The following is a 144179-nucleotide window of genomic DNA, read 5'->3' as shown; positions in this document are numbered from 1 at the left end:
ACTGTTATACCCTGTGTAAATGTAAGAGTCTTAATTCTAAGCCTAGGAAGCTTAAGTTGCATTTCTTTGATAAGAGATCAGGCTTTGGGGTTAGAAATCTTTGTATCTCCTTTCTAGGACTGCTTGCTGACCCAGACAAGTAATGTCTCTCTAAACTTTGCTTTCCTTAGCTGGAATATTGAATTAGTCATAGTATCCACCTCTTGATGTCACAGTAAAGGGTTAAATAAGATTAAGCACGTAATACTTAGACCTATCCTTGGACATAGTAAGTACAAATAAATGTTTATTGTTGTTATGTGCAATGAAAATCCTTTCTTGGTCTCATCCACACAAATTAGGCATTCCCTTTTCCTAAGATCATGAAAGTTTACTCATGAAATTACTAAAAATAGTACTCTTCTCAAAATTGAAAAATGAAAGGCCATGGCCGCACATATATAACCATATCCCAAAATCACTTATTTAACACATTGCTACCACTGTTGAGCCTATATATTAGGGGCCAGGCCCTGGCTAGACATTTTACAAACATTAGTTAAGTTAGTCTTCACAAAAAGCATACCAATTATTATTGCCAACTTTTAGAAAAGAAAGCTTCTCAGGGAGGTTATGGAATTTGCCTGAGGTCACACAGCAAGCCAGAATTTCAACTTAAGTATTTTGTATGACTCTTAGTCCCAGAATAGTCTTTTCTTTCATCTTCTTGTCTTTCATTTTATTTTCTATCTTTTTTTCCCTTTCTTTCATTGTTCAAAGTTTTAATATAACAATAATATAACTCGAATGCAAATAGTTTATACTGAGTAATGCAAGCAAAATCAGCTTGTCCTAAATCTTCTGTGTTGTTGAATATAAGTGAACTGCTGAACGAAGTAAAGACTAAACAGGTACAAATATAGGCTGTGCTACTCCAACAGCGCATCCTTCCAATGGGGACATTTTTCCTGCTGTGGATGCTACTTATGAATGAGGTGTTGGTGTGGGATGGGGCAAGGAGTTGCCTTTATTCCCTGCAACAACATCTTCACATTCAGACCCATCAAGTCCCAGCTAAGCCACTATTGATTCCATATACTGGGGAACAGGACTTTGGAAATTTCTGTTCTACTCAGAAGCAGCAGGATATCTGCACGTTTTTGGAGAGATTGTTTCACTAGCAGATAGAAATGTCTTGAGCTCACTCTGAGGATCCTCATGCTGCCGTGAAAGGCCTCGTGTGATGAAAGGGACCAAGGTAAAAATTCTGTCATTCTCCATGCTTGTGTCATCAGCAGTGAACGTACCTCCTCCACTAGTCTCTGTTCCTTTCAATCAGCCCAGAGGCAGGTAATAACATTATGAATCTTTTCTTTTACCAGCCCCGGTATCTTAAAACAACTCAGGCCATGTGCTCACACATTTACCATTCTGTGACTACAGCAGTCATAACAAAGATGTTGGAAAATGCAAACAGGTGCTAAAAGACCTCATCAAGATTACTCAGTGAGAGTCTTTCACATATAAACACCCAATTTCAGTTTGTCGAATAGCTTGATGGAGCCAGGGAGACGTGAGTAGGTACTTGTGGACAACTTCTCCTTGGTGACTGATCTCAAGTAGTCCCTTGACAATGCTACTTTCCTCATCTTTGAGACCTTTGGTTACATTCAGCAGTGTATCAGCATTAAACAGGTTGGCAGAGAAACTGAACATGACCCAGAAGAAGCTGAAAGGTCCATTGTGAACTTATTAGAAATGCAAGATTGATTCTTAAATAGGCCCTGTGGTAATGGGCAGTCTCACCTCATCCACAAGTAATCAAAAAGAGCCAGGTCTCTCATTGAGAAACCAGATGTCGGCCATAGACGTGGAGGAAAATGCTTCATCAGAATGGTAGGTCAGATGCTTTCAGTTGGGCAACTCGGGACTCTGCCTCCACAATGGACTGAATGTATCCCCCAGAAATTCAAACCCTAGTCCCAATTAGAGGGTATTTGGAGGCAGGGCCTTTGGGACAAAATTAGAATGAGGTTCCCGCCCACATAAGAAGAGGCCAGAGAGCTAGCTCATTCTTTCCACCACGTGAGGACAGAGCAAGGAGTCAGCTGTCTGCAGCCCAGAAGGAGCCCTGTGATCTGGGACTTCTAGCCTCTGAACAGCGAGAACTAGATTTCTGTTGCCTATAAGCTACCCAGCCCATGGTTCTTTGTTATAACAGTCCGAACTAAGTCAGGACCCTACTGAAGAATTACAAAAGAAATATTTAGAAACTCAGCATCATAAACCCATTATTTAAAAGTATGATCTATATTTTAGAAATAATTAAAATATTGTGTAGAAATTTGGGGGCAGGGGAATAAATCAGACCTGGATCCCATCTTCCTGGTCTAATAGAGAAGATAAAAGACATAAATAAATAGCTATAACGCATAATGGAAATAAAAATGACAAAGGATAATAGAGTTAGGTTCTGTAGAACTACAGGAGAGGAGAAATTCCTTCAAGCTGGAGGAGTGAATGGGAGGCGTGAGGGAAGGGGCATTTGATCTGGGCGTTGAAGGCTATTAGGATTTGCTGTGTGGAGAAAGGGGGAAAGAGAACAAGGAAAGCAAAGGTGCGGGGGGCACCATGGCTTTTACAGAGCAGACCAGCGCTCTGACTAGGCTGGAAGGCACGTGAAGAACCTTAGTGGGACACTAATGTAAGGGGTTAAGCAAAACTAAATCACAAGGGACCTGGAGCCTGGTCACAACATGGCACAAAGCTGCCCTCCTCCAGCTCCCCTTTAGCCCTCCTCTGCTTCTGACAGGATTCTTTCCAGAAAGTTGCCATTTCTGACTCCCTACTCAGTGCCATGGCCTTATACAAATCAGGCCTGACACCCAACACCCCTCTCCTTTCTTTCCCAAGACTTTCCCCAGAGCCCTGACAGGATGCGTGGCCACAGCGCAGCCTGAGCACCAGGCTCCCACTTCTGCGGATCTTGCCGAGAGACTTGTGGTGTGGCAGCCTGCCAGGCCCTGATCACTTAGCCAGGGGAGCCCGCATGGGGGAGTTAATCTGACATACGGAACGAGCCCTCTCCAAAGGCTCTGCTGGGGCATCAGCACTAAATCGTACCTGACATTTAATTCCAGCTTTGGGCAGTTCCGTGTGAAACTTGACTTCAGTGAGACATTGATCAGCCTGCAGCTCTTCATGAGATTTGACACAATCAATTTTCTCCAGTGGATTGGACGATCATTAGCCGACTTACAGAGAAGCCTGGGTCACACACAGCTTTCGGCAGGCCGCAGAGCTGCACGCCGGGAAGAAATGATGAAAAATTGCTGCTGGCAAGCGACTGCCCCTTCCCTGCAGAACATAACCCACAGTCTATGAAGAGCCCTGGCTGGTGTGGCTCAGGTGGTTGAGCATGGTTCTGTACACCAGAGGGTTGCCGATTGGATTCCAGGTCAGGGCACATGCCTCCATCCCCAGTAGGGGGCATGCAGGAGGCAGTCGATCAATGTTTTTCTCTCTCTGTTTGTCTCCCTCCCTCTCTCTCTAAAAATCAATTTTAAAAATCATCTTTGAAGAGCAGATCCACCTTCAGTCTCATCACCTTGGAAGTCTGGGTCTTTGAGAGGGTTAAGGAAACCATTCAGTTGACTTAGGAAGAGGGGACAAAGTTGGATGAAATACTGCTCACTTGAGGTGTCCTTTACAACCATGTCTTATGGTCCCAAACTTACTTTCCCCATCTTTCTTATCTTGAACTGTATAGAGATGGAACAAAAATGAGGCACTTGATTAATATGAGTCCATGTAACTTCCTATGAGGTTTTGGTCAGTCAATCAATAAGTACTTATCGTGTTCTTGGAAACACTGTGAGTGCGAAACAGATTTTTAAGCCACTAACCCCCACTTTTATATGCAGAACTGCCCTGCACCAAGGAGGAATAGATGACTTCCTGTATTGATACGCATAAGATAAAAAAAGGCTTGCTTCTCCCAAAGCATGAACCTTATTATCAGAGGCCATGTCAACATTTGCCCCATCTCTGTGCCTGCCATGCAGTCAGCACTCATTAAAAAAAACAAAACCAATGAATGAATGAATAATGCAGGCATCATATTTCTGATATTCAAATTTTTCCTGTGGTGAAAGTGTTACTAGAAGAATTTCTAGAAAATTCTCATAAAAATAACATAAATACTAGCTTATTTGCACACCTATATGTGTTAGCACAGCATAGCATAAATTTGTATTTCCTGAGTGACCGAACTTTGTTGATTCAGGCATTTGGCATGTGAAATAGGATAGGTAAATGTTAAGGGGAAGGGGGAGTCTCAGAGCAGGACTGTCTGTGTCTCCAGAGCGTGCAGAAAGGGAGAGTCACCTGACTGCAGCATTGCAGGGGGGTGCGCGCTGTCCTCCCTACCTGGACGACTGGGTGCTTTACAGTCGCCCACTGCCAGCGGTTTGAAAGACTGTTAGTTAGTGTTCTCTGAGCGGGTCTCCTGTTCTTGCTCACCTAAGCCCACAGGTACTTCTGCATCCTCACCCAGGATGCAGCTTTCCATCCTTTGAGGGAAGATCTGTGGGCCCTGAACTAAATGGGCTTTGATTAGCCTCCCCAAGGAAAGCGGGCACCTCCTAAGGCAGAATTGATCTTCCATAAACTGGCAGATGGTACGAGACAAGCCAAGCTCAGCTCTACCAGGCACCGGGATTCAAGAGGGTCTGGAACATACCAGGCACTTGGTAGGTATTCGGTCAAGGTTGCTGAGGGAATTCATTTCATTTCATTAGGTATTTTAAAATCTATTTTATTACATATATGACCGATGTTCTCATATTACATGTCTTAAAGCACATGGGGAAAGAGCTTCAGGTTTGAAATGAAAACACATAGATTTCAATCCTGGCTCCACCCATCTTGGACATGTCTTGAACTTCTCTGGCTTCAGTTTCCTTGGCTATGAAGTGGGTATGATCGCTTTGCTGACTTGCTTGCAGAGTTTTACAGGGATTGAGCAAGATAATAAATATGAAAGCTCTGTGAAAAACTGTAATTTACTCAATAAATTAAATGTAGCTTTCATTAATACATAAATGATATAGTTTAACAGTACAAATACTTTGTATTTGAGGTTTAAATGGTACATAATTTTACGTAGACTGCTGAAAACACTGGTTAGCATAATAAGCACTCTGCTTAAGGTTAAGGGGCACAGTAGGAAGTCAGACAGGTTTCTTTTGGATCCCAGCTGTCCTGTTCTCAGTATGACCTTGAAAAAGCCACTTAGCTTCTTCCAGCCTCAGTTCCTCTATCCCTGAAAATTGACAATACCTGTCCTGTTTACCTCACAGATACTGGTGAGAGTCAATTCAGATGGTAAATAGAAATACACTTTGAAAAGTATTAAGAACACTTGTGTTTTTCTTTTAAAAAATGTGAACTTTTCCTTGATAGGATCCAGTGGAAAAAAGCACATTTCCTGCCTCACGAACTGTCTGCCTCCAAGCACAGCTCTCCTGTTTGTTTAGAAGGCTAGGAAGCATGCTCATCAGTATGGAAAATATCAGCTATAGGTATTAGCTGGAATTTATTAAAAATACTCGATGCAGTGGCAATAAAGTAATTACTCTGGCTTCCATGGTCATTCTCAGGTTACCACCCAAGTCCAGTGCATCCCTCAGAAAGGAACAAACTCACCAGCCATGGCCCACTGTGTGTACCAGGACAATACCACCAGCAACTATATCTAACCCCCAACTCCCAGTGGTTTAATACAACTGAGACTTACTTCTTACTGATGTCACATTCCAACACAGGTCAGATGGCTCTCCTTTAAGCATAAGTCTGTGATCAGATGGGGGGGAAAGAGAATATGGAAAAGCCTATCAAAGACTCGCCCTCTCAGCCCTGAAGTAACAAGCATCACTTCTCACAATCCATAGGCTACACTAGTCACATGCCAACTAACTGAAAGAGAGATTGGGCAGTGCAGAGGAGAGCACAGGGACAGCAGTGGGCACTAACTGTCTCCATGGGACCCCGTGATTACGAGTCCTCCTTTCTGGTCCTGCAGTCATAACTGCAGCACATCCACCCAGATGGAAACACTCAGTGGTGCCATTCTTCATGAAGATGGGATGGGATGGGGTAGGAAGTGATGACATAGCCTATATAGACCAACTCCTTACAAGTGTTTGTGTACCACCAGCATCTGCACAGTGTCTGGCTCATAACCAGTGAGTAATTTGTGTCTGTTGACTAACTCAACAGAAGAATGACAGGAGAAAGTGACTATCTAAGGAAGATGTCTCTTTCACCAAACGTAGGCTTAAGTTGCGGGGTTCTCAGCAGATTAGGATTGTGAAAGCATCACGATTGGGATGAGGGGGAGCAGCGGTCCTCCTTTCTTGTGCCTCAAAACTTATTTCTGTTGTACGGTGCTGAACTACAGTGCAGCCTTTTGCCTCCGCTAAAGTCCTTTTTCATGCCACAGTACTGTTTTCATCTGCTTTGTCCATTTGTTTGCTTGATTACTTTCTTCAGCACCAGTCACAGCCTAGTCGGGACCTCATCGCTTTTGTCAACCTTAAGTCAAATGGAAAGATCTGACCATCCTGCTGAAGTGCAAATCTGAAAACACTGCTCTACACAGAGGCAATTATTTGTGTACCCTCCTTGTGTCTGTCTAGTTTTGCCCAGCAAAGGTATAGTGACCTTCGAGCTTAAGCTCCATGTTCTAACCTGCCTCTCATACCGAACATTTTGCTGGGCTTAATGCCTGCTAACTCAGTGGGAACTCGTGTGCAGGCCAGGTCCCAGCCAGTGCCAAGGCTGTTTGCCTGTCCTCGGAAAATCTGGCCCCATGGTCCGGGGAGTTTGTTGTTACTGAAACAGGAAAACAAATGCTAGCCCAGCTACCCAGTCTTCTCTCCCATCACCACCTGCTTGCTTTGTCATCTTTGCATTGAGTTCCTCCTTGATAGGAACTGAGATAGGAAAGAGCTCATAGGGCTTCAGATCGGTGCCTTCAGTTCTACTGTGAACTCAGAGGGAAGGATAAGGGGGAAATTCCTCTAAAAGGAAGGAGAGGAGACAAGCAGGGGAGATGCAACTTTCTGGCGCTGTTGTCTTGCCTTGTGTCCCTTTTCTTGGCTTCTCACTCTCTTTTATTCTGGCCTCACCCTCCCGGTCTATTTTGTTCTCAGTACTTGTCATTACAGGTTGGGTTGGTAGAAAGAAGAGTAGCTATTAATACAGCCAGAATCAGAAGCTATCTCATGTACACAGACCACTTGCCTACTTTAGCCAGTAGGACAGCCTTTGGGTCATACAGAATCTGATTGGCCTACTGAATGCAAAAGGCGCGATGCTGTGAAATTCACCTCATACAGCCAACCCTGCAACATCACCGCCCTGTGACATATTCAAAAGTGTTTGAACCAACCCTGCATTCAGAGAAAGTGAAAAGTCCATGTTCTTAAGGAGATTACTTCTGTACATGATGTCCTTGGAACTCCAGCCCAGTCAGAGATACCTGATCAGTAGTTAGCTGTTTTACTTTTATTAATTTCCATCTCACTGATCCTGGTTGTAATCCCTTAATAGGAGCTTCTCTGTTGTAAGGTCATGAATTAGAGGTTATGTTGCCACCAAGGAGTATCATCGTCATCAGGAAACACTGCCCTTCTGAGTTTCTTCTACATTGTAGGTGTCTTGTGATACCCCTGTCAACTACTGTTGAGTGCCCCTTTTACTTTTGCAGTAACTTCAAATGGAAGTATTTTCTTAAGACACATGTTCTGAACCTTGCAAAGGAAGTCTGGGTGTGTTGGCCGAGTAGGCATTTGCCCCTCCTTCAAGATTTATCCAGTGGAAGCACAAATGTTGTTCACTTAGCAGCCACTGCTCCCCTTGACCCAAGAAATGAAGAACAGAGGTGATTCTGGAGAAAGAGAACCAGTCTCAACTTAGCTAATCAGAAGGATTTTATAGTCTAAGGATAAACCTAAATCCTGCCCCCTCCCCCAAAACAACAGAACAGACCCTTCCCAAATTGTCACCAAAACCAGGCCGTAAAAACAACAGCTGTCACCTGGGTCCCTACCCTGCCCCCCACCAGCTTCTGCATGCCATCTTGGGTGATCATCAGCCACATTTTGGCCCAGACTCCAAGGGCCCCAGCACATTCTCCTCAACATTCTGTCACGTTACTCCCAAGTGCATCTGTCCAGGGGCATTAATGTCTCACTTTAACTCAAATCACTTTATCCCTGCTTTACTCTGAATAAAAACAAGAAAGGAGGTAAGAGGGGATGGAGGGAAATAGGGTGGGTTTGTAGCAGAATGCAGATGTTATGTTACCATGTGACTAGCTCAGGGAAGGAGGGAAGAAGGAATAATCGGTATTGAATCCTAGCAAGCAAATTTGCTGAATTATCAAACAAGGTAGGAATAAGTCTTGATTTTACAGAAAGCGTAAAACAAAGAGTATAAATCCACCTTTTAGGACACTATTGGGAATTTAACTCTCTTGGCCCGTTAGTTTTAAATTACTTTATAACAAGTTACTCTAAAATTTAGAGTCTTAAAAAAAAAACCAAACATTTATTATTTCACAGTTTCTTTGGGTTAGAAATCCAGGTATGGTTTAGATGAGTATGTTTGGCTTAAATTTTCTCATGAGGTTGTAGTCACAGGGCTGTGGTCTCATGTGAACACTTGGCTGTGGGGAATCCACTTTTAAACTCATTTATGTGATTGTTAGCTGTGCACAATCCCTCACACCAAGGATTCTGCTAGGCCCAGTGTATGGTCACTCAGTGAGAATCCCAGTTCAGGACAGGACACAGCAAATGCTGAGGCTGTCCACCTGTCCTCCGAAGTTCTGGTTTGGAGATTTAGTTGTTATTAAAACAGAAAAAAATTACTAGTCTAACTACTCAGTCTTCTCTCCAGTCCCAGCCTGCTTTTTATAGGATCTTTATATCAAGATCTCTTCACAGGGATGCCTCATAACATGGCAGCTTGCTTTTCTCAGAGTGAGCCATCTGTACGACAGCCAAAGAGTGTTCCCAAAATGGAAGTCACAGTGTTTTTTCTAACCTAATCTTAGAAAATTATAAAAGGTTATAAAAGAAGGATGTAACTTATAAGTATATTTCAACACATCTGCCACATTCTGTTCAGTAGAAGTAGATAAATTAGTCCAGGCCACTCTCAAGGAGAGAATTAAACAAGGACATGGAAATGTGGGATCATGAAGATCATCTTGGAGGCTGCCTATTACATTCCCTTTCCTTGATTCATTCTAATGTAAAGCGTTTTGGTTTTATGTGAATTTACAGAATGTGTTTCTTAAAGTTTTATAGATCAATTAGAGGTAAGACATAAAAAATACTACCATGTGATGATTTAGCCAAAAACAATTTGGCTAAAAGCAATCTTATTAAAATAGAGTGGTTCAACAACAATTGGGTCAAAATAAATCCTAGTCACACTAGAGAAATAGAAATATAAAAGCAAGTAAAAGAAGAATCTCCCAAATTCTGAAAGGTAGATGAAAATTTCTAAAGATCCATAAGGAGCTACAAAAAACTTTCCATGACATACCAAAATAAACCATACCTTAAACCTAGAGACAGGCTATTTATATTCCAAAAAACTATTGTAGTGGTCAGCTTGCTTCATAAGAAATTGCATTTGGCCAAATTACCATCAACTGAATCACCCTATCCCATGGAGGGGGTTGGGTGGGGAGGTAATTCACTTGGGAGCAAGCTTGTTTCATTTCATATCAAGATTTCCAGGGTAGGTGACTAGTTTTGGAAGACTGAGAGATGGTGCTAAGTAACAAATTACCCCCAAACTTAGTGGTTTAAAACAACAACAATAATTTATCATCTCTCATGGTTTCTGTGGGTTAAGAATTTGGATAGGACTCAGCTGAATGCAGTTGTAGTCAAATGTCAGTTAGGGCCGCAGTCATCTGAGGGCTTGACTGGGGCTGGAGTCACTTCCTAACTGGCTTAATCACATGGTTGCCAAGTTAGTTCTAGCTGTTTGTGGGAACCTTGGATTCTCTCAACATGAATGTATCCATGGAGCTGCTTGAGTGTGCATTGTATGGCAGCTAGTTTTCCCCAGAGTAAGAGAGCTAAGACACCTTGACACTAAGGTAGAAGCTGCAATACCTGTTTTGACAGTCTCAGGAGTCACATACTTTCACTTCCACCACATTCTATCAGTCACACAGAGCCAGCTCTGATTCAAAGTAGGAGGACACTACACAGCGTGACTTCCAGGGGGCCATTGGATCATGGGGGGCCATCTCGGAGGCTGGCTGTCATATAAACAAAGAAGATGGGCCACACCCAACATAGTTTTCTATAGATCTTTTTCTCTAGAGCCCTCTGTCTCATCACAGAGATAAATATTGGCTGCCTTGGTTTCCATGGAACCTAAGTCAGGGTGAGTTCAGGCTTTTGGGTCACATCCAAGATGGAAACTCAAGTACAGTTCATGGTAAGAGCCAGTCTAATACTTAAGAGCTGCCTGGTGGAATATCAGGGACATCAAGGAGGGCTTTTACCTAGTCAAATACCAATCCCACCATGTGGTGAATAGAGCTTAGATTCCTCTAGAAATAGGCAAAATGTTTTTTCATATTTAGAGGAAAAATCTTAAAGTGCATACACCCCAGGGAGGGGTAACATACTGGTCTAAATTTGCATCAAGGTGTGAATGATTGGTGACAGATCTTTTCCTGAGAATAAATTTTCATAGAGCTTGGGCAACAAATAGAAAATGGAAAGACTCTACAGAAAAATATGGGAGAGGCTTCCAGGGAAGTGGAAGTTAAATCATTGACATCACTGTTTTTCCAGGACCCACACTGATCCCACAGCAGTTCAAAAAGAGAATTACAGAAAATAAGATACAGTAGCCAAAGAATAGTAATGGATCCTAAAATAGAGTCCAGTTAGAAGCTAGTAATTGGAAGGAATGTAATTTTTTAGGGATTATAACTTATTTTTGCCTTTTGATAAATGGTCTCTCCATGCATGCTGCTCTACTATGTCAGACCTTTAGTGGCTCTTACCTAAGGAATTATTGATAGGCAAAGGACAGAGATAGAGGAGACAGCATGGAGCTCTGTAGAGATGCAGTCATAAAACCACACTTGGACCAGAAATAAATTACTACTGCCATGCTTCTGCTGTTTCTATACACCACCTGGAAGAGTCCCAGATGGAAAGAATAAAAGTACACCAGCCTTGGCCTGTATTCCCACAAATGACTAAGAGCTGAAGTGTAAAGACTGTTTTTAGGTCAAATCCCATGACGATGAGCTTCAAGGAACAGGGAAGAGTGCTCAAATGCTTCTTCCAAGGTTCTGCCATTTGGTTGTACCAAATATTGCTCAAGATCATTCCCAAATACCTGAAAACCATTCCAAGGCAACAATCTCTGTTTGGATTAATTATGACTTAAGATTTATAGCTCACAGACTATAATTTTCAAAAATGTGGATATTGTAATGCTTAATTCCCTTGCCGTGTCTCCCTTTTTCCTACCAGAATCAATTCTGCTACCACATCCTCTCTTTATTAGCGGTGGCCACAAATACCATTTTTACCGTTTTTATCATTACCAGTGATTGCTCTCATGGACTGCCTTGCCCATCCATATACAACACCATGCAACCCAGTGTTTTACATTTTGACTTCAGAGGAAAGTCAATTCATACATTTAGAAATTCTACACATACCCCCCACCCCCCCAAAAAAAATATCTTAGTGCTAGCCCAGAGTGTTTTCCTCAGTGGAGGAAAGGAGACACTACCTGTGAAATATTTGTCTCTGGTCAGAGACTACAGAATACAGAACTTGATGTGGGAACAGATTTTAAAACGGTGTCCCTTTGCCCTCTTCTTTCAACTGGGCTTTAAAGAACTGTATCTGACTTTTTCACTGTTGTATTTTGGTAAGTAATGAAATGTCTAACATACGGCAAATACTCAATAAATATTTATGGAGTGAATAAAGGTGGATAAATAATGAAGTGTATTATGACTCTTCTCTTTAACTGTGAACTGCTACCTCACAAATTCTATGGAAAACCTATTTTTTCAAACCCCAGAATCCAGCTCTATACCCAAAATTCATCTAGATTCCCACACTCTCTCCCATATTCCTACTAGCTGGCCCTGGTTTCCAGATACCCAGATACATCCCCTCTCCCTTCCCAACCTCCTTCTAGTCCTTACTGATCCCCACAGATAATGCATACAGTTTTTATCTGCAAGTGCAGAGCAAATTTACCCATGTCCAAGAGAAACTAGAGTCCAGGAAAAAAACAACACACCTACTTGTTGTATTATGCGTCCACTCAGACACTGATTTCAATCATTCACACACTCATGTATTCACTCATTCATTCTTTCAATAAATTCTTGAGTGATTTCTCAGTGTTATTATCCATATTGATTACAAAGGCACATCCACGATGGAACCTCCAGGAATTACAGCTTGGTAATCAAAATCTGGCACAACACAAGAAAAGTATTCCTATGCTGAAATGCCTAGTTGTTCCTTGTGCTGAATCCCATTTCAGTAATGGTGATTATAGGAAAACCAACATTACTGAGTCTCTAGTATGTGCCAGGCACTGTATTGGACACTTTCCATATGTCATAAAGAATCATTACTATGGAGCATGGGTGATGTCCTTGGATACAGTTTTATTACTTGGGTCTGTGTGTCCAAGACTTTCCTCCAGCTCCCCACACTTCCAGAGTCCCCTGGCTGTTGTGAAGCCAATAACTGAGTCACAGCTAATAGCAACAACTGTAACTATCAAGTCACATATCTTACTTGAGTTTGCAGAATTTTGATCCCAGCAGAGTAAACATTGGTTTGGGATATTATTTGATGTTAGAAGATTAGATCTGCATTACTCGCAAGTTTGGCAAGAAACCTGATTTCAAGTTGGTCACAAGGGAATGACTATCTGAGAATGAACATTAATGAAATCAAGTATAACTCACTAAGATAAGTCTTTGACTTGACTGAATTTTGACCAAATGAGTATTTCCTTATCTCGTTTTCTTTTCTCATTCGAGCCTCTTGTCTCTTTTCTCTTCCCCCACTTGTCCTCAGCCCCATCTCTCCATCTCCAGATGTCAGTGGTTGTTTTCATGCCGCTTAGATCTGGGCACAGGGAACATAGCTCAGCATCCAAAATGTTTCTAGGTTTGGAGACCTCCTTCTGAGCGTCAGGAAAGTTGAGGTGGTTTGCCAGGTGTGTGAATTCTCCGTATGTGCCAAAATAATGTGCCAAATCACTTGGGAAAGAATATAAGATTTTCCAGTGTCCAGATGAGCCAATAAAATATGTTTTAAATTCCTGAAATATAAATTCACGAAGTTTTGTGAAAAGATTCTCTGTTATAACAAACCTGGCAGAAGGGGGAGCAACTTGAGGGGACTTTCTCCTCTCTGACTTGAAACCCCTGGGGAAATGAGGTTTCACCTTTAAGCTGGTCTGGTTGCCAATGAACCCAGTATGATTGGACTTCACATTTTAGATTCCATGAAATTCCCTTTAACAAGAAAATATTTAAAACTTGACCTTTTATGATCATAAAATTCCACACCAGTTAGCACATTTACCAGCACCTGAAATGATGAGTGAACATCTTGATTCAGTTTAGCATAATAAGCATCTGATAAAACAGGACCCTTAGGGGCATCTCTGAGGTCTTATAATTAGCTTGAGCTGTCATCAAAACATTATCTCTGTTGTCTTCTTGATTCATTATGATTGTTACAGCCACACTCACTGTGGGTAAAATGGTGAAAATGAAAGTATCTACCAAGTATCCCATTTAGACAGATAAACAGAACCAAAAAGGGCACATAAAGGCCGAATGCTAAATGTAAGAGACAGAAATGATTTAGCTTTCAGCTGGAGCCCTCTAGACTGGTACCACTTCACAAAACCTATTTCCCACCACTCTTCCTCCAAAAGCACAAGACGCCAAAAGGAAATAAGGGTAAAAAAAGTGATATGTCAGAAGGTTTCATAATTATATAGATGTTTGTTTACACTAAGTAAAATCATAATTTTCCCATTCTTTCAGAGTTTCAAAATAATCTTTTTTAAATTTATTGATTTTAGAGAGAGGAAAGGAGAGAGAGAGACATCGATTTGTTGCTCCACTTATGTATGCATTCATTGGTTGCTTCTTGTATGTGCCCTGACCGGAGATCGAACCTACGACCTTGGTGTATCGGGAAGACACTCTAACCAACTGAGCTGCTCGGTCAGGACCTGAGTTTCAAAATATTCTCATCTTGTTTTTATCTCAACCAAGCCCTGACATATAAATACTTACAAAATCACAGAGCAGGTCTATTGTAGGGGATTGAAGAACTGAGAAAATTCTCCAGATAATTTATTATAGATTATTATCAGTAATATGTTCTAACTCCTGAACTTCTCTTCTACTAGAGAAAATATGTTTGGATGATGATGATGACCCACACAATCCCAATCGGTTACATTCTACTTCTTTGTGCCTATACTGATCACAGATACTAAGTCCTTCCTTCCCTCCTTCCTTCCTCCCTTCCTTTCTCCATATACATATAAAACCCTAAAGGAAATTCATCCAAATATTGACCACAATTAACTATGGATAGTTACTTGTTTTTAATATTTTCAAAATGTTTGACTAGAATAGTGTACCACTTTTCAAATAACAGGGACAGGGTGAAAAGGAGAATAGACAAAAGAGAACAGGCAAAAAATCCACATGAAATTTAAGTAAAGATTTCCATTTAATTGGGCTTTCTCCATCTAGATGCTGTGAGACTCAGTTCTCTGGGGCTCTTCCCACAGATAAAGGATGCTCCAGTCTGAGTATTCACAGCCCTGAGTTCTTTCCACCACCATTCACCATCTGTACTTCTCCATGTGCTGACTGCATGAAGTCTGCTTCTGAATTGCTTTGGACCCACATACTTCCCCAGTGAGGGTGAATGGAGGTAGCTGGAACCCTCTCTTCTCCATCCCTTACCAATGCATGCAACAAGACCCTGAATACAACCTTCATCATTTGCATATGTTCAACTCTGACTGGTTGGGTAATACTAGTTTAGAAGGCTTGGCAGATTCCAATCTGGCAACAGTATATTCCATTCCTGTCTCCTAAACTATAGAGGGAGTAGGATTCAGAATTCTTCGTTCCCTGTCTTCAAGTCTTCAAGGGAAGCCTCTCAGAGTTAAACAGCTGCCACATCCCACCTCTAATGTAGACACAATGTAGTGCAAGGTAAAATGATTCTAATAACAAGAGCTTGTATTGAGCACAGTGAAAATTTTGAAGTGCTTTGAGATTGTCAAGGGTGGAAACATGCATTTATTAATAGCCCCTAATTAAAAGAGATAGGCTTTGTTGGATATGAAACTTCAACATTCTTCTTAACGGCCTTACCTAACAGCCAAATGAGATGGATAGAAGGAAAGCAACAGAAACTGATTCAGCAAAGCATTGGATTTCAAAAAGACCTGTGCAGCTGACTAGCCCTTTTGACTTTGTTTTGATGTTAGTTATATCTATTCTGGAAGAAAATGGCAATTAACTTTATCTGAGATAGACTAAGGCCCCTTAGCACTTGATGAAGTGATATTTGTTACGCAGCAGTGTTGCTACAAGGGGGCCAACCAGTCAATAAAATTTACTGGGAGACGCCTTAGAAGTAAAATGATCTTCCCTTTGTTTGTATCCATGTTGGGCACATTGGAATGGATAAGAACAGGGGAGCTAGCCTCTCCATAAGGTCTTTAATATTTTGTCTGATGTACCCAATTTGATTTTCAAAATATCCCAGAATACTGACAGATCTTAGAAATTACTATAGGCTATTAATCAACAAGCCTATGAAAACTAACTTTTAAATTTAAACACCATAAAGTGTGCATTTTGGTCTCATTCAAGATTTCTGGTCATTAGCCTGTGGACCACAGAAGGATTAAAAACCTGCTGGTTATCCTGTACAGTGAGAAAAATCCCAATAAAATGTAGTGCTATCTAAATGTGATTCAAATAAGATGTTTAGTTTTTATTAAACATTAGAAGTAAATCTCTAATTCAGAATAGTAACTTTAAATGTATTTTAAAAAACATAAATGCTACCTAAGACCAACCTTTGGGCTACCTGGAAGCTTCTCAAGACAATATTACAAGGATCGTGGATCTAATGGAGGACATATAGGATCAAAAAACTAGAAAACAGATCTGTGTTGGATCTCACCTTGTTTATGACCTCATGTGGGTCACCTTGCTCCAATCAGATTGTCTCTATATGAACACTTAAAGTCTGTACACGAAGATGGGTATTCTACTTATAATGAGTCAAAAAGGTCCTCTGGTCCCAAGTGCCACATTTGGATTATATTTCCTTTGAGTAAATATCAGCATGGAAGTTGGAAATTTCTACAAGTCCGACCTCTCCCACCCAAAGCCAGTTGTTAAACATTTACCAGCACACCACTAGAGGGAACCAAGAGTTGTAAACAAAAGTGTCTACCATTGTTTCTTCGACAGTCAGAGCCTCTAGGTGCCCAACAGTAGCAATGGATGAATAACACCTAAAAATCCTTCCAGGCATGTCTCTTCTCTGTACCAAGAGGTCACAGGGCTGGTTTTTGCAGCTCACAGGAAAGAATCAGTGTCATTTAGACCCTCTCAAATCACCTCCTGGCACAGCAAGTTGAAGCAAAACCAAGGAGGTAAAAACTCATTCACCCTCCCCTATCTTTAATGAGCTCAGTTTAGGGTCTTCTGTTTCCTTGGCAACATACCTGACACTAAAACTACTTCCAGTTCCCACTTCTCTCAGCTACTCTGAGTGTTTCCAGTAAAACACTTCCATGCCTTTCTGCTCTCTTGGCATGCTCTACTGCTGTCGCCCCACATAAGCTCCCAGGATGGTTTCCAGGCTGGGCCCCCTACTTCAGCACACAGCCCCTTCCTTAAACTGGGCTCTAATTGAGTCCAACACTTTTTTTCCTACAGTGTGGGCTGGATAGTGCTAAGTGCTGTCACTTAAGGAACCACAGGTGCAAAGCCCGGGCCTCCCCCAACCCCACACTGTCATCTGTCCACCTCCCACACTCACCAATTGACCTACACTGTCAAGATTTCCTAAGCCAGTGCCTGAAGTCAGAGGTATTTGGGGATTTCCCCAGAGACTAGCCCATCCTAAGTATGATGAAAGGATTACGGAGAAACCAGCTTGAAAGGATACCAATAGGTTTTGGCAGAACGGCCCCCAGAAAACACCAAGGCTATGTTTCTGCGCAAAATCCGTGGCCATTGGCCTCTTTTGTCCTTCTGTTTCTCCCAATTTCCCCCTCTCGGCCTCGGCCTCGGCCTCCATCCCCCCCACACCTCCACCGCCCCAGAGGGCTGGTTCCAATTGCAAGGCCGTTCCTGCAACAATCTCTGGCAACTGGAGTGAAAGGTGCCGACAAAGAGGCCCTCTCCACGGCTCCCTTTTCACAAGAAGCATGTATCCAATTAAAGGATTTTAATTAAAATGCTTTCTGTAGCATCCTGTTTCTACTCACTGTTATAAATTAAACTTGACATTCTCTGATTTAACAGGTGGGTGAGATTATTCTGAAAGCTGCCAGATGAGAGGAAATAGAAGTTAGGCCCAAGGAAGCTGTGTGCCTGGAAGCATGAGTTTGTGTGTGTTCACTTGCGTGCACATATGCAAGTGCACAATTATGTGTGCATGTGTCTGTCTTTAAATTGGTTTGGAATTGTTCAATTTTAAATGTAGAAGCCCTGATACAGCAAGAGGCACACAAAAAGAAAACAGAAACCCAATTTAAAAAATTAGAATCTCATGCAGCATCCTTAAAGTCTCAGCACTGCCCATTTGCACATTTCTCACTGGTGACGCTCCTCTTCTAAGGGCCAGCTCAGAAAGATCTGTAACCTCCATTCGTTTGTCCCTAGAAATGATGTTGGAATCTGCGTCGCTCCCTCATGCAAGGGAGTTTTGGCGTTGACCGTCACAGGTTCCACCTCTTCAGTACTCTACAGTCAGTCCTCAAAGTAAATGCTCCAAGGACTCTTATAGCCTGCACATTACACCGCTGATGCAAATTGGCCACCTCAAGTGCCCTGTACGTTGCTGTCAAAGTAGTTTACTCACAAACCCTAGACGTGAAGTGTATGATCTAAACGCCATGCTGTTGCCCGTGACCTTCTCCCTGCCTAGACCTCTTTTCTCCAAACTCCATTTCCTTCCAGATTCTGCTCCTGTCTCTCCTTCCCCATGAAACTCTTCCCGACTGTTCCAGCACATTCTTTCTTCTTTATCTATCACACTCATTCATTTAGTCCACAGGACCAGGCAGTGTTGTAGGTGCTGAAGGTAACGCAGTGAACAATAAAATAGCCAGATATGAATTTGTTCAGTCATGGATAAGTACTAGGGAGAAAAAGAAAATGAATTGAGCAGGCAGAGTGTTTTTCTCTAACTCTGTCGTTGTTATTTAGAGTTTTATATGTTTACATCCCATTTCTCCATTCGGTTTGTCATTTCCTTGGTGTAATGTATATAGGGTATCGGGGGGGTATATATTAAAATACTTTATCATCCTACTGAAAATTCAGGAAGCACTAAGGGACCACAGCTAATGAGATGCCCTTGAACTCTTGCCATAGTTGTCTCTTACTTATCCTAAGGCCAAGCCTGTGAGCATTGATTAATTAAGTTTCTCCCCGCTCTGACCCTGCACAGTGCTTGGCCGTACCCACAACTGGAGTTAACTCAGCTGCCCCCCGTCAGATGTGCTGGAGTGGGTGGAACAGCCGTCGGGCAGGCCGGCCCTCAGTGCGGCCAACACTGTGACGCGTGGCGTCCGTGTAGGGTGCTGGGAGTGCGTGAGCCGAAGCGGGGAGCTCAGCTGAATAAAAGCCGCGAACGCTAGGGATCCGTTACCGTGTCTCTCAGTTACTTCTCCCAGCAAACCTACACGGAGTTGTTGGCAAGGAGCCAGGCGGGCTGATGGGGGTTCCGCACCCTCTCACTCCTTCCCCAGCCCAGGTCCCTGGCTGAGGTGCCAGTGGGGAGTAAAAAGGGCAGAAGGCAGCGTGGAGGAGGGGCAGAGAGCCTGGAGTATCCGTGACCTGTGTCATCAGGCCCTGAAGATTTGGCTTACCTAGATTTTCAGAATACCCTTTCTACCCCAGAGCATGCGGAAATTCAGAAGAGACGGTAAAGTCCCGGGAGCTGAGACATGGCCTTGTTAAGAGTGTGCACACATTGACACGACTGCCATCAAATGTGACTCGGGAAATGAGGATGGGTATTAAGTGTGTGTCAATGGGAGTTCTCTGGCTGCGGAATTTTTTATAGCTCGTTCAGTCACAAAAACTAGTATGACATAGTTCGGCAAAGGTTTCTGGAAACTATGTCTCTTCACCACTCCCATGGCTCCGTCCTGTGATCTTCCTCTTGAGAGAAGCAGTTTAGCACAGTCCAGCATGCAAAGTGGTAAAATCAGGCCTCAAAGGGGACAAAGGCATTTGTAGGGTGTGCAGATTTCCACGGTGTCAGTACAGGATTTCAAACTACCAATGTGAGGTCACTGAAGGCAGGGTTGGGAGGAGGTTGGCAGAATCAAGTCACAAACTAGTATGAGCTACCTCCGTCACACCACCGATACATGCATGGATTTTAGGAGTCAAACAGATCGAGCCCCAGTGCCGGGGCTGCCCCTTACTGGCTGTATGACCTTGGACAAGCTACTTAACCTCTCATATACTTCATCTTTTAAATAGGGATAAAGCAAATCAACTACTTATTAAGAATATAGGTATAAGGAAAACAGTACCAAGCATATAATAGGGGCTCATTAACTGGTAGAAGATGGTGGTATTACAGATGATCATTTACGTCAGCTAAAAGGTCCATGATTATTGTAGCCGATGGTTCCTGTACTGGAAAGACCATATAAACCCCAACAAACTAAACTGTTGAAGCACAGTGGCCACTAGACCACAAGCATCTTTCTTGAGAAAGAATTGAAGAAGGAAAACTGCAATTTTTTACTAGAGATATTGTTTGAATTTGTACAGCAAGAAACTATTTATGTTTTAAATATATAGTTGTTTTGAGTTTTTAAGAAAAGCTATGGAGAGAAAATTCCAGAAGCAACACTTTCAGAGTAGTAGAAATAAGCACTGAACTTTTTGTCTGAAAGTTGAAAATTACATACAGCTCATTTACTGCAATCCTCTAATATAGACCCAGATAAAATTCCTGGGAAATCTTACTGGAAACTGTGAACTTGGACAAAGACATAGGTTCAGTGGAATCCCTAGAGTGAATTTTCACAGATTTATTGAGAGGATTCACTCTATGGAAATTGTAAAAAAAAAATAATGATCACAAAACAAATTGAAAACTAAATCCAGTTGGAAAACTACTCATGGTAGAAAAAATGTAAAGATAGTATGGAGTGAATACATTAACCTTCATAAAACTACTCTTGACAGATATCCAGACTTATCTAGCAATAACTCGCTAAGTTTAGGAAAGGATTGTACTGTTTATGTGGACATCTTACAAAAGGAAGGAGTCAGGATGGTGAATTGCAGTGACTGAGCAACGCAATTAGGAAAAGTTGACATGTCAACTATTTATGTTATCAGTAAGGCTTCCAGTCAATAAGTGCAAAAACTTGTTAGATTGCATTGGTAGGCTATTAGTAGTTATGTTCTTGGGAGAGTCAAAAGTTATGCCTGAATTTTCAACTGTGTAGGGGCTCAGTGCTCCTAACCCCCTGTCGTTCAAGGGTCAACTGGACTTCACAGCAGGAGTTCAGTGACAAGGGAGGCTGTGAGGAAACCAAGATCAGCCCGACCCAGGGCATTGATGTGTCTACATGCTATGCTGGTGGGCCCACTTTAAGAAAAGCCAAGATATGGAACTCTTAAATTGATTTACAAGATAAACCAGGATTTAATTACTCTTATCACAAATCTTTCTCTAGAAAACTATTCAGAATAGGGTTGTTGTATGTATGCCCTCCATTAAATCCATGAATCCTTGTAATATTGTCTTGAGAGGCTTCCAGGTAGCCCAAAGGTTGGTCTTAGGTAGCATTTATGTTTTTTTAAAATATAGCATAGCTGAGAAGTAGTTCGGGCAGCTGCTAGACAGGGATTAAGAACACAGATTCTGGAGTTCTACTACTTGAGATCAAATCCTGCCTCTGCTTGTCTGATCTCAGCAAGTGACAACATCTCTGTGCCCTGGTTTCCTCATTCATAAATGGAGAAAATAATAGCTCCTTGCTCATAAGGCTATTGTGAGAATTAAGCCAAATATTGAAAATTAGACACTTTCAGTGGTGTCTACATTCTTATGGTGCCAGTACCTCTGTCTGCTGCCTCTGTCCACATCTGTCTGATGGCCCTCTGCTCAGGGTTTTTACTCCCTTAGATCAGGAGCATTTATATCTCAAACTCTCAAACTCCCCTGGAAAGTCTAACTAGTCAAAACCATTATGGCAAAAGCCTTAAGACCGGTTATCATGAACCAATGCAATCTAACAAGTTTTTGCACTTTCCATAAGAAAAAAAGTGTTCTATTTTAAGTCCACCCACCTTTCCTCATGGAAATTAAACCTGAAATTCTGGTAAGCATGATATTCTTTTCATTGAAGCACTAATTATTTTCTTTATATGGCAGAGGTAAAAATGTTGCCTCCATACAGGCAAGGATCCCTTGAGGAATTTTTTAAAAGAAAGTTTAGTTTACTTTAGTTCGGTTGCAGAGAGCTTCTGTGATTTTTGTTTTCACGCGCTGACCCCTTAGCCAGCAGTCAGCTAGTCAGCACCCATTTCCTGAGCACTTATCTTATGCTGAGCCCAGCGATAAAACTGCAGATTCAAAGATAAGTGAGAAGTGGTTCCTGACATCGTGCCCAGAGGGAAATTGGAGAGGCAGCTGCCCCCTAACTGGGTATCCACATGTTCCTATGAGTAACCTCGTTTGAAGAAATCTGATTTGGAAATTTGAAAATCGCATGCTGAGCTCACTTCCTGTGGTGCTTGAAGTAAGTTAAACGTGCCAAGAAACTGATCAGTCTTCTAGGTGCAATGACCTCCACGGCAAACAAGAAAGTAATGGACCAATTCTGCCTGTAAAGTCACAGAACCGGGGGGAACCCTGAGCCTCATGTACAGAATGGGGAGATGCTTTGGCCAGGTGGGGAGCCCCTTGACATTGGCAGAATGTCTTGCAGTAGGATTCTCAGACCCAAGATCCATGTTCTTTTGGCAAAATAGCCAATTCCTGCTTCAAAGTAAATAGGCTTAAAAGGCTAAAGGAAATGGTCCTGAAAGATGCTTGGCTAACCAAAATTTCTTACAAAATAACATTTCGATAAGTTAAGTGTGAAAGAATCAGAAACAGATGGATTAAGTTTCCCACAGAATACCCAGGATTTAACAATTAACAACAACAAAAAATGGCTTAAAAAGGGAAGAAGGAAACCATGTTTGGCAGCTGTCCAAGTCAGAACCCTTGAAGAATGTTTGGGGATGTCCTGCCAAACACCTACCTCTGGCGGGTCCTTCATTTCCTAGCTCACCGCAACTATGGAGCGTAAACGCAGCTAAGTCTGTACGCCCGCAGCCTGCTCCCAGTATGAACCATGGAAAATGCAGTCAAATGCCCTTTAGTTGTGTAGATCTGTTTTCCAGCATGTGCCCTGTGGACCAATGGTTTTACAAGATTAAAGCCCGCATGCCCTTCCGCATACCATCCTCTCTGCCAAGGAGGCCCTTCACTGCCAAATGAAATTCCTCGTGTCTCTCAAGGCCCACCTTCAGTGCTCTGGAGACATTTTCTTTGACCCTCATTTGATCGGGTCTATCGCACAGGCTGGCAACTGCATTTCTGTTGCATGGCTCCAGACAGCTGTCACCAAAGAGAAATCCTAGTTGTCCACAAACCAAAGAAAAAGCAAAGGCCAGTGAGCACCTCTGAGAACTAGGTCTGCACTCCAGTACTCTCCACTGCATAACTCCAGGGGCCATTGTTAACATTGTAGTCTATGACAATGGCACCCTTTACAGCACAATACAATGTGCAGGATGCCTCCTGGGCAAGAAGGTAGCCCTGCTGTACTCCTTCATGGCCCAACCTCCTCACACTTAGCCATGCACATTGATGGCCATGCTACGCAGACACAGCAGAGACGGAAGCACACTGTGGTTTGAAGTGGAGAGAAAAGTAAGACCCAGTTTCCATAAGAGAAACCAAAATATGGAATGGTCTATACCCCTTGGTCCAGATTTGACATAGCTCAGTGTTTCCCAAAGTACATTCTGTGGATGTTTGAGGTGTTATTCAAAAATAACATTCTCTGGTCAAATTAATTTAGGATTTCTCCAAGATTTCTTAGAGTATGTAATATGCTATTTTGCACTGTGAATTTCCTAAGTGAGAGTGTAGAGAGAACTAGGAACAATGCTTCCCAAACTCATTTCACCAAGGAACCTATTTTTGTAAAGCATCATTGTGGCTTTCTTTTTTTATACAAGTATAATTGGCATACAGTATTCAGTTAGCTTCAGGTGTACATCATAGTGATTGGATATTTATATAATTACAAAATGATCACCACTGGCACCCTACAGAGTTATTACAATATTATTGACTATATTTCCTATACTGTACATTACATCCCTATGATTTATTTATTTTATAACTGGAGGTTTGTACCTCTTAATTTCTTGACCTATTTCACCTGCCCCCCCAACCCCTCCTCCCTCTGGTAACCTCCAGTTTGTTTCCTTTATCTATGGGTCTGTCTCTGTTTTGTTTTGTTTTGTTTATTTGTTTTGGTTTTTAGATTCCACATATAAGTGAAATCATATGATATTTGTCTTTCTCTATCTGACTTATTTAATTTAGCTTAATACCCTCTAGGTCTGTCCATGTTTCGCAAGTGGCAAGATTTCATTCTTTTTTATAGCTGAGTAATATTCCATCTTTATGTAATATACCACATCTTCTTTATTCATTCATCTATTAATGGACACTTTGGTTGCTTCCATATCTTGGCTATTGTAAACAGTGTTGCAATGAACATAGGGTGCATATATCTCTTCGAATTAGTGTGGAATTGCTGAATCAGATGGTAGTTCTATTTTCAATTTTTTGAGGAACCTCCATACTGTTTTCCATAGTGGTAGCACCAATTTACATTCCCACAGTGAGGAGGGCTCCCTTTCTCCACATGCTCACTAACACTTGTTATTTTTTGCCTTTGATCACAGGTGTGAAGTGATATCTCATTGTGATTTTGATTTGCCTTTCCCTGATGATTAGTGATGTTGAGCATCATTTCATGTGCCTGTTGGCCATCTGTATGTCTTCTTTGAAAAAAATGTCTGTTCAGATTGCCCATTTTTTAATAGAGTTGGGTTTTTTTTTATATATAAACTTGAGTAAGTTCTTTCTAAATGTTTGATATTAACCTCTTATCATATGTATGATTTGCAAATGTCTTCTCACTCAGTAGACTGCCTTTTCATTTTCTTGATGGTTACCTTTGCTGTGCAAAAGTTTTTTATTTTGATGTAATCCCATTTGTTATTTTTGTTTTTGTTGTCCTTGCCTGGGGAGTTGTATCCTCCCCAAAATATTACTTAGGCTGATGTCAGAAAGTTTACTGCCCATGTTTTCTTCTAGGATTTTAATCATTTCTAGTCTTACATTTAAGTCTTTAATCTCTTTAGAGTTTATTTTTTAATATGATGTAAGAAAGTGGTCCAGCTTCATTGTTTTGCATGTTGCTGTCCAGTTGAAGAGACTATGTTTTCCCCATTGTATATTCTGGTCTTCTGGTCCCCTTTTTCATAGATTAATTGGCCATGTGTGTTGGAGGTTATTTCTAGCCTCCCTATTCTATTCCATTGATCAGTTTTTGTGTCAGTATCATACTGTTTTGATTACTATAGCTTTGTAGTATAGTCTGAAACCAGGGAGTGTAATGCTTCCAGCTTTGTTCTTTTTTCTTAAGATTATTTTGGCTATTCAGGGTCTTGTGTGATTCCACACAAATTTTAGCATTTTTTTGTTCTAGTTCTGTGAAGAATGCCATTGGTATTTTATGGGGATTGCATTGAAACTGTATATTGATTCAGGTAGTATGGACATTTTAATAGCTTTAATTCTTCCCATCCATGAGCATGGTATAGCTTTTCCATTTAGTTGTGTTGTCTTACATTTCTCAATGCCCTATGGTTTTCAGAGTATGACACTTTCACTTCATTGAGGCTTTTAGAGAAACATATAAAACAAGAAAAAAATGTGGTTTCTTGCCTTTTTATAGTATCCTACCTCAACCTGACTGCCTTACTTTGATCCCATAATAGTTACTGTACATCAGTTATCCTTAATGTGAGGTCCATGGATGGATTACAGGAGGTTTATGAGTGCTCTGAAATTCCGTGCAAAATTTTATTCATGTGTGTATTATCAGGAGAGGGCTTGTCAGATTTGGGGAGGAGATCAAGACTCCAAAGTAAGGCAAATTCTCTGCAAAGCCCCTCTTCAATACCCCGGTGCAATGCTGTTAGGGGAGGGGTGTTCTCTTATATGCCCAGGTAAATAAGCATGCAGAAAAAAAACTCCAAGAACATAAATGTTTATCTTAATATCATCATCCCTTGGTCTGTTACAAGGTGAGTGATGTTCCTAATTTGGCCCAGAGTCTTTTCCTAGCAGGATGTGAATTTCTACTTTGAAAGGCAACCAGGCATTTAACCTCATGACGAGAATTCTGGTTTCCAAGGCCCACACTTTCTGCCATTCCACCATCAGGCTGGCTGGCAAGAGCCTGGATGGCAAACCTATTGAAGGGGCCCCAGATGCCTTCAGGCATCACAGAAATGGGCTTCAATGTACAGGAAAAGGATCCAAGAAAAAATGAGAGAGTTCAAAAGATCAAGATGCATTTTCATTGATCTTGGACTTGTAAGAGCTACACCATCAATCACAGTCATTTAAAAATTTGTATTAATGGCCCAGAGTTCTGGGGTTCCCATATGGTTTGTCTTTGTAACATTTGGTTTGGGCATCTCTTTGGAATCAGCATGAAAATCTGTCAGTGTCAGGTTCAGACCCATGCTTGCTCACTCCTGGGCATCAATGTAAGGGAGAAATGGAAGAATGTATCCTTAAATATATGCTTCGGGACAATGAATATTGGGGGCTCTGGGAAGGAGCCAGAAGACCGAGAATCCATTGTCTCTGGGAGAAAGCAGAGAGCTAGAGCAATGTTTAGCCAGGCCAAGGTCCTAGAACATAGAAAGCAGCATATCTGGAAAGGAACTCTGCCCCATCCCATCTATCCCAGATGTGCCAGTGGTACCAGGGGCAGGTCTGGACCTGATGCTCCCTGGTAGAGGAACAGTGGATATTTGAGAAGCTTTGTGTTTAGGACAAATCAATAGGAATTGAGAGAGCACCAGAAGGCACAGCACAAAGGGCAAAGGTCTACCATTTTGCTCTCTCTGGTCTTTAGTGGCAAAGCAATGCACACCAACCTGACCCAGGGAGGGGAGAGCTCAGCACTACCACCCAAAATGGAAGCCACTAGTCACGTGTGACAGTTACATGAAAAATACACATCAAATTTAAAGACTTGATTTGAAGAAAAGATTGTAAAATATAGCATTACTAATTTTATATTGATTATGTTAACTTTTTAAATTTTTTAACAGTTTTATTGAAGTGTAATTGATAAAAGAAAAACTGTATATATTGACTATATACAATTTGATGAGTTTGGACATATGCATATACTCGTGAATTAATGAATGACCCAGAGCTTGCCTGCTTCTGCTAGACTCCCTCTGGTTGAGTCCCCAGGATTGGAGTAAGGCAAAATAAACAGATCTTAGTTGATGAAAGATTTGAAAAATTGTCTGATGTTGGGAGGAGGAAATGGGCACTATGCTACCTGGAATATGTGCAGCCATTCAGAGGAAACCCGGGCCACCTAAGCCAACTGTGAATCAGGCGCAATCAGCTGGGCTAAGAACAGCGACTTCTGCGAGACCAGGCTCCAAGGGCCCATCAGAAAGAGGAGACCTAGGGGAAGCCTGAATTAGAAACACTTGCCGTTTCTCATTAGACCTAAGAAAGTTATTCATTTTGTTTTTCCCAGGCTGTTTGATTTGGCAGATCCTGGGTGAAATGGCATTCTCTTTTCCCAAGGTCCTCAAAGCTGCTTGTTTGTTTTTGCAATTGGCCATTTTACAAGGAAGGGTCATAGGCACTCACAAGGAGACCTGATGCCACCTGTGACCACATGATTCCACTGAAGTACAGGGCTTGGTAGGGTCCGCTGAGCAGCAGAATGCTGGGCCCAAAGAGGGCAATGCATTTCCCACCTTCATTACTGATGGCTACTGTTTGCAGCTCTGCCAAGGTGCCTTCCAAAGTCCCCCTCCCTCGCTATGCACTGAGAATCTCTAGGTCAACTGAATTTGCTATTGATGCTGCCTACGTCCTTGGCAAGAGTCTCCGTCCATTCCACCTCCTCCCTACAAATCCCAGTGCGCCAGAGCCATGCCATTCAGACTGTTCTGGGAGAAGCTAAGCCTGGAGGGTGACCAGATGTCCCCAGTTTACCTGAGACATTTCTAGTTTACACTTGTCCTGATGTAATAGCGCCCCCTTTCCTCTCAAAATGGACCTAGCTTGAATGACAAGTCATAAAGACACTCCATTACAAATTGTTTTCTAAAGAGGGTTCTTTTGAATGATTGTAGCAAAAGATGCCCAGAGCAGTAAGTTTCCTTAGGCAATGAATTTCCTTAGGCAGTGAGTTTCCTTAGGCAGTGAGTTTGGAAAATGCCACACATCTTGTCATAGTCACAGTTTATGTTAGCAAATTAAGGGTTCTGAGAAGTCCCTGAGTAAAGCTGTCCGTTTAACTTTGTTTAACCCAATGCCCCCAATTATTAAACCACAGCTCTGATTTTTAATAAACACCTGTTAACAGTTCATTGGAAAATGCTTCTCTGAAGTGTTAGAAATGCAGCATGCTAGTCCTCTCAGATACCAAATTTCAATGAGATCCCTAGGGAGAAGGGCATGATCACCTGAAGGGTAGATGGTGCCCTTTGCAAACTATCCATGTTTGTCAGAACCATATTTTTTGAACTGAAAATCAGACAGTGTGATCTGACACATAGTCTAAAAACGAGACGAGAGATTTGAAATCAGGACAGATCTAAACACATCTGAACCCAGGGCAAACATGAGGTACTATCGCTTCTTCCCCAGTCTCGCCTGCTATACTGTGCAGAAATCAGCCACCAAGAGGCTAAGTGATCAGACACAACAGGAAGCTTTGGATGGGCTGGCTCGTTCATTTATTTCTTATTCATTAATCACTTAATGAAATTTTACCGACTTGGACACTGCAGTCCTCAAGCTTATGGAGACCAGGAAGAACAATTCCAGCTCTTTGGATATTCATGGGCTATTTGGGATGACAACATGTAAATGAATGATGACTGTGTGTTAGTACTAAGAGGGGGATAAGACCCCAGAGGATGGAGCAAGCAATTGACATTTCTGAGAAACATCTTAAAGAAGTGGCTGTTCCTCACAGGACAAAGTAGACAAGGGCATTCCAGGCCAAGCAAACGATCTCCACAAGAGTAAACAAGTGTAAAACAGTATGGCATTAGTTAGCACAAAGAACAAATGGGGAGGTGGTGAGAGATGAGGCTGGTGCTAGATTGCCCAAAGGCACAGGGATGGACAACTGAGGTCCCTACCATTTAATAACTCTAAGATTCATGACTATTTTCCTCCAGGTTGTCACCAGTTTTTATGCCTTGAAATGATAGAGTAGCTCTTGTTAACCATGTCAAAAGCTCAAAGTGGAAGGTCAAACCCAAACAGGAGAGGACAATGCTGATGGATTTCCCTGCCCAATTTAAGAGGATCCGTATGCTCACTGGAAACTAACTGCACCAAAGACCAGAATCGAGTGCAGATACACACACACACACACACACACACACACACACACACACGCCTCATGCTGCCTTAGAAGGAAGCTCATGTAGGTTTTTCCAGACAAATGGATACAACCAGAGATGCCCCAGCCACTGGTATGGAGAAATCATACTAGTGTTTTGCCTGCCTTAAAATGTCATAATCATACTATATCCAGGGACTCTTAATGAGGCTGCTTTAATCTAAAGCACAGAACCATGGAGCCACCAGTCTGCAAAGTGGGTGTGAGTTTCTGCCAGGCCAAAAATAGGATTTGCCCCATATTTGAAGAAAGCAGCATTGCCCTCAAGAAAGCAAGCTGCCTCAAAAACCGAGCCCAGAACTAATTAAGAAGGCAGGGCTCTATAGAGCTCAGTGGGGAAGGCAGCAGGACCTATGCCTTTCCATGAGCTTAAACTTGGAGCAGAGGCCCCTGGATGTCTTTAGAAGAAGCCTAGGCATCCAGCCCCAGAAACAGTGGAGTTGGTAAGGAACTACTACAGGCACATCCTGCCCTGTGTCCCATGCTTTCTCATAAACATTATTGAATCCCTTTGGCTCAGAAGTCCCTATTTTGTTTGAAATGTGTGGTGACTTCTCCCAAAGACAGCCAAAGATCATTTCTGTGGCACTGAGAGTCCCAGGGAGCTGCGAAATTTTGTCTACATTATCTCTGTGAGAAATCAGCTTCTTGACTTATTCTTCTAGAAAACTCCCTACAAGCTCAATTTGATGGCCCCTGTATTGACAGTTCCACTGTTAGCAAGGCTGGCTTCAAGGGCCCCATATTCAGAAGGGCCCACACTTGGTTTAATTAATTTTCTGCTGTGCCATCTTGAAAGTCTCAATAAATTTTTCTGATCCTCAGCTTTCTCTTCTGTAACATAGTAATACCACCTGCTATACAGTAGAGTTGATGTGGTAACTATTAAATAAATGTGTGTGACTGGCACATGATAGACACTGAGTAAGTCCACTCCTTTCTTCTCACTGTTCTCTCTTTCCTCTAACTCTCCTAATTTGAAAGATATGAGAATGGAAACAGAGTTTTCAGTGATCTACCAAGTGTGTTATTCTGGGTCCTCTGAAAAGCAGAACTCGGACTCAGATTAAATGTGCAAATATTTTATTAGGGGAAATGCCTATCTCCTGTCTCTCAAGGAAGTGAAACCTTTTCATAGAATGCTTCTCTCACTGCTCAACTCAAGTCTGGGTTTTAGAGCCCCAGAGAGGAGACTCATTCAGTCATGGAGACATGACTCCTTCCACACATTAAGGGTCATTCTGGGGAAATTGTTTAAAAGTTAAATAACCTTTGGCTATAATGGTCCATGAAATAATCTGAAAAGAAATGGGTGGGGACAGGGAGAAGGAGATGAGGGTGAGAGAGGAGGAAAGCAATTTCTTACTTACAAAGAAAGTTCACATACACTGCAATGTTGACCCTTTGCTCTGAGCAGTGTGTGAAGATTGGTTGGATGATCTTACTGTTCCCATTCTAAAAATGTGGAAACTGATTCAGAAAGGTTAAACTTCTTGCCCAGATTTCCATAGCTCATGAAAGGCAGAGCTGGAACTCCAGCCCATGCCTTCTGCCCTCCTCCAGTAAGAGTGGGTCTACTCAACACCAATAAAGTTCTTCAAATAAATCATAGAAAATGTTAGTCATTTCAGCAAATCCTTATTCTGATAGTTCAAGGCCCTCCCCCAGCTTTCTTAGGGCTCTAGAACCCAGGATATATGATCACTGCCACCAGGAAAAAGGGAAGTTCACACAAAAAAACACAAAGAAAACACAGTCAGACTCAATCAAGAGGTAGCAGATGGTGGGCTAAGGAGAAGAGGAAGGAAGGAAGGAGAGGATAAGGGGTCCAGTCCTAATTAGGCATGAATCCAAATAAAGGATGTTTCCAGAGTAATTCAGTTTTACTTTCCTATTTTTACCTAAGTGAAGTTTCAGTGGGAATCCTTCAAAGATTTGCCCAGGGAACAAAAATTACTTATATGCTTCTCATTCACTCAAATGGCCCTAATTCAGATGGTCCTAAAATTTGCAGTTTTTTAATGCTTAGAACAGGGCCTGAAACTTACATTTTTAGCACATTTTAAGAAAGATGCTCTAAACCAATTAGTGGAGGAAAAATACAAGAATGTGGGGAATTTGCTATTAACTCACTTGAATAAAAAGTAAAAACCATTTACCCATTTATGAACATTGATTTATTTGCCTAAAAAGGAACATACATAATAAGTTAGGCTTATTCATTAAAAACATGTAAAACGAGGTAAGATTTAGTTGAGTTGAAAATTATAGGATAAAACCAAGTTGCTTTCAAAAATATTATCTCATTCTTAATACCTAATTCAGAGCAGCCTTCTTATGCCCGACCTAGTTCCTCTTGACCACCACTCACATAACTTCACACATGCAAACCCTGCTCAGTTCATCTAAATTAAAGACATTTTACTGTGTTTGCATGGTCAATTTGTAGAAGCCTGTTTCCATCCAAGATGCCAAATGAGAAAGTGGAGGCCCATGGCAAACATTTTAAATAGGCAGAGTGTCTTTTTTTTCCCCCACCTCATAAAATCATCAAACCAAAGCTTCCACCAGATTAGGGAATCCTTTTAACAATATCTTTCAAAGATACTCCTCCTGTCTCCATGGGAACTCTCCAGGGACCAAGAGCTCTTAGAAGCAATGCCAGGAATCATGGCTTTATAGAATGACTTCAACTTCTAGAAAGTCATTTCTTTGATTTCAAGTTCAAATCCACTCTTCAACTACTGGAAGATATTTATCCCAGCATCCATCTTTTCCTTTCCAACTTTCACATAAACAATTCTGAAAACTCACATGACATCTAGAAAGAGGGTGGTCCCATTTTTTTGAAACATGTAACTTGTCATTCCTCCTTAAGTATGACAGAGAGATCCAAACTGTGCCACCACTGAATCTGTCTCCCATCTTTAAAATGGGGTTAATAGTAGTATCTACCTTATAGGTGTGTGTTGAATATTAAAGGGAATAAACCGGGCTGAGTGCTTACCAGCAACTGTGTTCTGGTCATCGTCTCGGACACGCAGCTGGAGTACACATTCCAGTCTCCCTTGGAGTCAGCAGAGGCCATGTGACTGAGTTTGGGCCATGGAAAGTGGGCACGAGTGATACATCCCACTTTCAGATCTAGTCTCTCCCCCCAACAATGTTCTTGTGTGACTTCTCTTCTCTACTTTCATCTGCCTACTGGCATGGAGATCATTCCAAAGACCTAGAGGGAGATGGAACCACAAGATAGAAAGAACTTGAGTCTCTGTATGACTGCATCGCCTACCCCTTCTCTTCTGACCCACACCAGGGCAGGACACAGCCAAGGATAAAATTTTATTATACAAAGCCACTGAGATTGTAGTTATTTCAGACATTAGCCTAATACTGCTATGCATGTTCATTCATTCCTGCCAAAACACAGTGCCAGGTGTAGACAAAGTGCTCAACAAATATTAGCACCTTTACCTCTAACAGCACCTCAGTCACTACTAGTACTGCGATTACTCCTACTGCAGACATAGTCTGACTGGAGTCCAATGTATTATCTCACTTAATCTCACTTCAGCCTGAGATTGAATCCACAATTTTGGGAGTCACAATATACTTTGACTTATATTAAAATTTTGTCAACAACTCCAAATACAAAGAGAAAAACAGATCTTTTCTTACATGTGTTCCTTTCAGTATAATTCTCCTTTTTGTACTTTCAAGAACTGAACATTCTAAAGTTTAAAACTAAAAATAAATAAGCACCTCTAATGACTTTGCTGGTTTCCATCATTGGCCCATTTTGAAGATTAGCAATATATTTTTGGATCTTGGTTCCTCACTCAGTGCATTATGTACTCTCTCGGTTTTTATATGAACTATGAATTTGTCTGACATGTAATCTGTTTTCATCTGTTTGTCATGAGGATAAAGCCAAGTAGAGATTCCTGTGGTGTATCCCAGGGCGGGCGGGGGATGGGAGGGCCCCCTTGAGGATTGAGAGTGATCTCCTTATGAACAGTATTTGAGTACAAGCTTTCAACCCAAATCTCACCATCTTGTCAACAAAATATCTTGAAATCTTTGTCAAATGTCACACCAGTGGCGTGATTAGCTAATCCAAAGTGTTCTCCTAATTAATTAGTCACCAATTTTGACAAAAGTTAAAGTGAGATTTGCTTAGAATAACTTTTTTTTTAAACAACCCTGGGCTGACACCTAGTAACCATTGTTGTCTGTTCTAAACCATCTGTTGCTTTTTCTAAACCATTTGCTGTCTTTCTCTCAAACCATCTGCTTATTAATATATTCCAGAATGTTGTCTGGGTTTGACACCAAGTCTCTCATATTTATACTCTCTTCCTTCCAACTCTTCTTTCAAAATAATGACATCTGCCCTTCTCCAATTTTTCTAGGGCCTTTCTCAATATTCATGATTTCTTAACCATTACCAAGGGCAATTCCCTCAACTCATCTATAAATTCTTCTGGTACTCAGGGTCTGATTCATCTGGTTCTAAAGAACTGAACTCACTGATATCTGAAGTTCTCTCCTCAAGTCACAGAAAGTGCTTGCAGCTACCAAATACTGTAACCATGACTACAAATAATCCCAGAGATAGGTCAGGAAACCTAATCTTATTTATGGAGCACTTCCAGGCTGGGAAACCTGCGTGTCCACTCAGCTATGTGCTGAGGGTCTGCTATATGCCAGGCATTTAACACACATAACTCATTTAATCCTAACCATGAAAACTGAGGTTCAGAGGAGAAAGTTGACCAAGGTTACACAACTAGAGTCAGGCTGAGTCATGAGTCAGACCTAACGCTGTCCAAGTCCAAAACCTAGGTTCTGTCTACCCACCGGTTCATACCTACCTTGTTATTAGGACTCTCGTTCTGTGTTCTCACCTATCTTGGCCTTTAATTCCCTTTTAATTTTGTCTGTTCTCCTTGGTGAAGAAAGTGGGAACTTGTCAGAAATTGAGGTACTTTGCTCCCTCTCATGTCCTACATTCTAAGCATTCACCAAATGATTGAGCATTTTCTGGCAAAAGGAGTTTTATCATTTTTTATTGATTTTTAAAGATGAAGGGAGAGAGAGAGAGAGAGAAACATCTGTGTGAGAGGAAACATCGATCAGCTGCCAAACCTGCAACCCAGGCATGTACTGTGACCGGGAATCAAACCCATAACCTCTCAGTGCACGGGATGATCCCCAGCCAACTGAGCCACACCAGCCAGGGCAAGTTTTGTCATATTTTCACAAACTTCAACTTATCTTGTACTTTTTTTTTTTAAGATTTTTAAATTGATTTTTAGAGAGAGAGAGAAATAAACACATCGATGTGAGAGTGAGACATCCATCGGCTGCCTCCTGCATGCCCCCTACTGGAGACTGAACCCTGACCAGGAATCGAACCTCTCAGTTCACAGGATTATGCTCACCAACCAGGGCAACTGAGCCGCACCAACCACGGCAACTTATTAATATATCATGAATATTGAGAAAGGCCCTAGAAAAATTGGAGAAGGGCAGATGTCATTATTTTGAAAGAAGAGTTGGAAGGAAGAGAGTGTAAATATGAGAGACTTGGTGTCAAACCCAGACATCATTCTGTACTTCTGTATCGACCTCAACCTCAGTCCCCATCTTTCAACTAAAACCCCTTGGTCGTGTTGGTGATCCTTGGTTCCTTTAGGTCCTCAGATTATGGATCCTGCTCTTTATCAGAAGGCGGTATTTCTTGCATCGACACTGTTCTTTGAATCCCACTCTCCTAAACACCAGGGCTCTTTCCCTGCCTTTCTTTCTGTGCAATTCTAATCTTCACCTGGAAGATTCTTCTCAGTGCCCTGCCCACCCTTAACTTCAGGCCCATTCTCTACCCCCTTGGGTTTATAAACAAAAGACATAGCTGTCAACTAACTATCCTTTGGTATCAGTTGAATTCTCCAAGCCTCCCTTTACCTGGAGGCATTTTCACCTTTGAAGGGACTGGTGAAGTGTGAGGCACAGCTTTTGGAGAGAAATTGCCTGGGTCCAAATTGCCTGACTCTGTGACCTTGGGCAATTTACTTAACCTCTCTGGTCACAGTTCATTTATCTGTAGGATTAGGATAATAATTTTGCTAGGATAAATGTTGGCTATTACTTATCATGAAGTGAATCTTAATGTTGGCATTTTTGCCCTCTGGGTAGGTGAAAGAAGGAGACATTTGGGAGTCAGGAGCACTGGAGGTTGTCACTAAATTCATAACTGTGTGAGTGGTTACCTCTTCTACTTAGCAATACCCAGCAACATAATTTCTGATTTGTAAATGTCACCACATCCAGGCCAGAGGCCAGAAGTTACAGACTTAAATGCCAGGGAAGCAGACCAGAGGGAGGCTCTGTCGAACCAGAGTGCTCACCACCCTGTTGAAGAGGGCACCCATGTGAAACACCAGCCACAAGGTTAGCAAATCTTTTTTAATTTTTTCCCCAAGAGATACCAAAAGTCCAGATTTTTAGGTAAAATCTCCCAATTTTTAAATATTGGTAATCACTCTTTAAATATTTAACACTTTACATGTTTACTAACAACATACCAGCAGTTTGCAAGCTCTGGTCTAAACTCTGAAGTCTGAAGCCCCTCTCTTCTCATCACAGAAAGGACTTGTAGCTACCACATGCTGTAACTATGACTACAAATAATCCCAGAGATAGGTCAGGAAACTTTATCTTATTTATGGAGCACCTCCAGGCTGGGAAACCTTCGTCTCCACTCAGCTATGTGCTAGAGTCACCCTTTTTTTGTCACAGATATTAATTTACCGCAAGACTGCTCTTGTCAGATCCCCCAGAATCTCCAGGTCAAATTCCTGGCCCATCCCAAGATTCCAGGCACTCACCGGTGATCTTATTTATGGTGTCACTTACTAATGGTGCTGAGATTAAGAACCTGGTGAAACACATGCCAGGCAAACTGTTGCTAAAATTGACTATGTGTGATTAGAAGTGGGAGAGCCCACCCCTGCCCTCCGTGTCTGTGGAGGCGAGGCTGAGGTTATTGGAGCCAGCACCCACTGCATTCACGGTCAGGTCTGCTGAAGCCCACAGGATGATCCGTTGGGGGATTCCGGGGCTGGTGGCAGCTGTTGAGTAGGCCTTGCTCATTTGAGCATTATGAGGGAGCTGAAGAAGCTTTGATAAGCCACTAAGAGCCAAGTCTATCTTTGGAATCCAACATAATTTTCCAACAGATTCAACCCATAAAGGCTAGAGCTAGGGTAAGCTAAGATTTCATGCCTACAAGTAGCCAAAATATATACTTAAAATTTTTATTTCAACATTCTTTAGATTGGTGTGATAGATAGATGATATAGATAGATAAATGATAGATGATAGATGATGATAGACAGAGATAGATAGATAGATAGATAGATAGATGATAGATGATAGATAGATAGATAGATAGATAGATAGATAGATAGATAGATAGATAGATAGATAGATGATAGATAGATGTGACCTAAATGTTTATTTATAGAGAACTGGATAAAAATTATAGTATATCCATGCTATGGAACTAATACAGCTGGCTATAGTATAAGTGGAATTAATTTTTAAAAGATATCTATAGAATAATATGTATGGTATTATCACTTTTGGGTTAAAAACTTTTAAAGAAAATAAACAGAAGGAAATAAAAGCCTATGTGAATGTATGTGTAAGGGTAAGTAGACAGATGCGTATGTGGGCTGAACAGTCCTAGAAAAAGAATCTGGAGAGACATACCAAACGACCAATAGTGTGCCAGGAAAAAAATTTATTTCTATTGAATATGCTTTGTTACAACAAGCAAGAAGTCATTTTGTAAATTTAAAAAGTGGGTATGTAAAGAAAATATTTAATCCCTTATCAGATAAAGTCAACTCATAAGTAATTTAGCATCTATTGTGACTCCAATATTGTGCTATATCCCATCAAGAAAATAAAGGAATAACTCCTCCTATCCTTGAGTATTATAATTCACTAGGAGAGTATAAATAAGTAAATATATATATACACATACACATATATATACATAAACATATACACATACATGTACATATATATACAGGGTAGGCAACAGTAGGTTTACAGTTGAGTTGCAAGTATGCAAACGTTTGTTCCTGTACAATTATGTATTATTGTATTATTTTCCATACAAACAGCCATAAACCTCCTCTTGCCCCACCGTGTATTTGTGTTCCCCTAGTGGATATATATACATGTGTATTTTTAAAACTGTTCTACCCAAGTTATCGAGTCCTCCTTTCCTAAGCAAGAGGGCGATAATTATTCCTATTTTATGGACGAAGCTGAGGTTCAGAGAAGCTGAATGACAGCAGGCTTAAGAACTGCGCTCTGGTTCTAAATCCGGGGACCTTCACTACCAAATGCTTAAGGGACACAACTTCTTTGGGCTTCATGTTGGTCGGAGTGTCATGGTTGTGAAGAAAGGTATCACAACACTAAATACGAAGCATTCGGAAGCGCTAAGGCGGAGATGAGACACCCAAGTTCCAAGTTTGACTTTCTACACAAGTAAGATTTGTCAAGTTATTGCTGATCTTGCTTTCCACTTACTTCTTGAAGCAGAATCTACTCCGAAGATTGACCAAAGCTCATGGACACGGCCCAGCTATCTTTCATGGAGCATCAGAGGTGTCAGAGACACCTCTTGATAGAAATCACCTCTTTGATATCTCTATTTTAAAGACAGGAAAGTGTGGTCCAGAAAGGCCTGAAGACTATGTAGTACAGCTGTCTGGGACTTGGCAGGGCTGAAACTTGAATCTACTACCATTTGGGCCCGTGCATGCCACGCTCATTCTCATGAGTGACCCAGTGAGGCATTCGGAGGTAACCCCGTGTACCAGGCAGGCGCAGTCTCACCTAGGCAAGATTCTCACTGGTTCTCAGATCAGCTTGAATGGAGCAGGCAGTCATGCCATTCAAATCGTGTCTTTTTTGAAACAGCTTTTTGCCAGCTTATTTTAGATCAGGAAGAGAGGTGGACAAACACCATCACAACTAGCATTTATCAAGTGCCTATTATACAGCCCTTATTGAGAATGGGGCTTTCGATTACATTCTTTTAACAGTCTAGGAGGTGGATTATGATCTCCATTTTACAGCTAATAAATGATAGAATCAAAGGCTTAAATCTAGATCTTTTAAAAACATTTCTAAGGCATGCTCCGCGTGCTGCCTTCCATGGCCTATGTAGCAGGAAAACCACTGGATATGGCCCAACGACTGTAGCTTCTGTAGAAACAAAACATGCTAATAAAATCTCTGCTTCCAGGGGGGAGTCAATGGAAATCAATAAGAGTGAATTTCACTCTGTCATCTCCTGACCTATAAAAGTGAGTTAGAAGACCAGACTCCTGGAGAGCTGCTGCCTCCAGGCTCTACAAAAGTCTCTGCTCATTTCTCGTTGTTCCAGATCTCTGGGTCTTGTCTTCAGGCCAGCTTCCTGCTCTCTTCTGATCACAGCAGCATTCCGTTCTGTGCTTGGACAGTCTGTGAAATCTGTGCTCCCTTGGAACAGATGATAGGTCTTAGGCTTAAACATCCTATAAATGTTGTCCTCCAAGTTTCTGGAGGTGGACATTCAGGAGAGCTGAAACCAAAAATAGATGCTCCTCATTTAAGTCTAAGGATTACTCTACCCTCCTCCAACCTCCTCCTTAATGTCTCTTAGTTCTGATCAGGTTTGCTGCTTAATGCAGTGTGAGAATAAGGATGGCTTTGTGTTCAACAGCAGGTCCCATTGGAGCTTGAATTCCTGTAGTACAGCTCTCTTTGCAAAGCAGCATTTTCCCAAGAGAATGAGCTGGAATGAATATATCCCCTACTACCGATTCTTTTTTTCATTATTTCTCTAAACAGAAAGGACTATGTCATTGAAAGTATAAAATGCACCTAAAAAAATATTCTTCAGTAAAGCCCAATAGAAATCAAGGTGTGACATCCCCAAGAACAGCCAAGTCACAAAAGAGCTAGTCATGCTGGAGGCCAAGTTAAATAACTCATAATTTTTGATCTCTGGGTTTGCTAACACTCTTGAGTGTGGGCTTATGAAATGCCTGGACAGGCAAGACGGCCCCTGTTGAATCTTGCTTGACTTGGCCCTTGCCTGGGTAACTCTTCTGCAACTTGGCTTTCCCTGCACATCTCACACCTTCCCACAGTGACCTTTCACTCTGAGCTTGGCTTTTCCATGGTGGGTTAAGTGCCTGCACACATTCTCATCATCAGGTTCTTGGCGTGATGATGACGTGGCTGTACATGGTTTTGCTCTCCAGACATGAGAGAGGGTTGAAGTTCAGCGTGGGTTCCTGCAATCCTTTCTGGAGTAATTATGGATAAAAATGTTACGGCAAAATGACGTGTGCCCTGTGTGACTTCATGACACTGCCTCTTGTATCTCCTTGAGCTAGCCAGTACGTGTGTGTGTGTGTGTGTGTGTGTGTAAAACTGAGCTTCCACATATCTATCGGCACCTAGTCCCTTGGACTCTAAATGTTAGAGCATGTACTATTATTTCCTAACATTCCAGAGCCATTTCCTCTTACAGGAAGTGTCCCAGAATTCCACAGTTGTGCTGCAGTGTGTGGCAGTGGGCTTCTGCATTTCCTTGGAGCATTACCACAGGCCAGCTGGTCCTCAGCTTATCCTATGTCCTCAGCTTATCCTATGTCCTTGAACTCTGGATTGACCCATCTGCTTCTCTTCCGTATTCCCATAGCATCCATGTATACCTCTATCATAGCATCCATGTATACCTCTATCATAGCATCCATGTATACCTCTATCATAGCATCCATGTATACCTATATCATAGCATCCATGTATACCTATATCGTAGCATCCATGTATACCTATATCGTAGCATCCATGTATACCTATATCATAGCATCCATGTATACCTATATCATAGCATCCATGTATACCTATATCGTAGCATCCATGTATACCTATATCGTAGCATCCATGTATACCTATATCATAGAATTTCCTCACTACATTCATTGTTTCCGTTTCTGCTGTCTCCGCAGGAGACTGAGCTCCTGAGTTACAGGACCAGCTCTTATCTACATATTACCAACACGTAGCACTATGCTCTGCCCAAAATATATGTTCAGGACATGTTGATGAGCCATTGTTGAAGGCTTAGTCAAGTAAGTTTGAGTGAGTATTATTTCCAGCCTGTGGATTAATTCTATTCCAGAAACTCTCTTTGTTGCCAACATTACTTTGTCGTGAAATATTAAGTATGGCTTGCGTTGACACTCAAATAGAAGAGCACACACCAGATGAAGCTGTCACCATAGAAAGAATGACAAGTTTAACACTCAAAGGGTAACTTTATTTACCAGCTCTTGTGGAGGGCCACATGGAGGGGGATAACTGGCATCCCCCTTGCTTTCACCTTGTAGAAACAAGGAATTTACCAGCCACTTTGGGTTGGCCTTGAGTTTGGTCTGTAGCTCAGTATCATCTGGCAGAATCTTCTTCAAGTCCTCCCAAAAGGCCCTGCTGAGCTTCATGGACCTTCTCAAACCACCTGATATGACATACTGACCGCTCACCTTCTGTATCAGCTTTCCAGTCACACCCCCACTACACAAGCATGCTGCTGTCTTAGGTACAGTTTGGGTGCCCCAGAGATAATCTTTGCTAATCTCAACACCGTCAGTTTGCTTCAGGGTAGCTCTGCTCAGCCACATAATAGAGAGTGTCCCTGGGTTATGTGGATTCCTGCATCATGGTGGTTTAAGCAGAAAATGAAGGCTTTCCTATTCTGGGCCTTCTGGCTTTTTCCCTGATTATTTTACTAGGGCCTCAATCTTCTCTGATTCTGAATGGTTAAGGAAGGCCTTCCCTGTCCAAGAGAATCAGCCTATCTCAGGGTGGTGCTTGGAGGGCACTAATGAAAAGGTGCATGTAAAGCCCATATTGCAAAGAAACAAAACCAGCACGTAGGAAAAAGGCTCTGTTGATGAAGCATGAAACTCTCCTCAGACCAGCAGACTCTGGAAATGGGACCTGGAACCTGTGTCAGTTTGCCTACTTGTTTCTGGGAAACATTTCTGGATGAAGGGATTGGTGAACTAGTTTCTGTCCTTTATCTGCTGCCTAAATAGAGAGGTACTGTGCTATGTGTTGAAGATATGGAGCTGGGAAGGAGCCTGGTTCCCAGAATTACTGCTTGGAGAAGAGCCACCTAACCAAGGAAGCCCACATTGGATTGTGAGATGAGTGAGAAATAAACGTTAATGTGTTACTATTTGAGGGGGTTATCTGTTATATCATCTAGAGACAGCTTAGGAGGGGCTTTGCCTTTCTGTGGGTGGAGAAAGGTGTGCAGTGTGGAAATATGGGGAGAACTCCAAGAATCCTCTTCATGGAGTCCAGAAACCTCTCCTAGAATGAAGAACTCCTGGGGGGTTGACTTGGCAATCCTCTGGCAGCCCCCTTTGTCTGTTTCAGCTTTACTGGATGAAAACACTAAAAAAGACTCCAAACCTCTTTGCTTTTCTGTGCTTCTGCAGGACCTGCAATAAAGTCCTAATAGAGGCAGAAAGAGTGAGAAGGAAGCATCTGAAGTGGGAAACGCCATTAGGCTGGCCCATAAAAGATGAGTGCTCTGGGCAGTAAAATGAGCTAAGAAGGAAAGCATGATGAATGTTTTCTCGGCCTTAAGCAGCAAGGTCCCCTTTCACCATCCCACGTGGCACTGCCTCCTGGCTGGGCAGAGCAAGGGGCTGTGTGCAGAGCTTGATTTGCAGGCGGCAGCAGTGGGCCTATCCCGGGGGCCCTGGCCGGGGGAGGGGTGTGTGGCAGTGTTGCGGGGGATGTAGCTGGACTCTGCCATCACCTCCCAGCCCCCACTGGTCCTCTCCAGGGTGGATGTTCCCAACGAGACACAACGGAATCCAGAACTGCCCAAGTTACAAAGCGAGGGCATCTCACATAAGTAAAAGGGAATCCAGAGTCATGGAGTTGGGAGCAGCAGGGAGAACATTTGACTTAAGAGATTTGAGATTTGACTTAAGAGAGTGAACGCGCTCTCCCCCAACCCCACTGCCGTATCCCATTGCCCCATATGGAGAATACTTTTCTTAACTGTGCTGCGTCCCACCCTCACACCAGCACCCCCCCCTTTCTCCTCAGCTTACGCAGTTTTGATGAATTCTTCAAAGGAAAATTCAAGTTCAACCTTCTCCATGAACACTTCTCTCTTTATTATAGTCCCTATAAATCTCACCTTTAGAAGAACATAGTAGTGGAAAGGCCTGGGTTGGAGCCCTGTCTTTGTCACTTGCAAGCTCTATGACTTTGTGCACATTACTAACCTCTATGAGTTTCAGTTTCCCCATCTATAAAATAGGGATTGAAATACAAATCCTACAAGGTAGTTGCAAGGATTATAGGATAACTTTGCATAATGTGTAACATGTAATAAACACTCAATAAAAATTTGTTCCCTTCTAAAATTGTGCAGCATATACAGACATGCCTCAGAGATATTGCGGGTTTGGCTCCAGACCACTGCAGTAAAGCAAATATCGCAATAAAATGAGTCACAGGATTTTTTGGGTTTCCCAGTGTGCATAAAAGTTATGTTTATACTGTAGTCTATTAGGTGTGCAATAGCATTATGCCTAAAAAATGCTGTACAGAACTTAATTAAAAATATTTTGTTGCTTAAAAATGCTAAGCATCACTTGGGCCTCCAGTATGTCATAATTTTTTACTGGTGGAGGGTCTTGCCTCCATATTGATGAAACTCAACATCTGCAAAATGCAGTAAAGCAGAGTGCAATAAGAAGAGATATGCCTGCATGATTTTTACCAGCAGTTTAATCCTTTATTGTCTACTGTTTCATATGCATACATCTTGACTCCTTAACCAGGCTGAAATCTTCTTCAAGGTAGAAATCTTCTATATCCTCATAGAACACAGACTAACTCAGAAAATTGTAGAGTACCAAGTTGTATTTAATATTTTTCTTATTAATTATTGCTCACTGGTAATCTGATTGTTATATATTTAATCTTCTATAGGCCTTTGTATATAATAATATCTAACAGCCCTTTGTATGTAATCAATTACAATAAATGTTCACCATTACATTTAAGAGAATTGGGTAGAGCATATTCTTGACTATTCTTTATCCAGTTTTTGTTAAGATAAATATTTTTTATTACTTCTCAGTTACAGATAGAAACATATACCATAATTCAGATGTAACTGATTTGGATTGTTCTAATTCATCTAAATTACTGAAATTTTCTGTACCTAATCCTCTTAAATACTTATTGAAATTCTTATTCTTACTATTAAATGAAAATATGGAGATTTCTAAGTTAAGTGTGCTACTTGGCACATTATGATTCTCTGTCACCGAAAACCTCAGACAGACCAGTGAACGATATTTGCTGTACTGCTAAATCAGACAGAAATAACCATGAGTTTCATGTGTAGTTGTTTTAGGTCTACCATTTGAATCCAAGGGTTGACTAAAAGATTTCCAAATAGAGGAGTCTTTTTAAGTTTTGAGACATGTCATATCCAGAGAGCCTAAAACCACTAGGTCCTCAGTGAGCCATTGTCTAAGCTGTTCAGGCGGTGGTTTGGTGGCTTAATGGAATTAACCCACATGCCACTCTTTGAAGTTATTTATAAACCCAAAGCAATGATTGATTAAGGCTTTTGCTCCCCCAAATCAAGCTCCATTTCCAATGAATGAGTGTGATGGTCAACAACGTGAGCCCTGGTGAAATGGGTCAGTGGGTTCCCAGTGTAACTGTCCACCAGGAAACGGTCGGGGCAGGGGTAAGAAAGGAGATTTCAAGTCCTGGCTCTGCTGCTTCCCATCCTCATTTAAATACAAGTATGTCACAACATTTCTAATCCTACCCTCCCTTTTACAAAACAATACTTCCTGCCCTGTCCACATCTCATGGTTACTGCAGGGTTCAAATGAGATAATATGGGAAAGTGCTTATATGTGGAAGAGCCCTAGGCACTTCATTAGTCTCTTAGAAGTCATCATTTGGTGCATGACAACTGAAAATCCCTCCTCCCGTGCGGTGGTGGTATAGTCCAAAGAGAGGGTATATATTTACAATTAAACATACCAAGTAAATCCAGCCACAGAGGCTCTTCACTCAACCCCTTAGGATGTAGCTTCCTTCCTGATTATTCCTCAGGGGACTGCTGGGCTCCAGAGGGATGACTCAGTGTTAATTGCACAGGCCTTATGGTCCAATTGCCAGCTCAACCACTTGCCACCTGAGGGCCTCCGTTAAGTACTTAACCTTTTTAAAGCTTATTTCCAGATCTCTGAAATGCTGATGAAAATATGTATCTCACAGAATTGTGGGAGGATGCTGGAGATAGTCATGTAATGTCTAGCCCGTGGCTATAGTGAGGGAGGCTCTTAGACTCACGGAGGCGTCTGTGGCTAATCTGAAAAGGGCAGGGCCCACTGGAATCAGACCTGGCTTCAGTTCTGCTTCCCTCTCTGACAGGCTGTCTGATTCTGGATTATTCGCTCCACCTCCCTGGAGCCCACTTACTGATCATAAAATGAGGATGGTAGTATTTTCTTCATGGGGTCTGAATGGAGATCACGTAAAGTAGTGGAGATGAGAGTGCCACGCTCATCGTAAAGCGCAATGCACGCGCACGGGCTGCTATTCATGTTTCCATAGAAACAAACACGCAGAAAACAATGGCAAAGATTTTATTTAGCGGCTTTCTGTGCTTGGCACTTAGAAACAGAGTTCCGTGCATAAGGGCAAATTTTTATACACTTTTTCTTCATACATATTTTACATACCCTTTTTATTGCCCCCTTTTTTTAATATTCATAATATGAATTCCCCCACTAGGCACATAAATACACTTATCTACAACACCTCAAAACCAAAAATCTTAATAATATCTGTATTACTTTACTTGGTATTATTTGCATTTCCACACCATTTAAAAAGTTTAGCTTGCACCAAACTCCACTTGTTTTATCATTAAAGGACTTGAAGGGGAAGGGAAAGGGGAAGGCAAAAACCCAAAACATCAAAATGCAACGAACTATTTGATAAAAATGGAGATCTAAGGGCAGGTGGAAGGATGTAGAAGACCTGTCTGCAATTCCCTGGGACATGACAGGATTTCCCTGCCACAGGGACTGTGGGGCACGGATCCAGGCCAGGTGTCTGGATCCGAAGTGCGAAGGCCAGGCCTCTCTGTCGCCTCTGCGCTTGGTTTCACCTGCGGGGTTGCAGCACCCCTCCTTCGCACTCCCTCTCCGTCCCTTCCCCTGCCAGGCCTCGCGCTCCAGCATCCATCGGCACTTCCCACGTGGCGCACCCTCTTCTGGATCACAATGGTCAGAGCTGCGGGATCCAGATGCATCCCTCGCCTGGTCCCTCTCATCATTGCCCTTGACCACGCACAGTGTCCCAGACACGTTTCCTGCTCAACACCACCGTGATTCTTTCTATAACCTGTAGGGGGGATGGGGAGAAACAAACACAAACCAAATTTCCTGGGTGAATTAAAACTCTCGTCACTGCGCACACTTGCTCTGTCAGTCTTGCTCGCCGCCTCTCTCTCGCCCTCTGTTCTTCTTCTTTCTCTCTTTCCGTCTTTTCTCAGGCACCACTGGGAACGTCACCGATAGCATATTGAGTGCAGACAGACAAAGTTTAAAAGCAATTTTCTTCAAGAAGCCAAGTCCAGTTGTAGTACTGATGTCTCTCCACCCTCATGGATGGGAAGGGGTTCCAGGCTACACGGTTCATTCCAGAAACGGGGTAAGCTGCAGGGGAGAAAGGTCCGTCTAGTGTTGTACACAGACAAATTCTCGGTGAAAGCACCCATTCCGGGCCTCCCTGCACAGAGTTCGCCCAGTTCCGAGTCAGTGTACGTGTATGTGTGTAAGGATGAGTCTGTGTGTGAACATGTGTATATGCATGCACGCACGTATGTACGTATGGGTAGGTCTGTATGTCGTGTGGCTAACTTCATGGCTGCTAAACGCTAGCATCTCCCTTAACATTATTATAAAACGATTATTCATTTTCTTCAAAGACCACTCTGGAGCAGACGCTGCTTTATAAAACTAAGCTTTGGGAAGGCAGGAGCACGGCCACTGGGGCAGAGATGATTCCACGCAAGCATAGCTTCAGTGGCTCAAACGTCTCTCGTTGTTCTTGGGGATACGCTTTCCTCCTCCAGAAAAAAACAAAAAAAAAAACAAAAACCACCCAAACACGCAGCTGCTGCGTTTGCAAGGCCCTGGGCTCCGAGGAGGAGGGTGCGCCCGTGCAGCCCGGGCCGGGGCTCGGCGGGCAGCGGCCGTCACACCATGTGCACCGACATCTGCGAGGAGGAGCCGGGCACGGCGCCGTACTGCCGCCCGTCGCAGGCGGCGCCGGGCTGCTGGCCGCCGGGGGAAGGGCTGATCATGTGCATGCCGTGCTCCACGCCCGCCGGCAGGTACTGCCGCTCGGCGAAGGCCCCGCTGGGCGGCGACGAGCAGAGTAAAGTGCTTTGCGAGGCGCTCAGTTTCTCCGGGCTCGCGGCCAGCCGGGGGGAGGTGGGGAAGTTGTATCCGTACAGGTTGTAGGGGTTGTGGAGGGAGAAGGCGTTGTAGGAGCCCTGCTGCATGTGGCCGCCCCCGAACACGTGCGGCGAGCCGGAGCCCGAGGCCGCGTTGCCCGCCTGCATCACGTACGGGAACTGCGAGGCGGGGAAGGAGCCCAGCTGCCCGCCGTACGCCTCCATCTTGCTGTTGCTCGGCAGCGAGGGCGGCGTGGGGATTCCTGAGATCAGGGAGGGAGTCCTCTGAGGCATGAAGGTCTCGGAGGGCTGCGCGGCGGCGGCGGCGCCGCTCTGGAGCCGGTTGTAGCCGCCGTCGCTCAGGCCCGGGTAGCTCTGCAGCGCGGCCATGTTGCTGCGGGCGCAGGGCGGGTAGTCGGAGAGGTTCAGGTTGCACAGCTGGCTCTCTCGGCAGCCCACGTTGAAGGTGTTGGGGGCCAGGTGGAAAGTTGGAGGAGAACAGGATGGAGATAAAAGATGAGACGAGGCCGAGGGGGACGGCGTGCCAGTGCTGGAGGTGGTCGGGGAAGTGCCTGTGCTGCCCCCTGAAAAATAAAACATGAATTCCACTGAGACGGCGGCCTTTTAAGTCGTGTCTGTCCGGGCCAGATGCGGCCGTGCAGGAGGCTCCCTCGGGGGGCCAAGATGGGCCGGTTTGCACAGAACCACTGCTTTCCCTTAATCCCTTAACTCAGCAGACTTAGGGTAAGTGATGCCACCTGTGTGCGCATGCGCGCTTGCACACACACACACACACACACACACACACACACACACACACACACACTCACTCCCTCCCTCCCTCCCTCCCTCCCTCCCTCCAAAAGAGGGGACGAAGGGGGTGACCAAAAAGAACACTAAAACCGTTTGTTTCTCTGTTAAGTAAGTCTTAGTAAGTCTTTTTTTTTTTTTTTTAGAAAAATAATAATTAACCTTCTAATCACTCTGTCATTTCTTTTACCTGGCACGGTTGCTTAATTCATCATATTTAGTCTTCCAGCTGAAAATATAGGATACCAAGTCTCAGGACCTTAATCTCAGAGGAAATGGAGAGCTTGGGTGGGGTGGTCAAGTCAAGGCTGAGGCCTGGGAGGGCTGAGCAGAGGGGCCCAGGTAGTGGGAGCTGGGGTATGGGACTGAAGTTCTGTCATATGAAAGACATTATGAGAGCAATTACAAGAGCATAAAGCAAAGCTAACCCAAAACGAAATCATTACGATCCAGAGGCTCTGCTAATCTCCTTTTATAAAAGCTGCCCCGTCTCAGAGACTGGAACAAATACTGTAAATGTCAGAATGGGTAATAAAGGCCGGAGATCTGCATTCTACTCACGGCTTGGCTACACTAACCCTCCATCTGACCCTAGGCCTACCACTTTCCTCTCTGGGTTTCAATTTCCGTACGTAGAAGATCAGAACTTGAGTTAGATCAGTGGTTCTCAAGCTGGGAGAAGCTGCGAGCTTTAAAAGCTGCTGAGGTTCCAGGATCCCATCCCAGATCAACTAAATGAGAATTTCTGCTCATGGCAGCTCCACATTCATATTGTCTTAAAGCTCCCCAAACTGTTCTAATGTGCAGCCGCAGCTGAAAACCAATGATACAAACTAAATTCCTTATTTCAAAGTACCCGAGTAGTGATTCCTAAACTTGAGTGTGGTTCAGAATCACTGGAGGGCTTGGAACACAGGTCGTTGACTCCGACCCCCATAGTTCCTGACCCTCTAAGTCTGGGGCAGGGCCTGAGGATTTGCATTTCTAGTAAGTTCTCAGGTAATACTGACACTGCTGGTCTAGCGAGCACATTTTGAGTTAGAGGAGGACCTATAGGTCCCTTTCAACTAATAAAAATCCCTGAACCTGTATCTGTATCTGTATCTGTATCTGTATCTGTATCTGTATCTGTATCTGTATCTGTATCTGTATCTGAAAGGGTTGCTCTTATGATGTGTGGATATTCGAACTGGACTGCTGGCAGGTGCACCAACAGATGAAGGGCCAGTTCAACACAACCTACTTTGGCCTTCAGATAGCTTAAGAAGGTGAAATATGACCTTTCTGAGCCTCCCCTTTCCTGGGCTAGGAAGCAACATTGCAGCATCCACTTCCTGTCTCCCCGCTGAAGTTCAAAACAGTGGTGAGTGCTGGGGCTGCTGGACCTTTTGTTTGAATTCCCCAGAATGAGCGGATGCTTTGTTTTCCATAGGGACTCTCCCATGGTGGAGCTTCTCCTTCAGGGCAAGGTTAGGAGTTTCCCAGAACCATTGAGAGCTATGATTTCCAAGGAGGTGGTACCCCTTAGGTCATCCACAACTCATGTAGGGACTCTTAGCACCTGAGCTACTACAAAAGGATAAAGGATATTTTAAGTGGAAAAAAGCAGGAATACAGTTTTTATCAGTGAGGGAAATATGAAGGAAATGGCAAGAAGCCAGATATTGGGTTGCAAAAAATCATCCATAGCATGCCAGGGAAGAGGCCCCAGATGTGCAAAGAGAGAGGAAGATACTCAAAGAGAAGCCAAAGTATATTTTTAGCAAAAACAAAAAAGGTCTGAGCCTACATATACAGAAATGGTAGTAGTATTGGGTGTAGAAATACAAATTTAGCTCTTAATAGTTCTTTTCAGTGTTAAATATTTCCAGAGCCCAACTAATATCTCTTCCTTGGTCAAACAAATTTCCCCAATGAATTTCCAAGGTAAAACTGGATTTAGTTATAAATAGCTGCTGATTTTAGAGTCATTTCAGGGAGGAGTCCTTCCTAGTTTCTTTTTATGCCTTAAATTCCTTTAAGAGAGGTACAAAGACTTTTATTCCATAAATCGAGATAAGACCAACATTGTAACTACTTCTGGAAGACATCAGCCAGCAGCTGACCATGGTAGAAGAGCACCAAGCCCTATTCCAGTTCCACTGGCATCCACCTAGCTCATGACCACAGGTGAAGTGGGCTACCTCTTCATTGCTCTCATCTGTGAAAGGAGCTGAACTGACTTCAGTTTCTGTTTTTCTCAGAATTACATTTGTGTCTGAGGATTCAATTGTGCTAAAGTGTGAATGGCCAATTACAAGTACTTTCCAGGAATCTTTTAACATAACAAAGGCCTTCTGGAAGGGGAAGACTGGGAAAGGCGAGAAAGAACCTTTCATGCCTTGTTTTTGCACCTCTCAGTGCCCTGCCTGCAGGGCCTGACGGGAAGCTCAGGAATTCATTTTCTGTAAGCCTGTGGTTCCTCTTAGAGGCATTCTACACATTTTCCCTTGTCTTTCACCCTAATGCAGGGAGCTTCTGTGAAATAAATGCTAAGGCACAAATGGAGAAACTCGACTCCAGCTGTACAGAGAGTTGTGTTTTATGGGCTATGTATCTGGTCTCCTCCCTTTGAAAGCCCGTCCTTGCTCTCCCAGATCTGGTGTTTATGTGGTCCCCCAGGAGAGGGAGAGCCCCTGCTCAGCACACTGCACTGTCCTCTTACAGGTAGGCTCCAACAGGCGCTGGCCCTCGCCCTGCAGCAGGAAGTGCAGGATGGAGCAGATGACTTTTTACAACTCTAATGGTTTTCTCGGATGGCCCGAGATGGAACGAATGGTACTGATTTAAGGCCTCAATTGGTTTCACTACAAAAAAAAAAAAAAAAAAGACGGGAACTATTAACAAGTTACAGGGATTTCTGCTGAGCAGATGAGAGGCACATGTTAAAAAGTTTGTAGTCAGCTTGCTTTGGCTTTTAAATGACACTCGCTGGAAATGAGACTTGGTGGCCTGCTGGGCTTCAGGGGGTGGGAGCCCCCCATATGAACTAGTGTTTGAAGGGGGAGAGCAAACCGGTCCAAGAGAAGGTCACAATGCTTCCATTCACTTTGAAGAAATGCTCTAAAGCACTTAGAGTGCTCAATACAGATAGCAACGAGTTCTCAGAGTCCACACAGAGAGAGAAGACTGTGGTATGCATTTTGCAGAGAAGCAAACCGAGATACTGAGAAGTCTTTACTCTCTCATGATCTAACAACTTGTCAGCTGTTAAACGAGATGAGGAGTGCCAGCCAAGTGCTAAATAAGGAGGCAGGCTGCCCTCCTCATGCATTTCAACACTCGGCTGCCTGGAGGCCTCTTATCGCCGACAATCTCGGGCCCAGTGGGAGGCCAGGCTGCGCTGATGCGGAGGGGCAGACTGCCTCTCAGAAAAAAGCATGCCTTCCTTTCCTGCATCCTGTCTCTACCCACCAGGTCCAGATGCTCTAGGGTCTTGACTTAAACTTGATTTAAAGATGATCATGGTCTATGGAGTCAAACAAACTCAGTCCAATCCCAGCTGTTTTCCTGGCTTAGCAAGTTAGCCTCTCCATATAGATGGAATTACGAGTCTCTACCTGGTACCGGTGTTTTAAGAAATAGCTGAAGTAATATATATGGCATTAAATATTTGTTTCCTCTTCCCATGTACGAGTGGAGTGAGGGAAGGAAAAGGGGATCCTGGTGCATTTGGGTTCCAATGGGATGGCTCTCAGGTGTTGGCCTCTGTCCGTGGAGCTGAGCATCTCAGCCTCTCCACAGGTAGATGCCCCGATGTAACAGGTTAGAGGACAGAGCACTGGGCATGTGACAGCTATGGACCCACCAGGGCCATATTCCCAAAGGGCCATATTCCCAACTCTGTTTCCTCTCTGAACTGTCTGCCCCTCCACACTCACCTCTGCCCCGAGGGACCCGGGATGTCCCATGTCTCTATCTCTTCTCAGATCAAGCAAAGCAGAACTGAACACAAACAGGTAGATTGAAATCTTTCCCCAGTGGATTAAGACCCCTGACTGTACTCAGAGGATATAAATGTTACTCCACTTCTGAGAGGTGATTAAAACATAATGTCCATGACTTATTTATTTCAGATCTGGAAGTTTGTACCTCTTAGTCCCTCACCATTTTCAGTCCCCCCACACCGCTGGCAACCATCAGTTTGTCTTCCGTCTCTGTGGGTCTTTCTGTTTTTGTTTGTTTGTTCCTTAGATTCCACATATAATTGAACAGGGATGCACAGCACAGGGAACATGGTCAATAACACCGTAATAACTTTGTACAGTGACAAACACTGACTAGACTAGTCATGGTGATCATGCTGCAAAATATATAAATGTCAAGTCACTGTGTTGTACACCTGAAGCTAATATAATGTTTTTAAAACCATAACTCCCTAAGTAACCAAAAAGACTCTTCCGTTCCAAGACCGATCCCCCACCTGGCCCACCTCCCTGTACCCTATTTTATTTGTTGACCAAAGTGAGGAGGGGCTCATTAACATTCAAATTCAACATTAATTTGCTCCAATATTCAAGACTAAGAGCCAGAATTAACCAAAAAGAACCCGTGTTTAGCAGTGATTCCACACCAGGGCAGTAGCCCAGAATATACTTGTACACCATGGAGACAGTTAAACGTGACTGTGAAAATCCTGAATAGCAAACCTGCTGACTTTTGCATCTTTAAATTGATCACTTCCAGGCTGTAATATGGAGGCTTTCAGATACAGCTTCCTTTTGGGTTCATTTTGTTGTGCTCCTCCCCCCCAAAAAACTTGAAAACATTAAAACAAAACCCCATCTGGGCCAGTAAAGAACAAATTCCATGTAATTACTTGGTTCCACGAGCCAGACTCCTCTCTCGCGTAACACTCGATGGCATCTGTCCCTGAGGAGTGCTGATTCACTGTGTGTCCTTGAGTAGCCTTCTTTGAGGCTTTCAAACAGGTAAGAGGTAAAAAGTCAGCACCCTATGCACTGATTCCAGGGAATCAGCCCGGTAGCCATAAAGTTTAATGATCACAGCCCTGATCATCCCAACCAAGGGATTACCCTAAGTGGAAATGAATACCTTTCTCCAAATACAAATGTGAAACATTAGAGCGCCGATGGGAATTGTGTGGTTTCGGTCTTAGGAAGACTCCCAGTGCATCCCTTTCCATATGGTTTAAAGATATGCATAGATCCAAGCCTCTTCCCTTTAAAACGGCTTTCGATATAGTCGCTAATTCTCGTTTTTCGCATTGGTCTCTGCTTCTTAGACGGCCCTGTTTTATGCCTCCCACATTCCCTTAGGGGCACTGCTCCCATTTTTTTCACTTTCCATAAACCTGTTTGTGTCTCAGTCACCGGTTTTACTGCCTTCCTCACTGCAGCGCATATCCGTTATTGTCAGCAAATTAGGACTAGGCTGCTTCTCTCCTGGCAGTGGTACCCGGTTTCCCACTGAGAAACACCCTCTCTTCCACTCTCGCCCCTTTGCCTGACCTCCAGGAAAAGCATGTGACTCCCACCTGGACAACCCAGGCATCGCTTTCCCCACCCCCACTGCCCCGGCAGTTGGTTCCGGTGACTCGATTAGAGCCAATGAGACTCAATGGGATTTTGCTAGAAACCTTCGAAGAGAGGCACGTGACCTTTCCCAACAGATTTAAACCTAAAAAGGCCTAGGTCTAGGGTTGCTGACAGTTAAGTTACCACCCTGGGGAGCCCGAGAATGAAGTCAGCTGAGAAATGAAGACACCTTGGAGTAGGGTGGTGGCAAGGGAGATTAAGATGTGGATGGATCTAAGAACTTGGTGATGGCCAGATACGGTGGAGGTGGGGGGACCTCCAGGCAGATGAATGGATGGTGGTGTCCTTGCTCCAGGAGAAGGCACCAAGTCTGTGAAATAAATCAGACTCAGTTTTTGACACGTTGAGTATAACGGACTTTTGGGACAAAATAGAAAATGTAACCAATAATTGTTTGTTTTAGTGATAACTGAGATGTTCTCTAATCCCTGTCAGGAGCTCCTCATGAGCCTTGTTTCTTATCTCAGTGATAAAGGAAATCGGCTATGTTTGAATCATTATAGTGGTCACAGAGGAATTCCAAGACTGCTATCCATTCAACTGCTCTCCTTTCCCAATCTCTTACTAGTGTACATTTGCTCAGTAACTGATCCTTCTCACTGAACCACATCAAATTAATACAAATCCCCCAAACCAACAGAGACCCTCATAACCCTAACTTTAACTACCTGACAAACATTAAAACAGCCAATGGTGTTGGAATCTGTCTAGTGATGTCTGCTACCAGCTGAGGAGAGGGAGGGCTTCTGTAAATGGCAGGTCTCCTCATTCCCACAGAAGAAGACATATTGCATCTCTGGTGTCACTGGTCCAGGAGGGTGCCTTTTAGCACAACAATTGTGAGATACACTCAGAGACTCTGCTCACAAAAGCTCTGCTCTCAGTTTGGGCCATACAAATAGCTCCATTGTATATGTCATTATAACATCATCGTCAAAACAACATCCGAACATCATCAGAACAACAGCACTGAACTTGGCTATAACTGGCCTGGGCTGTTATTTCTTTCCTTCTGTCTCTGTATTTTCTCAGTCAACTTCCCCAAGCATAGCTTAGTTGGTTAGTTCCTTTTGTCCCTGTCACTAGCAGTGTTCAAAGAGAAGCCATTCCAGAAATAAAATTTCTATCCCCATATCTCCAAAAGTATAAACTCCCTTGTTAGTTCTAAATGAGTATGTCTGAAGATCAGGCCATACATACTTGACTTCATTAAAATGAAAGATGGGCCTCCTTAGAGTTAATGCACAAGTTGTTGAACAATAAACCATCAACTGGAAGAGTAAACTAAATTTTTGTATAGAAAAGTAAAGCTGTACTAAATAAGAATGAAGAAAGGTAATGTCTGGTGGAAACTGTCCTGTCAAGTATGAGATCCACTTTCGAGTTCTCAACTCACTTCCACCACTTAACTGCAGGTACGGCACTAGACGGCTATATGCCTCAGTTTCTTTTTGTGTAAACGGCAGAGGATAATGTATCCCAGGTATTCTTCTTGTAAGAGTAAACAGCTTTATAGGGCACCCATTCAATGTGAATTTAAAAACAAGGATTTGGGTTTTTGAAAAACTGTGGCTAATTCACCTAAGGGCTTTCCTTGAAATTTTATTAAGGTGGATCTTAATAAAAGAGAACTGAAAATGAGCAGGGGCAGGATGAAAGAAGCTTCCTTAACCTCATCCAAGCAGTTAGGTGGGTGCAGCCTCCAGCAGCATGGATCAGACATGCCAGGGGGCCATGTGTTTGAAGCAGTGAGGAAGGTGGGCACCTTGGTAGGTCCGTCACCGTTTGGATGTTAGCTTCAGTGCCCACACTGCCAGTACTCTCCTCCCTAAAAGGTAATTGCTACGCAGTCGGTCTGCCACTGAAGTTTCCTCTAGAAGCTCGCCACTCTCTACTTCTAAGACACAAAGACAGTTCAACACAGCTGGCTGTGTCTCTTTTCCTCATTTTATCAGTGACACTGTCCAGAGTTACTGGAACTCTGAGTTCTTCAAGGGAGAGGAAATGGGTATGTTACTTTTACGTCCATTGTTAACGTCAAGAAACCAAGCCACGTATTTTTTAATAATGAGAATCTGGACCACGTTCAGTATACAGTTCAAATATGTATTTCAATTAAACTATTTAATAGTCTTGGCTTTTCCTCTAGCCTGTCCCACTGCCATATGTATCCAATAATTCAAGCTCATCCCCCCGAGCCACCACCAATGAAAAAGGGAGTCACTGAGTAAGTGTGATGTTTTACTTCGAAAGTTCAGTTTCTTTTAAACCATTGTTTGCAAAGTATCAGCAATAAGTCTTCGTATTGATACATTTTTAGTAGAAACACCATGAAACCTGAGATGTTGTACATCTAAGCAACTCATGCAGGCTCCCTGTGCTGCACTGTGCCCAGCAGCCCCCCATGCTGGCGAAATGAAGTCTGCATCCCCGACGTCACTCCACACCCACACCCACACCCACACCCACACCCACATCCACATCCACATCCACATCCACACGTTAGGTGGTTGTGCTCCAAGATGTAATCAGACAGTGATCTTGCCTACCTGAGCCACAGTTCCACCAAGTGACCTCATTGATTGTTCATTAGGTACTTCCTGGGTACCAGGCCCTGCAGTAAATCTTGGGGACACTGCAGTGAATACAATGTCACCACCAATTCTCATTCTCAGGAACTGGCAGTATCCCTGCCAGCCTTCTCACGGCAGCCTCCATGACACAGACTCCCGCCCACTGGAGCTTGGAAAGTCAGTGAGTGAGGTGTCAGGTGAAATGCTGCCTCTGGACCCGGCCTGTTTGCACAAGTGCTGATGCTGTGGTTCTTTACAGAGCAACCAAGTTCTCTTTGTTCCAGGAAAATCAAGCTTGGCGTGGGGCCAGATGTGCTATATTCAGTTCAGTGCCCACTCCCTCCCGGCCCTGTCTCTGAGCAGAGGCCCTGCCCGGGGCTTTACCTTGCTGCTTTTGCATGGTGGTGAAATCCTCAAAGGTGAGTGTGCGCACAGGGGGTCTCCAGAATGCATAAGTCTCCATGATGGCTTCCAGTCCAGTTCTGCAGAGAGAAAAGCCAGCAAAGGAAGTTGTAAATAATCCCCAGAAACACACTGACTTGTCACAGATCCTGGGTGATTCGTCTGGCGAGTAGTATATCCAGAGGCACTGAGAGACAGCAGACCAGTAAATGAGCCTGGAAGAGCACGAGGCACAGATAACGCTGGGTGGCAAGAGGAAGAAGAAATGGACCCAATCAGATTATTTGCAAGCAAGTCATGACTATAACAGAATTTCCTTCTGACCTTTCTTCAAAGGAGGTGTGGTCTGCATGAGAAAAAGAACACGTTAAGGTCAGGGTACTAATATCGTGAATAGAGTTGAGCAGAGAGTAGCCTTGGCTGTTTCTCTAGCACAAGACAATGTCATCATCATTACCAGAGTGCATCGTGTGTCCCAGAGTCAGCTCCACCACTGGGTATGTCACGTCAATGAAACTGACAAGCAGGGCAATAGAAATAAAAGGCAAAGTAAGCAATCAAATAGACTCGAGTTTCTGTTGCAACAAGAAATGCCTACCTGAAGGCAAAGAAAGGGGTTGATCCCAGAAATTATACATCAAGCAAAAAGACTGATACATTTCTGCAAATCTTTATCTGTATTTTATAATCTAATAATCAAGCTGCCCTTTGAGGGTCAGAAATTGGGACTGTCAGACTTCAGAAAACACCCAATAGTTTGCAAAAACTACTTTAAGGTTTCTGTTTCATTGGTTTTGGAAATGCCGTTAATTAAGCTATGCACGCACTACTACTTAACTCTTCAATGAACTCTCTATATCATTTATATGAGGTGTTGACGGACATCATGTTAACATAATTATCCAGGTTATCTCAGACATTTTCTTGCTGTTATTCCATCTCATCAAAACAGTATTAGATAGGGTTTCATTTAAAGCTTTGAACACAGCTTCTGATTACTGACTTTTCTGTAAAATTAACTGCTTCTAAGTGGAAGAAGGGAAAGCCCAGGGACGTTGGAGAAGGTTGGAGAAGGAGGGTAGGGAAATGGCATAAGTCACTGGAGTGTAACATGGTGTCCCTTCCTGGAAAGGACAAGCTTTCCCTCTTAAGATGAAACTTAGGCTGCCTGCCCTTCTCCCTGGGTAATACAGTTCCAGAGTTCTCTTCTGTCTTGCGTACCAAGAAGAAAGTGAGAAGTTTTATTTTAAGTGAGAACAAATATCCTTTCCTTATAAATGACGATAAGATCCCCTGAGGTCCTTCTCAGATGAGCTGCTGATAAACTGATTGGCCTCTTGTGTTGCAAAACTTCCTCTCTGAACAGGCCTTACTTGCACAGTTAACTTTCTAAAGTCTTCTCTGGAATCCTGGAGGCTTTAAATACACCAATGTTGGCAAATCAAACTCTGTATTTTTAGAAGAGGTGGAGCGGAGAGGGTGTTGCATGGTGTTTATTAGCTGTTAATCTGTTAAAAGTAGGAATAGAAGACATCCCCACATAGTCACCCTACGTTAATGTTGAATGCAGTACATGAAACTATTTGTGGAGAGAAAGAGCCCAAGCAATTAGGAAGTTCAGAATAATAAGGGGATAGGCTGGTGAAGCCACACTGAGCCTTCATGAGCATAGAAAGAGGACAGGCTGGGCTCTTACTGCCTTGTTTTGGAATGTCGGTGGCTCATGAGAACATCTTGGGGTTCCCTTTAGTGGCCTGGGAGGCTCACTGGTAGGGCAAGCTGCTGACTATTCCACCTCCTATCCCATTCTTCCCAAGAATGTGTACCGATCGTGGTGACAAAAGACTAGCTCAAGAACAAAGAACAGTCCCTTCTCATTTCATAATAAGGTGATAGAAGACTGTGAAGTACCAATAACACACTGATATACTGCCAATATTATAGTTATTGAAGGAAGAGAAAATGAACTTTGATTTCATTTTCATAACAGGCAAAAAGACTGGCAGATTTATTAATAATTTTATCTAAAGCAGTCAGCTCTATATAGGATAGTGACCATTTAGCCATTTATCCAAATCCAAAACCCAATTGACTGATTTAAATAGATTTCAAAAATGGGAGGGATATTGGGTGTCACCCTCTGATGCCATCTTGGGTGGTTAACCAACCTCTGTTGGAGTATTTCCCAAGGAAAAGATTCGGGTTTTTGACACATCTATTAGAAAGTTCTTTCTGACCTTGGGCTGAAACCTCTGGTGTAACGTTTACCCTCTGGTTCCATGACGGATGGGTACATGGTGAGAGTGCCAGACACTCTCACATCCTCATCAGGGAGACTTTCCTAAGCCATGGAGAATGTAACGTATGACAGGCCACATGTGGATGCAACTATGGTCCACCCAGTTCAGGGAGTCTCACAACAAGGGCCATTTGGTGATAGAATTGTGGGGGAGGGGCTATGGCTACCCAAAAATATTGGCTAAGACCACACATTGCTAACAACACTTCACTAATCCACTGTTTATGCATCTCTCATAGATTTATCCTAGGCCCTTAAGGAATCTATTTATGTATTCAGGGTGTTTCTCTTCTTAGAAAAGTTAATCATATTTGTTTACTGTATGCCACATCTTATTTGTCCTCAAATTCCATGAAGCTTCATTGGCTAGGTCTAGTTGTTAGAAAGTACTAGTTCTATATATCAGGATTTGGTGAAGTGCTGTGGCAAGATAAGGATTAATAATTCACCTCTCTCACCACCAGCCCGTGTACTTGGGAGCCCATGGCTTTTTACGTCCCCGTGCTTAGCCCAGTGCCTGTTGCATGGCAAGATCTCAGTGGATATGAGTCATTATTTCATGAACTTTAACCAGCGTTCATTTTTCAAAGCCTAAAACTGAGGAAAACAACTTGATGTAAAAGTCAAGACTCTGAAGACAGTAGGAATCATCTAGTATTGGAGACTTGGGAATCATTTCTATAGCTGATTATGCCTTTCTTGACTAGAGTCTCAGAGAGGTTTCAGTTTTCCTTTGGTTTCTTCCGTTTGGGTCATGGAATTTCTGACCTTTAACAGAGTCTGAGTCCCTGAGCTGAGCCAGTCAGCCCCACCCTCATCTTCACTTACAAGAGTCCTTGCCAACCACCTATTAACATCTTCAGCCACTTGGCTGTCTGTTGCAGAGTTTATCCCGAGTAACTCATTGTTGACTTACTCATCATCATAATAACTTATTTTTTGTAATATTTTATCTCAAGGTTCTTAAATGTGAATTCATTGTCTAACAAATAAAAACGTGGTCTTAGGTAACCACATATCGTTAACATGTTCCACATGGTGAGCCACTCTGGGTTTGTTGCACACCAGAGACTGATGTCATCTCTGAGGTTTCCAATCAGAGACGATCAAATTGGCAAGTGTCCCCCTCTTGCTTACTTTCCCCTGTTTGCTCCAGTGACAACAGAGGCCATATCCAAGCTTTCTTTGTTCAGTCCTTTGGCCGTAATCACCTCTTTGATTTCCAGGCCTTTTCTCTTTAGACTTTTCAGTCTGCTCCTTGGCCAAGCCAACAGAATGTGCTGAAGATGAGGGAGAAAAAGAAAGGAAGGAAGCAAACCAAACAGCCTTGAGATCAACTGATTTGAAAAAATAGCCAGACTGTAAAGAAACATTCCTCCAACCTTCTCATTCAAAAAAAAAAGAAAAGAAAAATGCTAGGACCATCCCTTTGAAGTTCAGCAAATATGTGATCATTATAACAAACAGCTACGTTCATGAACCTGTTAGGTAGCACACCAATGCATGGTTTCTGCTTCTTATTTGTCCTGAAACAGAGAGCTACTTCCTATGTTTCTCCCACTTATTTTCTCTGTAGTTCTGCCTTCCGACTCTTCCCCCATCCCATTTGCTGATAACAAAGGGAACATGTGCTAGGAGTTGATAAAACCACTGGTCACCTCTCAATAGAAGACAGTCAAGAGCTAAGGGAAGCCTACTGATCAGGATCTTGAAATCATAAAGGAGTGATCCAACCTAGGAAACAATTATGCTAGCTTCAGGAGCTATTAAGGTAAAAAAACACAAGAGCTTTACCCTATAGGAGTGTCCTATTCTACAAAAAGAGAACATGTAAATGGCTAATTTCTGAACTGTGTGATAAATGCTACACTGGAGATATGTAGGTGCCATGGAGCACTGAGCAGGAAATACTTAATATACCTGAAAACTCAAGCAAGAGTCCGTAAAAGGCCGGTTATTTAAGCGTAACATTAAAGGGTACTCAGCAGTTTTCTACACAGACAAGAGGCAGAAAGAACTTTCCTGGTAGAGTTAACAGTATATGCAAAGACTTGGAGGTTTAAGAGAGAAGGCATGTTCTGGGAACTGAAAATAGTTCAGGGTGAGTGGAGCTCATGGTACAAGATCGGGGGAGCAGGGGGCACACCATGGGTATTTATTTCATGTTAGGTGCTTGGATTTTATCTAATGGGCGGTACTGAGCCTCTGAGCTCCTTTTCTTTTTCTTCCTGTTCCAACGTTTGAAAAGACAGGAACATACTGTTCTTTCAGATCTCGTTACTGTATCTGAGCTTTCCACTCCTTTTTCTTAGACTGCCCTTGGTCCACCGAGGTGAGGTCAAGCCTTCCACACACCCTTCTCCTTCGCTGGATCTGGAATCAGCTCCTACATCTAGAGAGATTCCTCACAGTATTTGTTGTCTGGGGAATATTCTTAAAAGACCTCCCAGCAGAGGTCTGCAAATTGGCAAAACAAAACAGAACAAGCCAAAATTCACAACTGGGCTTTAAATGGTACAAAAAGTATATCTACATGATGACTTGGCTGCCACTGATGTGCTCAGGATAGTTTGGAAGAGCAGGCAGGTGTCCAATGGACAGATGCTTGGAGCGGAGTTAAAATTGTTTCTTACGCAGTGATGCCAGCTCGGGAACGCTGGCCCGTCTGAGTCTGAACAGGCAGTCCGCAAAAAGTCTTCCCTGCCTCAAGAAGCACAATGGAAAGCCATGAAAACCCGGAGCGAGCTAACTGAAATATTAAGTTTCTTTGCATTTGACTGGAATGGTCTGACCTGACTTCGGTAATACTCCAAGATGGTGCCAGCTGTACCATCGGAACAGAAGAAACTCATGGCTGTGCAAACAGGGCAGCCGCCAAGCTGAATACTGATGCGGGATTTCACCCCAAAGGCACGGCTGGAGCGTTTCCAGGAGGTTACTCCCAGTATTTACAAGTATGTCAGTGTGAAGAAAGGGAGCGTTGCTGGCGTTTCTGTGGCGCTGGCAGCTTATGTGCTTTTCAGCTACCGCTGTTCTTCGAAGGAGCTCAGCCAGGGCGTGAGCAGGTACCACTGAAGAGGGCCCATGTGGACTCCACGCTCCCGATCGTGACCTTTGCCCAGCACCTCTGAATCCTTTCATACTGTAATGACACCTAATAAAAGATGACTGGTAAAAAAAAAAAATTGGTAATACTAAATCACACGAGGGGCAGATTCGCACAGTGGTTAAGAGAACGAGCTCTGGAGCCAGACTGCCTGGGTTCAGATTGCAGCCCCGCTGCATACGGATGCCAGCTTGGCCAAGTTATGTAACCTTCTCATGCCTGAGTCTCCTGTCCGTACAACGGAGGTCACGATACTGCTCCCTCCTAATTGTTACCTAATAAATGCAGGCTGATTAGAGACAGAATATATCCAAATGAGAGAAAACGATGAAAGCTTGAGGACCATTAGTCTAACTCAAGCCAAAGAAATCCCTCCAAGTGCTCAGGTTGCAACCTGTAACAAGAGAAAACAGTCTTACTTCACTGGAATTCAAAGCGGCGTCCGCCCTCTGGCTCTGGATTGAATGTGTAGGGACCTGTGTGTTACCTAATTGCATTTCTCATTCTCTCCTCCAAGAACCAAAAACGTGTCCCTCAAGCCTCTGTAGGCCTCATTATCTCGCAGATATTTCAGACTCCAATATGTTAGCCATTAAAAAGACGTCACTCTGTTAGATGACACCATCGCTGGGCAAGAGCCATAGATAATAAAGCAGCTGCCAGCCTTCCTTGGCAAATCCACACGGCCAAGAGGACAATGGTGGAAAAGGTTCACGACGGAGGAGGGGGAACAAATAACAAGGCAGAGAAAATTGTTAAATACCATAAGCCAGGGGACATGATGAACAGCTCTGGCCTGGATGAGTAGGAGGAGTCTGGCAGGAGGCGGCCGCCAGGGTCCAGAACAGGGCCAGCCACCTTGAACTGTAGATGCAGCCGTGCCGGCCGGAGAGGGAGTCCAGTCCTGATTACTCCCATAGCTCTCCTAAATGTTACCCATGCCAGGGATAACAAAAGACTATGCAGAGTCTACGGAGGCTAGAAAGATTGCCAGGAAAGAACGGGAGGGGATTGGCTGGAAAATATACAGCCAGTGGCTCTAGGGAAAACAAATGAAAATACAGAAATTGAAAGTGAGACACTTGGAAAGTCATGCTGGTCAAAAGGAGGCAAGTGGTTAGCTCATTGGGCTCTACGCTGGCTACGTGAGCCTTCGGGAGCGACGGGGCTGGAGGTGACGAGGGCAAGGCTGTCTGTTGACTAGCAAGCTGTTCCTAACAGAAGAGGGAAACATCAACCTCTGGATGCTGTCCATGCTGGATTTGCAAATTCTGAAAGCTCCTATCTCGCTGTATTCAGTTTTGCCATCAGTAAAACGGGAAACACTGTACCAATAATTATCAACTTGGAAATAAAAGTAGACAACTCGGACCACAGATACTACATGAAATGATTATTACTATTATTTGTATACTTATAATTTGAATGGCTAGAAATAAATACATGAGGTTGAACTGTAAAAATTGCTGATAGTTTACCTTAGTGACTTTATATGTTTAGCTTAACAGATAGAGTGCAGACAAGATCTGAGATACTTGGTCGTAACAGAGAACTCTGCTAACCAGTTGTAACTGAGATGCACGCGGCACTCTTCCGCCTCTGACTCCCAAAGAAAAGTTGTTTCTTGGGGGATCTAAGCAAAGATGAACTGGCCCAGGGCTCATTTCGAGCTGACTTTTCCTCTTCCTATCTGTGAATTTCAGCCACTCTGATTCTCATCTCACAGTCCTGTTTCTGGGTGAACATTCATGTTGAGTGGGTGTTGTGAGGAGGGGCTGGGCCTTGACAAGAGGTCCTGTCTGTGCCCAAGGAGACAGTTCTTCCCCCTGTGAACATGGCTTTGGAACAGCAGCTGCTTAAGAGGGGGCCACAGGAAAACTCTTTACTCCCAGATATTTCCCCACCACCAGTAGAGATTCCTTCCACTGGGTTAAGTATGAGTCTCGTTGAGCACCGTCTTCGAGCAAATTCACCCATCCCTGCAATGCAGTTAATGGCTCCATTTTTAGATCACTATACCCTGAAACATTATGTGAAGGGACACTAGGCACCCAGAAGGACTGCGTGTGACCAGCCACATTCCCAGTACACAGCAGTGCCGGCTGACAATTAGCTCAGACTCTGACTGCTTCCTACACTTTCTCCCGCAGATCCTATCATTTTCTCAGTGAGGGGCAACCTACGAAAACCAGTTGCCCATATAAACCAACCTCCCCGTCATTCAGGGCCTGCCCCCAGCTCCTTTCTGCCGGTTCCTAAGATATGAAATTTGAGTGCCCTGGCTCCAGCCTCCAAGGGTGGACTCCACAGAGAAACAGATACCCTCCTAAAAAACTGCACCAACCCCCTGAACCACAAAAGGGCGGCTGTTGTGGTACCAATAGCAGGGCTTCTGGGGCGCCATGCCAGCTAGGGGCATGTGGAGGAAACCACATCCCATGACACAGCCTCCTTTACAGATGTCCTGGGTGCAGTGAGGCTGGGAGGAAGGACAAGGTCAGAGAACAAGGTCAAAGACAGGATGGAAGGTGCTGACAGAGGAGGACCCAGAGGCATGTACTTTATGGCACTTTTAAAACAAGTTCGTAGAACCTCTCACTCCCCAGACAGATCAAAATGCTAATCCTCTCCTTTTTATGTATGTGTTGGTGTTGGAGGGAGTCCCTGGGAATTATATAAAATTTCTGAAGCTGCCTTGGGCTTTCTGTAAATTCTTGGCAGCCACCCTAACAGCAACAGGGCTTCCACATCAGACGTGGGCGAGCGCCCCAGGAGTCCTCTCGCCTTCGGCTCCGCTGGCTGCCCCTTCCCTGCGTGAGGTCTGTGGGTGCGACGCTCCCTCTAGCTGAGCGCGCGGGCTGTCCAGGCTGGTGGGCGGACGCACCTCCTGAGGCTGCTTCTGGGCCGCGATACTCGGTGCAAGGACTCTGCTTCTCTGCCCTTTTGTCACTTTTGTCTCCTCTCTGAAACGGGCTTCCCATTGGGTAGCAACCCCCAAAGATGTAATTTTAGCTCCTAGTTTGCTACTGAGTGGCCTTTCTCAACCAAACCTTACTGTGCTTGGGCTCAGCCCCTGGGACCCCCTGCTTCCCTGAGGCTCACAGACTCCGAAACTCACTGGGTGTCCTCCTTCAGGGACCCAGGGAGCACAGACCTGTCCCCACCATCCAGAGCAAGCTCAGGTGGCCTGAACGGAGGGAGGTGGGGGGCGGGGAGTCTAATCTGCAATTACGGTAAATCGGTGTCTCACAGCAGCAGCCCATCTCGGACTGGAATCAAAACTGCCTTTAGACTTTCAAACCAAGCCTATTTATAAATCCACTCTTTCTTCCCTTCTTATTTGGTGTCTGAAGCTGGCTCCCCACTGTTGCTGCACCAACTTGGCCTAGATTGGATCAGGCTTTCTGGCTCCAGAGTCCTGGTTTTTCATTTCTCTGCCACTCCCCAACTCTGTTTTCTGTTTTGTAACTAAGCAAACGAGTATTATTTTACTCTGTATACCTGGCACTATAGGGAAAAAAATCTAAAAATAGAAAGCTAAAAAAGGTATGGTCCCATTCCAAGGAGCTTATTTTCTAGCAGGAGGCAGAGCCCAAAACTCAGACTACAGGACACCAAGTCACCTCAAGCTGAGGGACTCCGTTTCCCCCAGGAACAGGGAGGGGTTACTGTCTCCTCCCACGAGGAGCTATCTCTGGAGATAACCCTAGAAATTGTGCCCCAGAGGTAGGTCTGATTAAAGGTAAGCCTATACTGACCCACTCGCACCCAGAGCCAGATCTGGAACAATTTGGAAGTAAATACAATTTCCCTCCCATTGCAAAGAGAATGTCTGGAAGCAAAACTGGTAAGGCTTTCCACTCCAAGAGGCCTGGATGTCTACTACTCTTCCCCACAACATGAACACACACACGTGCACTCATATACATGCACTCTCATGCATTCACTCACATGCATGCACTCACACACATACATGCACACTCTCACACAAACACACACATGCACACTCATGCCCGCACGCATGCCTTTCTGGTGGAGAGTTCTCATCAGGGAAATAGTTGTGTGCAAATGAAAAAGTTGAAGCTCTATGACTAGAGCTTGAAGGGCAGTGACCTGCTCACACTGAAGTGTGTGAATGACGCTTCCTGAAGAAGCAGAGGGAACTGTGACAGGCTTTGATGATGGTGACACCACAGGGCTGACACTGTGGACTCACTCCGGCTCCTGCTGGGGTTCTGGGAGGCCCCATGAATATCACCTCTTGTCCTTCTTTGAATTCAGAATAAGTTCCGAGAAAGGCCTAGGAGCCCAATGCAATGGAGACCAAAATACCAGTGTGACTATTGACAAAGGTGTCTGGAGACTATGGCACAGGCATGAAGGCTGAGTGAGTGAGCTAGAACTCCCCTGAAATAAGCTGACTCCCCCAAACTGTGGACTTCCTCTGCTGGGCTCACTATACAACCGGAAGAGCCCAGAAGGCCAGCTCCCTGCAGGCGAGCAGGTCCTGAAGTGTCCCTCCTCCTAGACTCAGCAATCAGATCAGTTGCCCTGGTTCCCATCGAGGGGAAGGAGGAAGCAACAGGGCGAGAAGCCAGGAGCGCTTCTCCATGGATATCTCTTTCCATTGCACAGCAGGAATAGGAAGTAAGTATCCCCACCCCAGCGACCTCAGCGGGCACTGCACCCAGAGGCTACTGGCCCAGGGGCTGAGCGAGGCATCTAAAGAGAACTGGGGTGGCTGTGCCCTCCCCGTGCTTCCTCACACCCTCCCTTCCTGGGCCTCTGGGTCTCACCGGGATGGATTGAGATCAACAAACCTGAACGTGTTTTGGTTTGAGGTTTGGCAAGTTCTGGAACTCCAGAGTATCCCACAAATGTTTTGTGTTCTGCAAAACCAAAAAACATTGGCCGAGCGCTTTCCCCCCTAATTTTTAAGCCCATGCGTTTTGAAAGGAAATGTAATCCGTATGTTTGGGGTACATTTATATGCAACTCGTCAAGCCATGCTCGTCAGTATGAGTCACTTAATGTCTAAAAGGCATGGGGAAGACCATAGATTTATAAGAACTCTGTTAGCAGGAGAAGGCAACAGACGAGGCACTGGTTGGAAGGTGACGAACTGGGCTCTGATGCTGGCATAGAACCCCCAGAAGATTTATAGGTAATCGTCTATATCCTCACCCATCGATCTTTCCCATCTGCAAAATGGCATTAATCATTCTTGCCCTCATCAGACCCTGCAGGCAGCTAATGAGAATTAAATTGTGATAATCAGGTAATTTCGAGCTTTTCAAAGAGAAAATACAAGGGCCACTGTACTTGCCCCAACAAGTTTGTTTTCATATTAACCATGTCAGAAAAATGGTTAATTTTTTAACAGAGTTTTAGCTCTTAAAGGTAATAATTGTATAAAAAAGTTTACTTGTCCACAATTCCTTATTTACTGATGAAGACAAATAAATGAGACATCGCTGTAGGTTCTGTGGCCACATGTAGATGCTTATCAGAAAAAGCAGCAATCTTTTGATGACAATAAATCACCATAAAATGTGTTTTAAGTGACTAGTAGAAGGGGAAACACCATGAGGGATCTGATCTGGTACTTTAATTTACAGTGCGTTGACAAAGAATCTGGACAATTCAGCCTGTAGGGGGCAGCTTTTTCACTCTTGGATCTGCTCTATTTCTCTCTGCACAGTGGCATAACATACAGGTATTTCCCAAAAAGTAGGAGCCAAAAGCCATCAATGGGGTGTGGTGGGAATATTGTCCCCCAGAAAAGAAATGTCAATGAGTCTCTTTCCCAATTACTCTTACCTGTTTCTTCCAGAATCTCTGAATCCTTTAGCAAAGGGGTTTCGGTCGATTTTTAATCTGGTGATCTGGAAACAAACAAAAAAGCATGAATTATATTTTCATCAATGGACTTCCTTTTCAGTTGCTCCTAGTAAAATAACAAAAGTCACTCTGTTAATCACAGCTAGTGTTTTTATTTCATTTCCTTTTAGTTGGAGATTTAAATGAAGTCGATAGAGGACTAGGGCCTGGCACACAGATGTGTGACCCACCTCACCTGACCCATTTCTCCCTAAAAACCAAGGTTTTCCCCGTATGACTCCGGAAACTCTTTTCCATTCACCTTGGTTGCCCCCCAATGGTGATAAACAAAAGTATTGACATGGAAAACTGGGTCCATGGCACATGACACACAGGAGGACCCTGAAAAGTGCAATGAATGGATTCGGACAATCCAACCAGGTGGCTGCCTCACCTGAAGGATCCAAGTAATTGGCCACATTACCCACTTTACTTAAGCTGTGTCTTTCCAGCCACTAGGGATTGCTCCTTGACTGACCTGAAATGGTCTCAAGAAAGACACAAGAAGCAGCTATTCTTCTGTAAAGGTCGCACCCAAAGGAAAATCTAAAAACATGTGATTGGATGGGGCAGAATCCAGCACATCTTATCCAGTCTCTAAGGTTCACAAGAGAATCAGAGGAAATAGAGAGGCAGCTTCATAAGGCTGAGGAAACCCAGGGAAACAGCCATGCGACCCAGCTTGAACAGGTCCCTAGGAGCCATCTGGTCGACCTCCACTCAGTGCCTAAGTCCCTAGCGCATCCTATCCCGGTTCCCTCAGTCTCTGCGGCGGTTGTACGTATTGGACTAGCACAAGCCTGACCAACAAATCCCACATGTGCCCTAGTGTTTCCACTTTCAGCCCTGGTCATGGGACGCATTTCGATACCTTCATGTCTGAACCAGATGTTAATGACTCACTGCATTCAAGCAATGGAGACTTGGGGGTGGGAACTAGGGAGCTCAGGAAAGGAAGGAAGGCGCTCTCAATGGAAAGTAATTCTAGAAGTAAAAGAATCTCATTATCTGAGATCATCTTCGTTTTTCTGATAATTGCAGAACTTATCACTAGGATGGTTCAAGTTCTTTCCAATATTGCAAATTTTCCCGAGACCCTCTTCCATCACAATGGACTTTCCCAAAGCCACAGTCTTTAAAGGTTTTTAAAATGCAATATGAGATTCTGATGAAAAGACTTGAAAGTACCAGTTATTTTCCCCCTAACATCCCTTGCCTCTAGAATGGCCTATTAATAACATAGCACTAATAACGCAGCACAAGCAATTTTACATCTATTTTATAGACCAGAGCAGGAGCCCAAAGCCTCGGCTTTCCAGCATGCACTGTCTGCCACGTGAACACTGCACGGAGTTTAAAGACTGCCACTGCGTTCTGTTCTTGCCTTAAAATCGGTTCTTTCCTCCTCCATAATCCACAGCAATAAACCACACACCATATTTTCTTTTCAAGTCGGGGTTATAATATTTTATTTTCTCTTTCAAGTTGGCTTATCCTGTCCGACTCATTTATGATAGGGGTTTCTGATATATGATTGTGCTGCTGTGTTTCGGGGGTCTCCCCAGGCCCCTGTAAATATAACGACATTCTATTTTGTGGGCCTGGGAGAGAGGGTTGAAAACCCGTTTCCCACAATTCACTGGATCGCAGGCCAGGGGCCGGTACGGAGATTTAATAGACAAATGTCACCAAGTGTTAGGAGAAACCACACCTCTGTACTTGTCTCAAAGCTTTTAATGTGAGATTCGGAGAACTTTATGAAGCGTGTGGTTGCACTACTCTTTACTGATTTATTATCAAGTGCCTTCTGTGTGCCAAGCACTGTGACAGGTAGCACAGGTGGCAGAATGGCGGACAGTCAGTACATGGCTGTGTATTGTCTTCCCCAACCCAAGAAGCTTATACTCTAGAAGAGAAAATGAGACATATACACTAATAATCACAATAAAACAGAAAGTCATTAGGTTTGCCATGGAGCCAGAGTGCCGTAAGAGCTTAGAGAAAGTCGGGATTATTCCAAGTTGAAGTGCTCTGAGGTCTTATCTTGGAGTAGCATGTGAGCTGCATTTGAGTAATTTTCAACCCTCCTCCATAATTACATTTACCAATTAGACCCTCTTGTGGCTGGCTGTCTCTACCTCCCGCCTTAAACCAGATCACCACCATCCACTGACTAAACCTCTCTAGATAACCTTCAAACTGATCTCCCTTCTTCCACTCTTGTCCCTGTCCTATCTCTTCTTTGCACAGCAAACAAAGTGATTTTGTTAGTGTGTAACTAGATCACGTCATTCTCTTCAGTGGCTCCCACTGTACCCCGAATTCAATCCAAGCTCCATGCCAGGCCCTGCAGGGCCAGCCTGCCCCACCCACACCCCTCTGCCCCTGGTTCACGGCTCTAGCCCAGCAGAGCAGCTCTTAGTGCTGGAATGTGCCAAGCTCTTTCCCTGCTCAGGCCCCTCACACTCACTCTACCTCCAGACAAAAACGCTCTTTTCTGTGCTCTTCACATAGCCGATTCCTCCTCCTAAGTCTCTAAATGTTCTCTCCTAAGAGAAGGCTTCCTTGATCACCCCTCCAAAATAGCATACTTCTGCTACTCTCTGTAACTGCACTCCCTCTAATTCCATCTTTGCTCTTAACCCAGTTGGCAAGTATACTTTTTTTTTTGTTCACATATTTACTATTTGTCTCTCCCCCTGGTCTATAGTATGAACCTGTTTATTTTATTTTTATTTTTTTGTCATATTAATCCTCACCCGAGGGTATTTTTTTCCATTGATTTTTAGAGAAAGTGAAAGGGAGGGAGGGGGAGAGAGAGAGAGAACACCAATGTGAGAGACACATCAATTGGTTGCCTCCTGCATGAGTCCCAACCAGGCCAGAGGTCCAACCTGCAACCCAGGTACATGCCCTTAACCAGGAACTGAACCCATGACCCTTCAGTCTGCAGGCTGATGCTCTAACCACTTAGCCACACCGACCAGGGCACCCTGTCTATTTTATATACCATTTTATTAAGCAGAATCTAATAATCTATGTCTATTTATCATGGTCTATTTATCATGGTCTATTTATCAATAATCTATGTCTAATAATCATGGTCTATTTTATATACCATTTTATTAAGCAGAATCTAATGCTTTTCATGCTTAATAAATACTTTTTCAATGAATGAATGAGTGAATGAGTGAGTGATGATGTGGGAAACAGGGATCACCGGTCCCAAAGCCATAACAAGCCTTAGAAAATATAGACCAAACAATTCCCTCAATCCTATTTGCTTTCCCTGCAGGCATTACAGACACAAGTCTTAAATGTTCTTCCAGTGAGAAAAGGTCTATTAGTAGCTTCCCGTGCGGCCAAAGCTATTCTACAGGAGTCATGTTCAAACTCAGTCCAATGATAATGAGGAGACATGGAAAATGTGGAGGTTAGGGAAGCATTTTTGTTCACTGATTTTATTTCCATAACTTTACACTGATTTGTGTAGTCTGAGTTTCGATTGAAGGCTGGGGCACATGAGGGAGTGGTTGCTGGCCTGCCACCATTCATTTTAATCATTTTCACTGACTTTTTTTCCCTCGTAACAGAGGCATAGAGGCAGTTAATAAATGAGATATACCTCACAGTGCACAGTGCAGACATAAATAGCACAGCGAACAAAGAAAATTAAATCTTGAATATGATTTCACAGGACCAAGACTGCAAGGGCCTGCCCTTATTAATACTCTCTTAGTTATGCTTATTTTTTATCATATTGCTTGAAGGGTATTCCATTGGGATCTTTTTTAAAAACCTTAGCCTATATGAAAAAAATTTTATCCTGATTTGATTGGAAAGTTAGGGTAAAACTGGCTCACTCACTAGTTTAAGATATAATGAGTGACTCAGAAGTCCTATTGGATTTGCTTACACAAACCTGGCTGTGGTTACAGACTTCCTAGCTCGTTCCTGTAGCCAATTCTCATCAAGAAATAAGACTGTGTTACCTGAGGAGAATGGGGCTGTATCTTTTTGAAATCTAGTTTCCTGTGTGGGGGGGAAAAAAAAAACCCTCAGTGTTCAGCAGGCTTTTTCCCTTAGAGAAGACAAAAATTCTGTAATGGAAATTTCCTGCTAATTCCATGAGGACATGTTGGCGTCAGCCTCTTCTAAGAAAAAGCATAAAGTGTGGAGTCACCTTTATTCCAACCTCTACCACCGTATTGTACACGATGGGGTCCTGGGCATGGTGTACCCTCCTCTCTGGCCCAGGCTGGCCAGGTTGGCACTGCGAGAGCAGGTAGCCGTAATAATAACTTCAGTATGCTAGCAGCCCGGGAGTCTGTGGGTCAGTCAGCAAGGGTGGGAGGGAGAGATGGGAACAGGGAAAGAAAAGCACAGATATGTCATGACACAGAAACTCTTTCTTCACGCCTCATTACTATTTCTATCCAAAAAAGCAGAACCAAAAATATATAACGAAGCTGGTAATAGAAGAGTGTTGACTAATCATGCATTCAGCCATTTTCCAAGGATCTATTCAGAGCTCTGCACCATGGGACAGACACAAATGTCTTGAATTATGGAGCTGGAAGTGTCCTTTGTCTCAGTGAGTGCTGGGCTTCGAAATTTCATAGGCCAGTTCTAATTCCCCCTCCCAATATCTGAGAGATTGACATTGATATTCCAATTTTTTATTCTACCAAGTGAAATAGGGAGTTAACATCTACTATCTCTTGCCGTCATTAGTTCATAAAATGACATTCTAGCATCAAAAAAGTTAAAAGGAAAAAATAAAAAATATAGAGTCTATTAAAATGAATGTTTACATGTATAAAAAGCCTCCATTTTTCTCATCTTTCAATGGATCATAAAAGCCCTGTCCATTGAGTGGTGACCGAGAAGCGCTGATTCAGACCAAACCGCCAATTCACAAGTGCGGATGGAGGGATCTGTGGAAGGCAGCAGTCCCCCAGCTGCAGAGCGGGCTCTAGAGCTCAGTTCTCTTAACTACCGACCTGGTGTTTTCTACCATGTCACACTGATTTTCTGTAGAATGTGCAACCTCTGCTTTCAAAAAGCTTAAAACCTTGAGAGGAAGATTGAACAAACACACACAAGTCAGCAGGCGATAGGGTCACGAGAGAGCTGCACTCGCTAACACTTCCACGAGGGGAGGCCCCCTGGCAGCTGAGAAGGAAGGAAGGTGGGAAGGGGTGGCATCTGCGCCAGACCCAAGGAGGAGGAGGAACCTGGACAGATAAAGGTGGAGGGGGTGGGCATTTCTGCACAGACAAGAGCGTGGGCGAAAGTAAGACAGCTACGAAGCACAAATAATAAAATTCTAACTAGATTCCTGAACTCTTGTGGGTGCCTAATGATTAACGAGAAACAAACCTAGAAATTTGGTTGGTAATTAGCCACAGAGGATCTTAATTGAAAGACTTGGGATCCTGGACTTTGCTCCCAAGGCACTGAGGAGTCACTGACAAGTTCTGACACAGAAATGACGCAGTTAGAGCTGTGCTTTGGGAAGATCCGTCCGGCAAGGAGTTACCGGGTGGCTGGTGAGACACTGAGCTTGCAGTGCAGGTGACTCTACCGGAAGCTGTCACAGCAGCCTAAGATTGGGGGCAGGGGGACAGGTTCAGAACAAGGGCGGCCGCAGTGAGATTAGAAAGAAGAAAATATTGCATCAGTAGAAGCAACAGAGTTTAATGGCAGACTGGATGTGGGAGAGTCAGGTGCCCAGCCTGGGCGACAGATGGAAGCCAACAGGAAGCATCTGTTAGCAATGGAGAGGGCTGGGAGGAGGCACAATGAATAGTATAGTTTAGAGTATTTTGTTTAGCGGTAACGAAACACCATGTTCCCCCCCCTCAAGTGTACACGTACTAAAACTGCATTGGTCTAGAATAGGGTTTAAACAAGTGCACAGACGTGAACACTCATAGTTTTCAATACTTGAAACTCATGTGCCGGTTGCCTCTGTTTGATGATGATAAATGGCTCCCAATCCTCATTTAGAGGCATACAGGGAATAAGGAGGGAGGAATTATAAATTCAGAGCTAACAGAGGACTTAGGAAGCATAGGCCAACTGCTCATTTTCTTGAAGAGGAAACTGAAGCCCAGAAAGAGAGAATGTCTTGCTCACAGTGACACAGGGAGCTAATGGGAAATTGAGGACGAAAGCCCAGGTCTCTGAATGTCTAGCCCACTGCTGTCTGTGGACAAGACACCACCTTCCCTTAGGAAACTGGGTAACATTTCATCTCAGCTCCACTCCCTCTTGTCCTTTCTTCGTTGGGTCACTGCAAACAAGCTCCTGAGAACAATGATTCCCCCCACTGACTTTTTTTCTCTTCACTCTCATAGGCCTCCTAACCATTCCCTTACAAAGAAATATAAGAAGTAAACAATTTTGCCATAAAATATTAATTGTTCTCATTCTGGAAGGTGGAAGGCAATAAAAACACAGTAATAGGTGCATACAGCTCACAAAAGAGAACCGTTTCTGCTACCCGGCATCTTCAAGACAGGCTGGAAATTACTGATCGCTCACAGCTCTGACTTACAGGATGCAGACCTCACAATTCCTGGGGGAAGGAACTGAGGTTAGTTTGTTTTATTACAAGTCACTGAATTATATTAAATCATATCTACACAGCCAAAGGGAATGTTAAACAATCGTGCTTGTTGATTTATCCAGGGACGGGAGGCTTGTTAAACAGGCAAAAGCTGTTATCTTGACTTCAAAACCTGCAGAATTGAGTGTGACTCATCTGTTTTGAATGTCAGCACATCGTGAATTCACCAACGTGACGTGAGAACAAAGAGATCGAAGTAGTTACCTATTGATTACAGTATCTTGAAGAGCCAAGGCGCTCTTCCAATTCCCAACAATCCCTTTTCTCCATAATGAGCAATTTATTGTTATTTTTTTAATCCTCACCTGAGAATATGGTGTTTTTTTAATCGATTTTGGAGAGAGAAGGGAGCGCCCTCACTAGGCATGTGCCTTGACCAGGAATCGAACCCACCACCTTTCAGTGCATGGGATGACACTCCAACCAACTGAGCCACACTGGCCAGGGCTGAGCAATTTATTCTTTAAAATGGCCTCTGTTCCCCACTCTCCTTCGTGTCTGTGTGGACCCATTCACCAGCAATGTCTGACTGCCATTAATTGGACGCCAGGTTTGTGTCAGCGACTTCATGCACGTTCCCTCTTCTAGTCTCAATAGCTCTGTGAAGCTAGGACATCCTCAGACCAGGAAACACAGATTGAAAGGGGGTGAGGAAGCTGTTCAAGGTCATACAGTTCATCAGTAGAAAAGTCACAAATCAATCCAGGTATGTCTGCTGCCAAATCCCATGATCTTAATCATGGTTTCCCACCCCCACCAGATCATCATGGCCCTGCCCCAGTCCGGATATAGACAAAATATTTATACAACGAGAATGTAGTCAGACGCAGGGCAATGCCTGTGAGGGAAGGTCGAGGGAGAGAAAGAGACCTCAGGCACCCCTGCTCGGTTTTCTTTCATTGTCACAGTGAGCTGTGCTTTCTAGTTTCAGCCTGAGTTACAATAGTCACCCTCCTGGTCTCTAGAACTGATGTCAATGAGTTCATTCATCAGTGTCCTGGTTTGTTCTACAGACTAAATTCCAAAATTGTAGTATTTATTACCATATCTCTGCCTTCAGGGAAACTAATGTCTAAAATGGTGGCTGGGGTAGTGTTGGGGAAAAGTCCAATGCGTTATTTGGAGAACTGAGACTTATACTCTCCTTCCCAGGGTTCCAGCTGCTCCAAAGGCCATGTCCACATTGCTGCCTGTCTTGTATCAGAGCTTGAAAAACCTTGATTTAAATTAAAGTTTTCCGTAAGGAGTCTCCATGACCTCTGCAATTTTACCATCTAAGATGTTCAAGAGGGTTTAATAGATTTTAAATGGCACCCAAAGCCATACCTCCTTTGCAGGCTCAATCCCCAGGCATGGGGGGAGGCAAACAATTGATATGTCTCTCCCACCTCTCTTCCCACCCGCTCTCCCTTCCACTCTCTGAAATAGCAATTGAAAAAATATCCTCGGGTGAGTATTTTTTTTAAAATTAAAATAAAATAAATGGCGCCCAAAGCAAACTAAAGCTCTTCCTCTACTTTCGATCAAAGGTGGCCTCCACGAGGGGAACCTGAAGTTGGGAATGCTTTATAGCTGCTGAGAAAGCCCAACAACCACACAGTACTTAACATTAACCAGCCTAGGGGGTTGTTGAATTTAAAATTCCTCTAAAGACAAAACATCTAAGGACCCTCATCCATTGTGAAAGAGAAATACTCTTCTTATATCAGTCCACTCTAACTCGCCTTCCCAGAGGAAGCACTCGATAAATATTTAGCAAATACATGCTTTTCCTCTACTGCTTTCTTTGTCAGAGCATGAGGCATAGTATCAAATACAAAAGGTGGTGAGTGTTGCAGTATAATTTCATTTTACTTCAAGCAGGTCCAAAATAAAACTATGCACACTTTCTAGCAAAACAAGCAAAAACACGTTGTTTCAAGGAAAAGGATTCATTGCAGGATCCTATTAATTAGACAATTTGCCAAAAGATGAAATGCAATCTAATTTACAAAAACGGTATTCACATGCAGCTTTTAGGGAATTGCACTAAGTGAGATCACTTGTAAATCCGTCTAGTCACTCTCCTCAAAATAATAATAATAATAAATAAATAAGACCATTGTTCAGAATGCCCAATAATTCCAGATTTTCCAGATTTGGTGTCGTGTCCCACCCCACCCCCCCCCAGCCATATACCTCCTTCATTAGTCTGGCTAATTCATAGGTTGTGTCTCAACATCAGAAAAAGCATCAGCTCTTCCAGGAAAACTTCCTGAATTGTCCCCAAAAACAAAAAACACCCTGTCTACATCTCTGTTCTCAAATTATTCCACTGTATTGACATATGTACATATGTGTGTTTCACTCAACTAGAATTCTGCTTAGGGAGAAGCCTTGATCTGCTCAATTTCTCTGCTAAGCTTGGAATATTATAAGTTCTCACTAAACATTTAAGGAATGAATGGATATATTACTGACATTAAAACATACAGATCTTAGGGTGTAGCTGGTGATCGCACGTAAGGCAATTTCATCTGAAAGTGTCAGTGAAGCTGAAGCTGTGGGTCTTAAATGGAAGTTTAGAGGCCTAAGGACTTGACTGTATCCAGGTGCAGGGATACACAGGAAACTACAGATACGCGGGAAGGAAGGAATCAGACCTCAGTACTTGCAAACAGTGAGGAGCACCCGCCAGGATGTAGGAGCGATTATGAACGTGGGTACACGTACGGAGACACATGAAGATGGCTGGGAGGGTTGCTCCTCCTGGGCAAAGATCGTGTCTCTGATCTAAATCTAGACCATGCCAGCTGCTAGGAGGCATTACTGCCTTGTCATCACCGGTGCCTTGTGTGCCCTGCAAGCCTGCTGTCTCTCATTCTGTGCGCCCCGGCGCCATGTAGAAGGACTAAGCATTTCTTACCAAAAGCCTGGATAAGCTCCTCTAAGAGCAGAGACAGCAGGAGACCCTCAGAGGCAGCCTCTTACCTGCTGGTTCTGATAGGCCGTGACTGTGGTGAACACGGTCTCAGGAAAGTTGAACGTTTTCACTCCGTCCCCAACAGGGACAGGTTTGGTAGGTGAAAGGTCGCTGCTGAAATCCTTGCGAATCACATGAACTCGAGGCTGGTATTTGTGCATGGAGTGCAGAATGATCTGGAATGAGAAGGAGAAACATTAAGCCAGGGTTGGCTCTAAGATCCCTACATCTTTTCAAGCTCTCAGGCAAATAAAACCACGGGCTGGAAGCATTGCAGGAAGAGCACAGATTCTGGGTGGGATGTACAGGAAACTGGAAATCGGTGTACTTGCCATGGCAGAAAGGACTAAGTGATCGGAGGGCACTGCATGGAGCCACATAGAGTATCCCGATACGGGTGGTAGATGCGGTATGTTTGCTTCAGCTGGGTAAATGCTGAATGACGGCTCTGGTACCAGTAGACTTCACTCTACTAAAAGCTCCCAGGACTTGTGCCACGTGGCAGTGGTTCCCTCCTGCTTCAAATTTGCAACTTGGGCTCATGCTGTCTTTATATTCTACAAGCTCTTATTTGCACTTTGTTACTGAATTTATAGACATTCTCTTATATCATGTGAGAGTGAGTAGTGTGTGTTCTCCCTTCCTCAAAAAGTTGTCATTTCCTTCAAGACAGGAGCCATGGTTTTAGCTTCTTTAATCTTCCCATAGCAACCAGTATGGATCATGGAATTCAGTGAGAATTCGGTATACATTTTACTGCAAAAGGCAAATTAATAGCATCAGGTGCTCCAATTATACTTGGAAAGCCTTAGGGCCTATTCTTCTCTTGTAAATTCAGCCAGAATTTATGAATCCTTCTCTTGACAATCAGCCAGAACTGTCACTTCAGTTGTTTCGCTGTGAGTTGCTCCACTGAATGTTGAGATTTCTTTCACCACTTTTTAATTTGTCCTGTGTTTCTGTCTCCGAATCCTCCCCTGACTAGACTGTGAGTACGTGGAGCACAAGACTTCTGTCTGATACACACAACCTGGTGCATAGCAGATGCTGGCTAAACGTTAGACTTGTAATAAATGAAATTCCACAGGAAGAAAAAACATCTTTTATGCTTACTTTCTTAAGATGACTTAAAGTGGCATGGAGACTCTTATTTTACCTGTTTGCAAAAGCCTGGGGCTAGTCAGCTCTAAAGCAAAAAGGGGAGCAGGAGTGAGAGGAAGGCGGGGTTCTCCGACTCACGTGTCCTTGATCATCCAGCTCATTGTTGGTCAGCTTGAGTTTGTCGAAACTGACCACCTGTCTCATCCACGTGTCTCCAGAAGCTAGAGAATCAGGGTGTATATAAACTCTTGGGGGCACGGGGGAATCAGCGTTGCCAGCCACCATCCACTTGGAGCTATGGTACACGTATCTGAGAGAGGGAGAGAGGAGAATTCAGAGACATACGCAGAGAGGGAGCAGAGGCCCAGGAAACGGGGGGGGGGGGGGCAGGAGAGAGGGGACAAAGAGATGACAAGAATGGAGAAGTAGCAGAGATCAAACAGAATATCAAGGAAAGAAAGAGAAAGGTAGATGAGGAAGGAAAACGAGATTGAGAAAGAAATGGGGATGAGATGGGGGGGGCGCAGGGATGGGGGGGTGAGCCGGGTTGGGTAGGGGGAGCCGAGAAGCGTTGTCGTGAATGATCAAAGCTGCAGCTCTCACAGGGAAAACATTCTCACAGTCATTTTCCTTTCTTCTCCCCCTCTGTGCCTTGCACCCCTGTGTGCACACAGGCATCCTGAACCCACGTGGCCAGCTATGGAAAAGGTATTTTACTGCAACCTTTCACCTTCCAAATGCAAACCATATAATCCGTTGGCCACTTGTTCAGGATTTGGTTCCTTATTAGAAACATCTTCCATATTGTCCTATAAAACACAGCCATGTGCAGAGACCCTCCAAGCAGCTCACTTGTTAACCATTTCCTTGCCAAGGATCTCAAATGTGAGGCATTTCTATGAAAAGAAAGGGCCTTTGCCTTAATGCCACTATCCCCACAAACAACCTCAAGCCTTCCCAGTTGGCGTTTTCTTTGATGAACCTCGTTTTGAGCGTCATCATCTCCCACATTATTTTCCCACAAAGCCACTGGAAATGAGAGGCTGTTGGTAGAAAAGGAGGTTTTCTAGACTTTGCCAATTGCCCTGTAGTTCTGAAGAGTGCTCGCCATGGATGTGACACTTCCTGCTTCTCAGTAAAGGAGGAGCAAGTGGGCCCTGGACCTGGCAAACAGAGGCACTCAGTCCAAATCTCAACTCCCAAGATCCTCTCCAACAGATTAGAAGCCTCTCCCTTCTGAAGTCCTGCAATCAAGACCACTTCTCTCTTGGCCAGCTCTCTCGCCCTACCGCACTAGTCCTGGTCTTTGCCATTCATCTCTCTCCTCCAAATTCATGGGTGCAGGGCCAAGTTCTCAGACATTTCAAAAATAAGCCATGATTCTGCTGGTTGGATTGAGATCTCAAGAGATCAATTAAGTCACAACTTGATTCAGACAAGAATTACATGTGGGCCATCCAAGAGACACAGAGACTGTGTTGGCTTTTCATGGCTTTGAAGGAAAATTAGTTAATAAAGTCACTCACCACCCATATTAGCGGATAGTAAATCTTCCTAACTAGATGTCCGTCTTGAGTCTTGCTCTGTTCTCCTGTTCTCCTCCATCATCCACAGGGGAATCCTCAAATATACCACCACTGAAGGTGCTGCACTGGTCCACTTCTCCTTCCCTCTCCAAAATCAACCATTTAACTCAGCGTTTCATAAACCAAATCATTCAATATGTTAGTCACTTCCGATGTTAACTGAATTCATTTGAGACTTTTGATTTTTGCTACCCTGGCAGACACTGTACAATCCCACTCTCTGCAGAGGCAGAGTGGGGGTTCCAGACCCAACTATTACTGAGCCCTGATTTCCTGCCTCTAGTGACTGCTTCCTGCCTGGTCTCTGGCACAGGCCATTGGCATACCCCCCATTCTTACTCCCTATACAAGTGCACTGTCTAAACTCACTGAATGAGCTGAAGGGGTAGTTCTGGAATGTTAGTGACACCCACAATTCCACATCCCAGAGTCCTTCATTACCTGTATCTTTTATTGTCCACAGGCACAATGTCCATTGCTATGTAGTACTGCTGGTGTGGATCCAGACCAGTGATTTTCACTCTCATGGCAGGAAACATCCTCCTGTGAAGGGAAATAAAGCAGGAAGCTGAGCGATCAGAGGGGGGAAGTAGCAGGAGTAAAAGCTCGGAAAGTCTCTTGTCATTAGGCGCTTTAGGCACACCAAAGTCCAATGTCCTCTCATTCTCAAAGTTGGCTGATTTTTCCCACTTTGGAAATTATCACTGTAAAATATGCTGAGGACTTATATTGCTGAAATAGCATCTCTTCTTAACTTACATGGACCTATTTGGTGATTCATACACTCAAATGGTTCATTCGATACCCTGCTTTATAACTGTGATCAGATAGATGATAGATGATAGATGATAGATGATAGATGATGGATGGATGGATGGATGGATGGATGGATGATAGATAGATAGATAGATAGATAGATAGATAGATAGATAGATAGATAGATAGATAGATAGATGATAGATAGATAGATGATAGTAGGTGGATGGATGGATGGATGGATGGATGGATAGAAGATAGATAGATGATAGATAGATAGATAGATAGATAGATAGATAGATAGATAGATAGATAGATAGATAGATAGATAGATGATAGATAGATGATAGATAGATAGATGATAGATAGATGATAGTGGATGGATGGATGGATGGATGGATGGATGGATGGATGGATGGATGGATAGGTAGATGGGTAGGTAGGTAGATAGATAGATAATGTATATATCCACACATACATTTCCTATTAGACTATAACATTCTTGAATATACTTATGCTTAACATACTTGAATAACTTAAAATTGTCTTATTCTCCAAGTAGCTTATCACAGTTGATTGTTGCCGATCACAAAATATTTCTGATTGACTGAGTCTATTTGAAAATCACAGCTCTAAAAATAATGTCTCAAGAAAAACAAACAACAACAAGGAAGGTGCTACCAGCTCCCAAACAAAGGGCCACCAAAGTGTTTGTTTTTCTTAATGCATAAAACTGTAGAAAAATTTCTGCAAGTTCTCAGGCTGTCAACATGTGTGTCAGAGGAAAGACCCTGTGGGATAGGGAGCGAATGCCAAATGAATTCTCGTGGCCGCGGGGCAGTACCTTGTTTCTACCACAACGGCTTGTTAAACTTGCCAAAGCAAGCGGGGTCAGGATATGGCACTTTACAGCTACTCTCATAATTGAAGAGGGGCAGCCCAAAGAGGTGTTGGGTTTCAAGGAGTCTAGAATAAAACTCGCCATTCTTCTTTAACCATAAGAAAGCAGCAAAACATCAAGCTCTTTCTGCATGTCATTCATTTAGGAGCCAGACATGAAAGGTGCTCGGTTCAAAATTTTGGGTTGCCCTGAATGTTCCGTTAGGGTACTTGTGCACAAAGTGCTACATTAAGTTTTACCATCTGGGGCCATTTAGTTGGGCTGGGCAGAGCACGGTGCTAATGAGGTCAAGGTCACAGGCTTGATCCACATACGGCCTAATTGGCTTTGCTTCATTTCATGGCCACAGACCATACCCTGGCCCGAGACAGCCATCTTGCAAATGTGCACTGGTGGTTTATATGAGGCACTTTCTGTGCTAGTGACACATTCCACCAAAAGCAACTCAAAGAGCACATGTCCTCTGGAGGAGGTCAGTGACATCATAATCATATTTGGGGAAAGCACAAGAGGGACCACAGCCCTTATAACAGAAATGATGGCTAATTCTTAAATATTCTCAAAGAATAATATATCTGTTCTTTCTTTCCCACATTATAATTTTTCAGAAGCTTCTATTGGTATATTTATATTTTCTCCCTCTACCCTCACAAGTTTAATTAGAAAGCCCTATATTTTAGTCTTATGGTGGGCTAATGAAATTTGATGGTGGGCTACTCATGATGACTAAATCTAACATTTAGGCATAGGTTAGATCCACACTAATTCTTTCCCAAAATTTGAGAGCCTTGATCTATAGATTTAAATATAGATCAGTCATCCCCTTCTTAATAACAATGACTTACAATTGTCCCGTATGTATAAATGGTTGGACAGCATCTTGCCAGAGATGGAGAGGAAGTCCTCTCACTTGCTATCTAAGATTTTTCTTTTAATGTGGTTCCTTTCAGCCATCTATAGAGATTTGTTACATTGAAAGAGATAAATGTCTTTTCTTGGTGACTCCAAAAAAAGGCATTAAATGTGTATAAATTGATTACTTGTTTCATCTGGAACATTTATATGACCTAAAGTAGAAAAGCTACTGCCTCTTCCCAGTACCCAACTTCTAAGATGAATGAGCTGTGTGACTTTGGATAAGTCACTTAACCCCATCACCTAAAACACAAATGAAAGGGATAGATAATCTCCAAAGTGCCCTCTTTCTTCAAAATTCTATGACTATATTTGAATTCTCGTCTTAAAAAATGTATCAAAAGTTGCTTTTTCTCTTTCAGTATTTTCGCTCAGAATATCAAGTGAAATCATAACACCCTAGAGAAAAATTAGTCTTTTATGTTTACAAAATGAGATGTGTTTGGTTTTATTTTTATGACTAAATTTAGGCCAATTCTTTTGTCACCCAACCCATTAATCCTTACAAGCACCTCTGTCCATGGTGCTGATTGCAGATTATGTTCCTACATTCGAAGACTGAAAGCTTTGTAGACAGCAGTGGTTCTGAACCAACGGAACACAGTTTGGGGTGTGAGGGGTAGAGAGTGACGAAGCTCTCCTGAGCAGGAGAGAGAACAGAGGGTCATACCTAACTAACACTCACTAAGAAAGTGGGAATTGGAATTAAAACTGAAAAGGATACTACATAGGAAGGAAAAGGAAGGGGAAGGAAGAAATCAGCTGGGGGGATGGGGAGTGAACAAAGTTCATAGACAAAAGCCTTCTGTGTATGCTTCTGAGCTGGTCCAGGGTTATTCGGGCAGAGTTTCATGTAGCAGCAGCAACACCTGGGGCGGTCCAATACAGAAGCAATGACTGTAGCTTCTAAACCTAGATAAAGGGATCTGACTAAAGAACAAACTGTACACCTGTGCTGGGAATATCTGGATATATTCAGGTATCAAAGTGAGTCTCTGAAGGTAGAGATATGGACAGGAAAACACTGCAGAAGAAATCACAAAATGAGGTCACAGGAGAGTGGTCGATGAGGAGCCCAGGTGAACTGAATTCACTCAAGTGCAGGAAACTAGGGTATGATATCAATGACAAAAATGACCAGAATACACAGACCCACTAGTAGGAAGTGAAAACACAAAATAAAAACTGGAAAATCCTACAGACAATAAAAGTAATTTTCCCTCTCTCTCCAAACCAAGCCTCTTGCCCGAAACTAGGAAAAAGAAGAAACACTTTGAATTGCTCTATTTCCTTCCAAGCCATAACATCTCAAAATGTAGACCAGCAGTAGACTGAAACCAAGCAACAAAAAGGAGATGGTATTGAAAGTAATTCTCCTTCAAAGTTGCTCCTCCTAAGAAGCCTTTCAATAGTTTTATCACTGCTAAAACTTAGAGAAAGAAGAGAAACTCAGTTCTCGAAGAGAAAGAAAGTGAACAATACTTCAGGTTCATTTTAATCTCATGTTTTTGTGGTGTCTTACTATATTAGGTAGTTCCTCTATATTCATGCAAGGGAACTGGACCCAATCAAAATATTCTTTTACTTTAAATGCCCATGTTCATGAAGACAGCTTTTGATCAATGAGGTGGGTCTTTTTGGTTTCCATGACGTGCGACTATGCACATTGACCTGGAGAATATGAAAGCAGCATTATTGTTTTAATTTCAGTGAACTATCCCTATATACTCAAGAAGTGTAGCCCCAATTTATGTTTATTTAAATTATTTTCATTTTGATTCCAAGGGGCAAAAACTACTGCCATTTCTTAACAGAGAAGAGTTATAAATAGTTGAGACCATTGTTTTAGAGCCAGACGGAGTTGTGTAGAATTCTGGAGCTGCCCTTTACTGCCCATGTGGCCTTAGTCAAGTTAATTAACCTCTTTTGGCCTTCGTATACTCATCTACATATGGAATTATCATGCCCTACCTCATAGGATTCCTGTGAATTTTAAATAATGTAGTATACATTGAGTATCCAGCACAAATGGATACCTAACAAAACAGTATCTTCCAAGAAAACTGAAAGACACCAATGAAGGAGTAGTTTAATGAAAAGTTTATTTCAAGAGAAACTGTGTCTTAAAAAGTTTTCTTATCCTACATAAATAGTTTGTCAGGAGTTTCCACCAGGTTGCCATTAAAGTTTTATAATAATTTCAAGCCCACAAAAAAACACACAATGGATTGATGACAGGGCTCAGAAGATAAACCAAGCCCAATTCTTACCCAAAACAAAATTCTTACAAAACCGTCTGGCTGCTGTAAATGCCTTAGACAACGCAAGCTGTTGCTTGGGGAGCCAGCTTGTTCTGTTGGAAACAATGGATGGTGAAGTAACACTTGCTTTGGAAATTGATTTGGCTGTTGTTACAGCCCATGGATCTCCAGTATTAACTGAAATACATTTGTAGGCAAAAAATGCTGGTGAGGGTCAAGGTGAATTAGGTTTCAGTGGGCCTTGGAGGAAAATGGCAAAATCACAGAAAACACAAGATCACTTGGCCAAGATGTCCAGATGCAAAAATGTGAGTGTACGTGCCTTCGGCTTCACCAGTGCTACCTACCGTGAATAACTGAAAAGGCGAAATGGAACAGCTCCTACTTTGCCCTCTGATCTTTGAATGGGTCCATTCAAAGGAACTTGTCCTTACCTGCCCGCTTTGGTGATGATCATTTCGGTGCCAATGTCATGGAACCTCTTCCAGAGGTCAGCGCACTGCAGCTCCACCTGAATCTCCTCCATGGAAGACATGGCAGCAGGCACAGGGCCTGCAGCCCCAGGGCCCAGGTCAGCGTGAGTGTCAAAGGAGCAGGAGGTCCGCTCGGTGAGCACCTCGGAGTCGGAACCGGTGCTCTGCTCGGAATCTGCAAAACAAACCATGGAGCCTCAGGCGAGAAACTGCTGGACGCCCCCAACACCCCGACCCTAAAAGGTGGGAGACGGGGAGACGGGGAGAGGGGCATGGTGGAGTGGGAGAGGCGAACAAAAGGAGGCTTGAAGCTGGGAAGCTCCAGAGCACGGCACTCAGGGTATTTTATTATTTTTTTTATGGTTTGTTTTTGTGATTTATGACCTTCTTTCAGGTTTCGTGTTTCCAACATGACATCTGGCATTTTAGTAAGTTTTAGCAACAGCTGAAGAAAATTGGTCCACAACAGGCAATATAAAGAGTACTAATGTCACCAGATTGAAGGGCTTGAAGCCAAACGGGGCAACAAAGTAAAGGCCACATTTTAATAATAATAATAATGATAATAATAATAATAATAACAATAACAGACTCTGGCTCCAAATCTAGATGGACTAGTTCACTTGGTGAGGGGGAGATTCAGTGCTAACAGCAACGTGTTCTCGAATTCCATCCTACTCCACATCACTGCCCACCAGCCAGTTCCTTTTAAACACAGCAGTGCTCCCCACCCCACAGCCAGTTCCTTTTAAACACAGCAATGCTCCCCACCCCCCATGTATATATCCTGGTCATCAAAAATAATGAAACGTTGTTTGGGATCTTTAGAAGCACTTTGTCCTATATTCCAATAAATGGCCTTTCCTACGAGTTCAATCAGGCCATTTTGGATGGGGGAAAAAAAAAAAAAATCTGTTGTGAGGCGAGGACGTGAGCATATGGAAAAAGTTACCCAAGAAGGCGGCTGAAACAAAGGGAATAAATGAGTTCAGGAGACACCTTGATTGGTTTCTGAAGTATGGGCAGAGGGGAGGGGTGATCCAAACAGGAAGGTAGGATTGAGAGCAACCAAATAAAAAGCTGGCGTGCTGGGCCAGATGGTCCTTTCCGCCTGTGTCTTCTGCACTCACGGGTGGGGGCGGGGAGGGGGGAGTAGACGGATGGAGAAGGCCAGCATCAGAGTTACCAGAGAATTTTCTGTAATTTTTTAAATATCTTACTTTCAGGGACCCAGTGCCAAGGATTGTCTCTCTTAAGAGTTTCTAAGCTCGGATTAGCTAGGACAATTCTCTTAGGTCAAATGCCACTTCAAGCTGAGCCCAAGAAGCTGTTTCTCTAAGCCACCCTTCGCGTCTGATTGCTCCCCCTGGAAATAGGCACGCACATAAATAAAGGCTGGAAGCAGCGGCGTCTTACGCTGGCACCTGACTCTGCAATGCTGTCAAAGGTCACAACTCTTGGGCATCCGTCCTTGACACCAGCAGGGCAGGGGAAGGTTGGCACAGAATGCCAGGCCACCTTGCTGCCATGCTCGCTCACCTGCAGCAGGCCCTAGGCCTGGGAACAACCCAGCCTGGGACCCCTTTAATTCCTTTCCTTCTAGCCCTGACGTGTTCCTCTCTCAAACCCAGGCAAGAATTTCCCACGGCTTTGCCAAAGGCCCCAGGGAACAAAGTGCCATTTCTCTGCTTCCACCCTGATTGCTCACCCTCACTTCTGAAGGCATTCGAGGGACTGCGGGCCTGAACCAAGCCCCCAAATAACAGGGAGGCCTCTGCCCGTGATCTTTAGCGTATCCACAATCACTAGTCTAGTCCAGTCACCACCCTTACCAAAAAAAAAAAAAAAAGTTTTATGACTTAGTTTTACATGTCTAAGCATACAATTTTATCCCCTGGACTTAACAGGAGCTACCAATTTTGGTGTCCTTCAAGCCCCGAAAGTGGAGCTACCATCTAAGCCGAGCGCTGCGGCGCAGCGGCCGAGCCTCCCAGCCCGTGCCACTCGCCTCCCAGCAGGGCCCTGGCGCTGTCGCCCGCTCGGCCGAGCAGGCTTCCCACCGACACGCGGGTTCCCAAATCCCACTTTGTCTCCGTGAGATGCTGAGAGCGCCTCACTTGTCACGAACACTGTGAATTTTTCAAAAACGTCTCAGCAAGATTTTTTTTAAAGTGGTGTCCTACCTCTGTTATGAAATCCCCCTGCCGTGGGGTGCTGTAAAGAGAATAAAGCTGGAAACAGACATCCTACGTGGGGCCCGGAGGAAACTTCAGGCACGGGAGTCCCCTGATGTGCGTTCAGGAAAGGGGGGTGATAAATATTTAATGGCAGCCAGACTGAGGTTGGGATTGGAGCGGGGACTGTGGCTGGGGAGTTAGGAAACAAGAGGCTCAACTCTTAACTCACCGCGTCATCCGGAATAAAACGGGTGCTCAAATGCAACGTTAAGTGGATGAACAAATAACCTTGGACAAGTCACTTAACCGCGATGGACCTATTGCCTTTATGCAATGAGAAGGATTGTACTGAAAACCTTTCTAATCTCTTCCGCTTCTGATGACTTGAAAAATTAAGAATCTCCTCCAGTGTAACTTTCAGTCATAACCCAGACAGCGTCCGTTAGACGCACCAAATTTAAAATTGCTTGGGCCAGATGCGTTAAATGAGGAAAAAGACCAGGGGCCCAAATTCTCATCATCGCAGGAGTTAAGAATCGAATGGGTATTCTGTTTATAGTTTCAATCAAATCAATCAATAAGCACCTATCAGCACGTGGCTTTATATGAGGTACCCTGCAGATAATTTGAAACAGAATCCCAGACTGTGAGCGGTTTCCCAGTTAATGTTGATTAATTACGTGTTTATTGAGTGCTTACTATGTGCCCAGCACTGTGCTAGATTCTGGGAAACATCCGAGAAGAAAATGGGACTCCTCTTCAAGGCACTTACAGTGGAAGCTGAACACATTTACACATAATCAGAGACAAAGACAAATACTCTCACAGTTTCCCACACCGTCACATATAGTCTAGCATGTCTTATCGGAATCCAGGAAAGAGAGGGATCCAAGAGAACTGGAACAGTCCTGGGGAACCCATGGTTACTAGCAAAGAAATGGAAAAGTCTGTGGAGGCACAGGCCGTATTTGCCCATGAGGAGGATTTCCAGAGACAGTTATCTGTTTCCTTGGAAATATTCAGAGCTCCTAGATTCTCAGCCCCTCACAAAATACAGCCCAAGTGACTATTATATACAGAACACAGGCACCCGTCCACATTTGCAATAACACAAATGCACCATGTAATTTTCCAGTCTCAATTGTTTCTTAGATGTCATAATTTGGAAATAAAATTAGTATCACAGAGTAGTTAGGGCTACCTGTGGCATAAGCTACCTACGATATCCTTAAAATAGTAACCTCTGAGTCAAGATCAACAGCTTAGGTGAAAGTAAAGTTTATTTCTTTTTAAAACACATTCTAAGTCATAGTTATGTAGAATACTTAGGCTAATCAGACCAATTATTTCAGCTGTTAATCAGAATGTATAATCAAGTTATCTAAGTCGTGAATGTAAGAAATGCATAGCAGGTTATTTCAATCAAATCAGGCCATCCATTCAGAAATATAATCAGTGCCTTGAAGATCAGAAAACACCTCTGTGTTTTCAAGTTCTTTTATTCTTGGCAATTTGTGACTTCCTGCCTTCAAAAAATAACCATTAGAAACTCATTTGAATGACCTGGAAAGACTTCTTGGCTATCAGATGTCTCCTGTGAATAGCATTTTAACAAGGGGAGTTTCAGTAAATCAGGAGCATAAATGATAACATTACACATAACTAAGGAAGTTAAAGAAGAAAACTCAGGGAACCTGCCCTGAGCCGGTGACAAGTTACTGTAGAACACCGTGTGACTCATAGGGTCAAACCAACACATCCATTACCATCAAAAAATCCCTAAGAAAGAGATTCTAGCCATCAGTTCGTAGTGTCACTCATTTTCTATATCTACCTATCTCGTGCAGATAAAATGGACACTCAGTTCCCACAGAAAGTGGGGCTTAGCTTAGAGCAAGTTCAATTCTCAATTCATGCAAAATACTAGCGATTATGAAATTGTTTCTTAATTTATATTTTCTACATTATCTAATATGTTCTTCCATGCGATGAGGTAGACGTGGCATGTATTTTTATGTCCATTTTATAAATGAGGTAATTAAGACTAAGAAAAATTGAAAACAACATAGCCTAGAAGGTAGGTCTCCCCAAGTTCATACCTGGTTCAACCCTGGCCAAGGCGGCCAGCAATTCTGTAACGCTTCTCAACTGTTTCGACCGTCCTTACAACTGAAATGGCTTAACATGTTTGATCCTGGCCAAGTCACATAACTATTCTGGTCCCCATATTCCTTAATCTTTACAGCCCAACATATGCACGTTTAATTAGGGGTGCTATAAAGCCCCCTTTAAGTCTAATGTTTAATGATGGATTTGAAGTGCAGATTAAAGACCACCGAGTCTAACAACTGCAAAGAATCCACAAGAAATTGATTTGGTCAACATGTATAGAAAATGCCTGAATTATATATACTTTGACTTAATATCAAAGTTAGACATGATTAAAATAAATTTTACAGTCTTCCAGATGATTTTCACCTCTGCGTAATCAATAATTTTAAGAAATCATTCATTACTACAGTGAACAACACACATTTGCTCCTGGGGCTCTGCTCCTCACAGGAGTGGGGAAAGTCAGTTCATTTCATGGCATCTCATTTTCCTTACCTTCACTATTTACTAATCTTTCATACTATTTTCTTATCTTTACTACTAGGGACTAGGGGAAATATCTTCCTGGTCAAAAAATTATATTTATATCTTTAGGATAAAATGGAGTCGAATGACCCTCTTGATAACAATGTCAGTGACTTTGGACAGTGAGATGCATATGAGCTCACAAGATCTTAACCAAAGAGTTAATGGGCAACATCTATTGAGCACTTACTGTGCATCGGGCGCTATGGTAAGGCTTTATATATGAAACACCATTTAACAGAACAAATCTAAGAGTTGTTACTATTATTTCCACTTTATATATTATTGACACCCAAATCCACATTACATCAGTTCAACCTCCTTAAGAATTGCAGGCATCTGAGACTACGTTTAATTCCATTTTTATTTCACCAAACATTTCTGCTTTGTGTAGATCGGGTTATATGTTAATGGACCAAGACAGATAGAGCAGGTTCTTGCTCTGAAGGAGCTCACCATCCGGTAGGAAGGACACGGAATTGGTAAAGAAGACCAGCTGTGCTAGGTGCTCTGGAAGATGTAGCAGCAAAGTGCTAACGAGCTTCGAGGAGCAAGCAGGTCAGTGATGGGAGGAACAAGGAGACTTCACAAAGTGGAGCTTGCAAGTGAACTTGAAATAGAAGTTCAGTATGAGCAAGCAAAGAAATTATAAGGACAGAATTTAGAATAGTGGAAATAGCATGAGTAAAGATTTGTGTTCATAGCACATGGACACGGCCAGAGCTAAAAATACATAAGGGAAGAGGGCAGGGGAGATAAGAGATAAAGGTGGAACGTCAGGTGCAACTCAACTAAATGCCTATTTAACATTTACTATGTGCCAGTTACTCTTCTGGATTTTTGAGATATCATCAGGGATAAAAACAAAAATCCCTGGCCACGTGGAGTTCATATTCTAGGAGGAATTTGGGTGTCATAATATGGAGCTTAGACTTTATTTTATTTATACCAGTTTTCTTTTAAGTGAAGGGTACGATGCTACTGTCTTCCTTTCCAACTATGAATGCCACATGCTGAGCCGCGTGCTCCGCCGCGTCTCCTGGCTGAATGCTGTGTGACGCCTGGTCATTGTTGAAGGCGGGTGATGGAGATCACGTAGCTTCAGATAAGATGTGGGTAAGAGGTGCGCACCTGAGATTAGATGCCCGGTGCCACTTCCCGAAGACGGGATCTCAGCTGTCATATTTTACCCCAAGGGAAAAAAATCGTGAAAGACCCAACCCATATGATAATCAGACAGTCGTGGTGTTTTTGCTGGGGGGTTTCCTGCCAGTAACTGGGACATGACTATACAGAGCAGTACTTCTATCTGATATTGGCAGGGCAACCATTCTTTGGTCTCCTTCCTCAGTCCCAAAGTCTGTAAAACCAACACCCTCACAGCCATCTCCAGGCTCCCCTTCACACCAGGGCAGACCTCAGAAGCTTATAACCCAGGTAGTACTCTCTGTACCAGGCTCAAGTAAACTCCTATTTCCAGAGGACCTCTCCAGTGGAAATTGGTTCTGGGACGTCAGATTTTATCAGGGAGCTTAGAGAAATCTGGTGATGAAAGTTTTCATAGAGTAATTCTAAATATGGCAGAAGCAGAGCATTTGGCATTGAACTGAGTACGGACTGAGCCCAAATTTGATACCCAGTCCAGAGCTTCAAGGGAATGAACTATAACCCAGGTTGGATTAAAATAAAATTATGATGATAGCAAACACTCAGACGAGCCCATTAGATGATTAGTAATGGAATGAAGTCTCTGAGCTCTCCATGCCCTCTGAGTTCTATTTGGGAAAAAGGGGGAGGTAACCTGAAGCCTGCAATTCTCATGCCAATAAGCCAATTAAGGAGAGAAGGGCACATATCTCTCCACCTGACAAGCAGCACCTCTCAGTGATACAGAGAACAAGGGGTAAGGACCCAAAGTCATCCCTGAGACCTAAGCCTTTTAAAGAGGCTTTGCCAAGAAGTGACAGCAGTAATTTTTATATATATTTCTTGTTGATCAGACAAAGGCTCAATGTCATCCAAGGTTCAGCCTTTAGGGCTCCAGCACACTTTGAAGGTGGAAGCAAAAAAAAGGAAAAATGGTGGCTAGAAGTAACAGGCACTGCACTAGATGGTTTTCTCTATTCTCTCATACAACTTTCACAGAAAACCCTAGAATGTAGGCATCATTGCTGCCATTTTATACATGAGGATGCTGAGGCTTGGCAAGATGAGGGGCCTTTTCTCATATTACCTAACTCGGAGGTGTCAGAGTGGGGCTCGAGTTAGTCTGACACGAGAGGCGATGCTCTAGCCACAATACACTGTTGCCCGTTTCCAGAACCAGGCCTACAAAACTCTGTGCTCCCCACTCTGAACTTGGCACTGCAGGACTGATGCTCAGGCTGCTCAGTCAGAAGATAGCTGTGTGGAAACTAAGCATTGTCAGTTCTTTGGGGAGAGAAGAAAATTCAGACCAAGGTCATCTGGGACTTTGTCTTTCTCAGCAGCATGGTAGCCATGTTCATGAATACTTTAGGTCTCTTCATGAACTTAACATTATTTAATAAGTAAATATGATGGTAAAGGCCCTCTTTGTTGTATGTTATTTCCTGTCCCTAGTTTCCCCTGGGCAAAGCACCCAAATGTGATCTGAAGATCACAGTCTTTTGCTTTATCCTAGACCATAAGCAAAATAACATTTCAAGCTACAGAATAACATTGGGCGGTGTTTGGACTTTGAGAAATGTGTGATGACAGCATTGAAAGACATAACGGGCAGCTGACAGAGTTCCTAGTTGCGCAAAACTTGGTTGATTTAGGCTTAACTCAGGTCAGAGTTCAGGGCCCAAAAGTTGCTGATCGTTTTAAGTGGGTATCTGTGCTGGAGGAGACTTCATCTGGTAATAATGTATGTGAAAGCCCTTTATAAACAGTGAAGTATCAAATTAACAATATAAGGCTACATGCCAATAATCAGGTTAATCAGAAAGACCAAGAGAAAATAAGAACACCTACAAGTCCTGGAGTTTCTAGAATGGTCCTAATTTCAAATATTTCCTTTCATCTTCCCCATAAAATTAAAATTCTTGAGACCAACTTTTGGTACAGAAAATGTTCTTGATGAAAGCACAAAAAAATACATAAATGAAATAATCAAAAATTGGTCACAAGCCACATGGCAATAGTCAATCTAAATACCTCTTGCACCAGAGGTCCTCCAAAAGTTGATCCTGATTGACTGGGTGGTCTTCAAGATTTACCAGTCAGCGTTAGGTCAGCAGCTGTCAACACAGGCCCCTCCCGAGGCCCCTGGCATTTTTTTCTGGGAGAAGTGGCACATTAGCTCATCCCCAAACTAGCAATTGTTTGCTCTTTGCAACCACAACTACTTGCAACCTCCCACCACCATCCTGACACCACCACTGTCAGACATGCTCCACAGTGCTCTTTAAATGTTCATGAAGTCAAAGGAAGCCTTTCCCCAAAGGCCCTACAAGAACCTTGCCTTATACCTTGTTAGGATATCCTCACTGTGCACCAATAAATAAACAAATTCATGCTAATAACTTAAAAGGGAAGAAAGAACTAAGTGGCCAGTTTCTAAGCAACAAGTGTAATTTAACTATGACTTCTGGAGACAGTCTCCTTTGGAGGTGGCAATTTCAGACATGTAAGTAGAACATTTGAGTACAGCCAGGAATATGCAATGCCCTTCAAATTATACTTGGGAGACCACCAGCTACGCGAGGTTTAAAATCCACCCAACCTGATTGAGAAAAAAAAAGAGAGAGAGAGAAATAACTCATGGACATGGACAACAGTGTGGTGACTGCAGAGGGAGGAGGGTAGGTGGGTAGATGGGGGATAAATGGAGAGGAAAAACAATAATGACAATAATAATAATTTTTATTATTATCAAGCCAAACCTAGAGTACCATCCCGTTTAATGACTATGAGAGCTACATTGCTGGCAACTATATAACAACCTCTCCAGCAGTCTTTTAATTTTGTCCATTCAATCAATCATTTATTCAGCAAATACTTATTGACTATCTAGTCTGGGCCTGACAGTGCATTATGAGGGGCATAAAATTGAACAAGATATGATCTGTGTCCTCAGGAGCTTACAAAAACGACTTGGGAGGCAGGACAGGTTAATAAATAAGCTAATAAAATTAGAATAGTCAAAATCCAGCATGGCACATAGCGTGTTGAGGACTGAGTTCTAATGCTCACCTCCTCTTTGTTCACCTGTCTGATCTTGAACAAATCGCTTAACCTTTTTAAGCCTTAGTTTTATCATTTATAAAATAAGGACATTATTATTTCCATTTTGTGAAATTTTATGAATCACTAACAAAGTGTGTGTGTCTTGTGTGTTTGTGTAAATACTTCATCAGTAGTAAAAGGAATATATGAATGCTAATTTTCATGTATTGTTGTCTAAGAGTAGTATTGACACAATGCTATGGGAAAAGCACTTCTTCCAGCCCAGGGGCCTTCTCTGGGCCTAATGAAGAGATGTGTGCAAGATGAAAGGCAAGTTGGGGAAAGAAGAAGGATCTTCCAGGAAAAGGGAGTTTTATGGCAGAGGCGTGGCAGTCAAGTCTACCAGATGGGTTTAGAGAACAGCAAGTGGTTCAGCCATCTGTGCTCTTCCTCCTGTATCCTCAGCACCTGTGACAGGGCCTGGTACCTATTACGCACTCAGTAATTGCTGTCTTAGTGAGGGAATGAAGGAATGAAGGAATGAACTGCTGTATGTTTAACCAAGCAAGAGGAGAGGTGTGGCCGGAGAGAGCTGGGAGGGAGGGTGAGCTGAGCCAGATGAAGCACCTGGAATGCTATTATTCTGACCTTCTTTAGGAAACCAATATACCCCTAATCATGAGGTGTCTTCATTGAAGGCCATGTTCCCAGTGAAATCCCAGAAATGTCACCTCCACACCCAGTCTGAACTATTGGAATCCCACTAGCTTTTCCTTCCAGGACTATGAGTTGTATTGAAACTGATTGGCAGGGTCTGACCTGCAATCTTTCAGGGACATCAAATGAGTTCAGTAAGTTCAGTCATTTCTATGGGAGGAGTCAGGGAAAATTCTCTGGCTATGGGAAAATTCTCAGGTAGTAACCCAGGTAGGTGCCTGTGGTCCTGAGGATAAAGGGGGGAAAGGAGCAAGGTCTTTCCCCAGGTGCCGCAGCTGGTGATGCTGTTGGGGGTGGCAGGGAGGACGGCAGAGATGTCCTCTCCTTCAGGAACACGATGACTCCTGCACAGACAGCTGCTGTGCCCTCTACACCCCTGGTGTCCCTACTGTCTGCAGTGAGGTGGGGTTTCCAGAGAAGCTGCCAGGAAAGGGAAATAGCACCGTCCTATAGAATCACACAGGCCCAGCTGTGTGACCTTGGCGAGCGAGTTAACCTTTCTGAGCCAGTCTCCTCGTCGAAACAGTAGAGATGCTGATGGCTCACAGTAAAGCCCTAGCACACGGTAGGAGCACATTAAATGTTAGTTCCTTCCGTCATTTGGAAAGGGAGGTGACCACAGGGTTAGATCTTTCCCAGTCACTTCCTTGTCCATATACAAGGGAAAAAGAAGGCTTGTGTTCTTTCAAATGGAGAAAAGCAAATCCTAATAAAGAAAAATTTAAGCCCAGCTGGTGTGCCTCAAGCAGTTGAGCATGGACCTAGGATCCAGGAGATCCAGGTTCGATTCCCAGTCAGGGCACATGTACTGGTTGTGGGCTCGATTCCCAGTAGGGGGTGTGCAGGAGGCAGCTGATCAATAGCTCTCTCATCATTGATGTTTCCATCTCTCTTCCTCTCCCTTCCTCTCTCTGATATAAATAAAGATTTTTTTTAAAAAAGAAAGAAAAATTTAAATATAGAACAGGAAGCGATCGCATAGTGAAGGAAATAATCCAGGGCTGGAGCAAAAACTATCAAAACTGAATGGTGTTAGAAGGAGGAACTGCAGAAAGGCAGGAAGTTAAGCAAAGAAATAGCAAACATGCAGCTGAGAGGGCCTGCTTCTGTGTGGATCTACTTAAGCGACGCTATTCTGGCCCATGCTGGCTGCCACAATATCTGAGATGGAAAATTATTAGCATCTGAAAGAAGACAGAACAGGGTGGTCCATTGTAAAAAGCTGTATGTGGGATCTTCAGTAGGGAAATGGGGCCGAGGAAGCCAACCCTGGCCTTGAACAGAGAAGCACAGAGATCAACCTTGGCAGAGGAAGTAGCACAACTGCTCCATGAGCGATGGGAGGACAGAAAGACCCTGGGAGGCTGCAGGGTCCCGACTCCAAACTGACAACCTTGTCAAGAGCACACACCCTCTGGGTCAGGGTGGGAAAAGTACACACTGAGAAGCCAGAAAAGGTCTAGTGCCTCGGGAGACTCCCAGACAGCGTGAGGGTGAGGCCTGACCGAGACTCGGGCGTGATAACCCTCTTTGACAAGGGGGATCGCTGAGATTTAGCCAAGGCAACGTGCCCAACAACACCCACCCAGGAGCTTCAGAGAGAAGAGAGGAGCCCTGGTCTTACTCCAAAGCTTGAGCTCATCCATCGTCCAGCACCACCTTCAGACACCGTACAACCAAATGCTATGACAACGGAAAGGGACCCACTTTGGGGGCACGGGGCAAGCATTGAGCGTGGAACAAATACCCTGGATTAACTGTATTCATAGCAGTGTCTTTATATTTACAACTCACCGACCCCAGCTTGGGATGCTTGCAAAAGTTAGAATCCCACCCTCACGTCCCGTGTCACTAGACCCCTCCCCTGTCTCACTTTTCCTCTAAAGCCCTCCCCAGAAGAGAACCAGTTATCAAGGGAGCTAACCCCAGGGTAGGTTGACCGCACAGGAGACGGTGGAGGGAGGTAAGGAACTGCCTGACACCGTCCTCTGTGTGAAGACTGATTCGGGGATCCCGAAGTCCACCTGCTATTCCTACCTCCATTCCTGACGCCTTGAGTCATCGTGATCAGCTCACTTAATCCCACTCATTCCTCAGCCCCCACCTCGGCCACAGAGCCCGCCTCTGCTTTCCCCAGGCCTACCTACCTTGAAGGGTCAGAATGACCATCGAAGAGACAGTGTCCTCCAAGTGTGTCAGCAATTCAGAGGCTGACCACTTCTAAAATAGCTGAAGCGTGGCTGGGTGTCTGTCGCCTCTAAGGAGGGGCCGTGTTGCCGAAGCAGCAGGATTTCCTTGCCAGAGCGGCTACCCGCCTCCCCACGAGGCCCTGCGCTGCCTCTCCCTGCCCGGCCCGGGAAGACGGCGGGCCCAGGGGCTGTGGCATTTAAGCGCTGTCAGAGTTCCCACTTCAGCCCCTGTAGTGGTGCCAGTTCAGCATCTGTCGCAATGACCCAGCCTGAACTGTATTTAGAAGCTTCGGACATGGCACCGTGTCCCAGCCCATCTCAGAGTGACAGGAGATTTCCTGAGCACCTGGGCTTGTGATTCAAATGTGCCTCCTCCTCCCGGGAATGGGGGTCACAGTGACTTTCCTAATGGCCTGTTTTCTTCTCGGGGAGGTCCCTATCTGTGGGAGGCCTGTCTCAGAGAGTCCGTCTCCATCAATGTTATTCTATGATGTTATTTGAAAAATCCATGCTTTTTATAAAGCTTGCAAAACATGGCAGAGGCAAGAGAAAATGATGGGAAAATCCACCAGAAAATGGGGTTAGTGCTCTCTGTTAGGGGACTATTCTTACAAAGCTCAATTTCCCTGGAATTATATCCTGGGAGCTCAGAATCTACCAGATATTGCCAGTAAATAGAGCTTGCCTATGACCCTTGACTTCCCGTGGGACAGTGAAAAATAATTCACTTCATCTTGGCAGCCCCTATGGCAGCCTTGAAAGTAGCCTAAAGGAGTCCAAACAAATTACAAGTGATTCCTGGTTAGTGGCAAAAAATAAAATAAAATCTCATTCATTTACTTTTAATGTAACCTCCACCCAGGCAGGCAGATAACACTCACTGAGTGGGCTCTCAGCTTTGAGGGTCACTGCACACAGCGTGGCCGAGGTCCCCCACTCCCAGCCCCAGTGTTCCTGATCAGAGTTCCATGGAGATACCCTGTCATAAAAAAGGCATCAGTGTCTGGCCTCTCCCCATTTCTGGGCAAGGACCCAACATTCAGAGAATGTGGTTTTAGGATCATGGCATCTAATCCATTCAAGGATTATTTTCCCCCCTACTGCTCAGATGGGTGTGTTAATCATCACCTCCCTTTGTTCTGTAATAAATTCAACCCCGCTAATTCCAAACCTCTATGCATCACTGAAGTTTAAAGATGGCGTTTTGACAGGTCAGATATTTAGAATCAATAGACCACCAACCAGTCAAAAATCTTAAGTAGTTTTAGGAACATGTGGAAGTAATTTTTTCCAAGAATTCACAAGTCTGGAGGATGAGATCTTATTGATGGCGTGTGGGCTGTTGTATATATTAAAGTATTACTTTATATGCCGTATTCTACATGTAATCAAAACGGATTTAACAGTGAAGGCAGATTTTCCTTATTATACCAAATATTGCTCATGTTATCAGATACAAATTACAGTGGGGTACACACTATATAGCATCTTTAAAAGAACCAGTAAAGGGCTAAGAAAAATTGTAAGTGAATGTACAATGGCTACATATGTAAAACATAAATGTTATAGGCTGGGGAATTTCACAGGAATCAGAATATTTTGTGGGACACTGGCTACATACCTACATTTTCAATTACAATCATCCCACCTACATGCAACGAGTCTTTTGTAAAGGAAAAAGTATTCCATAAAATATTCATTTCTAATTTCTTAAATGAAGAGCTTATTCACCTAAAGTCAATCGATGGGGCTTTAGGAGTTTCTAAGTGACCTAAAATTTTAAGTTGTATTTGTAGAAGCTTGCATTTTTCTGGGAAGAGGATTATGGGAATTATGGGATTCACAATGGAATCGATAACTTGAAAAAGATGACCACCACTGGTTGCCTAGTGTTCCTCACGTGGGACAAACATCCATCTCCAGTCTCTTCTGCTGTCATATAAAGCATGTCCCCTCAGCCAGATATTTCCAACGGGAGGAACAGTCCAAAGAATATGGCACAGAACCTAGTGTTGCATCTGAATAAAAATATATTCTTTATCTCTTTTACGGAGACAGAGTTGTTGTTTCTCTGTGAGTGTGAAATGGTATTGTGGGACCACCCCAGCTTTCCCAGTGTGCTTCCAATTTTAACCACATACACATGTATGTATAAATGGGTTTGTTTTTTTACTATAATCCGTATCAGATCATTTTAGGAAGTAGGAGATTATTATTTATTTAATGTTTTTATTGATTTTAGAGGGAGAGGAAAGGAGAGGGAGAGAAACATCCATGTGAGAGCAAAATACTGATTGGCTGCCTCGTGCACGCCCCTTACTGGGGATCGAGCCCAAAACCTGGGCATGTGCCCTGACCGAGGATCGAACTGGTGACCTCTTGGTTCATGGGTCGACGCTCAACCACTTAGCAACACTGGCCAGGTGGGGATTATTATTAATTATTAATAAATTTATTATTAATACTTATGAATATAAATTATCTTTACATGAATGAAAATGAGGCTTTTCCTTTGGCCTTGCTGCATTTACTCTTCCAGACTCTCTCGCCCTCCATCCCCCTTCCTCTCAGAAAAACCTCTGGGGCACAGGAAGCAGGGCTTGCCAGGCTGTTTCTCCCTGTGTGTGCCACAGCCACAGCCACAGCCACAGCCACAGCCACAGCCAGGCTGCTATTTTGGGACATACAGTGTGGTCCGGTCCCCTCACCAGGGATGGGCTCTCGGCCCTGGTCCCCACACCTCAAAAGAAGTCCTCCTCCCCCCAACCCCTGCCCCAGGGCCTCCAGGGCAGCTCCTCAGGGAAAGCTGGGCACAGCGAGGTGACGCAGCCCACAGGGGACTGTCAAGGCTTTCCTAAAGGCCATGGCCACCAAGCCTGCCCGCGAGAACACCTTGGTGAGCTCAGTTTGTTTGCTACCAGAACCTCCCTGTCCTCACAGTCTATTTTTAGCACACTGTGACAAGAAGGCTCTACTGTCATAATAAACAGTAAACTCGCACTCTCTGTCATTCCATGGGGAAAGGAACCCTGGATTCGGAACCAGAAGGTAGCAGTTTGAGCCCTGGTGCTGACCTTGGTCTGACCTTGAGGAAGCCTTTTAAGCCAGCTGAGTCCCGGGTGACGCACTGTGGAAAGTGGTTAAGGGATCCCGCTGCTTGCCCAGCTCAGTGAGCCTTCAGCAGGGTGGAATTACGGAGATGGAAGCACTTGGAAAACTGCGAGCCTCAGAAATGCACGCTATCGGCACAGCGCTTAATCGTCCAGCCCACAGAGCCTTCTCCCTGCGCTGAACATCACGCCACCCCACACACATCTTAGTGCCGCTAATGACAGGAACTGAGACCCGGGAGCAGAGTGGTGACGTCAGAAGGCCCGCTTGCCGGGAGCCCGGATTCTCCCCTGGCCCCCCACGCCTCCCCATGTTGCTCACTGCGCCTACTGTTGCTGAGCAACCACTGCCTCCTCCTGAAAATGAAGATTATAATCCCGAGCTCCTGCGAGGCAAAGATCTAGACATCTTGTCCCATGACGTATGACTCCACTGGATGTGACTAAGGTCACAGGGTCCCTAACGGTGGAGTGGGGACTAGCACCCAGGTCTGCTGACCAACTATCCGGATGCCATCCTATCTTTGCTGCCATGGCCTTGGAACCACAGCAGCTGCCCAGCCCCCAGTGACAACCCTGCGGTACAAAGATCCTGAATCACCAATGAGAAATCACAGGACAGTGAGGGTCTCCCCCATGCGAAGTGCATTTTACTACATTCTGATTCTCTGTTAAGCACATTATGTAGCATCTCTTCACTGATCAAGCAAAATAGCCCATCCCCTAATGGGGCAGGCAGATTCATTTTTCAGATGATCAGGTTCCGCTCCACTCCAGGAGATCCGCCCTGTCACACACCCCTGGATCTGGAGGTCACTGGGCTGTAGGACAGTGATTGTAGCCAAATCGCTTTAATCATTACCAGTGACAAGAGGCCCTGTTCCAGCTCATGGCAAAGCGCTTTGTGCATAGCCCCTGGGAGTCCCTGGCCTTCTGTTCCCTTAGTGTGAAATAAAGGCCAGTCCCAGTGAAACCTCGGGTTTTCCACCAAGTTACTCAGCTTCCCCAGGGTCCAGCATTCCCGTCTCTCCTCCCTCTGGGCCTCCGCGCAGCTCTTCTCTCAAGGCCAACCTCGCATCTTAGCCCCACAGAGCTGCTGCTGCGGCAGGACTCAACCTGTGTCCAACTGTCCTAAACTCTGCAAGTCCGAGCCTAAGGAAGGGCGCCACTGCTCGTACGTTTCCTAAAAGGACCTTCTGGAGAGGGCTGCTCCTCGCCTCGGAGGAAGTGACTTCCCTGCTTTCCCAGAGACCCTCCCCTGGTTGGGGCGGGGATTACACATCTGGATTCAGTTCTCACAATACTGCTGTCCCTGGAGATAGATGTTCTGCTAACTCGGCCTTTAGAAGAAAGAATGTGGCGTGTTTCTTGTCATGCTCCTAAAGCAAACTACCTGTGAAGGGCTTCCTTTGTGTCGTTATTTACAATTTAATTAGGAGCCAATGTGGTCCATGATAAAATACATCCTCTTAGGCACAGAGGGCGAGTGAGCTTTAACATCGATGTCAACTCTGGTCATTTGACGGTGGCAGTTGAGAGCCCAAAATTAAAGAGTGTGAGGACGGATCCAAGCTTAGAGAGAAGAATATGGGATTGATTAGTGATGTCTGCCATGGGTACAGGAGAAGGGGACATCACCCCACGTCTTCCAGATTCACTATCTTACTCTTTCCAAGGTTTGTACTAAAATGCTGCCATGCATGAATTGCCACCCTGTCCCTCCTACCTGTTTTAAGGTGATGAAGGCAATTGCGTCATTGTCTGTATTTTGTGTCATCCTTTCCAGGTGGGCCAGGCTGTCCAGAGGCAGCAGACAGGCCACTGATCTCTGTCCTGTAGCAAGAAGGTCACCATGCTAGCGAGCTCCCTCCGCTCTGACACATTTGTGGTTCTAATGGAGAACTAATGTCTTCATCAGTATCTGTGCTATTTCACACTTCATTTCCTTCCTCCACTCTTGGATGAAAACCATCCGGTCCTGGTGATTTACTTCGTGGGAGTTTCTTTCAAGTTAGTTCCCTTCTCTAGAGTGCCACGCCAGCATTTTCAGGACTCCAGCTGGGGAGCACCCAGCCTTGAGACATCAGTGTGCGAGCAAGTCATTCAAGAAAGCAAAAGGCCCTGGCAGGCACCTGGCGGGGAGGCCCTCAGCTGGGGCCTCTGAGCCTGAGGACAACAGAAGTAGGCGCTGCCTTTTCTGCCTCTCGGTCAGCACGGGCTCAGTGGCTCAAGGCGGTCCAGCTCACCAGGACCCTGAGAACTGGGAGCAAGTGGGAAGAAAACGTAGAAGCTTTGAAACTGTGATTCAAAGTTCAGGCTGTCTCCAGATCTCTCACTGAGTTTCACAAACAATCTCAAGAGAAAGATGGTCTTGAACTTCTTTCACGTGTCCTAGAGTTGTAGCAATCGCCCAACCCAGATTCCCTACGACAGTCCTAACTTCAAATATCCCATCCTGTGGTCCTTGAAACACACTGGTATTTAAAATATATAGAAAGGAGATGGTAGCCTAATACCTTGCTTGAAAAACTATCCCTTAGCCTAAGTACACAATGAATACTTTACTTTTAATTGGGTATATTCTGGCCACGCGCCTGGACAGAATGAATAGGGAGGGTGAAGGAAGGAGTGTCACAACTTTAAAAAATTGTAAAGGACAGAAACAGACAGTCCCCCTCCACTGTCACATGCAGCCCGGGGGCTGGGCACATGTGGCTTATGAGGGGCAGACTCCTCTGCTGCCTTGAGCTCTGAGGCTGACTTGAGTCTGGGCAGGGTCGTATCTGACTTGCTCTCCACTGGGAGGGGCAGGAGGGGACTGAGGATGAAGGACCCAGGTGGAAGCTGGTTGATGCAGATCCAGGGCCCACTGGTATAAAGAGAACCTCTCTCTTCATGGATCTTTGGGGCAGAAGCCCCCAAGATGTGGTCTCATTTTTTTGCCTTAAACCTGGTTTAAATGAGGACCAGAGCCATGCTGGACCATTGAAGTATCTGCCAACAGCAGCAAAAGAAAATACATAAGCACCTTCCCTCAGAACAAACTCCAAATGTAAGGCCAAGCTGGGGCCTTCCAGAACAGTCCATTTCGTGGCACTGACCTGAGCCACGTGACCTCTGACATGGTTTTGCTGCTGTTTTTTTTTTAATGAATATCTGATATTTATACCTTGATAACAAAGGGCCTCCCCTCATCAATCCCCAACAGGTATGTTTGGCTCAGAATGCCGGGGACAGTTCAAACACCATTACCAAGAAAAGTAAGGCAAAAACAGCTTCAGGGCCTCCAAGCGTGCTGGTAGGAAAGCACAGTGTGCACCACTTCTCCTGGGAGGAGCAGGTGGGTCAATGTCAACAGCAGCCTGTGACCTTGCTTCTTTGTCAAATGAGACTGTGAAACCTGAAGGCCCACGTGGCACTCTGACCAGGCGCTGACATTTATGCCCCAACACAGCACACAAGAGCTGCTTTCATCCTGCAACAAATGTCAGCTTCTAAGGACAAAATCGTTACCCAATCAGGCATCGTGCATCCTAGCTACATGCAGTAAGAACGGAATACTCCAGAAAACAAATAACCAGGGGAAAAACCTCATCAGTAAGGTCACAAAACATGGAGTTTGGAACAAATTTCCTTGACAGCAGACAAAAGTGTCTCCTTCCTCAAAGTCTAGAAATGTCCAAATTCCAGCTGTCAGAGGGTAACAAAATAGTGAGGAAGATGCTTAACCTCCCAACAGTAGGAGGTGCTGTCCCCAATTGGTTTGGCGGTCTAAGTTGTCAGCAGAGTCCTACTTTGAGGTGTGTGATGTGCCCCACACAGGCCACTGCCACAGTCAAGTCCACAAAACGAGAAATAGGGACGCATCTGTGCTGAGGAACAGCAGCGAGCTCCTGCTTCTCCCTGCTGGCGAAGGGCTGGAGGGGTTTGCAGTAACAGTAACCGTCCTGAGCTCAGGGCAGATGTGTGGAACCCAAGGCTCTGGTCCTCTCTCTGGCTGGCAGGGTCTCCAAATGGCTCCTGAGCTACCCTTGGCTGTCATGAAAGTTCACCTGCTGTGGCCACAGGTGTCATTTCTGCTTTGCCTCATGGCCTCAGTTGCAACACCCCATTGTTCCTGATCCCGGCGGTGACACCTAAAGGTCACCATTGACCTGGGCCAGCACTGCTTCCTGCTCCCATCCCTGCCAGTCTGCGCCACTCACTCCGAAGGTCACCAGCCTGATGTCAGTGTCCCCTGTCCCTACACCGGCCTCGATGCTTCTCCAGACCTATGACCCCTGTGAGGTTCTCTCTCTCCTTCATGCCATCCCTACCACAAGTGTGAGGTGATACAAGTATACAACAAGCAGTGGAATTTTTAAAAATAATTTTCTATGCTTAAAGCCAACCATGCCTTCAGACTGAAACCAAGATTCCCCATTCTCAGTTATTTTCAGGGTGAGTTCTCTCTTCACCCAGGGCCTTCACTGAGAGACAATGGTATTAGGCCCATTCTTTCTATATGACTTTTTAACAAACCTGGAGCCAACCATCAGATGCAGGCATTTAATCCCTCTGTCTCCTGGGCAGCCTGCCCTACCATAGCCTTAAACACCCACCAGTGCCCAGACTGGGCACCCTCACGAAGTATGGCTGAACCTCCCCAGTGGGCTAGTCATAGGAGGCTCAGCAAAAGAATCAGAGCTACTCTTTGGCTCTGGGAAGCCTGACAAGGACTTTTTTCTGGGCCAAGAACCTGCACTAGAGCCCACAAAAGACAGAAGTCAAATACTTCTTTTACTTGAAATTCTGCTGTCTCAGAAAACCAAGCATAGGAAACCACCAAGAAAAAGCCCTTAGCACTTAAAGGAATGGTGCATCCTATATTTAGGTCTATGCTCAGCTCAGGCCTCTTAGAACAGTATAGAAATAGAGCAAGCAGCCATCAAAGAAGGCTGGAGGAAAGGGGGGTATTTTTTAAAAAATATATAGACCCAATATACTGATACTTTCTTCTATATTGCCATGGACTTGCTTCTGGCCTGTGGACAGCTGAGAATATTCTCTTTAAGACTTTAATTTGTAACAAAATTCATTAAGGCCACTGGTTCTAATTATAAAACATTTTAAAATGCATTTTCATTGTTTCACAGTACACACACAGTAAGATTTCAGACGGGAATGGAAGGTATGAGAGAAAGGTTATATGCCTATAATGTATATAATGTTACACATATGGGAATTATATCTGAAACCCATGTCCCTCTAACCCAGCACTAATATACACAGGGTGTTCCAAAGTTTCTTTCTTTCCCTCTTTCTTTCAAGTTTATTGGTCTTCATGCTCAAGGAAGTCAACAATCTTCCTCTTTACTACATAAAAATATTTAGTACATATTATTTCAGCAGACCTGAATTCATTCTAAATAAACATTCTAAAATAAATAGGACCAAAGAGTTGTCCTTACTTGGAGTGGGAGTGGACTTCATATAAATATTGTAAGCTGCCTATTGTAGCCCTTGCCCACCCTCCTAAGCTCTCATAACCAGGAAGACCAAATAAAGCCCAATGTCCTATTCCTCAAGAATTGTCACACGACAGCCAGGTGGTGACTGAAACACTGATCTTCACGTGGACACTTGGGAAAGCCTGACTCTCATCAGCTACTTTCCAGTAGCCTGTCAAAGCCTTCTTTCTCTCCAGCCGGCAATCAAATCAAACTCGAATTTGAAGACTAAATGTCACAAATCGGCAAAGTCAGATGAACCTTTGGGGACCAAAGAAAGCTAAGGAGTTCCCCTACTTGGCTTGCCAAGGCAAGGATCAAAGGAATCAAAGAAGCTTGGAGTGGGTGCAATATCACAGCCCTGGAGCAGAGGTCAGGTATTTGGCCTTTTCCCGGCCTCCAATGATATTGAATACAACAGATAAATTAAGATCAAGGCGCACGGCAGTTCTAAAAGCACCAGCCTGTCCCCAGCAGATCCCAGGGGAGAGCCGTCATCCACCACGGGACAGATCTTGTCGTCACTTGGAGGCACGCCTGTTAACATGGGGATGGATTACATACAGCAATGTCTAATCAAAAGCCCTACAACCTGATCACAGAAGGGAGCAAACTCATCGAGAGTATGCACTTGGCCAAGGAAGAGACCCTAATGCAGCACAGGACAAAAGTCACCATGCCCAGGCTCCTGACGAAGCGTGTTCGTGTGGAGAGGTGATTACCCAAAATAGCAAGAGAGCTCAAGTGCTTACGGGAAAATCCAACCCCTTAACTTAAGGCGAGCATGGCCTACCAACAAATCTCAAAGACAGGAAATATTTCTGGGCTTAATAACTCAAACTGATATTCATTTCAGGTTGGGGGATTTCCTTAATCCAACTGTTGGTTTTCACAAGTGATGCTCACGAACATCCCAGCTGGGAGGCCGCCTGATCCAATGGGTCCAACACAGCCTTCAAGTTTCACCAGCACCTACCCCTCCCATTAAGAGGACAGAATTTCAACACCTCCTTGGCTGGAAGAATTACACAAAACCAAGCTTCTGGCATCATCAGGCCCAAGAGGAAGGCCCCAGATGGAGCATGAAGTATGGAAGCCATCTTTCCAGAAGACATCTTCATGGGCAGCACGGAAATCACCAACACCGTGTCGTTTTAGGGTTGCCAGGAAGACCTCTCTTGCCCTAAGTTTGCCTACAACTCAACATTGGAACTCATCTAGACTGTGGTTCTATTTTTATTTAAGAGACTTTTCAATATATAGGAGCTCCCTTCTTTTAAAAGGCCATCTGCTTTTTAAATAAGATACAATGTAGTTTTTTAAAAAATTTTAAGGAAAGTGAGGTCTGGAACTGCTCTAGTAATTTTGTTCCTATGAGGGAAAGACTAGAGCCACTCCAGGGCCATAAGGTTAAGCTAACACAGCCAAAGCTTTGTACTTCTACGAATCAACAAATCTCATCACTCTGTATCTCCCATCTCACACATCCCAAAGCGGTCAGGGCTATTGCAGAAAACCAATCAATCAATGAGTGCATATAATGGAGGGGGGGGTCCCAATCTATATAATGCAGGGCCCTGTTTCCAAGGCATTTACAACCTGGACTGTGGACAGCATGGAACTATAAAATTGCTGGGCCAGGAAAAAAACCCAACAACCTGGCATGCTTTTCTGTTGGGTGATACTCTTTCTGCGAGGATATGGAAATAGCTCCCAGAGCAATTTTACAAAGAGTAAGAGCTCCCTGCTCTAGGGCCACCAGAGAGTGAGAACAGGCAGAGAATCCAATAAGGTGAAGCTCTCCTGTTTCTCCGTGGAAGGCTTGTATATGGAAATTTAGTGAGACACAGGGCTTAGCTGGCCACTCTTCCTGATGTGTCCCATTAGATGTATAGCTCAGGTGTGACAAGTGACCTATAAAACAGTTTATCTTCCCAGGCAAGGTAAATGTCACAGAGTTCATCCTAGGTCTGCAAAGCCCTCCTGTCCTCCAGTTATGAGCTGCGGGGTCCCGCCTGTCTTCTCCATCCCACCCATAACCTCCTCCTCAGAAATGGCAGACTTACTGAGGCACCCGCACAACACGGCGATGGTTTACACACCTTCATGTGGTATTGGCCATGGTTCAGTGGATGCTCTCACCTTCCCTACTAGTGTATAAAACTTCATGAGAGCAGGGACCGTGCTCTAAAGAATTAACAAGGTCTAAGCACAGAGCCAACCATCACTAGCCAGAAGCTTATTGAGGTAACGAGGGCGCTTATTGCAGTTCTTACCAAACATGCCCAAATCAATCGGTCACCTAAATCAAAGGGATGCATCAGTGCACCCTGTGAATCACACCCAGGTTTGAAATGTCAAACCACAGGAGGACGGGATTCAAAGAAAACTAACCGATGAGCCCTCTGCACGGGAAATGCTGATGGCGTCACACAGAGGACGTGCTGCCAAATACAGTGAACACAACGAATAGCACCCAGTTTGGACACCACATCCAAACCCCACCCTCAGCTAGAATAACCTTCCCCAGAAGGAAAATAATGAATTAAAATTTAATCAGATTGTTTTAGCACTGGGGCAGAAAAACATACAAGACCAGCCTGGAAGATCTTGTTGCATCAGAGAGTGAGAAAGTGCCCAGAAATAATGAGAACATGCCAAAGCTCACAGACGCTAATTTGGATGCTATGAGTATCAAAACAAATAATGATAAGAGATTATAATCCATTAAATAAAGCAGGTCCATGAGTCCCCGAGTCCATAGATACATAGGTAAATAAAGAGATTTTAATTAACTAATTAAAAATAAAAGCTCCTCCTTATAGTAGAAGGCCAACTAATAAATATGGAGGCAATGGTGGAGATGAAAATATCACCTTTGATGGACATCCAGCCTCTGCTCCAGCATGTAAGAGCTTAGACATCATCGCTCCATCTTAGCAATGAGTAAAAACCCAAAGAAACTGGAAAATCAGCAACTCTTCTTAGGCGTGTCAGGGAAATGAGGTCACAGAGCAAACCACTTCCCCCAAAATTGAAGAGACAGTCAGATGGATCCCGAGAATCATGACTTACTGGAGCAGAAACCCATGAGCACAGACGCCCACAGGCACCACAGCCAGGTAGGAAACCCTGAACCGTAACCGACAAACTGCTAGACGCTCCGCATGGACAAGTGAGAGTTAAAAACTTTAGGGGGACACAGTCATAGGGGGTTTCCAGACTTTTGTGAGTTTTTTTAATCTTCACCTGAAGATACATTTTTATTGATTTTTAGAGAGAGAGGAAGGGAGAGCGAGCGAGAGAGAAACATCAATGTGAGAGAGACACCCATCGGTTGCCTCCCCTATGCACCCCGGCCCAGGATCCAACCATAACCTAGGTCTGCGCCCTGACCCGGAATCGAACCCACAGCGTTTCGGTTTATGGGACGGCACTCCAACCAACTGAGCCACCCAGCCGGGGCCAGACTTTTGAGTTTTACCTCCAGGAGCTCTTCATAGTGAAAATCGGAGAAATAGCTCCTCGTGCTTCTGTCAAGGGGAGGAAAGAGGAACGATTTTGAAACATGCCAGAGCATTCCCTTGTCAACAAGGCCTGCCCTCAGAAGAAACTGTTTGCCACAGCTTACCATGCCTGGGGGGGAAACACCAGCGTCAGACCCCTCTGGCTAGCCTGTGCCACCCATGGGAGAGGAAGGAGGAAACAGAGAAGCACTGGCGAAGTTTACAGTCCAGGAGCCCAGCTTATGTGTACACGCTTGTTTATGTATGCCTGTGTGTGTATGTACATGCATAAGCATATATGGAAGCGATATGTAAGCATACATATAGATAAGCAACACAGAAGCATATATATATGTATACATACACATACATAAAGCAAATAAAGCAAAATATAAACAGTTAGTGAAACTGAGTGAAGGGCATACAGACAGAAGTTCCTTGTACAGTTCCTATAACTTTTCTATAAACTTTGTAGTATATCAAAACCAAAAGTTAAAAAAGTGTTTAATTTGGGGAAATATCAAAAAGACTGATGGAAGTCACTACATTATCAGAGAGCTGAAGAGACATTCATGGTCTTTAAATGAATTAAATCGGCTGGCATGCCCAAACTAGAGAAGTCCTGACAGAAGTTTCCCTGACAAAGCTGAAGGTTCCAAATGGGTTCTCTGGTTCCTGCCTATCTCCATTCATATGAGAAATTTAGGAAATTAGACTTGATTATAGAATATTATATTTGACTAATTACTGCAGTGTGGGATGAACTGCAAAGCACAGTGAAACAATGAAAATAATTAAGTGTTGAAAGTGCAACCAAATACTTGACAAAATCAACACAGAAAGGGGAAATGAAGGATCTGGTCAGCACAGCAATGAGTGGTCAGACCTCCATCCTTTAGCTCATGGTGATGCCTTGGCCCAGTGCTCAAACCCCAGATCCAGGAGTTGGGGTTTCCCTAGGGCAGGTCAAAGACTAATATGAAGTGAGTGAGGCACTGGCCTGAAGTGTAAAATTTAAGGAGGCACCAAAAAATTCAGTAATCAAATAATATTGAAATGCAGTATTTTTTTTTAATCAAAATTAATACAAAACTCAGTGATGAACAAAATATCAGAATATTAAATAAGAACTGTTCTGTACCAAATGTTTGTATTCCCCCAATGTGCTGTTATTTGGAAATGGGAGGCAATTAGGGTTAGATGAGGTCATGAGGATGGGGCCCTCATGACAGGATTAGTGTCCTTATAAGAAGAGACACCGGGGAGTTTTCTCTATCTATCTCTCTCTCTCCCCCTCACTGTGTGAGGACGCAGTGAGAAGGCAGTCATCTTCAAGTTGGGAAGAGAACTCTCACCAGAAACCGACTCTGCTGGGCCTTGGTCTTGGACTTCCCAGCCTCCACACTGGGCTAAATAAGCGTCTGTTATTGAAGCCACCCAGTCTATCATATTTTGCTGGGGCAATGCAAGCCGACTCATACAGACAAGATCAGTATTGCTAACTTCCTTTTGCCTCAGGTGCCAATTTCACTTCAAATTTTTGATATTTAGTTAACCATGGATTTTTTTTCACATTAACTTTGATTTTTCAAAAATGCTGCCCTAAAATATTACGTATATTGATTAGTGAGGAAATTTTGCCTCACCCTAGACCTGGCCCTGCCCTAGGAAACAGTCTAAGGCTTTCTCTCTGCTCCCACCACAATATCCTCACATATCGCCAGTGCCCACACTCCCACAGCAAAGTAGCCACATCCCCATGGTTTCTGGTCTGCATTTTACCAATATCTTGCCTCGTTTTACCCCACCTGGCCAGCCCTGCCTCTTCTGCTTTCCAATGGCGTGGTTCCAAAGAAGGAAAATATTAAACAGATGTCTTACTCCAGGAGACGCAAAGAAAGAGGTTGGAGTTGTAAGTGAGATGACAAATTGATAATGGGTGACAGAGCAGGGTTGGTGTCCCAGTAAAATCAATACTATTTAATAGGGGGTCTGACTCCGAGAGATGATGCCTTACCAGACAGCAAAGAGTATAACATCTTCCATTATATATATGTAGTGGGAAAGTAAACGCAGGAGCTGGTAATGTTCCTCGAGGGATAAGGTAGGATTAAGAAAAGGGGGGTGGAAGAGAGGAAGGAAGGTCAGCGATGACGTGCCTGCTCGGCACCAGGACCTGTGCTCGGGGCCTCTTTCCAAGTGAACCCTCCCCGGAGGGCACAGCCCCGATGCCAGAAGGCTTTCGGGCAAATAGGAGTGTGTGTTTATAGACATCCGGAGGGGCCACACCCCTCCCCGTTGGAAGGACAAAGCCGGGGCCTGCCAGGTGCGCAAGGCCTTTGCACCTGAACGTGAAACGTTCAAAAGGTCTCGGGCCCCTGGAGGGGGTGGACAGCTTCCCCGCGTCTCCCCCGCACCCCGGGAAGACCCCCAGAAACTCAGAGATTGGCAAGACGACTGCAGCCTGTGGGCTAGCTGGCGAGTCCCTGGAGGGAAAGCAGAGTTGGAGAGAGAGAGAAACAAGGAAGGGCAAGTGGGAAGGGGCGAAATAAAGGAGACGGATGGCCGGCAGGAGCTGGTGGGCGACAGGGAGGCAGGACGGGCCGCCCCTCAGCTATCTCTGCCCCTGCTTTGGGCGACCTCTCCATCTCGCCGGGTTTACAGGCCTGACGTGACCTTCCACCCAAGCACGCTCGCTAGGCTTGCCCTGGAAAACGTGCCACCTCCGCACAGTTCAGGTTTCATCTGATTCAGGCCAGGGAGCTCTGCTTTCAAGAGCCCAACGCATCGTTGCCCCTGGATGGGAAAAACAACGTAAACCAGACCTGGAGAACACCTGCAGCCCGTCGGGGCACTTGCCACCAGCTCCCCCGCGTAACCTTGGAGGTGACCGAGTTGAGTGACGAGATGCAATGACTGAGCTTCTCCAGGCTCTGGTGTCCACAGCTGCCAGCTCCCCAGGACCCCAGAAGAGGGAGCCAGTCCCAGGAAGCACCAAAGTCTGTGCTTCGGTGAGCAGGGGGCCGCTTGGGGAATGAAGGGAGGGCTGAGGGAACGCACGTCAGGGCAGGAAGTCCAGGGCTGTAATTTATAGGCCATGACGCAGCCCGCAGGCAGGCTAGCGTGTGAGCCGGCAGATCTCGCTCAGGATCGTGCTTTGTGTTCCGAAGCGGAGCGGGTGTGAGGAAATAGAGACGAGCGGCCACTCTGACTCAAACCGGCAGAATTTTTGCTAGTCATTGCTTTGAAGTGAAGGCGCGGGTGGGGCCGGGGCAGGAACCAAGCTCTGGTCAGCCCAGCAGTGGCCTGGTTAATCACCCTGGGCTTGGCCCCACCGGCCTCTTGGTGTGAGGGAGGGACAGTTTGTTACTGCTGGGTCATGGACACTGGGCAGCCACAGCGCGAAACCCACAGACAGCAGTAGCAGGAGAGGCTGGGAGCAGGAGAAGGGGAATGGTAGTGATACCAGGGTGTGGGGACAGCAGGAGAGGGGTGACCACACAGGGACAGGTCTTCCTTTATCCAGGCCCTGCTTTCGGGAAGCTTGGTGGGTATCGGGGAACTAAAACTGACTCCCTGGCTCCTTGCCCACCTAGGCTGGGCCAGGTGTCCTTGCCCTGTGCGTCCCCCTGTGGGAACACGCATCACCCTGGCTTACCTTTACCTGTTTACGTATCTGTCCTCTTGAGAGCAGGGACTGTTCCTGCACCTCTCTGCCTCCCAGCTCGCAGTAGCCTGTGTGCCTAGGTGAAGCTTGCTGAATGAGGGAATGAACCACTGCCATGGGAAAGCGTGCGTCATTCCCTCCCCTGCAACGGAGGGTGCTGCTGCACTGGAGAGCATCCAGCTGGTGCAGCCTAACCTGTCCTGACTAATCTCGGATCCCCTGCCCGGCTGGTGTGGCTCAGTTGGCTGGAGCATCATCCCATACACCAAAAAGGTGGTGGTTTTGATCCCCAGTCTGGGCGCTTGCAGGAGGCAGCCGATCGATGTTTCTCTAAGTGTTCGATGAGTAGTTGCTGGATTTCATTGAATGAACTGTTTGTCTTAGGCTTCTTGTAAAAACAGAAGATCTGGTGCACGGGTCCGAAAAGGCATGAGCACAGGGATCAAATAAGCAACATGATCGTAACTGCTCTCAGCCATCCTTTGGAGAGAGGTGGGAACAGTCAGGTAAACCTACTCTGGGTGCCCCTCCAGGCCTTTCCAGCCGTTCCAATTCTTTCCTACTACAGGAAGGGATAAACACCCTTCAGATATTTCCTCTCACCCCCAACTGCAAGGAAAACAGTAACACTAATTAGTTGTAACAGGGTGTTCATTTCACACAGTTCTCAGCAGGTTGCCCTGCTGTTCTTTGAAATGGTCTGGAAACAGCCTTGATTTTAAACATCTGAAGGTAATTGAACCAAAGTTGCGCCCAGAAACCCTGAGTGACATGCCTTTTATTCTCTCCCTCACTAACAAGACATGTTTGCTGCCATATCTTATTTACTCAATACCTTGAAAGCCTCCGGCACCGATGCCTTGCACCCCGGGATCCTAAAAGAATAAGTTAAAGTAATGACTGGTAATAAGTGGAGGGGCAGGGAAGCCTGAGAGATTAAGCAAAACCCTCGGCCTGTTTAAAGGGAAGAAAGAATTGCCCCACGAGCCTATAAACTTGAGCTCTGTACCTGGACAGCATGGGGAAGTGGAGGCAGAGCTGAAGAGGGCTTATGACAAATCAATTTTGCAAACATTTTTCAGAGGCAAGGATATTAGCTAGCAAAGGTGGAAACATTTTCTAATATACTGTTGGCAAGTGAGTGGGAAAGTAGGTTGTCATACCCTGTGGGTGGAAGTGTAAATTGAACAACCTTTTTTCAGAGGGGAACTTGGAACATCCATCAAAATTTTAAGTGACGTAACTTCAACTACACAACTCTACTTCTGGAATTTATTCTATAGATGCTATCGCAAACATGTTCAAAAGCAATCATGGAGCTTTCTTTATAGAAGCAAATGATTAAAAACAACCTACAGGTCCATTAAAATAGGTTCCATAAAAATTGTGATAAACCCACACAATGGAATATTTTGTGGTTTTAAAACAGCAGGAAGGGGGGACCTATAAGTATGTTTATTTAACAATCTCCAGTATAACAGTTCGAAGCTAAAGTCATAAAGTCCAAAGTACTATGTTTATTATGCCACAGTTTGTGTTTTCAATTTTAACGTTTGTATATGTACGTATAGTGATTCATATACATCATTCATATGACTCATATACATCATACATATGTCTGGGATTGATGCACAAGAAACTGGTAACAGCGGTTGATCCTGGGATAAACTAGGAGACTGGGGGTGGGAGATTACTTTTCAGTTTTTCAGTAATTTTTCAGTGCTGTTTGAATTGTTTATATGTGTACAAATTATCTGAGTTTTTTTAAATTATAAGTAAAAGAGGAGAGTAACAACTGTCACTTATTAGACTGTGGAATTTCGCAGGCCAACATGATCGTCTAGGTCACATAGAGATGGGCCTGGTACTTTAAGGGGAAACAGAATAGAACCCATCTTGTGATTTGGGGGCTTTGATTCGGCCTTTCAGGGAAGTCATACAAACACACTTGCCAAGCAGACAGCGATTTAACAGGTATAGAGGTAGCCAGAGGCCCTTCCCCGGAAGGAGGTACCTAAGATCACTGTGGCTCAGCAGGGATTTAACTAACAGTGCAGGGCAGTGCTCCTGGGCCTGCTGGGCACAGCTGCGGAGATGGACAGCACACATTCTGGGCCCAGAAACAGTGGCTCCTCAGAAAGAGTCAAGGGAACCTCCCACGTTCCTACCCCCCGCCTGCAGGCCCAGCCCCCAGCCAGACCCTCGTACAACTACAGGAAAACCCACTGCACAGTCAGAGGCCCTCGGAGTGGAAGGAGCGTCTGCCTTCCTCCAGCACGACATCCACCCTCCCACCCATTGCTGGCCCAGGGTAAGAGAAGTGGGGTATACTGAGGCTTGGAGGGCGGGGGTGTTCATGGGAAATCAACAAGTCTCTGAGGCCGGCTCATGCCTGGCTGTGATCTTGGGCAATTTGTCTTCATTTGTTTTACCACTTCTTTTTTTTAGTTTTAATTTTTTTTTTAATGTCTTTATTGATTTCAGAGAGAGGAAGGGAGAGGGAGGGAGAGAGAAACATCAATGATGAGAGTCATTGATCCACTGCCTCCTGCACGCCCCCCACTGGGGGGATTGAGCCCGCAGCCCAGGCCTGTGCCCTGATCAGGAATCGAATCGCGACCTCCTGGATCCTAGGTCGATGCTCAACCACTGAGCCACACTGGCCGGGCTGTTTTTCCACTTCTAAAGCAAGATGACCATTGGCTCCACTTTGTGTGGTTCTGAGAGAAGAGTGAGATTACCAACATGATAGTGCATCCTCAGGTTATAAAAACAAACCCCTATACAAGGGTAAAATATTAGCAGTATCACACAGATGACCTTTTCAGCAACTTGACTAAATTGTCCAGTCATTTGGTTCGGTCAAAACAGTCATTCTGAGAGTCCAGCACGAACCCAAAGCTATGATTAATTCATTAACTACCACACGCATTTACTGAGCACTTACTGAAAGCCAGGGGCAGTGTGAGGACTGAAAATACAGAGATGGAGAAGACAGACTCCTGCCCTATAGAAAATGCCAGGTCTAGTCATAGGGACACATGAACTGATAATCGTACTCCAACGTCATCACTACAGAACTCCATTAGAGGTACGAGCAAAATGCCACCAGAGATAAACAGTAGGGTTGGCCCTGTGATACCTACAGTATCAACCGTCAAATGCAGACTCCCCAAATACCAAGGATATAGACTAATAACAAATGCTTACTAAACTGTACATTTATTTGTAGGGAAATCTGCAAGTGATCAGTAGTAATTTTTTATAACAGCATATTAATCAATATATGTGTTTAGAACTGTTTTGATTTAGTCAGTCTTCTCACTGAATAATTTCAAAACTAAAGGACCAAAGATGACCCTGTAATTAGTGGCCATTTCAGATTTCGCAGTGGTAGGAACACTGGGTAATTAAAGAAATGGCCTGTACATGGCAGCATTATTAGGCAATATTTCAATCAAGAGAACTTCAAATATTATGTTCACCACCATGGAGCTCGGGTTTTATGTTCACGTGCCAGACAAACGTAAGCTGTATTCCATCAAAACAGCAGCCCGTAGTAGGTCACATTCATCCATCAAGCGAAGGAAAGGGACAAGCAGAAGACAAAATAGACAAAACAGTTGTTTAAAGCCACGTAGACCAAAGGAAAGGTTAACCAAATATTTCACTTTTAAACTTGTGTTTTGTTCAACCTGGTGTTTCATTCAGGGCCAAATATCATTCTGAGTTGCAAATGTCAGGCAGAGCTCCCTGAGTTAACCTGCATAAAATTAAATTTCATTCTAATTTAATTCACTTCCAGAATGGGATTCTGTTGCAAATGTGGAAACCCTGGAGGAGTTTCATTTTCCATGACCTCTATAAAATAACATGTTGCATTTGCCACAACCAGAGAAACATCCTGAGCCTCATTTGCCTAGGGAGCCAGGAATCAGATATTACTTACTGCCCCTTCATTATTTCAATCGCCACAAGTCATTCCTATTAAAGCAAAAAGTAATCTTCTGGCCTTGCTACAAAAATGAATGTTCTCAGTTGTGACATTTATTTAGATGCTGGTAGAACTGTTACAATAATTATTAAAATACAGTCTCCAGGGCACTCTTATCACATGCCAATCATGCACTAACCCATCCCTTGTCTCCTAGGCATTCCTTAGGAAAAGACAGGGGCACAAAACAGTGGTTTCCGAACCTGGTTGCCCGTCAAAATCATCTGAGGGCTTTTCTAAAACACGCACTTCACTTCTCCCCATCCAGACCTCCTGAATGGAGTCTCCAGGTTGGGGCCCCAGAACCCATCCTGGTAAAATACCCTTCAGGCAGTCAACCTAGTATAGAACCTTGTTTGGTAGGAGGCATCCTTTAAAACAGCAGCTAAGTGCCCTGGCCGGTGTGGCTCAGCTCGTCGGACATTTGTCCCACGCACTGAAAGGTTGCTGGTTCGATTCCCGGTCAGGGCACATGCAACAGGTAAGCAAATCAGAGAGGAAAATTTGGTGGCGATGAGGGAATAACAGCTTCTAAACAAGTCAAGGAAATTCGCATGATTGACTAAGATGATACCAAAGAATTCGTATTAATGTTATGTGTGATGGTGGCATTGTATTTAGGTCAGAAAGTGGCACTACGTGCTCCGTGGTGAAATGACATAAAGTCTGAGGTTTGCTTGAAAATGCTCCAGGAGAGAGAGAGAGATCCCACATGCAGCAAAAATATGGATGTCATTGAAGGTGGGTGATGGGGTCCACCGGGATTGGTGGTGCTTTCATGTTGAGAGATTTTCATAATGAAACGTTTTTTAACTGTCTGAAAGAGAAGGCCCGGAGCCCGTCTCTGCCGTAGGAAGCCGTTTTCCACCATCTCTGAGAGACAGCGGGCTGGCAGGCTGCGCTCTCCTCCCTTCACATGCGGTGCGGGGATGCGGAGAGAGTAGTCGCCCTCCCTGTACCGCCAGCTGCCTGATTCCTGCAGGTCCCTGGCATTTCCCCTTGGAGGGCTTTCATTCAGTCTCCTGCTCTGCAGATGGAGCTAGGACCCTTTCCCTAGCCGTAACTTAAGCAATGGCTTAGAAGCTAACCTCTGCAGAGTATTTTTAATTTTTCTTTAAGAAATCCCCTGAAACTAGGCATCTTGCTTTTCAATTAGAAATACATAGAATTGGCGAGCTTGGCATCGCCAAGTCATCAAGTGTATAAAACGGGCCCATTTCCAAGCCCCAACACAAATACAGAATCGGGTGCAGGAAGGCATGACATCATTTTAGCAAATTTGGAATGGGAAAATGTGGCATTAACAAAGTGATAGGAATTTGTCTTCATTTTATCAATGGATTTATTTTTTTGCCCTCATAGCATTTCATGCTGGAACACCCCAAAACAACACTCTTTGTACTGTGAAAAGTAAGTTTATCACCCAAAGAGTCTATGTATACACTTAGTGAAAATTTACATACTCCAAAAAGCGAGGTAGAGCGGCACCTAGCTAGATTTTAACAATCCCACTGATTAAGTATCAGTTTGTTTACAGAGACTACTCAGATATCAGAAGAAGTGGAGGTGATAACATTTTGCACTTGTAGGTAAACAGGCTGTTTTGTGTACCTACTGCCTGATAAAGAAGGACAGGCCTGGATGCCCTGAGCACGGAAACTTGTTTGGGGGCTGGCGGTTCATATTCCCATCTACAGAGAAGCATGTGATGTGGGTGTGGGATTACAGGCTGCAGTGGACACAGGCCCGAGCCAGGCACAGGGAGCTTCCCGCTTTGACCAGATAAAGACACCAGGCTTCAAATTCAATCTTGCGAACCAGGTGCTTCCAGATTTTGTGACATGTATACATGTGGGTGGGATTAGAAAGTCAGTGTTTGGATCTTCCTAAGACAAACTGGCCAAATGTCATAATCGCTACAGCGGGGACTGCTGACAAGATCTGAGTTACACTGTCTTACAAGTAATGAAAGGCAACGGGCATGAGGATCAGAATCTCTCTTTCCCCAGAGCATCTGCACTAAGCTCCTTAGCATCCTGGACAAATGCACTTACTCCCTGTACCAGGTGCAGCTCAAAGTAGAGGCCTCTTCTAGTATCCTGCAGCCCAAGATCATCCCATGCTCTCCTCTCAGTAGGGCTCACATCTTTGTGAAACAGAAGAGAGCTCAATCTGTGTGATTATTACAGGAACCATGAGGTTATTTTTAATTCTGACCTTCTGGAACTTGTGGTCGGGTAGGTGGTCCTGCTGGATCAATGGCAACCACAATTTCCCAGATCAGCTCTAAATTCAAGGTAGTAGCCCAACTGGATTGGGAGAGGAGAGAGTCAAAGTTGTTGACTATCTTTCTCCTGCTTATGGGAAATGCATGCCCCAGAGCTGATCCAGCATCCCTGACATCTGAATTTTATATACTGAATACAGATCAGAATAATTAAATCAGATGTCATCTGCAAAAATGTTTATAAGCAAATAGCTTAGGCGTCTTGCACTTTGGTATAAAGCTGTGAACTTCATAACTTTGTAAAGCAAGGTATAAAGCAAATACAATAGGAAAATACTTTTACTAGTTGTTAATTTAGGGGCCCACAAACTCATCTTGAAGAAGTATCCTCATGTTTCAGGATCAAAGTTAATCACTAGACAAAGAGACTCAGAGTCGCCTGGTCACTTACACACACAGCACAGAGAAGCTCTCTTTTCCCACAACTTGGAGCTCAAGGCATCACCTCACCCCCGTCTGTCAACCTCCGAGTAAGTCGGCCTCCACTCCGCTGTGTTTGCAATGGGACAATGGCTTGGAGGCCACGAGTCCTGCAGAACCCGTAATGGTACTGGGTGGGCCTCGGCCATCAGCCACCATGGTGGACCTGGTAGCTGAGAGCCCACACAGGGACAGGTCTGGAGAGCCTTTTCCTCCAAAGCAAGGTCCAGCTACGCAGAGCAGTCAGGCAGGTCATGACACAGGGACAAAGGGAAACAGCAAAGGGAGGCTCTTTTTCTCCTTGACGATCAGAGCCAGACCCAGGACAGTAGTAAGGGTCTCATACGTAATTTGCCGAGTACCAAAAAGTATCTGGCGGCACTTTGTATGTCTCTGTCCCTGACTCATCTCTGAGGCTGTGCTGGCCCTGAATGTGTCCCCGTAGAGCTGTCCCACCTTCCTCAGCCCCTTCTCGCTCAAAGATTACCGGTGTTTCAGACAGTTTCCTCCTGACAACATGCTTTCTCCCCCATCACGGGGCTGAGGCCTGAGCTGGGAACCCCCTCCCATCAGTTCACTCACATATTTCCCACTGCCCACGGGAAGGCAAGAAGAATTTCTCTCATTCTGCTCCAGCTTAACCCAACCCTACGCTCCTAGGCAGCCTTGGGCAATCTGGCTTTCATTTAGAGATACTTCTGCACTTCTGTTTAACACTGGGGGTTTTTAGGTTGCCTTTTACTCTATTTCCTTTTCTCCCTTGCTGGGCAGAAAACAGAGGCTCCCATGAGCATAAGACCTGGAACGAATAGGGAAAGATGGAGTACAGTTACTCCCACGCACTAGCTGTACTTCTAAATGCTAATGCCCGTCAGGAGAGAGCTCCACGTAGAGAGCATTCAGCAATTTCTAGCTACAAAAATGCCTTGTTAGTAGTATAATTCGATATCCTTTCCTTCTGACTCAAATCCACTGGTCTTCTCTCCATTAGAGATAGAGGCTTGAGAGTATAAAGATATCAATTGACAGGTCCAAGATCACACCTAGAGACAACTGGCAGACACCTCCTGCTGGGCCTCCAGGACCATCTTGAAGCCAAATCGTCTGTAAAGTGGCTGTAGTGGCTACAAAACCCATCGCTAACCTCTGAGAGCCACCGGTTGGGTTTACCAACCGCTCAGGGAGCACTAACAGGGATTCGGAGATGAGTAAGACAGCGCTCGCCAGGGCTCCCCGTTCTCCTCGGCTTGTAAAACAGTGCACCCTCCGAAAAGCTTTCATTCCAAGTGAAATGCGCTAAATGTTGTAAGAAAGGTACAACGTGTTGATTTTTATAGGCTTCTACTTTACCCACTCTTCTATGGCTGATTTTAAAATGTAGAAAAGGTCAATCAAAAGCACTGTGTGAGTATGTCTGTGCGTGTACATTCCCACAAAGAGGGCCACAGAATAGAGTCGGTTAAGGTCACTCTCTCCTTGGCTACAGGCATCAGTTGTCCAGGAGCCTAAAGGTTAGCACCAATCCAACAGGACAACCAGAAGAAAACAGGTGCATATCCTTCCAAAGAAAGAAAGGACTGAAGTCGAGTTACTGGCCAGCTGGGAATATGAAGCCTGCAGGAATTCTAGTAGCTAAAGGCAGGACAGGAGTCTTGCTTAGAAACAGTCTAATTGGGCTGCTTAGTGAAGACCCCCTCTCAGGAGGAGCTTCCTGAGCATGGCTGCCAATGGAAAACCCCTGTATTTTTACCATCTTGGCTACACCGTTTTTTCTTTTTATTGATTTTTAGAAAGAGGAAGGGGGAAAGAGAGAAAAACATCAATGTGAGAGTGAAACCTCAGTTGGCTGCCTCCTGCACGCCCCCTACTGGGGATTGAGCCTGCAACCTGGGTATGTGCCCTTTTGGTGCACAGGACAACACCCAACCAACTGAGCCACACTGGCCAGGGCTTGGTGACACCTTTGAGAGTTGCAGGTTACCTCGCCCTGACTCCCTTGTGATTATAAAATCACAGAAGCACACTGGCACTACTTTGAGAGGAAACCGTAGACAGGCGCCTAAAAAGATTCCCCTGTAGCAGGCTCCAAGTGAAAATAAAGTTGGTGACAACTGAGGACTTTCTCCCATTGTGGCAATACCCAAACTGTATGAGAGCTCTGCATGGACATAGGCAGTTTTCTTCTGAAGTCATTACGTTTGAATCTGTACACCCTGTCAATTAATATTTATGTCAAATTGCCCTTTTTCATCTTGGAATAGTTCTGTAGCATTAAGTACTTCAGACGGGTCTTGAAAATAAGATAAACTTTCCAAAGGAAATGAAAACAGAATCTTGAAAAGGTATCCACACTCCCATGTTTACTGCAGCATTATTCAAAATAGCCAAGATGTGAAAACTACCTAAGTGTTCATCAGTGGATAAATGTATAAGGAAGATGTGAGATACACACACACACAATATGGAGTATTCAGCCATGAGAAAGAAGGAAATCCTATCATTTGTGACAACATGAATTGACCTAGGAGGTATTGTGCTAAGTGAAATAAGTCAGACAAAGACAAATCCCGTGTGGTGATACTTATATGTGAAATCTAAAAGAGCTGAATTCACATAAACAGAGTAGAATTGTGGTTGCCATGGGCTGGGGGTGGGAAAATGGGGAGATGTTGGTCAAAGGATACAAACTTGAAGTTAGAAGCTGAATGATTCTGAGGATCTAACCCATAGTATTGTGATTAGTCAACAATACTGTGTTGTATACTTTAAAGTTGCCAAGAGACTAGATTTCAAATGTTCTTACCATAAAAGGTGGTCATCCTATTGCAACATATAAATGTGTCAAATCAACACCTTAAACTTATACAATGGACATGTCAATTATAAAAAGAGGCTGTGTTAAGGGATGTGCTCTGAATAGGGCATGAGCGGAGATAAGCTAAGAAGGGTAGTTTGGGGCCACCCTGTGTCTGACACTCATCAAATGGTTTCTCATAAGAACACTAAAGAGTTTCTGAGTTTTCTCACTTTTCCAAAAGTATAATTATGGGCAAGGTAGACAGGTGATAATACTGAGCACTTTCTATGTGCCTGGCACCATGCCAAGCAATTTGCACTTAATTCCCACAGCAGCCCTGCAGCAGATATCATTACCCTCATTTTTACCTGTACATGACTGAGGCACAGAGTGAAGTCACTTGCCCAAGGTCACAGCCAGAACTCCGTGCTTGGGTCAGGTATCCCTGACCCGGACCCCATGCTATGTGTTGGCTTACACCAGCCAGTTTCTTCTGCTTCTGGGATACGAAGGGCCATCTGCTTTCTATAACGAGTCACACTCATTCCCTCACAGAGGCCATCTGATGCAGAGAGTCGGTACTCAACCAACAAGACGGACAGAAAAGGCCTCAAAGTTCAGGCAAGCTGGTGGGTGAAAACCTCTCAAAAGTCTACCTCAACACATGCCCCAAACTGCCCCGGCGAAAGAGCCAGATCTGTCATTCTCAACATTCGCCAGCAATGAGCCACACAGCTGCGGAGGCCTAACAATTTGGGCAGGAAAACAGGCAAAGGAAAAGGAGAATGTAGTCAAGCCCCAAGCAAAAAAATGTTAACATCCGGAACCAATTCGCCCACGCAGGCTGGGGAACCGTTACGCCCAGCCCTTCGCAGCACGCCTCGGGCCTCTGCCCCAGCCCCCCTCCTCTCCGTCTTTCTCTCTCTCTCTCCTGGGCTCAGTTTACCATTTACTCACCCCTACCTCAGTCCTGTGTCTGTAGGAAGCACCTCCTGCGGTCCCTACCGGCCAGTCAGAATGTCACAGACACATCTCACATCTCTGGGTAATGCGCCATGGCACCACCCAGGTGAGACCCAGCCTTCCCAGGATTGCTGCTGGTCATGCAACTAGTGCTCCGAACACTGGAGGGAAAACGAATGGCCTGGGCCTGGCTGGCTTACTATCCTGCAGGATCTACATTTCCAATAGGACAGATCTCCTGGGTAAGATCCAGTAAATCACCCAAGATTGCAGCGTTCACCTCATCCTCTGCCACACTCTATATTTCAAGAGTTTGGCTCCACCTGGGTTCTTTGGGAAAGGAAATGGACCCGGAGATTCATATGCTTCTGTTGCTATACGAGCTTATCAAATCCCATCAATCGTTGCCCGCGCAGAGTGGGGTGGGCAATGGGAGGAAGCAAAGATTTAAAACAGACATGGGCCTTACGTCTTTCTCTCTTTGATTCTAAAGGCCACTCTTCTATCGCTGGGCACAACAGACAGGAATGCGATAGACCGTGCAGTCCCACAGCCAAGAAACACATTAATGCTGAAGTCCGCCCACCCAAAGCAGGGGGTGTAGCTTTTTCCCAAATCCCTGTTGGAGACACCAGACTTCCTAAGAGAAAATGGTTAGTGGGAGTGGGAGGAAAAGTGATGGAGAGAGAGAGAGAACAGGTGGGCCAAGAACCCCCGAAAACCAATGTTAAGTTCCCTAAAACTAACTGCTTGGGATCACATCCTCTCACACCGTGCCAGCAGAGCAAAGGAGCGCAGGGTGTACATGGTTGACAGGATGAGAGATTCCTGCAAATAACTGATCTCATCCATACCAAACAAGGCCACTCTAAATAGAGCTGTTACACAATAAATGAATCAGAGCAGTCACTCAGAGGTTAACGAAAGCCACAGCTCTGAGAGCGGGTGTACTCGCTGTGGGTCCTCAAGGCGGTTTCCTAATCCTCGGGCATTAAAAAGAAGCCACTGTGGAAATCAGAATCTCTTCCTTTGTAAATTCAATCCATGGCAAAGGGATTTCAGCTGTGATTGCTGAGTTTGAGAGGAAAAAAAAAAAATCAACAGTACTTAGAAATGCACGAATTGCTCGTCACTGCAACTGATACATTTCTAAGCTGTTCCATTTTGAATCAATTACCAATCAGATTCTTTCCGTCCCACGTTGTGAATGGAGAAGGCGATGGGTAAAACAGAGCTTGCTGCATTTCACTGCATAGGGGGGATTTAGGATGTGGAGGGTTTAGATCGAATTCGGTGTGTAGCCACCGCATTTCAGACACTGAGATTTCTGTGCATTTAAAGTTGGAGGAAAGCAAGTCGCGCTGGGAAGGCTGTGCATGCGCCGTTGCAAAGCCGTGGCTTAGAAACTCAACCCTGCACCATCGCTGTCACACACCGGCTTCTACTAGCTGGCAGGGAGAAGGCACCTGAGGAATGGAGGGACTAATAACAACAGGAAAGGGAGAGACTGTTACCAGCTCTCTTGCATTTATGAATTTATACTGTGTTTGGGAGGGCAGAATCACACAGCAAGCATACATTTCCATCTGCAAAAGTTCAAAGCTCTCCCCAGAGCACTGAAGAGCCATCTGCGGGGGAGCCAATGTAGTCTAGTGGTTAAGGCCATTGACTCTGGAGCCACAGGGAGCTGGGCTTAAATTCTGGCCACTTCAAGTGGACTGGAGCTGTGTGTGTGCAAGTTATTTAATCTATTTGAGCCTCAGTTTGCTCATCTGTAAAATGGAGAAACAATGACCTTGTTTTGAGGACTATTGGGGGGATACAGTGAGAGAATAGTGCCTGGTACAAGGTGTACCCTCAACCCAGGAAAGTTCTTATTTTGGTTTGCATTGTGGGCACTTAGAGATAAGATGATACCGGGGGGTTAGAAATATCTGTCCTGAAGGTAAAATGGGGGACAGAGAGGCTGTTTTGAACTCTGAGTCCTGCATTCCAACCAAGGCAGAGCAGATCACGCCTCTGCACGGTCAGGTAAGGGCTGAACACTGCTGACTACGACGTGCCCTGGGCTCCCTGAAGAGGGGAGGCCTTGACAGGGACCTATCCTCTGCTCCTCTCCCTGGGAATGCACCTTTGCCCTCCACAGCCAGGAATCAATTTAGACAAAATCTGGGGTGTAACTAGTTTTTTAAAAAAAATAATAATAGTAAATGATCAAATCCAAGCTTCTGTCTTCTGGAAGAAAATTGTGCAAAACTGTGCAGCCAGATGTGAGTTCTAATGCAACGGCTGGGGCTTCTGCTGTTTCCCGATAAAAGACTCCCCCCTTTCTCTTCTTCCCACATGGTCAGCTTAGTTAGAGGCTTTCCTTTCACTTAGTCCTTTACTGAAAAAAACACTCAACCAGGCAACACCTACATATTCTTTACTGCAGCCCCAACTAATTGATTCAACCGGCTCATCTTACGCAGAATCCAGGGGTCCTTACAAACAAAGGCCTTATGCAAATGAATCTTCCTTATTTCCTAAACCTGACCTGAGCTTCAGGTAAAAACATCAGAAACTAACCGCAGAGGAACATGCGTGTGTTATTTTACTTCCCTGCATTCAGAAAGACCCTTCTGTCTTCTGCCAAAGCCACGCATGGGAGCTGGTAAAGCTGGGGCTGCGCAGCGCCACCCTCTGCCCACTAGCTCTTCCTACCTTATGCCAGAGGCTGATCCCCCACCTGTGGAAGCCTTGTCCCCTCCCTCAGGTGCTCCCTCCGGTGCTGGCTTTTTGCCTCAGTTCTATTTCACCTCATTAGCACATGCGCTCAGATTCTGCATTCTGTGTCTAACCGTAGGCTATACAGGGGTGACTCCACTCCCCGTCTGACATCCCCTTTAAAGCGAAAGACGGGGGAGCGAGCGCTGGAGCTAGATGTGACAATCTGCAGCTCCTTCTCCAGGTCAGTCAATTCAATTAGACAGGAATTACAGGCAAGGGCTAAATCCTTTGTTCCTTTCCGGATGTTATCTCACTTAATCCTCTCGACCATTTTTTGATGAATACATTTATTAGTGCAATTCCACAGATGCAGAAACTGGGCTTGGGAGAGATTTAGTAACTTGCCCAAGGTCATACAACTAGCATGTGTTGGAACCCGGTCTCAGACACAAGCAGGCTAACCCCAAGAACCTGAGCCTTTAACCACTATCCTGTATCACTCATTCATTCATCCCACCAAACAGAAACGATAAAAAGATAAGAGTATCTATCTCATTAGAGTGCTTTGGAATTTTATGTATTATACATAAGTAATTATATATAATATATATACCAATGTGTAGAACTATACAGTATTATTTGAAATATATAATTGTTATATATTATTATTTGAGGATATATATTAAATACATAGTTACATATTTGGAATATATATAAACATATACACATATGTATATATATAAGAGCACAGTGGCTGGCACATAGTGTTCAATATGTTACTACTTGTCATTGGTTTTGTTGTTTTATCAGTATATTTTTATTATTTACTAAGTGTTTGCTCTGAACCAGCCACTTGTGCTAGGCTCTGGAGACATGAAAGCAATAAAGACAAGGCCCCTGCCCCACAGCAGTTGATAGGGCAGCAGCAGTGAGAGTGGAAGACCAGTCAATCCACAAGCTCCACGATGACTGCCGTCTGCACAGGGGCGGGGGCTGCAGAGAATGGGGGCACCCGCGGAGGGTAGGGAGGTGTCACTGTGGTTTGAAGCCCAGCTATAAGGAAATAAAGTCCCCCAAAATAAAAAATACATGAGAAACCCTCCTAGGTGAGTGCCGGGCCCAGTTTTTTTGCCTGACCCTGCCTTCAAGTTCAGCAGCTATGAATAGAGGTCTTGAATGCTAAGCTGTCTTCTGATCTATCTTGTTGACAAGCGTTTTGCCTGTTACTAAGTCATCCTTTTAGCATTCTCACTCTCTGCCAGATCGAGATCTCGGCTTAGCAGACTAGACATGGAAAATAGTTACTAGGGCTTTCCATTAGGCTCAAACAGTAATGAGGGGCAACTGATTTTTTTTGTAGGGGGGGGTGGGATTCCACCAATTCAATTTACCAGTGATGAAAAAGTTGCTTTTCTCAGTCTTCATTTTTCAAATCCACAGTTTTTCCAGCTATTTGTGGGAATGGCACAAAAATGTTCAAAGCATAAAACAACTTACATTTCCTTTAAATTCACGAATGCCGTAGAATTCTTTTGGCAAGAGGGTCCTGGGCGTCCACACAAGCAACAACAGGTTACATCAAACACAAAGGACTCAAAGTCACCGACCCAGGACTCCTGAACATGTGATATTAATCTAAAAACTTTTCAAGAGCTTTATGAAAGCTCTTAATTCTAGCTGTAAAAATCTTTTTTTTTTTTTGTGGCTTTGTGTGGCTGTACTGTTACTTTCTACAACTGCAGCAAAGCTTTCCTCGTTGCAGCAAAGTAAAGGCCGAGCCCAGTGATGGCCAAGGCGCATTGGGAGAAAATTATAATTTTTAAAAAGTTAATAGGATCACAGATTCTTATAGCAAAAGGGGCCTCAGGTGTCACTTGAGCCTGTCTCCCTCATTTCACAAACCAGGAGCTGAGGCCCCATCAGTGGCTATGAAACAACTTTAAAACGTTTTTTTCAACATTTATACGTCTGCCTTTAAAACAAACATCCCTGGTTCCAGGATCAACGACAAAGCTAGCACTAGAAACTAAGTCTAATTTAAGCAAGCCAGCCCTCTTCCTACCATGATAGGTAGATATAACTTAGAAGAGGAGGGCCTGTGTTGGAAGCTTTGTAGTATAGTGAAGACTCATAGACACGTGCACAAGAGCAATTACCGTTTCTGAAATGCTTTACAATTCAGTATTCCTCTGCAGGCTTGCTTATACGATTCATTTTCTAACTAAACTTTTTCCCCCCTAAATTGTGCGTAGATTTATAGCCCCTATATATAACCCTTCCACAGTTTTGCCGCAAAAAAAATAAAGAAATCAAATTATTAGGCTTCTGAGCTAAGGAAGCTTTGTCAAACCCAGGGAGAGCATTGCTGTGTTTAGTGACTTATTGGCACAAATGCCTGACCCACCCCACTGTGAAAACCAATTATTAATTTTTAGAGCCACCCAAGTCACCTAACCCCTAGGTTACAATTCTGGTGTGATTGACGCTTTGAAGCGAGGGCGCCTGGAGGCAGGGCTCCTCCCTGCTAACGCTCAGCTCGGGAAGGGACGCCAGTCCCGCCCGCCCGCTTCTTCCAGGACTTGGTCATTTCTCAGTCTACTTTGCCAAGTTGAGTGGTTTCTTTTTTCTTTCTTTCTTTTAAAGAAAGGAATTACTTCATTGTTTTTAATCTCCAGGAGAGCGTGGAGGACCGTGGCTGGCTGTCCCTTTGTCTCGGCGGGCAGTGCGGGTCTCTGGGCGGGGGCACCTCCGCCTTTCCCGAGCCCGCGCACCCGGGCATCCTCTGCGCCTGGAGCCGACGCAGGACTCGCCTTTTTGACGGGCGGCTACGATATTTACTGACCCCAGAATTACCCATTTGGAAACGGTTAGGGATTAAAAGTTCTTCAGGCCGGGGATGCTGGGTTCCTAATTGCTAATGTTTGAAGTCAGTCTGATTCCTCGAAAATTTGTTCAGCCTGATGAAAGCAAAAGCTCAACCTCCCCTCGGGCGCGAGGTGTGAGACCCGTGGGTTCCGCTCGGTGTTGGTTGGTTTGGGGACTTTTTCCCCCGGATCTTTTTCTTTGGGGGTGGGGGGCGGTGTCTTTCACCAAGGCCGTCCGGATCACTCTAGAGTCCCCGCATTTCTCCAGAGCCGAGAGGGCACCCACCATCCCTGAGGATAGGGCCCTGGTTTCAAGGCCCCGCAGCCGTGCAGACCCGCGGAGACCAGGCTGCAGCGCTGCGGCCTGAGCGCGGGGCACTGAGCGCGGGGCACTGAGCGCTGGGCTTGAGCGCGGGGCACTGAGCGCGGGCACTGAACGCCGGGCCTGAGCGCGGGGCACTGAGCGCGGGGCACTGAGCGCGGGGCACTGAGCGCTGGGCCTGAGCGCGGGGCACTGAGCGCGGGCACTGAACGCCGGGCCTGAGCGCGGGGGCCTGAGCACCGGGCACTGAACGCCGGGGCCTCTGAATGCCGGGCCTGAGCGCGGGGCCTGAGCGCGGGGCACTGAACGCCGCGGCCTCTGAACGCCGGGCCTGAGCGCGGGGCACTGAACGCCGCTGCCTCTGAACGCCGGGCCTGAGCGCGGGGCACTGAACGCCGCTGCCTCTGAACGCCGGGCCTGAGCGCGGGGCACTGAACGCCGCGGCCTCTGAACGCCGGGCCTGAGCGCGGGGCACTGAACGCCGCGGCCTCTGAACGCCGGGCCTGAGCGCGGGGCACTGAACGCCGCGGCCTCTGAACGCCGGGCCTGAGCGCGGGACACTGAACGCCGGGCCTGAGCGCGGGGCACTGAACGCCGGGCCTGAGCGCGGGGCACTGAACGCCGCGGCCTCTGAACGCCGGGCCTGAGCGCGGGGCCGCGCGCACGGAGGCCCGGCCGCCACTCCCGCCGCCAGACCCGGGCGCGGGCAGACAGTCGTGCTGACTTGGGAAGCGCCCCTGAGCTGCCCGCTGTCCCCAGGACAGCTTCGCAAGACGAGGTGTTACCCCGATTCCTTCCTCCGTGAAACGGCACAGAAATTTTTCAGAGAATGGAAAAAAATGGGCGTTTTCTACGTGTGCGTAGGAGGCTGGGGGAAGGGCACAGGACGTCGAGGTGGGGGGAGGGGACGGCGAGGAAAAGGGGGTCCGTGCTTCGGAGCCCCGCTCGGGGCTTTGCCCGCACGCTCCGGGCCGCGGGGCCGGGAGGAGGCGGCGGGGTTCGCAGGAGGGCCTTGCACCCGCCCCGTGGAGAGCCGGGCGCCGAGACGCCGGGCGGGCCGGGCGCGGCGACGACCTCTAGCGACCCCTTCCTGGGCGACGCGAACGTATTTTGGTTTTTAAAAGGCGACTCCATCGGGCTCTTCCGTGTGCGACCCAGAATTCGGGGGTTGCTTTTTTAATCCCCTAAAGTGTGTGACGATTTGGAAACGGCCCATTGGAGCCTCAGCAGCTGTATTTTCCCCTATGCCGCCTGTGTTGTAAAATTATTTTCCCCAGATCACGACGTTTTTCTCGTTACTTCTATCAACCATTGTTATTATTGCCCAGGTTCCTCGCGGTGAGTCCACGAACACGGGAAAACCTGACGTTAATTACTCTGCAGAGCAGAAGGCCGAACCCTACCCATCCGAGGTGAAGCTGGCATTCTTCACAAAATTCAATGCCAAGTGGAGGTGGGAAAACTCCCGCTCTCCCTGTTCTTTCAAATGGCATCTGTAACCGGTTCGTTTTCTCCCAATAACTGCAGTTTTCAAATTTGGGGTTCTCTTGAACTGTCAAAGGCTATCTAGCACTGACAAAATTTTTGGCCTCCGAATTTTATGTGTTCCCCATGTGTTAAACTGGCTACACACACAGGGCAGCTTCTTTCCTCCGAAATATTTATCTATGTCCCAGCCAGAACGCAGTGTTCCCACATAAATTTGTGTATAAACACCTACGTCTGTGCATATGTACTCTTTAATGCATTTTATATTCTTCTGTGTGATTGCAAGGCCTATTTTCACTCCTGGTATCAAAAGCTCCGTCATCAGTCTGTAGTCAGCAAAATGTCCTGCCTCAGAGTGAAGCCATTAATGGCACTGAATAAATGCTGATTTGTCGTCACCAGTCGCCTGAATTCCCCACCTCTTCCCGTCTCACCTCCGGTCCTCTCTAGTGAGCCTCATTTTCCACCCTGACACTTAGAGCGAGGGCCTCCCTTAAATTAACTAATGATTATCCTGCCCCAAAGAAGTGTAAACAGACCCTAATTTATAAATTTGCTAATTGCTGTTCCCAGTGCAGACCCTTGAGTATCTCAAGTCATGCACATATAAAATTCAAAGCTCACTAGAAACCAGAAAAGGCAAAGCAAAAATAAACCACATGGAGGGGGGGACAGAAAAGGGGGGAAGATTCCACATTCCACCAGTTCCCTACTTTTTCCCTGTGGAAAAGGATCCCCCAAAGTCAAAACTAGAAAACCATTTAAATATCCTCTCCCGCTGAAGGGCTTTGTCTTTTGGGAGTAAGAAAGCAATAACCAGCTACACCCCAGAATAATCACTGGGTGGATTTCTCTATTTCCAGAAAGTGAAATGCCAGTCCGCTAGTTATCCCTGTGAAATGTGCACAGTTCAGCCAGGCTTTAAAAATAATAATAATAAAAGAAACAAAATAAACCCACAGTCACCTAGATGAGGAACTTAAGGACTGCAATCATTTTCCTCCCTAGTGCGAGAAATAAATTTTTATCAAGGTCCATAATCAGAATCTCAAAAAAATTTTTTTTTCAAATAAAAAAGTTCTCATCTTCTTAATATTATGTTTTTGGCAACAGAACATTGGGACAGACCTGGAATATTTCACTCAATACTGCTAGCAATGCCCTTGGAGAGGCTAGGAGGAACAAAATGTTTCGGTCTCCGGAGCCAAAATGTACTTGTCCCTCTCTCCTTGTGGCCTAATATGAAGGATTAATGATGAGGGACTTGCTTCCATGAAACTCGAGTCCACAACGCGCCAAGGAAATTACACAGATCAGTAGGGGGACAGGAACGGCCAATCCCCATCATTTTAGTTTCTGCTCCTGGGTGAGGCACCTCATACCTAATTCTTGCCGCTCCTCACCTACCTGGTGCGTTAACTGAAGAGATTTTAAACCAATTTTCTTTAAAAATTAAAAGATGTTTATGGCACAATTTAAAGTCATTGGTATGGGGGGAGCAGGTCCGTGTGAGCATAATTTCAGTCCAAGCTCCGCTGTAAGAAACTGAATTCCGCCTTCCCCCTGCCTGAGTGTCACCTTCTGAACTTTTCTTTCTGGGAGTTTTACCTATAAAATCAGGAAACCCAAAGTGGCCAGCTCTGAACCCAGAAAAAATGTGTTTAATGAGAAAGAGCGTTGGGTGGGCCGTGGAAGTCGCGAATTCAGAGCCGCCGCGCCCCCAGCCTGCGGGCCGATCCGTCTAGGGCAGCGTCGGTCGCCCGCGAGGCTCGCGCTCTTGGGACGGGTCTCCGAGGGGCAGGGGTGGGTGCTGGAGTGCAGCGAGGGGCTGTCCCGCACTACATAGTCGAGAAGGGAGAGCCTGTTCCCCCACACCTTCCCCACCCATCACACGGGTTTCTGAACACCCCTGGGGGAAAGTGGGGGGACCTAAGGAGGTGCAAACTGCAGCACACTCCACCGTCTTTCCATTGCAGTCCAAACTCGGGGGCACCAGGATTCTCCCCCATTTCCCTGTCCCCCCCACTGGCCTCACGCAGTTTGCGGGATGGAGGACCTTAGAATTATCTCCCTCTACCTAGTAGCGTCCATTGGGCCACCGCGCTAGGGCCGCAGTGTCCCGCAGAAAATCGCCATAACCCTCCCCACGCCCGCAGGCCCTCGCGGTGTGCCCTCCAGGCCCTGCACAGCCAGGGGGCGTCTGATTTAGCCACTGTCCCACCTGCGCGCGAGAACATTGTTTGGCAGTCATCCCGAGCGAAGCAACCTCCTCAGATCTTGCCTACCCCCCATTCCCCTTCGCGCAAGGTCACTTACCGAAGGGCCAACCACCGGGGAAAGCCGTTTGGACCTAGCAGGCGGGAGCCTCGGGCACCTCTGAGGCCTGCACGGGCGCAGGGGCGCGCGCACCGCCGGGACCAGAGCTCCCCGCGCAGGACTCTACCCAGGCGGCCCTCGAGCCTCGCACCGCGTGCGCTGCGCACCCTCGCACTGCGGCCCCGCGGGCCTGCGCCCTGGCTGGCGCTCGCCCCGCGTAAGCGCGTTCTCCCCACTGGCTTCAAACTTATCGCTGATCGATTTCTCTCCTTAAACGTCAGTAAAGAGTCACTTCCTCCATTTTGACCTTGTGTTTTCCCAATGGGGGTTGGGGATGGGTAGAGGGGTGGTGTCGGGATTAAAATCTTGGAGCTGTACTCTGAGCAAACCAGCCACAAACCGGCGTTTTAATTCTAGGGGCCAGTCGGAAACTCGAGGGAAGGACGCGCTCTGAGGCGCTGCGACTGACCGCTTTTCTCGTCTCGGTTCCCTAGGGGTTGCGTAGACCCGTGCGAGGGAGAAAGCGAGGGCGAGCGCCTGCCGAGTGCGCGAGTGTCCGCGGACTGCCGACCTCCCCGCGTGCCCCTGCGTGTGCCGCTCTGTGTGCCCACCCGCGTGTTTCGCCACCACCCCCTTAGGCCGCCAGAGCGCCGCGGCTGCAAAACTCAAGCCTGCGGGCTCTGTAGGGGGAAACGGTCCCGCAGAAGGTTTAAATTATTTCGCTCCGCGGGAGACCGGGCCTCGGCCGCGCTCGGCTGTGGATTTGGGCGGGAAAGGCCCAAAGTGGAGCCTGAGAGCCGGGTGGAGCCGGGGTTGCCGTACGAGCGCCGTTGGCGCCGCCACGTGCCTGAAATACACTTCCAAGGCCGCCGCAGCCCGAGCAGCTGTTCCGGAGAAAGTGTCCTCTGTGGCCCGCTGGGGCAGGCCCAAGGGCCACGCTCCTCTAGGACCGGGTTGGAGACCCTCCCCAGCCCACAGCAGCCGAGGGCTGGCGGCGTCTCCAAAAGACGCGGAGTGCTGGCCAGGATGTAATAATGAAGGCACCTCGCAGGCCCTTCTCCAAGGCCCTGAGGGCCTCAGGGAGTTTTCGGGACCGCCTGGCTCGGTGGAAAATTTTGAAATACATACTGTGTGTCCTCTGATGTGTGAGTGTCTACAGTGCGCGGGCCCGGCTGGTCCCCCGCTGCCGCAGGTTGGCGCCCCAGGCTGCGGGCGCTCGGCGCCAACTAAAGCCAGCTCTGTCCGGACGCGGAAAGAAAAACGGGCTGCGGAAAGGCGAAGGCCACGTCTTTGAATAAAAGCGAAACATTAAATCTGCGCCGTGGGTTGTCTGAGGTTCCCGGGTTTTGACGCGCGGACAGGGAGGACAGGAGACGATGGTACCGGTCAAAGAGAGGGGATGCGGGGAATGACAAATACCGTTGCGCTAAGCGGCCGTCCCGTGTGCGCGCGCGAGCGAGCGCATAATCCTACCCCCGCCCCGTGGCGATTTTGTATTTGTCTTAGTTTTGTTTTGTTTTTGTTTTCTGTTCCTGACTCTCATCGGCCTAGGCGGGAGATCCACGCCGCAGGTCCAACCCCCCCCCCCCCCCCCCCTCAGTTGGGAAAAGAGAGTAAAACGGAATTTTGAGGCCCAACGCGCAGAGCGGGAGAGACGTGGCCCTGGGCGCAGTGGAGCCGCCAGGGCCCCATCTCCCACCTCCACCACCATACACACACTTTTGAAGGTGGCCCTGTGTGCGTTTGTTAGGACGCTGAATTAGAAACAAAAAGAAAGAAAGATCTACGAGGGACCCCAAGCCCTGGGCCTGCCTGCCGCTGCCATCGCCGCGCTGTCAGAGCCCGCGCGCAGCTCGGCCTCCGCTCCCGGGGCTGCCGAGTCTCGGCGCCACGGCGCCTTTCCCGAGAGATCTTTTCTCATCCTGCGTCCGGCTCCTACGAAAACCTTGGCCACTGCAGGAGTGCCCTCAGCCCACGACGTGGCCAGGCCCGCCGGGAGCCCGGCTCCGCAGAGGCCCGCGAGGGCTATTTCCGGCTGCTTCCTACACCCAGACCTTTGCCCCACAGACGCGCTTCCTTTTCTCCAAACCAAAGGTCCATACTGTTTTTTAAAAATAAGTGATCGGGTAATGAGAAAGCGTCCACTGAACTCTGTTATGTAAAGTTCGGTGTTAGGTCCTCACCACCTACTCCCATCCAGCTGGAGAGAGGGGACGGCATTCCGGATGCCAGGTCCTCGCCTTCTGCCCCTGGGCTGGTCTCTCCTTGCCCCAGCCCTCACTGTTCTCCCCTGGCTAATGGCTGGGAAGACCCGCAGAAAAACAACTTAGAGCTGAGTCTCTGATTATGTCCCCAAATGTTGGTCCTTTTTGAACATGCAACCCTAGGCCGGCTCCCTAGAGAAAAGTACCCGGGGACGGGCATATTTTAAATGCCACTAGTATATTAAGTAAGTTGCTTTTTTTCCACCATAGAGAAAGTAAAATAAACCCACCCCCACCCCGAAATCGTCAGTTGTCATAAGGCCTGAAAGAACCTGCACTAAACTGTGTGAAGGCCCAAGCGATATTTTGACAACAAATAAATATGGTGAGGAAGTAGGGTCTGGCCAGAGGTGGGAAACACATTAGCCACGCGTTCCTTTCTGCTTTGCCCACACAGTGGTCCGCGTGGAAGGCACCGCACCCAAATACAGGGGAAAAACTTGAGCGGATGAAATAAATCTCCTTTTAATTTTCTTTTCATCGACTAATAAAAATAATTCCCCAACACTAAACCCAAATACCATAACGGGCCACAAGAACACGGAGAATTCATAAAACTCTGTCTCTGCAGGTCACCCGCTAATCGCGTTATTATTAGCCTCCCGAGCATGGAAATTGAACTGTCACTGCCGAAAGAGAAAATGTAAGCGACAGCTGTCCCTCCTTGGGTCGGCCAGTTTTCCAGCCCCCAAGTTCCTGGGCCCAAGGCCTCCCCCCAACCCTATGCAGGCCACCACCGCCTCCGCGCCCACCCCCTTGCTTGCCTGCGCGCTGACCCAGGTTTACTCCCCAGCCTTAGCTGGTCAGAATGGAGCACCTCCAGAATAGTTTTAGAAGTCCTGGCTGGAAAGTTTCTGAAGCCGCTAACCCAAGCTGCCAGCGGTGTGTGTGTGTGTGTGTGTGTGTGTGTGTGTGCGCGCGCGCGCGCCTGTGCGCGCGCGCCGCAAGATTCCTCTGACAACAGCTGTTCCCAGGGGCTGTTTTGCACAGTTGAAATCTTGGCACTTAATACAATACGTGAGGTTGTACCCCCCCCCACCCCACCCCCTGGATTCTGTTAAAATTCTGACATAGACATCCTCTGGTGTTTTGCGCGTTGTGTGCATATGGATTCGAGATGCAAATTAATTGAAACGCTACCCCCAAATACACGGAGATGTGGACCCTCAAGAGTGACCCAGGGCGCAGGGTAAGAGATCTAACATACTCTTTCCGTAAAAGCCAAAGAAGTGGAAATACGACTACGCTCCCTCATCGCCAGAGGGGGGGGGGGGGGAATTCAACAATTTAAACCCCAGAAAAGTTGGTGGGGGAAGGGCGAGGGCCGAGGTTGAAAGCTAAATGGGATAAACGGGGCCTTTCCAGAGGAGGGGGTGTCGGCCCAAGACTTCCGCGGTGGTCCTCGCGAGCTCTCAGAAGCGAGTCCCAGCCCCGCTCCTCTCCCGTCACTGCTGGCGACCCGCGCCCCTCCTAACCCCAGGGCCCCGCAAGCCCCTCAGCTGCGGGCGCCAGGGACGCTGAGATCCGCTCCCGGGGATGCGAGCGAGGAGGCCTCCTTACTGGAGGTTGGCGACGACACGCGAGGCTTAGGCCAGTTCTCCCAAATTGGTCCGGGCGAATTTGGGGAAGGCTCAGGGCATTTGTGCAAAGGAAAAGAAAGCCGCGTTGGAGCCGCGCAGGGCGTCGGCGGCCGGGCCTTGCTCCTCCGCACGCTCCCGCCGGCTGCCCGCCCGCCCCCCGCGGTCCGGCCCTGCGCACTCACCCGGGTGAGGCTCCAGGCCGTGTGCGGCCGCGTCCTCTGCGTCTCCGAGTGGGCCCGCGGGGCTCAGCGCCTCCATGGACAGGTCCAGCCCCTTCTCCTCCCAGTCTCGCAGTTTCCGTTTTTTATTTGAGCCGATCAAGGCTTCAACGGAGAAGGCATGTGCTCGCGAGCTCAGGGCGACTGCAGATCTTCTCCTTTCACTCATCTTAGCCGCCCGCACCCTGGCCCCCGCTCGCCCCCGCTACTGAGGGAGCAGCCCGCGCCCTCACTCTCCGAGCGCCCTCCGGGCCGGGCCCGGGAGAGGCGGCGGCTCCGCGGGCACTTGGCACCCTCCCCTTGCGCCCTCCCCCGCCCTTCGCCGCCGGCGAGGACCGGCGCCCCTAGCTGCCCCTGCGGCTACGCACTAGCGCCCGGAGCGCCGCCCGCTCGCAGCATGAGCGCCCGCGTCCTGCTTCCCACCCACCCGGGCAGGCGCTCACAGGCTGCGTACACTGGACTTCATCTTTTTTTTATTCCCTCTCTCCTCCCTCTCCCCTTTTCTCCTCCCTCTCCCTCTTCCTCTCTCGGTCTTCCCGTCCTTCCTCTGATCCAAACTTCTGGGAAACTTTTTTTCTAAATTCCTCCCTTCCCGAGGAGCTGGGGGCAGGCGGTGCGCTCCTGTCCTTGGGGCGAGGGAGAGGGAGGGGGGAGGAAGAGAAAGACTGGGGGGGGGGAGCCAGCCCCCGACCAATGGCGAGGAGGGAACAGGAGAAACCCTGAGAGCGCGGGCCAATGAGCGGAGGGGAGAGACTGAGGCTTGGGCCAAGGCTCTGCGCGCGTCGTCCCCGCGATGCTCCGGGGCCGACTTTAACTCCTGGCTCCCCGGTGCCCCGTGGGTTCCTCGCGGGGGGAGGGAGGGGAGCTGAAGGTCGAGGTCAGATCTGTGCCGTTACAAACTCCTGCCAGCCCCCAATCTGTACCTTTTCCGTCCCAAATGCGCTAGGTTTCAAAGACGCTGCAAGCCCAGAGTCATTTTAATTACAGATCTGGGATTTGGGGGGCTCAGACAAAGTGCCAACCTGTCCAAAAACGCCAGAAAACGACTCTCATAATTTCACGCGTGCCCCCAGATGCTTTTAGAGCTGCTGGTTCCTAAGGATTTCCACACACAGGTTATCTGCCTGTTGACCGATTTCTGAGCAGCTCTGGTGAGCGCAAAACGAAAGAGAAAAACCAGAAAGCCCCGTTACTATCCAGAGTCTTGTTGAAAATCTAAAGACCGCTTCCTCCTTCCATCTCTACCTGAGAAGGAGGCCAGGAGAGTGGGCCCCTCCAAGCAGGAGGCCGGCTGGGCGCCGGGCTTACCGCGCGCTCTGCAGGCGGGATCCCCACTGGGCCCGCAGGCAGCAGAGGGCTCGCCTTCCCTTCGGCGCGGATGCGGAGCCGACCTGCGCCCGCTCGGGGCGCCTGCTCTGGAGACCCCACGGAGAGGGGCTGGGCGAGGGCGGCCCGGAGCTTGGACAGCGGAGCAGGAGGATTTTCAAAATTCCCTTCAAATCCGATCGTTCGGGAGTCCGGCTCTCCCCGCCCCGCTGACCCTCCCACCACCCTTACCAAAAAAAAAAAAAATTAAAAAAATATTTCAGGGCAGTGCGGTCGCTAGGGATTTATAAGGAAATTAAAGTCCAATACTTCTTGGCCATTCTGATTTCCCACACCCCTTCCCAGGTTGCCATACTGGTCTCCCGGCCTCAGGGAAACCCCGAGCCCAGGCCAGCGCAGAGCAAGTTCAGAGGGGCCCAGAAGTTGATCTTACCAAGCTGGAAAAGAGTCTCGGGTTTCGCAGACGAAGACCTCGCCACAGCCTGAAGCTCCCGTGCCAAAGCCCTGGTGGAGACAATTCTATGCCCGCGAGAAGGGGCAGGAAAGAATCAGCTCCCTAGTGCTTGCGGGCAACAGATCCAGAGGCCCAGCAGACTCCTCTCATGGACAGGCAGGCCCTGAGCAGGGTCTGAACCGGCAAGCCTAGGGCAGAGGGGTTCAGGCGTTTCATAGGCCCCGTCTGGAAGGAGCGCCCATCGGTCCTCCTACCCTGGGGCGAGAAGGGAGGGCCTCTGAAACTCCACATTCTCCACCTGACCACCGATGGACCAGGAAATCTAGTCCTTGCTACTGTATTTGGAAGCGCTCTGGTGCTGGAGGCAACCGAGTGTCCTGGATGTACTTGGGCCTCTTCTCAGGAGAGCAAAACAGGCCACTTTTGGAGCCCCCTCAAATTGGGGTCCAGCCCAGATGAGAAGCGGCTAGCAGGGCAGCACATGCAGAAAGGGTAATGGAAAAGCCACTGGATAAGTGTGATTCAGCCAGGCTTGGCCTCCCCTCCAGGGCCTTCCAGGAGCCTGCGTCTCCAACTTGCTCTCTAAGAACCCTGGGATGTAGAAGCCATGTGCTGAGCCCCTCATTGTCTCTCCCCACGCTGCCTAGCAAGCTCGCCAGGAGCAGGGGTGGCTAGGCACAGTGTCTCCCACCTCAGTCACCACCTGGCATTGCTTCCAGGAGCCGCTGCCTAAAGTGAGGAAGCATTCACCAGGGGCTGGAGACTGAGACGCCGGCCAAGAGCTCAGACCTCTCTTTGGGTTCCAGATTCTGGTGTCACTGCTGGTGGCTGGAGCCTGCCAGGACCAGCGCCTATGGGGTCGCCACAGGCCGGCTTGTATTCTTTCCCAGAGATTTCCTTCCCCCCTTCGTCCATACCTCACATCTCCCCCGTCAGCCTCCTGCCTTGGCCTTCGCACACAGACCTGGTTTGGATCGAGAAGTAGATGCACCACAGGCCACACATTCTTCCTGAGGCCATTAGAGCTTCTCAAAAAGAGGGATTTTTGGTTATCCACACACATAGATACAGGCCCACAAGGCCTGCTCTGTGTAGGTGCGCATAGGCACGTGTCCCAGAGACATACCTAGAGAGGTGAGCAAAGCCTTCAGGTGCAGGTATCTGCACCCCTCCCCCAAAGCATTCGCTCAGCAGGGAGTGCTCAGCGGGGCCCCTGCATCCTTCCCTTCAGGTCACATAGGTTGTCCCCACCCCCATTCTATATACACTCAGGTCCTACAAAAGTACTTAGGCCATGAAAACAAATCAGATGGTAATGAAGCCAGGCTGGCTGGGAATGGTCAGGAAAATAAGAGTTTCCCTCTAGGTAAAGGGAGGGGCAGGAACATTTTCTTTTCATCACTATAGGGGTCAATCTAAGTTTCCTCCCAGGGGCATGCACTCTTGTGCTGAGGGGAAGACGGTCTGGAGAAATATTAAACAGGGCGGTTTACTGTCTGTGAGTTCGCTGTGTAAGTTTATGTGATTGGGCAGGAGAAGAAAAAGAGAGTTTGGGGGTGAAATATGAAAAGCTGGGAGTAATGAATGCATTTTCCTCCCAAGAATTACATCAGAGGGTTTTCAGATTCTCCTCTGGTTATCCAGGTTTCTTCCCTCCTTTAACTTAGCCTGGGGTCCCCGGTGCATGAGGTTACGTCCTGGGGCAATCCTCAGGTTTCCCAGCCATGGGCCGAGGACACAGGGCCCTGGGTAGAGTCTGTTGAGTCCCTGGGTAGCCCTGCTAAGTCCAGTTCAGGTCTATTTTAGGCCTGAAGTGGATGGGCTAGGACCAAACTGGAGGCCCCACCCTACTCCCTGCAGGGCCCCCAAGAGGATAATTAGTCTGTTAAGCAACTGAAAGGTCTCGGGTAGCCCGGCGGGGGGGAGGAACTCACTGACGGACTGTCGGGACACTGGAGAGGTAGATACCCAGGACTAGCCTGATAAGAGGAAAGCCAAGAAGGGGACAGCAGAGTGCCCACCTAAAACTGACACTGTCCAGATATTTTGAGGTTCCAAAAGAAACCCCGGACAGAATTCTCCAGCATAAGGACATGAGTCTGGAGCCCCTGCCTCCTTCACATACCTGTCCTTGCCGCGGGTTTCTCTCCACACTAAACACCACCCGAAATACAACTGCTAATGCCTCAAGGTGAGCCACCGACTGTGCTTTTGCAGTTTTGAGTGAGTAATTGACAACAAAGTTAAAATAGTTGACCAGCAGGCCACCTCAGGCTGCGCTCAAGCGCCTGGGCTGGACACCCTGCGGGGGCCTGGGAATGACAATGAATCGGCCTCACCAGGCAGGTGTCAAACACTGGGATGGCCGGGGTGGGAGGAAGCCGTGGGGACTCCGGGCCAGTGGAGCGTAGGTAGCAAGCAGGCGCCCTCCAACTCTAAGCTGTGACCTTAGGCAAGTCACTTGAATGGCTTGTGCCTCAGTTTCCCCGTCGGCAGGGTGAAGGCGTCCAAAATACTTTACAACCGAGCAAAACAGCAAAGATAATGGATGGGGAGACCCGGGGTCTTAACGGCTGTGATTGAATCTTTGGGGAACAGAAGGCCAAGTACCCACTTTTCGCTTCTTTTCCCAAATTGGCGCCCAGTTATGGGGCGGCTTAGCTGTCCGGGAGCCTTCGGGTGGGCGCGAGAGGGAGCTGGTTTCTGGAGCCGGCTGCCCAAGGCCGGTGCCGCGGAGACGGCGCGGGCGCGCTCCTGCGCGCCGCATCCCCGGCCGCCCGCCCGCCGCTGCGGGGCCGTCGTGCGTCGCTGGCTAGTCAACTAACCCCTCACACTTTTAAAAAATAAAAGTCCGTGGGGGCGAAAGGGTCATTAATGATGTTTTTTTGTTTTCGCGAAATAAAATCTTTTGTTTTTATTTTAAACCAGCAGCGTGCCCTCCTCTCGGTCCTTCCAGATGTTTGCAATAAAATCGCAGGTTTTGCCTTTGGGACTGGAAATAAAATTTAACGGCCTTCACTCTGTAATTATTCTCTTAGCTCGCCCTTCATAAATTTATCTGCTTTCTATCGGCGCTGGGGTAGGGGGGCAGCGAAAGGGGAGAAAGCCCCAATTTTATATTTGCGGCTATAAAAAAGCGCCACCCGGTTTCCTCGCCTTCGGCGGCCGCAGGGTAACCCGGAGAGCCTGGCCCGGCGGGCGGCAACATTGCGCTATTGTTCGCGGGCTTGGGTCTGCGCAGGAGCTGGGCCCTCCACAAAGGGGGCCTGTGCGGCCTGGAGGCGAGGAAATCCTGTTCCCGCAGGCCCAACTTCTTTCTCCCCTGGGCATACCTCGCAGCCCGGCCTCGGCCTTCAGTGTTCGCCCGCCCCCACCGGGCGCCAGCTGCGGCCCTGCCAGCTTTCGCAGGAAGCGAACCTCCAGCCTGCGCCGAGCCCACCGAGCGCAGAGGAGGAGCCTGGCTCTGGATACCCAGACGCGCCGCTGCGCAAAGGCCGCGCTGGCGCTCCAGGCGAGGGGACTTCCAGGAAGGCGCACCCCCCTTTGTCCAGTTTGGCCTGGGCGGAAAGATAGCATTCCACACCCTAGACGACTCAACCCAAAGTCAGGGGATTTTGAGGCCACCAGCGTGCCCTCTTCCCGAAACAAATGTGGGTACATCAGTAACTACTATGTCCTTGTATGGTAAGCTTATAAGCACAAGGTTCATGGGTGTGTTTTTCGTGACTACCCAATGCCATGGTTATATCTGTCTATCCAGCAGCATGCACATACATGTACACACTACGTACAGCTACACTCCTGTCCACACGTATCTTTCTAGAATCAAACATGCACAGAGAAACCACCATTGCTTGGGTGCACAGCATCATGCCCAGGCACATGGGGAAACATCCTGGCCACACACTCAACCGGCCCAAAGTCTGCAGAAATGTACACAGATTCCACCGCCTGCTTCATATCTCCCTGACTCCACAGCTCCCTCAGGCTCTCCCTGGCCCCCTGAAGCTTAATCCATGTTGCTGTCCCCAGGCCTCCTGTCCTTTATCTGCACAGAGCTACCTGTGAGGTCAAGGTCTCTTGGGTAACAAAAGGGAAACATGCTAAGCACCCAGCTTTGAGGCCTCGCCCCTTAGGAGAGCCATCCAAAGCCCGGGAGACCCAACAGGAACTGGCAGACTGGACATCGAGAAACACTGGCACGGTTTGGTTTTGTTTTTAAGCACATGCAGCCCATTCCGCCATCTAGCCAGCAGGCCTCCATCCAGGAAGCCAAACTCCTGGAGCCAGACATTTCCTAGGCAGGGCATTCTTTTGAGTTCCTTTGACACAGGGAGTCCCTGCTTCTCCAAGTTGGCCCCCTAAATGTGACTCCATCTCCCCCTTCCTGCTGGGTTTGCAGGTGCTTGGCTGGCTAAGCAAAGTTAAGAGCTCCCTTTGGTTTTTCCACTGAGAGGAAGGATTATCTAAAGTTTCTGGGAGTGAAGGGAGGAAGAGCCAGGATCTGCAATCTAACAGCCAGCTGGGACCTAAAGAAGGTAACTGGGTTCCTGGGGAAGGGGACTGGCAGGAGTTATGCAGGTGAGAGGGGCACTGTTGTGGGCTGCCCATGAGGACCAGCAGCTAAAGTCAAATGATTTGAAGCGTAGGGCCTTGATGTGATGACTTTTTTTTTTTTTTTTTTTTGGCCAGGAGTGTTTAGATTTCACTTGTCGCCAATAAAAATCGGCCACCCAGGAGCAAAATGTCCTTGGTAGAACTATGCCAGCTGGGCCGGCCCTGAGCCAATACCCGCAAATGCGGATAAGGAGATTTTTACAGCCTCCTTATGGATCAATTGCTCCCTCCACAAGTGGAGAACGAATTGTCCATTATACAAGGAGAGTGGAAACAAGCTTCCACGCCCAGCTCTGAGGAGGACCTGGGGAATTAATCCTCTGCGTGCAGAGGTCTGGGTAGCTGGCCACTTGTCTTGGGACCGGGGAGGGAGGGGTTGGCAAGGGGCACGTGAGCTAGGTCATGGGAGGCTTTTCGTTAGTTTCATCCATAATTCACAGGCCACTGTTCTGACCCTTGGGCAAAACCAAATGAAAGGAGGTGGAAAAGAATCCAGAGTTCTCTCATTTCTGGTGACACCAAAACCGTCTATCGGGGTAGGAAGATTACCAATGTGGGGAGCCCCAGATGGCTGGGCAAATGAGCCCTCAAAATGGATTTTTATATAATAAAAAAAACACTGTATATAATATATGTTATATAGCAGTTTTATATCTTGATCAGTCTTTCAGAACAAAGACACACGTTGGGGTCTGTGGAGTGGCCCATGTTGCCCGAGTTCCAGGGCCCAAGTCTGTGGAGAACCTGGGGGAGGGGAGCAGCCCCAGGCTGGTCTCCCTCAAACAGCTGCAGGAGGCATTGCACTCTGGCCCACAGCCAAGTACCCCAGAAAGCCAAGGGCGAGGAAAGCTCTCTATCCCTAATC

At 45.6% G+C, this 144179-nt stretch overlaps 1 protein-coding gene across 1 annotated transcript; it reads right to left on the bottom strand.

Moving 5' to 3' along the window:
* Positions 1 to 44920: 44920 nt before the first annotated feature.
* TBX15 (T-box transcription factor 15) lies at positions 44921 to 137122 on the bottom strand. Its single transcript, XM_016223348.2, has 8 exons — positions 136882 to 137122; positions 84974 to 85187; positions 80148 to 80249; positions 78259 to 78430; positions 77028 to 77195; positions 67364 to 67428; positions 56121 to 56218; positions 44921 to 47340 (listed from the first exon to the last, which is right to left on the bottom strand). The coding sequence occupies exons 1-8, from the start codon at positions 137084 to 137086 to the stop codon at positions 46556 to 46558; spliced, it is 1809 nt and encodes a 602-aa protein (XP_016078834.2). The 5' UTR covers positions 137087 to 137122; the 3' UTR covers positions 44921 to 46555.
* Between the last annotated feature and the right edge of the window lie 7057 nt (positions 137123 to 144179).

The sequence above is a fragment of the Miniopterus natalensis genome, chromosome 19, assembly GCF_054644295.1.
Source record: "Miniopterus natalensis isolate mMinNat1 chromosome 19, mMinNat1.hap1, whole genome shotgun sequence".
Taxonomy (NCBI): Eukaryota; Metazoa; Chordata; class Mammalia; order Chiroptera; family Miniopteridae; genus Miniopterus; species Miniopterus natalensis.
This window is presented reverse-complemented; position numbering and strand designations above follow the sequence as displayed.

What these genes read in the sequence shown, in the direction of transcription:
- TBX15 (XM_016223348.2), bottom strand. Translation starts at nt 137,086, where the DNA reads ATGAGTGAAAGGAGAAGATCTGCAGTCGCCCTGAGCTCGCGAGCACAT. An exon ending in CGGCCTGGAGCCTCACCCGG is followed by an intron (nt 85,188 to 136,881) that starts GTGAGTGCGCAG and finishes TTTGTTTTGCAG; the next exon opens with ATTCCGAGCAGAGCACCGGT. An exon ending in AGAGATTCTGGAAGAAACAG is followed by an intron (nt 56,219 to 67,363) that starts GTAAGAGTAATT and finishes TTCTCTCTGCAG; the next exon opens with AACTGGACTGGAAGCCATCA.